Raw genomic sequence first — 144179 nt, forward strand, 5'->3', positions numbered from 1 at the left:
ATGCCCTGTCTGGTGCAAGACAGTATTTCTGATTTGGGACCCAAATCATCAGTCATCCAGACATCGTGACCACCAAAGTGCCTCTTGGCATTTCCGAAATCCTGGTAGGGAGTTCAGATCACTCTCTATCAAGACCATTAGATTTAAAAAAAAAAAAAGATTTATTTTATTTATTTATGCACACAAGAACTGGGATGTAGGCCAGAAGTGCAGGGTATGAGAGAATATACTAGAGACAGAGTGGGGAGCAGATCAGGCAGATCTACTGAAATACACTGCTAAAGGGAGCAGTGGGTGAGACAGTGGATGAGCCATGCGGGTCGGCTCCCTGGCCAGGGATCAAATTCATGCTGCAGTGGCTGATAATAGCTTCATAGCTCTGAGACTTAACCCCTGCACCACCAGGGAGACCATGAGCATTAGATTTTCAAAGCCTTCTCACCCTGGCCCATGAACCACCTTGCACAGCTCCCATTTTCTGATACAGTTCTCATTCTGGTCTACTATTCTGTCCATCACAATGAGGGCAGCAGAAAATGAAGTGACAGAAAGCAAAAGTCATTGTCTAGGGGCTAGACAAAAATTCAGAAAGGAATCTGGTGAACAGATCAAATGGCATGCATAGTAATGGATTATAAAATTAGTAATAAACAAATGAGCATTTTCTGCATGCCAAGCATTACATTAAGTGCTTTCCATGAATTATTGTGTGTCTTTATCTTCACAGCAATGTGCTGGGTGGTGAATACAAGTAACGGCCTAATTATACAGACCAGGGAATCATTATACAGTGTTTTATGGGAATTAGTCACTGTTCGGTTTTGTTAATTTAAATGAGCAGGTGCAGAAATAACTTAAGAAGGAAGGCAATGCATTAAAAGACAAAAGAGAAAGAAGACCACACCCTTCCAAACTTCATACATAATGTAGGATGTCCAAATATAATGCTAAGTTGATTTTCAGCCTTGAGGAAGTGCTTATTAGAAAAAAAAAATACTTAAATGTCTTAAGTATTTTCAAAAAGGAAATGCAAGAGGTCAACCAAGAAGTGAGTTACCCAGCTAGAGAATTACCTTTCTCACAATAGAATTTATGTGTATTTAAAGGCTCTTAAGAAACTACTTTCTGTATGTAAAATATATTTCCCCTAGTTCCTGATACAGAGCTTCTAAAACCCTTGCTATGCTGAGTGATCTTCCATTTTAACATTTAATCCTTGACTCTGGCTCCTGACAGGTTTTCTGAGACCATTGTAATGTCCTGAGTGATGGGTGAGTCTGAATAGAGTTCCTGTATCCTTGGAAGTCCCAGGGTGAGAGTGTATTTTCACGGAGTGAAGGAACTCTTGGCTGGCTCCCTGATGGGGACTGTTCACTAGAAAAATTAAGTCATGATTAGAAACTTGGAACTTCCAGTCTCATTCTCATTCTCAAAAGGGAGAGAGGCAGGAAAGTGGAGCTAGCAACTGAGCAGGACTATAGGAAGCCTCCATAAATGTCCCCAGTACACCGGGGTCAGAGATCTTATGGTTTGGGGATCCCATGTATGTACCAGGAAGGTGGGACAACCCCACCTCCCAGGTAGAGATATTTTGGTGCTTGGAACTCTCTGGACCTTTCCTTCTGTATGTGTTCATCTCTAACCAGTATCATAGCCTTTCTTATATAAAAGACTGTCAAAATAAGTGTTTCTCTGAATTCTATGGGTCATTCTAGCAAATAACTGAACCAAGAAAGGACTCTTGGGAACCTTCATTTAAAATGGGTTGGTCAGAAGCACAGGTGACAGCCTGGACTTAAGATTGGTGTCCTGGGTGGGGAAAAAGCCTCATGCAGCTGGGCCCAGGACCTGTAGGGCCTGTGCTAACTCCACCTACTGTCAGAATTGAGTTGAATTTTGGGACAACCAGTTGGCATCACAGGTAACTGCTTTATGGGGAAAGAAACCACATATCTGGAGACAAGAGTATTATGAGCTCGGGGCCAGGGTGGGAGTTAAGGGAAACTGAATCCTTTTAAAGATTATTTGTGCATACAAGAACTGGGGTACAGGCTGGAGGTGTGGGGGGTGAGAGGGCTCACCAGGGACAGAGGGGGGAGCAGAACAGGTGGGTCTACTGAAATACACTGCTGAGGGGAGCAGAGGGCAAGACAAGAGAGGTCTGCTGTGCCATGTAGGTAGCTCCCTGGCCAGGAATTGAACTCATGCTGCAATGGCTTCTGATAGCTTCACAGTGCTGTGCTTAACCCCCTGTGCCATCAGGGAGGCCCAGAAACAGTGAATTTTTCCTTAACACTGTTCATCTTTGTTATGAAAAATCTGTCCAAGTTATAATAAACACTGCAATTGATTGTGCTATTGTGGGCATTTATTCACCACCACCCTCTAAACTCTTTTCTCTCCCTCTCCTGCTATAGAAGAATCAGACCTCTTTGTCTCTTGCCATTTGCTGAAATATGCCTTCTGGGGGAGGAATATAAGCCCATGCCTCATTAGCTTCGAGTGTGGTCATGGACTGTAGCCAGAACAATGTGAAAAGATTTCACTTATGCCCTTAGACGCGTCCAGACCGAACAATCTGAAACATAGTGTCCTCCAGAGCTGTGGCCGAACCTCAGAATAATAAGCAAATCCTGGAAAAAAGAGTGTTTCTTTAACTTAGATAGTCAAAGAAATGGAGACATGGAATAGAACTGAGGTCAAGTCTGCACTTAACAAAAGATGGATCTTTGTTTTCTAAGTCTTTGAAATTTCAGAGATTATCAGAGTATACAACCCCAAGTCAATGAATCACGTTATCCTGTTTTATTAAAGAAAGAAACTTAAATATAATGCAGTTATTCTTAGTTATCTTTGCTATAGGAAATCATCATATGAATCTTTGCCCTGAACAAGGGAGTTACCCAGTCTCCTGCCTCCATTTACACCAGCAGCCTGACTACTTACAGGGCACTATGGATGGAGCCGAGAGGCCAGGTGAGGCATAAGCCAGAAGGCAAGTGGGCCCTGGGGGGAAGCCCTTGTGTCCTGCCTTGCACCCTGGTACTGCTGGGAAGGTGACTTGGAAGGAGACACGTGAAGGAGAGACATGTAGAGATACTTGAAAAGAGGCAGGTGAGAGCTATCTGGACAGACAGACAATGGCAGCCATTATCCTGATTTCTACTTTGATTTTGCTCCTTTTGTCTCGGACTTGCCTACCCACTTCCTATGTTTCTCTGCCAGATAATGCGTTAGACATGTGGGGAAACTTTGTACCTTACTGGTCCCACATCTGGCCAACCTTTTTGGCTAGGCATTTTCCCAAAAGGGAATGGGTGATTTTAAGTGTTTTATTGGGAAATTCTTTCTAGGAATACTCTCTCTTCCTTCTCTGTGCACACTAATTCTATTAAAGATCTATCACACTAGGAGTCTGCTTTGTCTTTATGCTGCTAATGGCAGGACCCTATTCTAGAGTGTGCAAGACTGGGGTACCCCTTGGTCATACACTAATGTAACCAGCCTGCCTAGAAATGTGTGTCATACCCATAATGAAACCTATATCTGGATCAGGAGCTCACAGAGATTATGAATAAAGTGGAAACACATGGGTTTAATTCTGCATCTACTATTCTCCTGATTTGTGATATTGAGAAAATTTCTAAACCTTTCTGGGCCTCAGTTTCTTTTTTTTAATGATATTTATGCACATATATCCTAGAGTCACTTTTTTTTTTAATATGTTCTTTTTAGTAATTTTCTTCAGCTTTATTTATTTATACAAGCACTGGGTACAGTCAGAAGCGCAGGAGGGTGAGAGAATTCACCAGAGCCAGAGCGGGGAGCAGAACAGGCAGAAGGACCGAAGTACACTGCTGAGGGGAGCAGCGGGCGGCAGGAGAGGTCTGCGCACCATGTGGGACCCTCCTCCGGTGGCCGGGGAGCAGCCAGGGATTGAACCAGCACTGCAGAGGCTGCGGGCAGCTTCGCAACCCAGCGCTCAACTGCTGTGCCACTGTGGAGGCCCAAGAGTCACTATTAAGATAATGCCATAATCAGGTCTCCCTGGTGGTGCAAGGGGTTAAGACGCAACCTATGAAGAGATCCACACCCATTGCAGCACAAATTCGATGTCCCGCCAGCCAGAAGAAACCCACATGATGTAGCAGACCTCTCCTGTCTCACCCGTTGCTCCCCTCAGCTGTGTATTTCAGTCAATCTGTCTTGTTCCCCACTCTGTCACTGGTGAGCCCTCTCACCCTCCACACCTTCAGCCTGTACCCCAGTTCTTGTGCGCATAAATAAATAAATCTTTAAAAAATAAGATAATACCATAATCACAGTTTTGCACCTAAGGAAACTAATTCTCAGTTTCATTGTTCATGTTGTTTAATATCTTAATATCTTAAAATCTTAAATCTTAATATCTTAAAAACTCCAAGGTTTTGTAGAGGTGAGGAAATCTGCCTCTCTCACATTTGCAGTGTAGTTTGATTTACTAAAAACAACAAAAAATATAATTTACTGAGTTCTTACATTGGGTCACACACAATTCTAAGAACTTTACAAGTTTACTATTATTAACACTAGCCTGGTCATTGAGATCAAATTAAATAGCTATGTAAACTTTATGCAAAAGGGACATTCAAAGACCATGATACATATTTGCTTAGACCAGTAAAGCGCATGTAATACAGTAAAAAACAATCTTTGTTAACAAACCTAAAACAAAATCCAAAATCCAAGATTCATATAAAATATACAGCAGGTTTTTGGTTAGTGGTTTCAAAACTCTATCTGGATGTAGTTATGATGATTTTGCACTAGAGTAAATGGTTTCCATATTTGCTCATATATGCATAATTTATTTAGATAGGTGTCAGAATCTTTATATATATATGTGTGTATATATATATATACATATATATATATATATATATATATATATATATATTGCAAATCAGGCTTTTTCCAGTGAAGCAGCAACTAATGATAAGATATTTGGTCAGGTAAGAACTTTACATGTGGTTAGAATTAATTTCCGACCAGTGACATTGTCACACTACAGCATTCAGAACTCTTACCAGTCATGAGCACAAAGAATGCCTTGCTGCTAAAAAAGGTCACAGTCTCCATAAACTTGGCTGAGGACATAAGGTAAATTAACAACTTTCACCAAAAATGCATCTGGGTGTAAATGTAATTTTATAATGGACTTAAATATAAGTACGTGCAAGCATCATGGGGAAGACCGATATACTGACCAAGACAATTTTCTGGAAATGTAATATGATGGGAAACCTGTGTGTTCATATTATAAGAATCATAACTTTATTTTTTATGATATTTATTTATTTATTTATGCATACAAGAACTGGTGTGTAAGCCAGAGTTGTGGGGGGGGGGTGAGAGATTTCACAAGAGACAGAGTGGGGAGCAAAATAGGTGGATCTACTGAAATACACTGCTGAGTGGAGCAGCAGGCAAGACAGGAGAAGTCTGCTGCTTTATGTGGGTCAGCTCCATGCCTAGGGATGGAACTCAGGCTTTAGTGGCTAGCAATAGCTTGATAGCGCTGAGACTTTAACTCTTGCACCACCAGGAGGTCCTAAGAATCATAACTTTAAAGCCAGTTAAACTCATAGTTTATATTACTGAACTTATTTAGCATCTCCATTTTGTATGTTTTTTTAAAAGATTTTTATTTATTTATGCATACAAGAACTGGGGTATAGGCCAGAGGTGCTGGCGGGGGTGATATGACTCACCAAAGACAGAGTCAGGAGCAGAACAGAAGGAATGACTGAAATACACTGCTGAGGGGAGCAGCGGGCAAGTCAGGAGAGGTCTGCTGCACCCCTACCTGGGGATTAAACTTGGTGTTGCAGTGGCTGCAGATAGCTTCATAGGTTGCATCTTAACCCCTTGCACCACCAGGGAGGCTCTACATTTTCTATATTAATGGAATATGAATGTATTTTACATTGCATATAATTCAATTACTATAATATCCATTAACATTATTTGTATGACTATTTCTCAAAATGTATGCATATAAATAGTTATGTGTGTGCATGCATGTGTGGGTTTGTGGACATTATATATATACATATACACATATATATACACAGAGGTGTTATTGAACTTCTTGTTAGTATCCCATTTTATGTGTTTATTTTTGAAACCTCTAATACAGATTTTCTTTTGTTTTATCTTTAGTGATTTTAAACAATGGAATTATATATATAAAATTATATATAAATATATATATATAATTTTATCGGTTGTGACTGTTAATATAATTGATATCATCAACTACTTTTTCCAGATGAAGTATTTTAGTTCTGAAAGGATAGGTTTTTCCCAGGTTCACGAGGACAGATTAAGGAAATTAGGATTATTAGGGCCCATTACTAGCAGTTACTTAGAAAACAAATAGGACATTTCTCTCTTTATACGTTTATTCTTGAAAATGGAGTCAGTATTGATCTTCATGAAGGTCTGGATTTGGGAATTCTGTGATTTTCCAGGCCCTTTAGGGAAGAGGATTCCATCTTTTCTTCCCAACTGAAATCACTAAAATAGATGAGACTTTTCTTCTTGCCTAAAAAGTGATAATAATAGTAACAAAATTAAAAAAGAGCAATAACATCATAGACAACCACTAGCGTCACCAGGATGCACAGGATGAACTAAGCTGTTTTCATATATTACCTTGTGTCCAACACAAACCCTTCAAACGAGGCAGCGGCATCACCATCATCACCATGATCATCATCATCATCCCCCTCTCTCCCAGAGGGACATAAGTTTGGAAAATTGATGTAACCTGGTCATACAGCGGCATGAATCCATCTTACATCATCACCCACACCTTTCTTCTTCTGACAAAACATGTTTCATCAAGGAGAAATCTTATTTTAATATTTTAAAATTCTTTTAAAAAAAATTATTTATTTATTTATTTATTTATTTATTTATTTATTTATACAAACACTGGGTACAGTCAAAAGGGCGGGAGGGTGAGAGAATTCACCAGAGCCAGAGCAGGGAGCAGAGCAGGCAGAAGGACCAAAGTACACTGCTGACGGGAGCAGCGGGCGGCAGGAGAGGTCTGCGCCCCATGTGGGACCCTCCTCTGGTGGCCGGGGAGCAGCCAGGGATCGAACCGGTGCTGCAGAGGCTTCAGGCAGCTTCGCAACCCAGCGCTCAACCGCTGTGCCACTGGGGAGGCCCAATATTTTAAAATTCTTCATGCAGGGACACTATTACATAAGCTTTCTATTGCCAAAGTTTGAAATAATATTTTAAAATCTATAATATTCAATCAACCTACCCCTCTAAATCATGTGGTATTATAATCCGATGTTATCTTGATAAAAAATGATAAAAAATAAATTGAAAAAAACAAAGGAAATAAACCCACTAGCAGCAAATGGAGGCAAAATCTCCATTAGAAAGTGTTTCCTATTCTGTTTCACTTTAGAGATGCAATTTATGTAAACAATACTCAGCCCAAAATCCAATCAAATAATTTCTACTTCTATTAAAAAAAGTATGGAGAAAAATTGCTTCCCATTCAAGGGAAATGCTGCACAACACAGTAGAGGTGGCTCTCCCAGGTGTGACTTTTCAAAGAGCCAACAGGATAATTGGAATTTGATTAATAAGGAAACATTATTTGCATTACACAGACTATTACTAGTTGCAAAATAATCAAGATCTGAATCCAGCAAACAAGGCACTAATAATTTTCTTTTCCCATGAGGAAAGCAAGGGGAACACAGAGATGTTATCGAACTTCTTGTTAGTATCCCATTTTATGTGTTTATTTTTGAAACAGGTTTAATACAGGTTTACTCTAATACAGGTTTACTTTTGCGTTATCTTTAGTGATCATAAACAATGGAACAATCAAAATTACAAGAACATGATAAAAAGATAATAGTAAAATTGAAGAAGATGGAAAGACAAGGGAAGGAACATTATTTATTTATTTGGATGAATTTGGCTCAATTTTAATTATTATTTTACATTCCATAATAAAATATATTTAAAGATGTGATCTGCTTTTGTTGTCAAGGTCTAATCTCCCTATTTCTTTTTTATTCTCTCTTACAATTTATTTCTTTATTCAATTTATCTTAGAAAATAGCATGATTATGGGAAGAAAAAACAACTATAGATTTTGAAGAGTTTCAAAGTACCTGTGTTTATAGACTTCTCACCCTCACTTGCTCACTGGTTAAATTACAATAGAAATATTCTATGATATGAGCTCCCTGGTAGCAAAGGAGACAAGTCTCAGCACTATAAAGCTATCAGCCAGCCACTGCAGCACGAGTTCAATCCCCGGCCAGGTTGCTGACCCACCGGGCACAGCAGACTTCTCCTGTCTCCCCGCTGCTCCCCTTAGCAGTGTATTTCATCAGATCTGCCTGTTCAGCTCCCCACTCTGTTTCTGGTGAATCCTCTAACTCCCACACCTCTAGCCTACACCCTAGTTATTGTATGCATAAATAAATAAATCTTAAACAAAAAGAAATATTCTATGATACGCTCAAAATTAAAAACCAGACGAAACACTGTCTTTCAGCTCCCACCAGAAGAGTCTCCAAAAGATTAGTACTTAAATGTAAGTTTCCCTCACTTAAATAATATTTAGGTCAGTGGCCCACAGAGTAGTAGTGAAACTAAAACTCCCAGATTAACACCATATGCTCCCCGTTCAGATCCATGCATGCTGGAGATGAATTTTTCAGTTTAGATTAATGTTACTGTCTCTGAAAGAATGGTGAGCAATTTACCTATTAGGCATTGAGTCCACGAAGTCCTTCATCAGATCTGCCTCCAAATTCAGACATTCAAGGTCCCCAGAGACTGCCAAGTCATAGGGGTGTGCAGAATAAATTAAAGTTAAAATATTGTCCAAAAGAGACCATATGTTTGAGCAGACTGCATTTGCCTTGACGGGGGAATATAAGTGTTAAGACAAATCATGTCCAACTTGTCATACGTTGAATTAGGACCGGAAGGAAGATGAAAATTTCAGCCAGGGGAGCTAGGAAGCTTTAACAAATATCCTCCTGAAATTAGCAGACATGAGTGGTGGCCAAAACACCCGTAATCATTCATTTTTTTTTTTCCCCTAAGAGATAGATGTAAAAAATCATGGATGTAGGAATGAGTGTTTATTAGTTTTCTCACAACTGTAACATATTTAAAAACATATATAAAGTCCAATATTAATACCCAACTGACCTATATTCTAAAATCTAGATGAAAATAGCTATTTATCTGCAAAGAGTATTCTCGATTAAAATTTTTCATATTTAGTGAAACACTATTGTGAACCTAGTAATAAATAAAGCAGAAAAAGATTCCTATTCTGAGGGAGTTTACATTCTTGTGTGAAGAGATAAAATGACTCCAAAATGTTTAAAATATAGAAAATGCTAGAACAGAATTGATGTTAGAAAGAAAAGATGAGGCAGGCAATGGGATAGGGGTGCTAGAGAACACTGCAAACAATCAGGCTGGGAAAGGCTTCCATGAGCAGGCAAGGAGGTGAAGGCTTGTGTGTGCAGATGTTGAGAGAGACTGTTCATAAAAAGAGCACAAAGGTCACCACAGGCCCATGTGCTCTTCCCTCTCCTATTTTGAGCCCTCTGTCTCTCCCTCCCTTGCAGATTGTCTCTGATTTATAGTTGACTGTTAATTTTTTTTAAATTATTATTGTTGTTACTATTTTTTTTCTTGATCCCTTATTTGATTCCCCTATATTCCTCCGATAAGTGAAACTATGTGATATTTTTCTATTTCCTTCTGGCTTATTTCACTGAGCATAATCCCTCTCCCCTTCTAGCTCCATCCATGTTGTTGAGAATGGCAAGAGTTTATCTTTTTGATTGCTGAATAGTATTCCATCATATATGTATATACACCACGTCTTCTTGATCCAGCATTGGGCATTTGGGTTGTTTCCATGTTTTACCTACTGTAAACTGTGGGAATTTTATGGGGGCTACACCTGAGAGGAGAAAATATACATTGCACAAAAATGAACAATGATGTAAACTATATATAAATAAAAAATAAAATAAAATAAAATTCTGATAAACTTGAAAATAAAAAGAGGCCACAATGAACAAAGAGGGCATTGCAATCAGGAGAGAGAGAGTTTGTAGTTTCGGAAGGGGTGGGAGCAACAGAAGCATTGGTTTTATATTGTTTGGTTATATTCTGAATATGTTTTAAATGCAGAGCTACAATATGCATGGATGGGTTCGATGTAAGGTTTGGTGAAGGAGAAATAAGCATGGGTCTAAATGTTAGTCTATGTTTTAACAATTAACTGAGATGGGGACGAACTGAACCAAATTATTTTTGGGAAGAAAATATTGGGAACTCAGTTGTACATATTAGGATTCAATTTCCAATTGGATATTCACATGGAGATATTTTAGCACATATTTGGAAATAAGAATTTGGAATTCTGAAGAGTTCTGGGATGAACGGATGGTGATAAGTAGGTAGAAAGGTAAACTCGTTAATACATAGGTAGATATAGATAAATAGATAGTATTCAAACCATGAAACCAGATGTTACCACTTAGGAGAACTGTAGTCTTTAAAGTTTGAACAGTCAAAGTTTGAGCTCTGACTTACGCCCACTGTAGGGTAGGGTAAAAAGTATCAGGCTTTTCTGCCCTCCCATCATCAGGATAGATGACGGACGGAACCCTGTGGTCCCTAATGCATGCCTGATGGCTGGCACCTGGAGTAGGGTGTGGGCCTATGTAGAAGGAATTCACCTGGGCCAAGACTGGGCTTATAAGGGCGGTGTCACGGGGACGCCAGAGGCCAAGAGAGAGCAGAACCACGAGAGAAGCAGAGAGAACACCAGAGAACACCAGAGCCCAGGTAGAGTGAAGACTTGCTGGGGGCTGGGAAGCCTGCCAGCCTCCCGGCACCCCCAGCACCACGCCTGCTGTGTACCTGGTAAATCCCAATAAAAGCCTGTAAAGCCACCGAGGGCTCCAGGACTCCTCCTTTTCCTGGTCTGCTGGATCAGAAAACCTGCACTGTGCCCATTCCTGCAGCTACACCCAGCAAAGCAGAAGACAAACAAAAAGGTGAGATCTCAGGGAGATTTAAAAAAAAAAAAGTTCTGATGTCTCAAATGTTTCTAATAGATCAAGACAATTGAGTACTAAAAACTGATCACCAACTTGAACACTGTAAATCAATGTTAGCTCCACTAAAAAAAAAGGCTATCAGATATATCAGACATGGAAGTGGAGACAGGGGCAATTATATCAAGTGAAAACAGCTGAAGTGCCCAAGAATCAGTGATTTGATTCCACATTCAACTAACTGAATATTAAAATATCATTAAAAGTAACATTGTAGAAGATTATTCAATCATGGAAGATCATTGACAAGTGAAAAGCAGTTACGTGGCTAGGAAAATGTCAGTTGAACGGGAAGTGAACTGAGATAAGGAGATGACACACACCCAGGTGGTAACTAGATTTACCCCAGGCCATTCCCCTTCCCTCTTTTTTTATAATGGGTGAGCTTTACTTAAAATATCAAAAGGATGTTATTTTTAAAACTTCATTTTTGAAGTGTAATTAGGGAAAAAAGGTGATTAAGTTCTTCTATTCTTCTAGTGGTGAGAGCTACTTGCAGATTCATTTCTGGGCACCTGGCAGGCCGGGTACTTGTTTTCCTCCATCTTATAACTTGAAAGCTGTCATTTCCTGTCTTGGCTTCCTACCAGAACTTCACTCAGGAGGCAAAGGGGAGTAAAACATACCAGAATTTGACTTTTAAGGGCCTCCCTGGTGGCGCAAGGGGTTAAGCACAGCACTGTGAAGCTATCCGCAGCCTCAGAAGCACAAGAGTTCGAGCCCCTGTCAGCCAGGGAGGTGACCCACATGGCCCAGCAGACCTCTCCTGTCTCCCTGCTGTACCCCTCAGCAGTGTATTTCAGTAGATCCGCCTGTTTGCTCCTCATTCTCTCTGGTGAATCTTCTTACCTCCCGCACCTCACCTCTGGCCTGTACTCCAGTTTTTGTATGCAGATTTATTTATTTATACAAGCATTGGGTACAGTCAGAAGTGCAGGAGGGTGAGAGAATTCACCAGAGCCAGAGCGGGGAACAGAACAGGCAGACTGATGAAATACACTGCTGAGGGGAGCAGCGGGCGAGTCAGGAGAGGTCTGCTGTGCCATGTGGGACCCTCGCTGGTGGCCGGGGATTGAACCAGCGCTGCAGAGGCTACCGGCAGCTTTGCAACCCAGCGCTCAAATGCTGCACCACCTGGGGAGGCCCAAGAAATAAATCTTTAAAAAATAATTTGACTTTTGAAAGTAAGATTTCTCCCTATGCGTACAAAATCATCAAAAAGTGACAAGGAAACAACCCTTCCTGATTTTGAAAAACACTGCTATGGGTAAATAATAATAATAATAATAATAATAATAATAATAATAATAAAAACTACTACATGAAAATTACTTAATGCTCCCCCCAAAAAAATCTAAGTAAAAAATACCTTACAAAGATTCAAAGATTTTGATTCCCAATCATACTATAGAAAATAACAGGCACAAGGAAAAAGCATATATGGAAACACAACAAAATGTCTGTTCAAACCAGACCCATAATAAACTCTGAACTTCTGGCTGCAAAGGGGAATCGACCACAGCGGGAGAGCAGTGGGTGGGCGATGGGGAAAGAGGGGGTCCAGTTGAACATGGTGGAGGAATGTGGGGCACTGGTGGAGAGCAGGGGGTAAATTACACATTTATAGAGGTTTGAACCTTTAACCCCCAGAGCAAAGCTGTAAACCTATTTTACCTCAATAAACATAATTTGGAAAAAAAAGAAAAAAAGAAAAGAAAAAAACAGCAATAACAAAATGTGGGTCTTACAATATTAAAAACATAAGGCCAACCTATAGTGAAGGAAATTAATTGATGGGGGGAAATGCATCTCTCAGATCTAATTCCATAACCATGAAACATAAAGACTGATTGCAGCTAACATCAGGCCCCCTGAGCTGGGAAAATCATGAATGGGAACTATGTATACATAAAATTCACCAAGCATTTATATAATCCTTGTGCCCGCAAATTGAAATGCAGCATGCTTTATTAAACAATGTAAATGCAAATTTATGCTTTACAGAATATATGGAGTAAAATTCTAAAGCACCAGACAAATCTACTCAGATAAAAAAAGTCTTTAATTTCTAGCAAAACAAAATATATTAGCTGTAGATATTCAGCAGGTGACACAGCCTCTTAAAATGTCAATTTTTATGAAGACACAAATACTATAGTCATAAACATTCATAGTCTTGCCAACATTATACTCTGACAGTCATATTTCTTCAACAAATATTTATTGAGTTTTTATCACGTGTTAGGTATTATTCTATTTGGCTAGAAATGACTGGAAGCAGGACACAGTTTTTGTACTCATGAAATTTCATTCTTTTGAAAGGCATACCTCATTGAGGCGTTAACATACTTTATTTGAATATTATAAAGAGCATAGGTACCTTGATCATTCTTTATAAAGGATAAAATAAAATGTAAAAATATAATAATTATAAACAAAATATAATCTTGATAACTATATAAAATGCAATAATAAAATGTAAATGTAATATTAAAATGGTATAATAAATTATATTATAAATATAATAATATTAATATGACTATTTCATCAGAGAAAGTTGAATTCTAATCTCATTCTGCATATTTTGGAACACCCTTCAGAATGTATGAAAACTCAAGAATGCACCATGGGCTTGTAAGTGATTTTATAACTTGCAGGAGCTTAGGCATTAAATGGACGCGTGAAAAGCAGCACTCCTGCTGTGGGAAATGGTTGACTAGTATATATGAAAAATTCATGATGTTGCAGAAATGAGGAGCCCCTTCTCAGATCTTTCTTTAATCGAGAACACATTTCTGGACAAATAAAAAATTTTAAATTATTAAATCTGTTTCCAAAGTGATGATACCATTTTACACGACTATCAACAAAGTGTGAGCATTTCAATTGATCCGCTAACTCCCAGCAGCTGTTGTTACCATTTGTGTGTGTGTCCCAGTATCTCCCTGTGCTGTTCATTGTCGTTTTCCAGGTTACTGTGCTAGTAGCGTATTTTCAAGTGCCTATTTCTAGAGATTTCTTTGGGGACTGTGCAAATGTTTTGCACATGTTTCAGTTGGTGTATTTGTCTTTTATTATTGAGATGCAGAAGTTAGGTATGCATCTTGGATGCCAGTCCTTCTTCAGATACATAGTCAACAATTTTTTTCCTGAGTTTGTGGCATTCCCATTGTTTTTCTTAGCTTTCTCTGAGCAAATATGTAAAAACAAATTCTCTGTAACATTTTTTTTTTTTTGGTAACTTTGGTTGGTTTACAACATTGTCTGCGACTTAGGGGTATAGATTCCCACCTTTTTAGATGTCTGTTACTACACCATATCCACCACCAAAACATCCATCATCTTCCACCATAGAAGCATGGGCCCCCTCTTTATGACCCCCGCTCTCCCTTCAATTCTGCAGGGAAGAAATAAGTTTTGGTTTGGTTTAGTTTTATCTGTTACTTTGTTTCTTAATATTCCACAAATAAGTGAAATCAGCTGGTGTTTGTCTTTCTCCTTCTGACTTAATTTACTTAGCATCATCCACTTAAGTTCTGTCCTTGGTACTGCAAATGTTAAGAGTTCATTTTGCTTATAGCTCAGTAGTATTCCATGGTGTGTATATGGCACAATTTCTTTATCCACTCATCTTTTGTTTTGAATTTTTGAGGTCTGATTTGTTAATTTTTGCTGTCAGTGTTGTTTTTTGTCTCTGCTTTAGGAAACTTTACACAGCTTCAAATTACAGAGACACTCTCTAATGTTTTCCCTTAAAAGCCTTGTGGTTTTGGCTTTTATGCATGGTTCTAGGGTGCATCTTATTTTTTGTATATGCTCTGATTTAAAAGGTCAAGTTTGAGTATCCCTTTATTCCAGTGTAGTTTATTGGAAAGATGAAACAGAATCAGATTACACTGTACCTGTACAGAGAATAAAGGGACAGAGAAGGTGTAATTGTGTTGCTGGGATCAGTATTCTGTGCTAATGATCTATTTGCTGATCCTTCTGTTATGTCCATACTTCTTTTTTTTTCCATCTTAGTATGTTTATGATTTGTATGGGAATATTAAGGCTGAGTTAAAGAACAAATGGTGTAATATAATATCAAATACCTAAAACCCAAGGTACTACGGGGTACTACATGCTTTACATACGGATCAGACGTCAGATTTTTTATTGGGAAGACTTGTGGGAGAGGGGGCAGGGGAGGAGGATCTCAAGCACAGAGCATAGAGGAGCAGCAGGCACAGAGAGAAGAGACCTTCTGCTGCACCACATGCGCGCTCTAGCTCCATGCCCCCTTCTGGGGGCTAACTTGCACGCTCCTTGCGGGTAGCTCCCTGGCCGGGGCTTGAACTCAGGCCGCAGGAGTGAGAGCGCTGAGACTAACCCCTAGGCCATCCTGGAGGCCCTGCCATGGGCTTAGTTAAATGGAGCCTTTAACCTTTATTAGGAGACTTCAGGAGAACTACTGACAGCTGCTTCTCCAGCAAGTCAGAAGAGACTACGGCTGCCCTGCCCTTCCCTTCCCTTCCCTCAGTGATCATCACTGTCTCCTCCTAGGGCCCCTGGGCGCTGAGGGAAGATGGCTTTCAGCAGCACCTCCATGTCTTCATCGGTGACAAGAGGGGGCAAAGTATGGGGATTTTTCAAGTCTAAAGTATTTTTCATTGATGAATCAGAAGAATAAACCTACACTGTTCAGAAAGTAATCAGGATTGTACTGATCCTGAAAGATTTCTTTGGTGATGATAGTGTGTAAAATCAATATTTAGAAGTTTCTAGAGATTTAAGTATGCAGACTTCTGATGTCCTCATAGAATAATGAATGCTCTTAGCGAGCTGAAGAGACTCAAAAAAACAAAGTAAATAATCCAGTCACAAAATGGGCAGAAGAGATAAAAAGGAACTTCTCCAAAGAGGAAATGCAAATGGCCAACAGGCATATGAAAAAATGCTCAGCATCACTTGCAATCAGGGAAATGCAAATCAAAACCACCATGAGATACCACCTTACACCAGTGAGAATGGCACACATCATAAAAACTAGTGGAGCTTTATAGCAGCTCTCCAAGATGTGTAGGGTACACCTTCCAACTTGGTTGTTTAGAAGATCACTTTGGATATTCCAGATATTTTTCATTTTCATATGGAGTTTTAGTATTAGCTTGTCAATTTACAAAAATGAATCCTGCTGGTATATCCGGCATTCTGTTGGTAAATCCAACATTCAATGGGAATATTATTTTTTCAGAATTGATATTATATTACATTATTAGAACATGCATATTGTAGGGTAAGGTAAATAAGTATCAGGCTTTTCTGCCCTCCCGCCATTAGGATTGATGATGGATCCTTGCCTGATGGTGGACACCTGGAACAGGATGTGGGCATGCTTAAGTGGATACACCTGTGCTGAGAGACTGGGCTTATAAGGGCGGCATCATGGGGACGCCAGGAGAGCAGAGAAGCAGAGAGAACCAGAGAATGCTGGAGAGCCCAGACAGAGTGAAGACTCGCCGGGCCCCCCAGCACCCCTGCCTGTCCTGTACCTGGTAAATCCCAATAAAAGCCTGCAAAAGCCACCAAGGGCTCCAGGACTCTCTCCTCCTTAACCCTATCTGTTCGGATCATAGAGTTCCTGCACTGTCCCTTCCTGCCCATTACACATATATATGAAATAAGTATTGTAAGTTTCTAACAGATACTTGTGTCATTAAAATAAAATCGTCATCCATTGCCAGCTTCCTTCAAAAATCATGTCCACCCAAACCTCAAAGTGTGACATTATTCAGAAATGGACTTTGTCAGACTTAATCAAGTTTAGGAGAGCTCAAACTGGATTAAGGTTAGCCCTAATTCAATCACCACATCTTAATTAGAAGAAAGAAATTCAAATACACAGACACACACAGGGAAAACTGTCAAGTGAAAACAATGGCAAAGATTGGAGAAGGCATCTATAAGCCAAGGGATACCAAAGATGGCCACAGACATCAGAAGCTCAGAAGCTGGGAGAGAGATATGGAACAAATTCTCTCACAGCCTGTACAAGGAATAAACCCTATGGACATACTGATTGCAGACTCCTGGCCTCCTAATCTGTAAAGAATAAATGTCTTCATTTTAACATGCCCTAGTTATGGTGGTTTGTCTCTGTAACGTTAGGAAGTTAAAGCAAATATATATATATATATATGATCCATTCTCTTAGTAATAGAGGAGACTAGCTGGGTTAGAGGACATGTGCATGCATTAATTATAGGTTATAAGACTATTTCTTTATACTCTCTTCTACCTTGGCATCAGACTCTTTAATATTTGTACATCATATGGGGGCCAGTAATTCATTGTTTTTATTTTCTATTATTTTTAGTAAGGTTTTTATCCTTTCATAATTTTTCACTCTTTCATTCAGGAAAGAATTTTGTGAATCATCTATTTATGTGACTTAATCATTTTGTGTTTATGTGGGAAAAGTGCTTGTATTTAAAAAGAAAACTACATGTAGTATGGTATAATATTTTCTGGATACTAAATCTTTGCCTACTATACATTGCAAATGTCTTCTCAAAGTTTGTAGATTACCTTTAAATCTGTTATATATCATCTTTTTAGTACAAAAATTTATTTTACTAATCAGTCTTATTTTTATGATTTGCTCTTAGTTTCCACGAAATAATTCATTTAATTACGACGATAAAGCTATTCTACATGCTAATCTAAGAGTTTGATAGTTTCATCTTAATATTTATGCTTTTAATATATGTGGAATTTGTTTTGTTCCATGGTATGACCTAGAGATCTGCTTTTCCATAAAGAAAATCAATGTTCCTTTTACCATTTAGTGGGCAATATATCTTTTCCCCATTTGGTTATAATGCAACCTCTGCTCTATAAATAAGAGAGAGAGAGAGAGAGTGTGTGTGTGTGTGTGTGTGTTTTCTATTCTAGTGGCCAGTTTGTTGTTGCCTCACTATCATGTGGTCTTAATTAACATACTTTCAAAATAGTTTTGATCTATGAGAGGGCCAATTGCTCAACTTTGTTCCTTTTTTAAATACATCTTGGATACTTAGCCTTTTATGTTTCTTAGGAATTTTAGGACCAACCTGTCAATTTTCACAATATAATCTAGAGGGATTCGGATTTACATCACAGTGATTTTACAAATTATTTTAGTTAGCTAACATCTATATAGTGTTGAAATTTATTACTCAGAAACATAGTCTGACTTACTTTTCCTCTTAGTTTGGGTTAACACATTTGGAGATTTACGTTTAATTCTCTTGAACTCTATATTCTTTTAATTCATAATTTTTAGTTTACCATTTTTAGTTTACTTAGGTATCTATGATGTGTTATAATTTACTCCTATTTTCATTAACTATTAAGAGTGCACAAGAACACTAATTTGCAAACTTATTTGGCCCCAGCATTCTTATTGAAATCTTATATTTTTTATAAATCCTAATAGATATGCTTGTGATTTTAATTAATTATGAAAATAAATGGCAATGCCATCTCTTATTTTCTCATTATTTACAAACTTTTGTCTTATCTAGGGGTTCTGGAAAATATTCAGTACCACGACTCATGGTTTGTATTCTTGCTTTCTGCATCATTTTAATGAAGCTACTTTCACTACCTCATATTAAGCCTGCTACTTTGAGAGACTCAGTGTATGTCTTTAAATGCATTTCTTTTATTTACAGTTTGCTAACTTTTTAATGATGAATTAGTGATGAACTTCATAAATTTCTTCCAAATAATGGACAATCAATGAGTAAGCAAACAAATATCATACAAAATAATTTATAAATACTATTACCAGCAGGTGACAGGTTGTGCTCCATTATAAGTGCCTATCTGACACTTATTTACTTAATCTTTTTTACATTAAGCTTTGAGTTTCTTCAATTTTGACATTATACATGTGTCACCAATTTTAAACTTAATACAGTACATAAAGTGTTTATAAGAACTGTACGTGTTTCTGAGTGTTTATGTACTTAATCAAAGTATTTTATGCTCTTTTGCTCAGATATTTATTTAATCAAGGGTTTAAATGTTTTAGGAAGTGTAAAATGGCTGAGCCATATGTAAGATTTCAGAAGTACCCTGGAAAGAAAGTGAGTGAAACATTAGAGGAAAGATCAAATGATTATAAAACCAAAATAAAACTGTGGAATGAATAGTGGCAGAAAACTTAGGAGACGAAAGACCATACTAAGATTTCATAAAACATAGATGCTGCAGTATAAGATCTGCAAAATATTGAAAAACAGAAATTAACACTTAAGATAAATGTAATATATATTTTTAAAGATTTATTTTTATTTATACAAGAACTGGGGTACAGGCCAGAGGCAGGGGAGGGTGAGAGAATTCACCAGACACAGATCGGGAAGCAGAACAGGCAGGTTGACCGAAATACACTGCTGAGGGGAGCAGCAGGCAAAGCAGGAGAGGTCTGCCATGCCATGTGGGTTTCTCCCTGGCTAGCCAGGAATCAAACCTGTGCTGTAGAGGCTGCAGACAGCTTCACAGAGCTGTGCTCAACCCACTGTGCCATTGTGGAGGCCCAATAAATGTAATCTTTTTATTAACAGTTCTAAAGATTGACTGCAGGGTCTCCCTTGCGGTGAAAAGGGTTTAGCACAGCACTATGAACCTATCCGCAGCCTCTGCAGCATGAGTTGATCCCCAGCCAGCCAGGGAACTACTCACATGGCATAGCAAACCTCTCCTGTCTGGCATTCTGCTCCCCTCAGCAGTGTATTTCAGTTGATCTGCCTGTTCTGCTCCCCATTCTGTCTCTGGTGAACCCTCTCATCTCTGGCCTGTACCCCATAAATAAATAAATCTTAAATGCATAAATAATAAATCTTAAAAAAAATTGACCAGAAATATATAGGTGATATTGAGGAGAGTCAGTTACTATATGTTACACATCAAACACTGAAATGTTTTGGAAGCTCGACATCCAATTTTATATATTTTTACGTTTTCAAGTACCTCAATTTTCTTCTTAAGTATATCTCGTTCTAGAATATCTGTACCTATTTTGTACATATCATGATGTAATATGTCAAACAAGGAACCTCTGCCAGTGAAGCTAAGAACTGAAACACCACACAAACAGTAGTAAGCAGGCAAGTCAAAGGAACTTTATTTAAAAACACAGGCTAATTCCTTGGAACAAAGTCACAAGGGTTAAAGAATAGGCTAACTCCTGCTAGCAGTGAGCAGCTCGGAGAAATGTATGCAAGGACAAATGAGAAGTAAAAACAAGCTCATGCACTCTCCTGTCGAAAGGCACTCGAATGGTTTGCCCCTGGTGTAAACAACTTTAGGGTCTTTATAGTTATGTGCCTATTTTGGATCTAGGGGATGAGCTGTGGTGATGGTGCAGTTTTTCAATTGGTCAACCTTGGCCAATGTCCTAATCATACAGGGTATCAAGGGGCACTAAAACTGGCCAAGGACAATGCCCAAATGGTTAACCTGTCACTGTCTGAGTTCTTCACCCATGTGCACAACTGCAAGACTACTCAGGTTCGGAGAACAACAATAATGGGATTTATTTCACAAACAAGGGAAAACAAAGAGTGACAGAGGCCACAAATGACCGTTTACCTTACCCAAAGAAGTGGCCGGTGTTTTAAAGTCCTAAACACAAAGGCTCCCAAGATGGCATCTTCCCACCACTGAAGGCTGGGAGCACGCGGCAGCCAGACTATAGGCCAGGATCCAACTCAGGAAGACAGCAAAAGACACAGGAGCTGCTCCCCAGGGCTGCCGAGATGTGCCAGCACAGTACCCAACAAGCAACATTCAAAACAGCAGCTGCAGCAGCTGAGCAACCAGATAAATGGCCGCACTCATGCAGCTCAGTGAGGCGCCCAGCGCCAGGTCTTCGCCTTCCCTTCCAGGCTATCACATCAGCAAAGATGGGGGCAGTTTCAGCTGCTCGGCTACCTGCAAAGCCTCCAAACTTTTCTCCTCTGAGGTTGGCTGCTGGAAGCCTCTTCACGTCCTTTTAGAGGCCTGCAACAGCCTTTTGGAAGATCTCTGTGTTGGGGGCAGCAATGGCTGATGCTGAAAACGCTGAAGATCTGAAACACTGAAATCTGAAAAACTAAATCCCAAACATTGATTCCTAGGGGCTGCTTTTGCAGTCCCTTATATTTCTTAGCAGAGTCTTCACCCCCCCCCATACTTTGTTCCTATTTTGCCTGGGGCTATCAGCCTCACTAGCAGCCCCCTCCAGGGGCGCCACCTGTAACAGTCTGGCTTGAGCCCCCAATTACACTAACATTGATTAACCAGTGCTAGTGTCAGGGGCTTTTTTGTTATTGACTTCTTTCTTTGTTATATCTCCTGGGGGGGGGGGTCCCATATCTCCCTGAGTCCCAGTGCTTATCCCTCCTGTTATGTCTCCAGAGTCCCAGCTCTTTTCTTTTGTCAAGTTCTAAGCTCTTACCATACTCTACAGTCCTGGAGAAACCAGGTGCAGCTCAGACACGTGACGGCCGCCTGAGAAACACAAAGGAAGAGAGTGATGAGGGCACAGCAGACCATTTGTACCTCTTGATGACTCTAAGACCTCATTCATTGGAATGATGGCAAAATCCCTCTACCACTTAACCTGCTCTTCTCAATGTTTCTCTCTCTCTTTTTTTTTAAAGGTTTATTTATTCATGCATACAAGAACCGGGCCACAGGCCAGAGAAGCAGCGGGTGAGAGGATCTACAGAGACAGAGTGGGGAACAGAACAGGCAGAATGACTGAAATACACTGCTGAGGGGAGCAGGGGGTGAGACAGGAGAGGTCTGCCACACCATGTGGTATCTCCCCAGCCGTCAGGGATTGAACTCGTGCTGCAGAGGCTGCAGACAGCTTCAGAGAGCTTCACTCAACTGCCTGCGCCACCCAAGGAGACCACAATATTTCTCTTTCACCTCCCTAAGTCTTGTCCATCTCTTTTATGCCTCCTCCTTTTACTTCCTCTCTCTGTGTATCTCCATGTCTCAGAAGACTCCCGTATGCATAGCAGTAAATGATAGAAATTCACTAGACCTATTTGTCTTAAGAAACAGACCTCGCAATAACAGAATGTCTATTTCAAAAGTTCTGTGTTGCCCAAGCTCATTAAAATCACTCAAATATTCAAAGGTAGTCATGGTCATCATACAAAAAGTAGAAATTAATTTTTCTTATCTTCAAGTATGAAATAAGTTGAAAGAACCCCAAACTCATTAACTTCTAATGGGAATAATGCATGTAGTAATTATCTCAATAGTAACAGTTTAAAAATATTTTCTCATTTGCTGAACTTTCACCCTAAGAATTAAAAATCATTTTTATGTTAAGTAATTTTTTATACCGCATCACTGTATGATAATTAAGCACTGAATTGATATAAAGGAAAATAATACATAACTTTCTGAAAATATAACTTTATTCACTGCAGTATGTAGTAGTTAAATATAATCTAGAAACACAACAATAATTGTGCTATCCTAGCATTAAAATCTAACAAGGGTGGTGGGAATTTTACGGGGCTGATAACCAAGATGAAAACGCATACACTATACAAAAATGAAAAGTGATGGAAAATAAATAAAATAATAAAAAAAAATCTAAAAAATTCTAACAACTCAATCATTCCTCCTATGTTTATAAATTTGAACTTCATGTTTTTCATTTGTCTGCAAGAAGAGCTGTTTATATATATATATTTTTAATAACATTTTTCTGAGATGATCCTGTACAAATCTGGAGATGAATAACAGAGGGAAGATCTGTTTCTTGCGTGTTATGAGTACCTACAACATCATAGCATTCAGTCCACAGAACCCAACTGGGCATTGACCATGATTAACTTATTTTGAAAATAAGTTCTTATTGCATTCAAAATCAGTTTTGACTCTATATAGGAAAACTGAAACTTGGGTGGTGGGAGCATTCTGATGGGGGTAAAAGAAAGGTGGTTAAGGGGATAGGTGCTATGTTAGACATTTTGTCAACATTATTGAGCCAAAATAAGGAACCAGGTACCATGTTAGGCCTGACATTCAACCTCTCATTCAACCATTTGTGACACATAAGGCACAAATCAAAGAAGACATTTTTTTAATACAAAAAAAAAAAAGACAGGCCTCCCCGGTGGTGCAGCGGTTGAGCGCTGGGTTGCGGAGCTGCCCGCAGCCTCTGCAGCGCCGGTTCGATTCCCGACTGCTCCCCGGCCACTGGAGGAGGGTCCCACGTGGTGCGCAGACCTCTCCTGCCGCCCGCTGCTCCCCTCAGCAGTGTACTTCGGTCCTTCTGCCTGCTCTGCTCCCCGCTCTGGCTCTGGTGAATTCTCTCACCCTCCCGCGCTTCTGACTGTACCCAGTGCATGTATAAACAAAACAAACGAACAAACAAACAGGTAAATAAATAAGACATGCCTCTGTGGAAAAAAAAAAAAAGACAGAAAACATAAGAAATTACCCTTATTAAAAGTAACTGGTAGGTATGTTTTATGATATCTATCTCTACATGTTTATCTGGTCTTCTTTCTATAGACATATTCACATGTGCATTTATGTACTAGAGGTTGTAATGTGAAATTCATTTTCTGAGTGGATGGCAGTTACAGGAATCTGAAAAACACTACCTTGTGCTAAAGAGAGTTTGGCAAAGCAGAACATCTTTTTGATCAGCCTTGTGGATGTTCATTACTGTACTACCTGAACAGAAATTAATTTAATATTATATTTAAAAACAAAGTCTCAGAAATGATTATGTCATTGACTCATTAATTTTCTGATAAGATTTTTTCTATAGGAATTAAATCAATATATAATCAAAGATGGATATAAGGGGGTAGTTGTCTCTAAATTTGACTCTAAATTCTCCAAAGACTATTTTTCTCCATATTTTTTAGGATGTAAGTTTGCTCTCAGTGTCCTTATAGCTACTTAGAAGGCACTTGTTTTTGATCTTACATTTGCCTGCAGATCCTCCCTCTTCTAGCTTTCATTTCTCTCTTACTCACTGGGTTCCAACCACAAAGCCCTCCTTGCTGTCCAAACACACTAGGCACACTTTCACCTCAAGCTCTTTGCCTAGGAGGTTCCCTCTGCCTTGAAAGTTCTCTCCAGGTGCTGATGACTGACTTCCTCTTTTCTCCAGTCCTTGTTCCAATTCCTACTCTCTACTCTTGACACCGGGCAGCAAGAGGCACTAAAACTTGCCAAGGACAATGTCCAAATGGTTAACCAGTCACTGTCTGAGTTCTTCCCCCATGTGCACAACTGCAAGACTACTCAGGTTCAGAGAACAACAATAATGGGATTTATTTAACAAACAAGGGAAAACAAAGTGTGACAGAGGCCACAAAGGCCATTTACCTCACCCAAAACAGTGTCCAGTATTTTAAAGTCCTAAACACAAAGGTTCCTAAGATGACATGCTTCCTACCACTGAGGGCCTGGAGTAGGTGGCAGCCAGACTATAGGCCAGGATCCAACTCAGGAAGACAGCAGAAGACACAACCAGAGATGCTCACCGGAGATGCCGAGATGTGCCAGCACAGCACCAGACACGTGACACTCAAAACAGCAGTTATGGGGCCTCCCTGGTGGCGCAGGGGTTAAAGACAATGCCATCAAGCTATCACCAGCCATGGCAGCACCAGTTCAATCCCCCTCCAGCCAGGAGAAACCCACATGGTGCAGCAGACCTCTTCTGTCTAACCCACTGCTCCCCTCAGCAGTGTATTTCAGTTGATCTGCCTGTTCTGCTCCTCACTCTGTCTCTGGCGAATCCTTTCAACCCCCGCACCTCTGGTCTACACCCCAGTTCTTGTATGCTTAAGTAAATAAATTAAAACAAAACAAAACAAAACAAAAAAAAAAAACAGCAGTTATGCAGTCAAAAGACCCAACAAATGACCACACTCACGCAGTTCAGCAAGGTACTTGGCTCCAGGTCTTTGCCGTTTTCTTCCAGGCTATACCAGCAAAACTGGGAACGGTTTCAGTTGCTCGGCTACCTGCAAAGCCTCTGAACTTTTCTTCTCTGAGGTTGGCTGCTGGAAGTCTCTCTATGTCCTTCAGAGGCCTGCAACAGACTTCTGGAAGATAAGCCGGTGGAACAGAAATGGCTGACCTCGGAATCACTGAAGATCTGAAAACGCTGAAATCTGAAAATCTAAAACTCAAACACTGAGTCCTGAGGACACTTCTGCAGTCCCTTATATCTCTTAGCAGAGTCTCCACCTCCCATTAGCCCCCTCCAGGGGGCGCCACCTGGAACAGTCTTTGGCTTCAGCACCCCACCCCCTCCACTCTCACAGCCTATTAAAATTGCAGCACCACTTCCAGTACTACAGAATCCCCTGATGCCTGCTCTAATTTTGTTCTATTAACCCTTCCTCATATGCTATAAATAGTTATTATTTTTTATTTTTCATTTGAACTTCCTAATTTCTCTTTCCCCCACCAACTAGAATATGTATTCCACAAAGCAGTTAGTTAAGTAAAATTAGATATGTATATTATTAACAGGATATTTTATATAAAGTCACAATAAAAAGATACAAATTAACAATAAAAAAAGAACAAATGTAAAAAGGACAGGAAAAGTACAAAAATATTAGGAGTGGTTCTCTAGGTGTTTGGATTAATTATTGTGGTAGCTTGTTTTACTTTGACTTCATATATTTCTTTTATTTTCCATGATTAATAAAACAAGAAGGCCTGAATTTTAACAAAAAAAATAGTTTACTTTTTAAATTGGGAGTTATGGGGGGTGCATGATGGTGACTATACTTGAAAAGAGAAATTCTAAACTTCCAATATACTAACAGAGATACAAACCAATGGTACTACAATAAAGCAATTTAAAAATAGATAGGCAGCTAGATAGGTAGGTAGATTAAATGATAGGCAATAAAAAACTGGATTTATATTAAATGTATCAAAATAATGTATTCTGTGATTTTTAGGTAAAGGTAGATAAAAAATTAGTTGGTAAAATGCAAAACCCATTCTTGTTTTAAGCTTTTGACAAACATAGAAATCAAAATGTATTTTATAATGTATATCTATTGTGACCAAATGTTAGTAAGATTGATGACTATTGGGGAAATAATTTCAGATTGCTATTATTTTTAGAAAACATTTATATACCCCCAAACAAACAAACCCAAGCTATTTAAGTTGAACATTTTCACAATTGATGCTGTTTCATTAAGATGATAGCACACAAAATGTGAGTGTAAAAATTATACCTTTTGTGTAATGCACTAAATTATAAGGCAGAAAATATAGTGAAAAAAAGGCCCATTTCAGTGTGGCAAGTAAAATCATGAGCAAATTTGATGATGTCTACATTGCATTTACATAAAATAATAAGAGACTTCTTCAAAGAGACAGCGTTGATCATTGAGTAAAGTGCAGATAAAGTTGATACCCTTGATGGGTGAACTGATATTAAAAATAGGTCATTTATTCCCAAATTATTTTAAAAATTTAAATAAAAATTGCATAGCATGGTGCTTAAGGCGTTGCTTCTTACTTTTTAAGAAAATGAGCTCAACTTCTAACTCGAACATTTGTGACATTTGTAGCTTTGGGCATCAATAAAAATGGGGATTTCACAGTATTTATTCCCGATTCTTCTGAGAATCAAGTGAGGCAATGAATGTAAAGTGCTTATTAGCGGAAGGCCTGGGAGGTAGAGAGCACTCAGGGAAAGTGACACCATCATCCTGTATAGTCTACCTTGTTGTGACTTCTGGTTATATTTTTATAACTTGAGGAAATTGAATCAACGTATCCCCTGCAAAATAAACAGCAAGCACAATTAAGATGATGGCTTATTAAAATAAAGAGTCCCAAAACAGAAGAGCCATTAATCATATCACAAAACTACATTAATAGATTCACTATAGTATGGTGAGAGAATTAAAAATATAAACAAAACTCACAAAACACATACAAATATACAAACTACAGCAATCATTCATTCAAATATCCTCTTGTTCAATAACTATTGACATACTGTGTTCCAGGAGTTGTAGACGATGCTGGAAGTACAAATACTCTAGTGAATCTCACAAAATAACGGGCAAGGCATCATAGCAAAATAATCAATTGTAAAATCATTTGAAGTGTGGTGATCACAGTGACAATGAGAGGAATTCCTAGAATGTTAAAATGTATCAGTATTCATCTAGAAGCCTAACACAGGACATCAAAAATACTCTACCTAAAACAACAAACTCTATTTGTTGTTAAATAGAGGGTGGAATGGTAATGACATTCTATCTAAAATTTCTAAGTCACTGATCTGACTTACTGAAAGAAGTGATATTAGAAATAAACATTTTGGATTTATACCCAATGGAGATGCAGGAATTAGCTAATTCTCCAATTATAGGTATCTATAGATAAAACATAAAGTCAAATATAGAAAAAAAGTCATTTAAACATCAGTGAAGAAAAAATGTAAAATTTTAGAGTGAGCAAAGGTATTTCTAAGCTTAAAATCAAAGGCAAGATCAGAAATAAACCAGGAGGGATAGTTTCCCTTATTTATTTTCAATGAGGGGCCATCTTGTATCCTCAGGGGCTTTCGGTGAGTTCCGCAGCCATTTTAAGTTGTCTGCACACATTTTAAGTTGTTACAAATGGAAGGGGGGAGCTATGGCAGGTAGTAGGTAGAGGTCATGGAGGCTGCTAGGCATCCTACAATGCACAAAACAACCTTCAGTGCCAAAGAATGATCCAGACCAAAATATCAGTAACACCAAAGTTGAGAATTATTAATTCCTACCAATTTGCACTTCATTGTTGAGAGGACTTGAATAACCAGAGCAAAGCTTTTTAGTTTTAATAGGACATTTGTTTGAATATGCCAAAGAATAACTGTTGTCTAAGATATGATTCTTAGGTGTTTATTTTTTCTGGACTGAGCATATCTGAGGTCTTGTTAGAGGCTCGCTCCCAGCTGACTTGTGCTGGGTGCTTCCTAACTGTGCTCTTAGGAGTTACTTCCTTTTCCAGGAGTTCTGCTTCCACATCTGTGTTTTAACATTTCCTGTTTTCTCCTTCTCATTCCACCAAAGATCCCAGGTTTCAACTTGCCTCCTTTGTCATATTGAAAGAGGGAAGGTGAACACACTTGATTTTTATAGAGAAAAGCATGTCTCATGTCCCAGTGCAGAAGGCAGAGAAAATGAGCATTCAGTGATTCACACAATCTGACGTTTAATGAAAACACTTTCCATGGTCCTATTAGTATCATAAAGGACCAAAAAGACATTTGTCTTCCTTTCTTGACTTGCTATCTTTAAAGTGCCTAAGTTGTATGATAAAACTTTTAATAACAACTCTGGGAGAAATCATGAATGCTTCATGCTAATCTTGGCTTCTGCGGCGAGACACACACAACACTGCATTAGCAGCATGCACTGGCATTTACACAGCGCTATACAGGTTTTAATGGCAGACATTATTTTAGAGAGGGAAATGCTGGATAGAGTTTTATGGAAAATAGATATTTTTATATCTGTAATTAAACAGAGTAATTATATTTATCCTATTAAAGATCATGAATTACTATGTGATACCTGTGTGTTCGGTATACATTTTTTCACAGTGAATTTCCAAAATAGCAAGCTGATTTCTTTCCAACTGTTTGATCTCCACATTCCTAAGATGTGTGTGTAATTTGTGCATAATTATACTATACAAATTTCAGATATTTTAATTCTTTTGCCTTCTTGGTCTCTCTTCTCTATGGACAAAAGGGTATGAAATATACAGAATATCACAGACAGTTCTCTACAAATACTCCCACCCTAGCATAGAAGACTGAACTGTCAAAAATTACTCTGTACAATAAAATTAAAACAACTACAGCAAGAAAGTGTTAGAGATTTGAGAGAATGGTTTAATAGTGTTACAAAACAAGATCAAGAAAATAATTTGAAAGACTCTCTGGGCTCCCCCTCTTATTTAAATTTTTTTAAAGGTTTATGGAAGTAAAACTTACATACAATAAATGCTGATCTTTCAAGTGCAGAGTTAGGATTTCATTATGTGAATGGGGGGTGGGCAGAAACATTCTATCATTTGTAGAGAGCAACTGTCACTGGTCATGTGTGTGCACTCACTCCCTCTTAGCTCAATGGCCAGCAGGTAGCACTTAGGTTATGCTACAAGGCCGATGAGAAACATGAACCTTTGGGAAAGCAAGGAACGAACCGTTAAATATTTAATAAACAGTACAGAATTAGAAAGTAAGAATGTCAGGATTCTTTCATTTTGTTTATCTGGATCAGTTGTTTTCAAAGTGCAGTTTGAGAAAAACAGCAGCAGCAGCCCTTAGAAATGAACATTTCCAGTCCTATCCTAACCCTAAGGACTGTGATTATCTGGGGGTGTGGTTGAATAAGCAGTCTGTGTTTTAATAAGTCCTACATGTGATTTTGATGCTTCTATTCATATGATGAGTATGAGAACCACTAATCTAGAGCTCAGTTCATTACAGACATTTTCAAACTAGGAAAAATACTTCTCTCAACTCTGAATATATATTTTTAGAAATCAACAATGTGACGGTTACCGATGCTTAGCAAGGATTAGGAATGATCACTATGTTTTAAATGTGACATCTTCAAGTTCTTGCCAGAGATTGAATAAATTGAGCTTTATGAGGATTGATAAAAGGAGGATATTTACTTCCCTAAAGAACAGTTTAAGCCTGAACATGAAATAAATCAAAGAAAACTCTAGACTTGGAATCTGCAAATGCCATTAATTAGCAAATGAGGTGTTGGCATTCAGATTTAGTGAGAATCTTGATTTGGGGAAGTGGCATTTGATATACTGAATTCTGATCTTACAGAAAGCTGGAAGGACTTGCAGGTCCCAACCAAACAAGCTACCACAACTTTCATTCTCCTAAGTATAAAACCCAAGGCCACACACTTAAAATAAGCTCAAAAAAGACAAGTTTCTTGGGTGCTTTATGCATCATTAGACAGGAGATGTTTTGATCATAGAATGAAGGATGCTATTACAGGAGAACAAGAAAAAAAGGGGCCTCCCTGGTGGCACAAGGGGTTAAGTGTCAGTACTATGAAGCTATCAGCAGCCACTGCAGCACTGGTCCAATCCCAGGCCAGGGAGGTGACCCACATGGCGCAGCAGACCTCTCCTGTCTCCCCGCTGCTCCCCTCAGCAGTGTATTTCAGTCCATCTGTCTGTTCTGCTCCCCACTCTGCCTTTGGTGAATGCTCTCATTCTCCGTACTCTGGCCCATACCCCAGTTCCTCTTTGCAAAAATAAATAAATAAATAAATAAATAAAAATCGAAAAGTGCAGCAAATTTTCTAGGCTATTTAAGAAGTTTACTCCTTAATGAATAATCCACAAAATTACTTGTAACACAATTACTTATTTAACCATACTCTCAAAACATTTCAATGGCTATGTGTCCAGCATATACCGATTGTTCATAATATTGGAAACAAATTTCCATTTTTGCATGTGCTCACATCTCTCAATGCACAAACTTCATGATTTATGGGCATTTTCTGATGGCTTGGCTTTTCAAGTCTCCTTAGGCTCAGATACATTCACAGGTAAAATAATGTGGGGCAGAGAATAGGAAATGTCACCTTATAGACAGCTTGACCTGAAAACACAACCCCGAATATTTTCCTAATCAAAGAAGAGTTGAGATAAAAGAGCAGCTCCCCCACAATTCTCCCCAGTCTCACTCATGCTTGGCTCATACATTGTCAGCATATATTTCAAATAAGGTTTAGATTTTAGAATCAAATGCTCAATTTTGTGTAAGATAATTCTACAAATTTTTTATATACCACAGGTGAATATTCAAAGAAAAAGCTATTCTTTTAGAGAGGGAGGGAAGACAAATATACACCATATATACATATGTGCTTTTATAGGTGTGGCATATATGCATGTATGCCTGTGTGTACACATGGACATGCCCTTGTATATATCAATATATGTATATATGCAATAATGACCAGTTTCTGTTTTATAAATAATTCAATTAGCTAAATAAAAAATAAATATATAGGTTTGCCTTATCTACACAAAGGGACTCCTTTAAAGCTCTAAGCAAAGTAAGGAGTCATTGAAGGTACCCATTGAAAAGCTGGCAGTTTAATTAGAAGATAGAATACATAAATGGACAAGCTATCTGACATAAATATTTCATTATCAAATGAAGAGATAAATATAAAATGTAAACCAATTAAAAGCATTATATATTATCAAGTGTTGTAAAAAGTAAGTGATAGATATTTGTGCATGGTGTGGTGGCATCATAGCAATGCCATGGAATCCTTTACACAATAACTGAAGGTGTTTCTGAGGGTTGCCTAAGGAAGGTAATGCCTGAACAAAATGGAATGTGAGGAAAATCTACCTTTCTATCAAAAAGAACAGTATAAAAAAAGAACATAGTCAGAGATGAAGTTCGATAAACTGAAGAAAATGGATGCAATTCAGTTTCTAAAAGCATAGGCTATGAATCAGGGAATGACAAATGATACTGGTGAGGTAGAAAGGGATTAATTCACAGAAGATCTTGTATTGAATTGACTTTAGGAAAATTTGACCATGCCCTGTAGGTAACACAACTCTTCTGGAGAGATGACAAGTTGCAAAGTTGTGGTTATTTCCATGAGGATTTACAAGGTTCTGAACTAAGATAATGGAAGTAGTGATGTTTGTAGGGAGATAAAAGCAAGAAACACTCAGGAGTAGAGTCCTCAGGACAAGACAGAACGTATATGATGGGAGGGTGGGGAGGTGATGGACTAAATTAAATGTTCCTGATTTCTAGAAGAATATTGGCAATTTAAAGAGATGGAACCAGTTTGGGAGGAGAAGGCTGAGTGATTTAAAAAATATCTAATTTCAAATACGAAATCTGTCAAGATAATTCCTGGTGTCCAAAAATTCACTTTAGGAGCTTATTATTTAGCAACAACAGTCAAAATGCCTGAGGCAAATTCCCAGTTATCTGACTCACTCCTAGTGTGATGGACAAGATTTTTAGTTTCTTAAAGACTTGCTTAGATTTTCCCTTGTAAAATGAAGTACTATTTTCTGGATCTTACAAAGATCAAAAGAGATCATTTCTATGAAAGTGCTCTCTAAACCCTGTTCCTCCCCCGCCCCCCAACTGTAAAGAGGTATCATTGTCAAATTAACCAAGGTTCTGGTAGAGCTATAACTTATATCATCACACATGGATCTCTAGAATGGTTTAAGAAGGCAGCAAAGATACCAATGACAGACATGTGTCCTTACAGACTGAGGAAGAGAAACACAAAGTAAAATGTTGGTAAAGAAGATGGAAATTATTTGGTGAGTCCACTTTGCAAATACTGGGATATCTTGGTGGGCTACAATATGTTCTGCTCACATGAATGCATGGGCATACCACAAAAAGAAAGAGGAATAGTGATGGACACTGGGATGGTTAGGGACCGAGACTTAAAAATTAAGATCAGATAAAGAAGAGGTAGAAGGATTATAGCAGATATTCACAGATAGCAGATGCCATAAATAAAACAGATATTCATTAAAAAAAAAACTTTCAGATGTCAAATTCTAACAAGGTGTTGAGCTATTCCTAGGAAACCAAATCACTCTTAGGAAAAAATAAGACTTGATTATAAGCTGTCATTTAGAGTTCTCTGACATTACTCCATAGGAAAATATCTATAAAGCACAGAAAATTTAGCATTATCTATTGGAAAATGATCAAAAAAGCTAGACATTTTTGTGGGGAGAAATTCCATTCCAGGCTAGTGATAGAAATGATAGTAGAAAGAGTGAAAAAGTTGGTGGCAATACTTAAAGGAATGGAGAGCTTGAACTGTATTCTATAGCCATCCAATGACAGAAAGATGACAGGAAATGAAGAATAACTATAAATAGAGGGCAAGGTTTTCAGACTTCATGAGACATGGTTTAGGATAAAATTAATAGAGAAATGTTATTATCCACAACCTGATTACATCAGTATTCTCAGGAAGGTGGTCCTACTACGTGCATAATTAAAATTGCTCATCAAATGATGCATACAAGACATTGTATTTCCCCTACGCATCAAAAACAACATATTCCAGAGAGGTGTTGCTATACAATCTGGGTCCCAAGTGAAAATATAGGTGGAGCTGAGCCACCTTCCAGGGACTTCATTCTATTAGTGAAAAATAAACATTGACCCAAGTCGCTAAAACGTGGGTTTTTTTTTTAATTTTATTTTATATATTTTTTACATCATTTTGCATTTTTGCACAATGTATGCATTTTCATCATGGTTATAGTCCTCATACAATTCCCACCCTCCCTTGTTTAGATCCTACCCCCTACCCCTACCCTGGTAGTGTGTCTCTGGTTTATAGTTGCTTCTTGATTTTGATTTTTACTTTATTATGATTAGTCTTTTTCCTGGTCCCTTATTTAGGTTTTCTAAATTCCTGCTACAAGTGAGACCATTGGTATTTTTCTTTTTCTTTTTGGCTTATTTCGCGGAGCATGATCCCTTCCAGCTCCATCCATGTTGCTGCAAATTGCATGAGTTTATCTGATTGCTGAGTAATATTCCATTGTTTATATGTACCACATCTTCTTGATCCAGTCATCTATTTGGGGCATTTGGGTTGTTTCCATAGCTTAGCTATTGTAAATAGTGCTGTTATAAACATAGGGGTGCAGGTGCCCTTTTGAATTAATGTTTCTGTGTCCTTTGGGTAAATACCTAGGAATGGAATTGCTGGATCCTATGGAAGCTCCATCTTTAGCAGGTTGAGGAATCTCCACACAGCTCTCCATCGTGGTTGGACCAGTTTGCACTCCCACCAGCAGTGCAGGGGAGAGTTCCTTTTTCTCCACATCCTCGCCAACATTTGTTGTTGCTTTTTTTTTTTTAATATGTGCCATTTCACTGTTGTAAGATCTCATTATAGTTTTGATTTGCATTTCCCTGATTGCAAGTGATGGCTAACATTTTTTCATGTGCCTGTTGGCCATTTGCATTTCAGCTGGGACTATATCAAATTGCAAAGCTTCTGTACAGCAAAAGAGACAATAACCGAAACATAGAGACACCCCCTCCCCCAATTGGGAGAAAATTTTTGCACCCAACACTAATGATAAAGGACTGATGACAAAAATCTACAAAGAGCTAATGAGATGTGCCAAAAAACAATCAATAACCCAGTCAAAAAATGGGCAGAAGAGCTAAAAAGAAACTTCTCCAACATGTGGTTGCTTTTAACACCAGTATAATCTAGTGGAAGTTATTGATGAAGGACTCATTACAAAGATGTGGGTAATAATAAAAAAAAAAAAAAACATAAACAAGGAGTGTGTTGCCCCAGAACAGAGAAACCTGTGTGAAAAGGGAGGGTCGAAAAATTTGGAGGGACAAAGCTGGGTGTTCCCTCACTCAGCTCCCCAGCACCCTCACAGGCAGAAGCTTTGGAGCTGTTAACAAATGCAGAATTGTTTTTTTTTTTTTTTTACTAATTAGTTTTATTTTATGTAACTGGCTCTGTGGATTATCATTCAAGGTTTGTTTCTTTGTTTACTTTTGACTCTAGAAGTCTCAGAGGTACTGTTAAAAATTGACTCACCTTTGGTAAGTATGCAGAAAATTCAGGTTTTGCCTTTTGAAATTTACATCTTACATCATTCCTGTCTACATTTTGTATCTCAGCCCTACTTTTTTCTTTTCTTTTAATTTTATTCCATATAAGCATGAATTGTCAAGGTAAATATAAACTTCTTAACTGCTTTGTCTTTCTTTTTTAACAGGTGATATAAATGAACAAATACACGTACGGAACAAAAAGTATGTATGCAGTAAGCACCTACCATATGCCATATATGCTTTCTGTATACGCCATAAAAACACCTAAATTGGGCCTCCCCTGGTGGCACAGCAGTTGCGCACTGGACTGCGAGGTTGCCCGCAGCCTCTGCAGCACAGGTTCGTTCCCTGGCTGCCGGCGAGCATCCCACAAAACAAACAAACAAAAAAACCTGAGTTTTTTTTTTTTATTTTATACCAATTTATCAGATAAGGAAACAAACCCTCCTAGATAGTAAGTGGTTTGTACAAAGTGGCAGAAGCTGAAAAATTGGGCTTGTTTGATTCCAAAAGGTCTCTTTCATTAGGACAATTTTAAATTTCCCAAATCTTTTCTATTTGAAGTTCATTATGTTTGAAGGTCAGGATAATGATAAATAAGAGCAATCAGGTGCCTTTGAATATGCAATGTTGGACTTCTCTTGGGTCCCTGCTGTATTGTGCCTTTAAATTAAAGCCCTTTACCATCACATGCAACCCATCATTAGCTCTTCACAAAAACCCAGAGTCTTGGGCACCCCTAACATGCATTCGCCATGCTTTGATCATTAGGTTTCAAAGTCGTGCCAAGTTTCCTCTGATTGCATGGCATGCAGCCCTTAGTAGCTTTATTTTTGTCTTTATGCAAATAAACAAATGCCTGGAACAGGAAAGCAAATCAAAGATGAAAGTCTGTTTATAAGAATGCCAAAACAACTTGTTTATCCTTGTTCCTATCACTCCGCCTTTAATTCTTTACAGAGAGAAACAATGACATTGAATGAGAGTAATTTAAGCAGAATATCAGAAATAACAAGCTGATAGATGGCTCTGCAGAGTAAACTCACATAAAATCTAAGGAAGTCGAACGCTTGATGAGTCTAAGCCAAATTAATAGCAAGAATTCACTGGGTTTGCAGATGTCAGGCGTTTCACTGAGCATTACATACATTATATCGTTCTTTTTTTTTTTTTTTACAACAGTGTGAAGCAGCTCCTGTAATTATTGGCATCTTACAAATGAGGAAAGAGCATGAAATAAATTGTGAACTTCCCAAAATAATGCATCTAGCAAATGGCAGTGTCAGGTCTCAAGTACAGACATATCTGAATCTATATTATGACATCCAGCTCATCTACATGTCGGGAGATGGCTTATTGGCTCTCCTACAGTTAGCGCAGAGAAAATAATCTTTCAAGATTGAGTAAATGAAATAATGTGCTTACTACCTCTATGTTCCTGAATTTTGTTTCAAATTTCCAATCTTCCTAACGTGTTTAAACTTACCCTGTTCCTTCTTCCCATAGTAAACTTATTACTGCCGTCAATCTATTTCTTTCGCAAAGCACGTGAGTAAGCTTATGGGTTCTGCAACTGTGGATATACTGTAGAGAGATCTGGATTTTTCTAGATCTTTGATGTACCAATTGAGAATCTTCCTCAAAAGAAATAATGAGTTATTTAAAAATAATTGTGAATGAATGCAGAGACAGTTTCTCATTTCTTTGGACCTGCTACTTTTTTGAATAGCCAAATAAACATATTTGGTGGCTCATTCATTTGATTCTTTCCACATGTGTAGATACCCTCTGTTGGATGGGATTCAGTGTACCCCAAATGTAGAGGTGGACTGTCACCTATCTAAGAGAATCAAGATAACCCCAACTCCTGTCCAGTGATAATTTCAGATTTATTGAACTAAGACAATCAGTGCCCTATATGCTCTTTGCTTTCAAAATCCTTCAGAGGTGATTCCAAGTAGCAGAAGACTGAGGTTTTTAATTGGGTGATTTTATGAGCAATCTCTCTCTCTGTCTCTGTCTCTCTCTGTATCTCTCTCTGTCTCTCTCTCTGTCTCTATATCCCTCTTTCCCTCCCTTCCATTGAAAACACCACTGATTACTGCTGTCAACCATCCTACAAACACAAGGCGGGAAGTATCTTGAGTAACTGAGCAAAGAGGAAAAACGATGCTGGGTCTTGACGAGACCCCTAAATCCTTGTATCTATCAACCACACACAGGCTGCACTATTTCCAGAATCCCAGTTTGTAAAGCCCATAACTTCGTCATGTGGATATTAGGTTGAAGGAAGTTTTCACTTATATTCATCTGAAAATACCGCCTTGTACCTCTGAGATTTCTACCAGAGCTGATGACTACAATAGGATTATTCCATGAAAAGCCAAATGTTAGATGCTATTTTAAAATGTGTCATCTTGAGAAAATGATTTGACCTCTCTGAGTTTTAGTTTTACTGTCTATAACAGGATGCATACTCTGGGTTTTATGGGAATTAGAAAAACTATCATATATAAAACACCTTATACTGCACCGATCTCAATAAATAGATATCACATATAACAGAAGAAAAACAATCGCAACTCCATTAATCTTTCACAATTGCTCCATTTTCCAGACACTTCAATGGTCGTGACATTCCATTTGCCCCTGCAAAGCTATATTTGGGTATAGTTTTACTTTGCTAGTATTTTTGAGAAAGAAATTTGCTTTGCAAATATTCCCTCTAAAATATTATTCTTTTGGAGAAGACCACCCTCTCCCTATACTTTCAGTGTTCATGGGCAATAAAATAATGGCCTTTGTAGAGGGCAAACTTGATAAATCACTCTTTCTTTTACACATAAACATAAAATGTGAGAACATTGCATACAAAAGTAAATCAAACACTGATGGAACAGTCAAAGAAAAATACACTCTTTGCCCAGAGGTGTTCATTAATTTCAAGTTTCATAACTACCATGCATGTGAAATACTATTGTTAACTTGAGAATTCCTAATCATTGCAAGATTATATGGAAAGATAAAGAGGAAAAAGAAGATACATATTTTCAGTCATGGTATACACCACATATAGTTTACATTTTTAACTTTCAGCAAAATAAACACTATTTCTTCATTTACATTCTTATTCTATAGATTCTTTTTGAACCAAGACCATTGTGCTAGACCTGATGACTTGCTGTCTAGATGTTGTCATGTAATTTAAATTAAATAGGTAATCATATGAGACCAGTAGGCAGGTATAAATTAATCTTTATACCACCCAACAAATACTCAATGGATTTTTGTTGAATGGATAAATTATGTTGAGACCAGATTTATTTTCTTCCAAATTCCCTGTCATTTCACTATGCTAGATTGTATTCAAATAACCCATATGTCAGCCATTATTCTTAAAACATTAGCCTATCATAATAAATGAATTACATCTTTTTTTGGAACAGTCAAGTCGTAATCTACCATTATGTCAATCTAAATTTAAAAACTCCATTTTTATGCTTCCTTGTTTGAATATTGAAATAAAGCCTTATTTAATGTCTGAACTTCAGTTCACTGTTGTAATTTGGAAAGTACACACAAAATTAACTGACTTCTTTCCCTTAAAAATAAATGAATAAACTGAGTCAAATAAAAATAAAAACAGATGTAGACCATGTAAATCAGCAAAATAAGATAAAAGAGTAAACCAGAGGTGTGTTTCATTCCATCAGATCACCAACAGTTCTTCTAGTCCAATTTAAGGATAGTCAGTTATCTAAATAATTTTTGAAAAAGTGAACAGAGAGAAAGGAATTGTTAGAGTGAACAAACAAGAACTGGATTATATATAATTCCAGCCACTGAATGATATGAAATAGTATAATTGACCACAATTTTGAAAGTTTCTTATGTCCATTACCCACTAGTCTACTTTAACAATTGTTCTCAATATGATGCTTATTAATTTAGTTATAATTCATATAAAAATTGGTAAATCAGTTATTCTCAACCTATTATAAATTAGATACTTTGAGAGACTGACAATGCCCTAGAAATTACATGCACTTTACAGATATATATGCATAGATTTTGTAAGGATAAATTATGTAACTTTCTTTGAATTCTTTCAGATGAGCCTGTGATTTAAAAAAAAAGAGTAAAGAAATATTTTATTTAATTTTTAACTTATTCTGGACTTTATCAAACTTCAACATCTCCCCACAAGATATTTTGTAAGTTCAATCCAGAAAATATACAGCCAGAAAGCCTGAGTTCCAAATTCCTCCTCTAACTCTAAATACTGGGCATGCTATCTACTATGTTGTTGAGATTTTAATATAATACATCTCACAAAATTGCTGGAAGATTAAATGATGCATTAAAGTAAAATTCCTAGAACACTCCCTGGGACATAAAAATTATTATTTAAGAGTTAACATTGTGTTAGTATTATGAAAAAACAAGAACACATTATGCAATTACATAAGTATTGCGAATAGGCAAGAAATTATTAAGTAAAAGTTAGTATTAGTTAAGTATTATGAAAAAGCAACTAATATAAGAGAATTGCACAATTATTACTATAAAAACCCGCCAGTCATTAGAGTATTGCTTCCAAACTGTGCTCCCCAGGGCACGCATATCAGGAGTTGCTATAGGTGATCAATGAAAATTGTTAAAAGGCATATTAGTTAGAAGAATATTGCATGTTTTGTTTAAATAAAAATGTGCAATGTATGTTAGTTCTTTACTACTGTGAAGATTTCTTAAAGAAAGATTTAACTTTATTTTACCACAAACCATTTACCACAGAATCCCTTTTTGGAAGCAATACCTATTATTTTCTCATGGAGTTCATACTTTAAGTAATATTATCCTACTGGATGCTGGCAATTTCATTGTAGATAATGAGATGGTCCCAAGATCTAGTTTCTTCTTCAATTAGTGTCATAGATGCATTTATGCATAGTATTTGATCTAGTAATTTCCATGGTTGAATGGGTCACTTACAGAGCTCTTTATTCTTGGAAAGTTAGAAAAAAATAGAATATCTTCTCAAACATAAAATGCAACATGCAAAAAAAAAATTCACTTTGCAGTGACTTGGAATGGGAGTCCTCATTATACATCACTTCAGGAAAGAATAAGTTAGTGGTAACTGACCAGCAATCTCAGTATTTTAGTAGATTTCATAGATTTTTCATAGTCATCTTAGCTATAGAAACAGCCAGACATCAGCCACTTTATCAAAATCAACATCAAAATATGTGATGCACAGAGACAATGCATCCTATTATTTTAGTTAATAGTATCTTTGGGGATCTTCATATTTGTTTTATGTTTTGTCACCAGAAGTACATTTTGTAAGTGATTTTTAGAAATGTATAGGTTAATATGAGACATGTGAAGGGATATTTAAAAAAAAAAAATCTATATTAGTTTCCAAGGGCTTCCACAATAAATCACCACAACTTGGTGTCATGAACCAATAGAAATTTATTCTGTCATAGATCTAGAGCCTAGAAACCCAAAAGGAAAATATTAGCAGACCTATGCTCTTCTGAAGGCTCTAGGACAGAACCCTTCCTTGCCTTTCCAGCTGCTGTTGATGCCAGGCATTCCTTGGCTTGTGGCTACATCCTTCATTCTCTGCTCAGGCTTCACATGGCTCTCTCTGGTGTGTGTGTGTCCTTCTGTGTCCTAGCCTCTTATATAGACACCAATCACTACAATCGCTAGATTTATTAAGGCCCACCCCAACTCCAGGATAGCCTTAACTAATTGTATCTTCAAAGATTCAATTTCTTTTTTTTTTAATTTAAAAAAAAATTTATATTCCCCATACAATTGCAACCCCCTGATTTTGACCCCATCCCTCCTTTCCCCGCCCCCCCCAAAAGTGTCTCTGGTTCATAGTTGTTTGTTGATTTTGAATTTTTTATTAAAGATTCAATTTCTTTGTGGAAATAAATAAGTATACATTCTGGAGCTCAGGCAATCAAGGAGTGAAAGCATAAAGTAACTATTTAAGGCACTATAATACTTTATAACAAGTCTACTATTAATTTCTGATATTTAGACAGCTATATGAGCTAATTGTTAGGATTTTTTAAGATTTATTTTATTTATTTATACATACAAGAACTGGGGTGTAGGCCAGAGGGGAGCGGGGTGAGAGGATTCACCAGAGACAGAGTGGGGAGGAGAGCAGAAAAGATGGATCTACTGAAATACACTGCAGAGGGGAACAGCGGGTGAGATAGGAGAGGTCTACTGTGCTGTGTGGTTTAGCTCCCTAGCTGGAGATCAAACTCATGCTGCAATGGCTGAGACTTTAACCCCTGCACCACCATGGAGGCCCTAATTGGTTATGATTTTTAAGTAATCTCAACATACAACTAAGATTGATTGTGGCAGACATAAAGGCTGAAATTTAAACTGATCTTTATACTATGTGAATTATGGAAATAACATAAGTGGCCAAGGACAGAGTAATTGATCAAAAAAACCCACATATATACAACAGAATATTACTCAACTATAAAAAAATTAAACTTTGGCCATTTTGAATTGGAGAAGACAATGTTCAGTAAAATAAGTCAGAAGGAGAAAGAAAATATGGTACAATTTTATTCATATGTGGAATATAAATTTAAAAAGGTTCAGACAAAAACCAAATCTAAAGGAAACACTTAGTGTCTGACAAAAAAATGAAAGCAACCAGAATAAAAGAGCATGGAGGGAGTCGAGACAGGGGGAGAAGGCCCGAGGGAGCATGGTGAAGGGTTATTTGTGTTTTGGTGTTGGGCATGATATAAAAACACATATTTGTAGTTGGGGCCTATAGCCCCTAAAACATATACAATGATGTAACCCAATTTGACCTCAATTAAAAAACAAGGAAAACAGAACATATTCAAGAACAAGAGCTTGATAACTTCAAGGATCGATCATGTCCAGATGATTCTGATAAATTCTAAATGTAGTATACACATCTAACATGATGGCTAATGTGTAGTATAAGGGCAAAGGATGTCTTGATAGCAGCTTGAAATTCACAGAGATATTGACATTTCAATAAATCAAAAAGTAAAACAATGAGCTAGAAGAATTACAGTGATTGAGAATGCATTTAAGAACTTGGAGGAATTCAGCAACCTAACCATCTTTTCTCTTCTCCCCCTTTAATTCCAGGACTCACAACAAGCTCATCTCAATAAATAAATTTAAAATGAATAGAAGAACATTTGTTAGATTGTTATGAGTCCAAAAATTCCATAACTAGTCATGACATAGAGAAAGCTGAAAAACACCAAGAAAATTAATACAATCTGCACAATCCCAATGGCTGTCCAGGAATTAGACAATCTCCAAATGTCCATATGTTCTTTTTAGCTGAGAATAAGCACTGTATTTTTATTAGAATAATAAGTGATTTGAATTAAAAAAATAAATTACCTTCTAAACAATGTGACCTGATTTCTATTTTAAAAATAAGCACTATGTTCATAAATAAATATGGCATTAACCAAAATTTGAAGGTGCTGAAAAAGGAAGATTATTTTTAATGCACTAAAAATATTTTGAGCTTAAAGTATCAAACAAAGGCCAAATACTAAGCAGCAAAGACTGGGTGGTCTGACATCAAATATTTGGAGGCATTGTCTGCATATGAGGGATGCTAGTGTTCAAGACTAGAGTGCCAATGACACTAACCAAGCACATACAACTTGAAACTTGTATGACTCTATATAGAAACTTCCATTTGCAGTTATGTTGAAGCAACCAGAACTGGGTATCCCTTTTCCACTGCCAAAAAAAAGAAGAAGAAGAAGAAGAAAAGAAATAGTTAATGAAACTCTACTTTTATACGACAGACTATAGCAAATACAAGATGGGAGCCCCCAAGAGAAAGAGGACACTGGTTCTATACAACTGTGTATGGAGGGGAGAGACACATAGATCATGAAAAGCCAAGGAAAGAGAGTTTAGGGAAACCAACAGGATTGGATTGGTGTTACAAGTTTTTGGAGCTGAAGGAGATACTAAAAAATTTAAAAAAAGAAAAAAGTTCCAAAAATCTGCAGGAATCTCCTTGAGTTTCAGTCTGAATATTATATTGCATGTGCCTAGAAAACTCACAAGGCTGGGTAAGAAAAAACAAGTTAACCAGAAGTTATCCAGGAGTTACTAGCTGACATTTCCCCAGAATATACACAAGACTGGAAGGTATTTGAATTCCAACCAGCCAGAGAAGAGACTTCTCTTAGCATTCACATAATTAAGCAGAGATGCCAGAAGGTCCTAACATAGCAATAAGTCTAAAGTAGCAGGGGAGTAATAGTTTTGCTAGAAGCATCTTAGTAGTTTAAAATTGGACTTCATAAGAATCAAGGTGACCTAAAAAGAAATTTAAAAATCTCCTAAAACAAATCTTCCATATGCTTTGAAGGAACAACAAAACATTTATGTTCAACAACATAACATATAATGGGCAGTATCCAAATAACAAATACTATTAATGACAATTATTTATACAAAGAAAGTTTGTACTTCTCCATATGATTGCAGTAGACCTGACTTGTAAGAAATGTCAAAATAAATGTTTTGGGGAGAAAAAAATAACACAGATCATCAGCTCTGATCTCTATAAAGAAAGTAAAATCATCAAAGAAGGATGAAGAGAAGATACAATAAAATCTTCCATTTTTCATACTCATAATTTATCTAATAAGTTTGTTCAAAATAATAATAACAACAATGTATTCAAGTATGCATGTTTATGTATTTATCATGTGTATATTTATAATCTCTTGTATGCTTATTTATAAGTGAAATGTGTAATAGCAATGAGAAAGAAATCAAGATCTCACATACTCATGGACTATTATAATGCTATTTAAAGTAAACTTAATTGTCAATGTATATTACCAACTCTAGGGCGATTACTAAAAAAAAATAAAAAGTATAACTGATATACTTGGAAAGGAACAAATATGGAATAATATAAAAAGCTTAGTAAAAACCACAAAAGGTAGAAAAATACTAGAAGACAAAAATGGGAACAAAGAATAAGAGCAACAAATAGAAAAGAATAAGGAGCATGGTAAACATCAGTACAGCTATGTTGACAATATGATCTAAATTGCCTCTGAGGATGACCTAAAATGCACCATTGATTGCCATAGTGTATCAAAAAAACGAGCTCCAACTATACACTGTCAACCCAAAATTAAATATAAAGTCAATTACATAGAAAGTCACATATAGATTATAAGGAGATGGATGGAAGAACATGCCATGCTAATATTAATCAAAACAAAGTAGGGATAGCTGTATTAACTTCAGAAAGAACAGAATTCAATGTAAGACAAGTAATAAGAGATATGACAGGTTGTACATTATGGTAAAGGGGTCAGTTGTCTGAGAAGACATACAGTATCCAGATGTATATGTACCTACCAGGGAACATCACAATATATAAAGCTGTATCCTGATAGGTATCAGGATTCCTATCAGAGTTGGATACCTCAGCACCCATTACTGAGAAAAGGACAGATCCTTCAGGCAGAGGTAACAAACTTAAAAATGCAATATGGTTGACATTAGGATGGGGATATGGAGGTAATCAAACACTTGGAAATGACCTATTTATTTTTCCTAATTTGGGCTAATGGCATTTCTTTAAATCATTTCCAAAGTTTAATTGAAATCTGTCTCTTTATAAATGTGATCCAATATAGTATGCATTCAAAAAGGAAAATGTTTGAATTCAGGAGCAGATGACACTTTTTAGGTCAAGCTAATGCAGTAAACACCCTATTTTCTTTTCATTTATTTGTTTATCCTACATCAACACCTTCAACCCAAACTTCTTTTAGTTGTAAACAATGTCACATACTCTGGACATCTACATACATATTAATGACACCATTATCTCACCAGTGATCAGTTGTGTCTTAGATCACTTTCTGATTTTTCTAATACAATAATGAGGTTAACATTTTATTTGGGAAGAAAAATGCCCTTGTCAAAAACTGGCAAAAATTTATGCATTTATCCAACTCAATGCTTGTGTTCTAGAAGAAACAAGTTGCCTAAGATTGTCTAAAATCAATGAATATATATTCTTGGGCCTCCCCGTTGGCGCAGCGGTTGAGCGCTGGGTTGCGAAGCTGCTCGAAGCCTCTGCAGCACCGGTTCGATCCCCGGCTGCTCCCCGGCCACCGGAGGAGGGTCCCACATGGCGCGCAGACCTCTCCTGCCGCCCACTGCTCCCCTCAGCAGTGTACTTCGGTCCTTCTGCCTGCTCTGCTCCCCGCTCTGGCTCTGGTGAATTCTCTCACCCTCCCGCACTTCTGACTGTACCCAGTGCTTGTATAAATAAACAAACAAACAAACAAACAAATAAATAAATAAATAAATAAATAAATAAATCTTTGACCAAAAAATAAAAAATCAATGAATATATATTCTTTAAGTTTCTTCATTGAAAATCATAAGTAGCTTTTAAACCCTAAGCCAAATTTGAACAGCAAGATAATTTATGTATCTCCTTCCTTAACCATATTTTAATAAGAATTTCATTGGAAAATACCTTTCATATAGTTTTTTTATGGACATTTCTAGATAAGGAGTATTTATTAAGTGGGTTTCCTTCAGTCTGTACCTATAAATGTTAATTCAGTATTTATGTTCTATGTGTTAATAATGCATTTAATAATGCATTTTTTAACTTCTTTAGCAAAGAATAATAATGTTCAAATGTGAGTGTCAGGACCATGAATAATAATTCTTAAATTGATCCTATTTTTGTTCTAATATAAAGTACGTAAAGTCAAGTACAGAAGCCTAACTTTTTCTCAACAGGTGATATTTTAAATTCTTCTAAAATAAATGAACTTACTGCAATACAGATTCAGCCAACTCAAACTAATTTATTCTTTTAAAATAAATTAGATGATAATAGTCATTCAAACACTGAGAAGAATGAGAAGATATATGACATTCTAGATGTTGCAATCCAGGACAAATGGGTATAAATCCTGTCACGACCACTTAATTATAGGTTTGCAACTAAGCAATGCATATAACTTTTCAATGTCTTAAATTTCTCATCTGTATAACATAAATAACTTCTTAAATCTTGTGATCATATGAATATTAAGAAATACTTTATATATATATATAAAACAAGTAACTTGGAAGGTGACTAGTATTAGATGATACTTTTTCCTGAAACATTAATTTATAAAATATTTAATACCAATGAATGCAAATGAAAATCTGGGGAAGATGAATACATTATTTGAGTGTATTGTAAACTCATTATTCTGTCAAATTTTATTCAAGCATAATTATTCTTGTTTGTGCTGAATGCCACATGTATTCTTTCTTTACTTTCAATTCACTCACTAGCATGTCAATAAAGTTTTCAGAACAGAGAAAGAAATCTGTTTAGTCACAGTATCATGCAGTTACATAGGCATGCAAGCATATCCACTACTTGATGAAATCAACCTGAAGTTAAATATTTTGATGTGTTTACTTATGGCAAACTACAGCTTCCTATGTTTAAAGAAAAAAAGAATAAAATTTATGCTGAATGTCAAATATCTCATGGAGAGTCACTTGTTGATGAGTTAAGTAGAAAGGAATGAAGAGCATAAGGATTGAATTTCTGTGAATAAATGTCTGGTTTTAAAAATTAAGAAAGGAAAGTGTTTACAGAAACTCGTGCTCTCGCTTGCCAAACCTGAAAGGTTTGAAAAATAGCATGATTTAAATGGAAATATGGATTCATTTTTCTCATTTCTAATGCATCAAACTTTTTATGAAAAAAAAAAAAAAGGAATGGTGTTGTGCAGCAACCTTCCATTTGCCTAATTTCCTAAAATTCTGGATTTTATCATGGAAAAAGGAGATGCCTTTTAGCATAAGAAGAGAGCAAATCATCTTCTCATCCAGACCTACAGTACAATCTACAACATCCAGCAAATAGCTTATAGCCTATCACAGAGTCAGTGACTAATAATTAAAGATATTGCTAAGTAAATGCTATACTATGACTTTCATGTTTTAATAATCAAATCAGCATGACACTGAATAAGCCTTAGGTTTCCTAAGACTTGTCATATATTTTCTATAGCATATTAGCAAGAAAAAGCAGGACTCCCAATAAGCACATCTTTTAACTACCATTTGTTACATTTTTAAATCAAATCTTTAGCATTGCATAATATTCAATGTGGTTCATTAATCCCATGTACAAAGATTCATAGTTTAGCCTCTTAGCAACTGCAATAGAAAAATCTGAATTTAATTTGCAACTGATAAAATATTAAGACATCACAATGTCTAAAAGCAGTTTCTCTGAAATTATAAACAGAAGAAGGTGATGAAGTTACATGAGAAATCATCAAATTATTTACTGTAGAGTTTACCTAACCCTCATTAATTGTACAGGCCAAAAGTAATACTGAGAGTTGCAAGGTTTTATAGCAGTAGTTACAGTAGAGATTACTTTCTTGACCTATTTTTCAGGTGGTTGCCATATGTTTGGCTTTAATCTACAGGTATTTTTTTATTTACTGTTCTGGAATATCAATCATTTTTTTTAATGGAAAAAATTGTCTTAGAATAGGCACTAGGTCCATTGAATTATCAGAAATCTATTCACAGAAAAGTAAACTACATCATGGAGATGGGTAATGTGGTGCTCAGGAATCAAGGCAGAACTTGAGTAGTTAAGTCCAAAATAAACATTTTTTGAATTTCGCAATTAGTCCAATATACATATATCTGGACCATTTCAGAGTAAACTCTAGACGTGATGCCACTTTTTTGGCATGTGTGTTTGATCTTTTTAATTTGGAACAGTTTCTCAGAATTCCTTGTATTACATGAAATTCACATTTTTAAAGAATACAGGCCAGGTTTTTTTGGTTGTTGTTGTTTTAACTTTTTGTAGACTGTTCCTTAGAGTTTGTCTGGGATTTCATTATGATGAAAATCAGATTATGCATTCTGATAGTTCATGAATATTACAAAAGTTGTGTTCTATTCTTTTTAACATATCAGCTAGCCATGAGCTCTCTATTATAACAAATTTGACAAAATGTTTAAAAAAGTATACATAGAGCAAAATGTTCTCTCCTATGTGAGTTCACAAAGATAATAAAGGGAATTTGAGAAAGGAAAGACATATTTGGAAAATATATTACTGAGAATTTTCCAGAAATAACATGTATTTCTTGATAAAAACTAAGAATCTTAAAGTTTATATGCACAATGAATCCAAAATGCATAAATCTAAAATATTTATACCTTGACATATCTTAGTTTAAGGGTAAATCATCAAAGAAAAGATAATTGTCTATGGGTGGAATACCAGCATAAGAACGGCAAGGGGACTGAAAGCCAAGTTTCCACAGAAATGAAAATGTGCAGACAAAATATACTTACTGGTGAAATAATGAGAACTTTCTTCCTCATGGCGGGAAAAAAGATGATGGCAAAGAATACCACAGTTACAACTCTAAAAGCTATACCAAGGGCCTCCCAGGTGGTGCAGGGGTTAACATCTAAGTGCTATCAAGTTATCGCAAGCCACTGTGGCATGAGTCCAACCCCAGCCAGGGAGCAGACCCACCTCACGCAGCAGACTCCTCCTGCTCCCCTCAGCAGTCTAGTGGATCCACCTGTTCTGCTCCCAACTCTGTCTCTGGTGAATCCTCTCACCTCCCCACCTACACACCTCTAGCCAACACCCCAGTTCTTGTATGCATAAACAGATATAATACATCTTTAAAAAAGAAAGAAATGTACCAAGGGGCTCTCCCTGGTGGCCTAGGGGTTAAGTCTCAGCACCTCTACCCTGATGGCCAAACACAAAGGCTGTGAATTAGATCCCAGGCGGGGGAGCTGACCCACATGGCACAGCAGACCTCTCCTGCTCCACTCAGAAGTGTTTTTCAGTAGATCCACCTGTTCTGCTTCCCATTCTGTCATTCGTTAATCCTCTCACCCCCCACCTCTATCCTACACCAGTTCTTCTAAGCAAAAATAAATAAAATCTTTTTTTTAAAAAAGGGAACTGAACCAAGGCCTTAGGGAGAGTAACAACAAAAATTTGAAAAGGAATACAAGAAATAATCAAAAGGAAAAAGAAAAGTGTTACTTATTAATGGATGATATAACAGGGCACATTAAATAAAGCCTAAAACAATCTACAAAATATCTATCTAAAGTAATAAGTCAAATTAAGAAGTCATTGGATTCAAAATATTCATAAATTCCATTATATTTCTGTATCCTAACCAATTAAACATTGAAGTTAATAAACAATAACATTAAAGGCAACAATAGTAAATATATAAGAAGTCTAATATACATATGAGATATCCACTCCAAAAAATCCTAAAATTGCCTTAGCAAATTTAAAACATCTGAATAAATGAAGAGATAAACAAGTAAATGCATTGAAAGACTCCACATTTTTGCAATGTAAATTACAAATGGTCCCATAGATTTAATACAATACAAATAATAATCCTAGCAGAGGTGCGTGCGAGTGCGTGTTATTGAGACCATCTGGACATTGTATGTGCCTAAACTCTAATGAAATTTCTGCATAAACCTGAAGACATGGTGGACAGTACAGAAAGCTTTCTTGTGTTATCCCCATCCAAGACAAAGCCTCATAAATTACCTTGGTTATTAAAACTGCCACCTGTCAATAAAAAATAAAAGTGTCAGCTCATGCTGCCTTTATCTAAAGTTTGCTGGAGCAGATCATCTAGGACGCACTCACCTGACTTCTGCGAGCTTCCGTAGGACTGTTGTGTGCTCACACATCCCACAGCTGAGTCTTCAGAATATCTACTTGCTCTCACTCAGCTGGGCCTCCTTATGCAGTTAGCTCATCTTATGCAGCTAGCTCAGCTGGCTTCTTGTAGAAATGAGCATTCAAGAGAAAAACAACCTCAGGGGAAAAAAAAACAACAATCTTTATATCTTAATATTGGAAATATCATGTGACTTCGATCACATTCTGTTTTTCAGAGTAAGTCTTATAGGAGTAAGTCTCCATGCACAAGAAGGGACTACACAGGAGTGTAAATCCCAGGGCCATCGTGTAAATTGTTTAACACAATGAATACATGGTAAAACTTCAGCCCTAAGAATCCAAAAAAAATAAGTGGATATGTTCATTCTCAGACAGACAGGCCAGCGGCCCAACTCTTAGGTCTTATTCCAGGCATTGCCCCTCCACTGTTCCGAGGCCATAGGAGACAGCCTCCCCCAGAGGCTGCCAGAGCCCTGTGCTAATTCAGGAAGCAGAGCGCTAGCTCTGACGTTTTTGGCAAGAGAAGATCACAGATATACCCCCTCTCTTCAACCCCAGCTACCTACCCTCACGGGTGTGGGAAGGAGCTTGTCAGCAGCATAGTAACATCCTTTTTAAATCTTACATTCCTCCTAGCTCTTGGCATACTCTGAGATTAATCCTCTAAGCTTTGGTTGTTGATATGGAAAAGCCCGACTTTGGGATGACCAAGAAATCTCTTTGATTTGAAAATGTGGCTGAAAACTTTGCAATTGAGCTTTTATAAAAGCTCAATATATGGCTCAATATCTGACAGAGATGCTCTGTCAGATTTTCCTGCAGCCTCAGCTGTCAGAAGCGATTTCAGCTGCAGGGACAGCCATTCAGGTCCTGGGTTGGTTTGCATACAAACCCCTGAGGGGGCGCTACACCCACATCTCCGTAAAAATTGACCCATCAGAGGCTTTCTCTGACCTGCTTGACAATTTCTCTTCTCCCTCTGCCCAGTTCTGCTTCCTCTCACCCTTTTCCAAAAGTACCTATCGTAATAAAATAAATTTAAATACAATTTTTAAAATCAAATTTCTTACATGCCAGACTCCATCTCAACCTCTGCTTCCAAATAACTCAACCTGGGGCATTTAGTTTGAAGTTCAAAGCTGAACATTAACTTTTTTTTTTTTCCTAGGCAGGGTCTGCTTGTCTCTTATCTATGGCAATAAAGCTAATCCCCTTGGCCTAGTCTTAATTGAAAGATAATTCCAGGGAGGAAACATACATTTTTAAAAAAGGAAAATAGATGATATTTCAAAACATTGCCCTACTTTGACCTCAGGGGACTGGCTGCGAGAAATCTGAGTTTTCTTCAGGCAACTTCTGTGTTAATGAGTGACTTTCTGGAGAAAATGAGAGTCAAAACCAAGAAATGGAAATGTGCTATCTATATTTTTCATAGTTTTAGCATACCAAAATTAGAGCTGAGACAACTTTTGAGAATTTCACTTAAATTGTAACCTAATCATATGTTAATGATTTAATACCAACACAGGAACAAAATTTCACCAATCTGATTTTTTCCCTTACCTAGTGAAAGCATTGCTTCCCTGGAGAAATGTGGATATGTTTATGATTCTATTTTGCTTGCAATTTAAAATTGCTGTAATCTGTGGCTGATTTCAACCTTGTCTGCATATAAATTCTCTACTGTTTGGGTATCACAGTGCTCACCAGGTATACTCCACTTGGGGTTAGGGATTGCATGAGGGAGTTTATCTTTTTGATGGCTGAGTAATATTCCACTGTCTGTATATATACTATGTCTTCTTGATGTACTCATCTGTTTTGTTTCCATAGCTTGGCTACTGTGAATGTGAAGCAATAAACCATGGGAATGTTAGTTTCCTTTGAGTGAGTGTTTTTGTGTTTTTGGGGTAGATATTTAGTGGAACTGCTGAGTCACATGGCAGATCCATTTTCAGTCTTTTGAGAAAACTTCATACAGTTTTCTAGTGGGGCTGAACCAGTCTACAATTCCCACCAACAGCGTGAGAGAGTTCCTTGTTCTCCACACCCTCACTAGCACTGGTTGTTTCTGGTCTTACTGATATGGGCATACTTATAGCAGTAGGTGGTATCTCATTGGGGTTTGACTTGCATTTCTCTGATGATAAATGATGATGAACATTTCCCTGTAGACATCAATTGTCATGGATGTTTATTAAAGTCCTGAAATCAAATGATTAAATGTATTTAACCCCTTTGGATTAACAAACAAGTATTGAGGGGCTATTGTTCATTAGCTTTTACACCAGGTTCTGGGACTTCAAAAATGAAATACAGCTTTTCTTTTGAGGACACATTTATCGTGTAGAGGAGGAAGAAAAACTGTGAAACAATGTTTGCAGTCAACAGTCACAACCATTTTTATAAAGCCAAGAATTATAGTGATAAGTAATCAAGACTAGTATTGGTGGGGCATATAAGGCAGAAAACATTAGGCAGAACCTTACTCTTTCTAAATGTATCACCACTTACTTTCATCCATTTTACCTTTTCTTTAAAAAAAAAAAAAAAGACAGTTTCTGAAGGAAAAGCAGACTTGCTAATAACTCAGAGACCAAAAGAAAGTCATCCAAACTTGCTTATCAATTTCCTTCTTCTCTTTCATTCTTGTCCTCTCATTTTCATCTAGTCAGTTCAGGCATCCATTTACCACAAGCTCACTGCTTGGGTGGACATTTTTCCTTATGCCATCCCCTGGGCTTGTTCATTCCAGCTAGCTTTCCCATTTGTTATTTTTTAGAGAAATATGTGCCCCCAAAGCTACATGTAGTAAAATGAAAGCCCATTATACTATTTTATGATGAGAAGTAAATAATGCTTAACATGTTTCATATTCATCAGAACAATTTCCTTATGCTTCCATCATGTGGCCATGGGGAATTTCTTTCACACTAAAACCGGTTCCCTGGCTTCTCAGTCACTGTCTAGCTCCAGGACCCTTCTGACCTCAGCAGTCTGTTCCATTGCTGCTAGAATAGTGTTTTTCAAGGAAGAAAATAATGCTTCGCTCTACTCTTTCACTATCCCATGCATGAAGTTCTCATTATCCATCATGAGAAATACACATGTATGTTGGTGGGGAAATGACCTTTCTCAAGTATCACCTGCTTCTTTTCTAGTCTCGTGTCAGTCTAACAACATGTTTCCAGAATATGAACTTAGTGCAAATTAAGTTCCATCAAAGATTCTCATGATATTGCTGGTTCACATTCATTGACCTTTTCAGGGTTGATGTTTTGAGGTTGTTATATATTTTAAAACCCCGCACATCACCCAACAACCATTTTAGTTTTTGTGAGCCATCTAGTACATTGCATCCTCCAAAAAACTGAAAAATTATCAACTCCATGCATCACTTTATTGCTGATATTTTATGATCTTTTGAGATTGAGAACACTTTGTGTGTGCTGCACACTTCATAGGGAAATGCAAGCCCTTTATATTAGAAATTATCTAGCATCTGTTCTCACCATATGAGTTACAATGTCAGTTGCATAATTCTGATGATTTTTTGGTGGATTTTTCCATCATGGGTACATGTGAATTAGTTACTTTATTGATAGGGTCTTAAAAAGACTGTAATTTGGAGGGTAGGTATATCCTATGTTGTAGATTTTGGAAACGCATGCAATAAGGTGAGCTGTTTATTATGAAACTTTAACAGAATGTATTAAGCATTCAGAAGACCTATTCCTTTTGTGACCATGATAATAAATTCACTTTTTTTTCATGCAATGAATTCACTTGAGATTCATAGGCTCCACATAAAACCTTGTAGTAAATGTTTTAACCTCAGATTTCAAATGTTATAGTATTTTTTATGATAATGAATGTCATCCCTTTGGGATTGTCAATTTGGTGGCCATACATAGTATGTCAGTTAGAGAGACCTAACCTCCCACATACAATTTTAGAAGATCTTGTTAGAGTACTTGATTACATAAACTCAATCAAGATTAAGTTCAAATACACATGCATCCTGCATTTTCACATACAGGGAAGACATTTTTCTTAGCCTCAATATGATTAATTCTTAAAGAAAATCAACATTCAAATATGTTGTAGTTGGGCCTCCCCTGTGGCGCAGTGGTTGAGCGCTGGATTGTGAAGCGGCCCGCAGCCTCTGCAGCGCCGGTTTGATCCTCAGCCACCGGGCGAGGGTCCCACATGGTGAGCAGACCTCTCCTGCCGCCTGCTGCTCCCCTCAGCAGTGTACTTCGTCAGTCTGCCTGTTCTGTTCTCCACTCTGGCTCTGGTGAATTCTCTCACCCTCCCGTGCTTCTGACTGTACCCAGTGCTTGTATAAATAAATAAATAAATCTTAAAAAAAAAAAAAAACACAAATATGTTGTAGTGTAGGACCGCCCTGGTGGCCTAGTGGTTAAGTCTCAGTGCTATCACTGCTGAGGCCTGAGTTCCATGCCTGGCCAGGGAGCTGACCCACATGGTGCAACAGATGCTGCTCCTCTCAGCAGTATATTTCAGTCAATCCACCTGTTCTACTCCCCACTCTGTCTCTGGTGAATCTTCTCATCCCCCACACCTTTTCCCTACATCCCAATTCCTCTACGTGAAAGTTAAAAAAATAATTGTAATGTAGCCTTTGCTATGTCTCATTAAGTGAGTCTGAATTTTACAATGGAGTATTGTAATATCTAATAAATGCTATGAACATTTAAGAGTGTTTTGATTTGAAATAGAGTTCTTTACTTTTTTTGATTTCTGACAAAAATGTCATAATTCTGGATTCCAACATAAAATGTATTGGGGTGAGGTGACAAGTAAGCAGGGAATGTCACCCAGTCGCAGATTTCTACACGCCCACATTAAAAGAAATTCATAAGTTGTCTGTGCATTCGAAAGAAATCATCCACATGCTGATAATCTTCTCAACATCTCTAATATAACTGCACTAGAACTGAGTATCTTGTATAAACCAATTACTACACAAGCAATGTCAAGAGTGAGAAGTAATATTCAACATATGCCCTGAATGTTTAGGCACAGAGGAAATTGCTATCCTTTGGTGGAGCCAAAGATTACTATGAGTCAATATTTGTCAGGAGAGCATAAGCAATAAAATAATAGTATTTTATTAAAACACACAAAGGAGACCAAAAAAAAAAGCAACAAAACACAGTTTGTTCCTGCTGTTGCTTTGCATCGTGTAGATGGCCAGGGTGTTCTGTGTGTCCCAAGAGCATTCTGAAAGCTATTCCATCCCCACACAGCCATCCACAACAGCAGGGGAAGGGCATAGCTGGAACCTCCTGCTCACAATTGAATTCTTTAGCCCAGAAACAAGCACATACCATTTTCACCTAAAATTCACTGGCCAAAACAATCCCATGGACACTCCTAACTTTATGAGAGCAGGAATGTAAAAATCTTCTTATGAATCCAGCAGAAGAAAACTCTCCACTGAGAGCTGCAAACCTCTGCCATGTTCACAATAGCCGCTGTGTTGAAAGATAATCAATACAGGCAAATGCAGTCATTGCAGCATCACCAGCTCATCCACACGAGAATGCACCTTTTATTGATAACAAAAGGTGCAAGGAGACAGTTGATTTTTAACTAAACCCTCCAAAAATGATAATAATACTCCTGGAAAAGCAAAGCAAAGGTATGTCTGAAATGAAAATATGCATTTCAGATGGAGACAAAGATAACTTAAATTGCTATCATCTCATTGTTGTCTCAGGGACTGAATCTTTGTTTTTCTTAACAAGAAAAACATGCTCTGTCACTTCAGGGCCTCTTTTGTTTAAAAGTTGGTTTTTCTCTTCACTGACATCAATGGTTAGATTGGGAGGTAACATTTGGTGTCTTTATCAAAGTGAGGCAAAATTTCTCATTTAGAATATGTGTGTGTGTGTGTGTGTGTGTGTGTGAAACAGCAGTTTTTAGATAAAATGAATATTGGAGAATAATTGAACTGGAACTGGGTATCAAAACTGCAGGAAAAAAAGTTGGGATGACTCTTGACTATGATTCTACCATGTCATTAATCATTTTCTAGAAAATACAAGCTATTAGAAAGAAGAATAAAGAATTGCAACCTGAACTTAATCCAATCAGCCAGGCAATGTATAAACTGCATGCATTTTTTTCTTCAAGAGAATCAGATTTCCTTTTTAATATCTTTATCAGCAACAAATAGAAATGCAAAGCATTTAACCTCAGATGTGGAATGATAGAGTTGGAAGTTTCAGAGGTAGACATGGCCTTGGGCGGTCTACAACAGCCCAGAAAGGAAGAAAATCTGAAATATGGTAAACAGGATTGTGGCCAGTGACACTAAGCTTTACATTACAAAGAGTAAAGTGAATCAGAAATGATTGCAAAAGAACTGATAGTCATACCCTGTGGTGCAGGTCAAAAGAGCTGGACTGGAAGCAGATGGCCTCCGTGTAGCTCTCAGCAATCCTCTCTGTCTCACTTCCTTCCTCTGTAAAAGGAGAAGAGTAATGATGCAAAAAGGAAGTGAGGACAGCCAGTGTTATGCAAAACCCCTGGCCCTTTCAGGTTCAAAATGGAGATACAAACTGTTGAACAACCACCTCTTGTCCACTCCTTGGTGCCCAAAATGTGCCTGCATTGTTTAAGGCTTTACTGTCATTCCAAGGTAATTCTATCTGAACAGACAAGTCACAACTAGTCACTGATAAATGAATCTTTATCGTTCATGAAAGACATTTAGATAAGGATAGAAGAAAAGGACAGAGGACATAGAAGAGGGGAGAATGGGGTAAGACAAATGCTACTGACAATAGGAACGAGACAAAACAAATGAACTGCCACAGTCTCAAGGGAAGAAAGTTGGTGCAAGTTAGAAAACCAGGCTTGCAAAGCAGCGAGCTCTGCTGACACACTTGGAGCAGGAAAGTTCAACTCTGCCTTAATATCCCGTAGCAAATATCTGCCATGGATTGGCTGGCCAGACCGCTATCTCAGACTATTCTGTTTTGTCCACCTGTTCATCATTATAAACAAAACGGCTATGAATTTCTCAGTGTATAAAGGTTTTTATGTCTGTGTGATTATTGTCTCAGGATAAATTTTTTTTTATTGTGTTCGCAGTTGCCTTTTGAGATGATGGGTAATATAAACACATTTCCCACTGCATTATTTTCCCTTGAATGATGTAATTAGTTTTCATCATTGGGAGAGCTGGGCCCTTTGTCTTATTTTGTTCTCTAGTTTCCATGTTCTAAGGCCACATTTTTTCTATGATGAGCTCTGTAAGATCTTTTCCAGATTTAGACGTCAGGTAACAAGAATGTTACCTGTTACCTGTTAGGATTTGACTTTTCATTTGGTTTGTATGGATATTTCAAATATTATTGGACATACATTCATCTTGGTCACAGTGAAAGAGCCTCCGCATGTGGGTTACTTCTTGCGTCCATGTTATTTTACTTGACACCTGTGGACACTGGAATGTGTGACCATTTTGCCCTTCCTGATAGAAAATTTCCACATCCCTAAAGGAGATATTTCCTGTGGGGTCCGCTGCACACTTCATCTCTTCGTGGTATTTTTTCACCCAGATGAGTCCTTGAATTCCATGAGAATGAGAAACACATCACCTTGTCCATTACTGAATATCAGTTTGATTGAACACACGTTGGCTACTACATAAATACTTGCTGAATAAATAAATTAATGAATATAGACTGGTTCTCCTCTATTTCTACTATGGAACCGTTCTTAGATTCTTAGATATGTATGTTTTTCCTATTTTTATCTTCCTAGGTTAACTATAAATAAAATTAGAAAAACACACCTAGATACCTATGACTTTTTGCCAGCATATTGTGCAAAAAAAAAAAATGTGTTTATCAGATGCTAAATTATAAGGAAGGTAATCTGTTGCTTTAGAATTTGCTAAACTATTAACTCTGATGAATCCAATAAGTCACTCCCTAAATTACCCTTCCAAGGTCAGATTGTCCTTGGCTTCATGATCTATAAGAGCCAGGAGAGCAAGCTCCTCTCTCCTGTTCCTGCCAAATATTAGCACCTATCTGTTCTGCTCCACTCACTCAGATCTGCTCAATGTTCCCTTTGAAATACTGCCTTCTTTCTTACCTAGCTTCTTAACATGCAGTTTTTTTCTCAACTGGTATTAATTTGCCCATCTCTTCTCATCTCCTTAACTTCTAAGAACTATTCACAAGTTGATCGAGGTGATGAATTAACAGAGGAGCCCTTCTTTACCCCACAGTCTGGCTAATTTGCTGACTGCTGAATCTCTCAACAAGCATTTGGTACATACCACTTTTAACCTTGTACTTTACTTTTTGTGTATTTCTTTGCTTTCTCAGGTGGACTATTGTCAGTAGAATAATGAAAGGTAATGAGAATGTTAGTCGTTATTATATCCCTGGAATGTAGCACGGCACATGGTACTCAGAGTGGCCAATAAATGCGTAATGACAATGGATGCGTCACATTAATGTTCTATGTTGTATTATCTCTAGAGGCACATTATCACTTAATTCAAATGTTCCTCTTGTGATTTATAATCATTGTTAATCAATGCTATCTACTGGGTAAGAGCTATCTGTGAAATCAAATTGTCCCTGAGAGAATATCAAGATCTAGTGATATAGTTGGGAAAATGAAATGCTAAAACCACAATGATGTACAGGTAGATTTTGTGTGTGGTTGTTTAATTGTTATTAGAGATAACGTCTTCAGGCAAAGCTTTTTCCCCCCAGTTTTACACATTGAATTATTACTGACATATAACACACACACACATATATATACACACACACGTTTAAGTTGTACAATATGATTGACACATATATTGTGAAATTACTGCAACAATAAGGTTAGGTAACACTTCAATTCTTTCACAAAATTACCACAATTTTACATGTGGTGATAATATTAAAGAAATAATCCCTTAACAACTTTGAATTATATGCTATTGTATTGTTATTTATCGTCACCACACTGTACACTAGATCCCCTGAATTTAGTCTCTTATGACTACAAGTTTATACACTTGACCAAAATATTATCACCTCTCTGAACTCTGAACCATGAGTCCTGGGCACCACCGTTTACTTAACACTTCTATGAATGTGTTTTTTTAGATTCTACATGTAAATGAGAATACACAGTATTTTTCTTTCTCTGTCTGATTTTATTTCACTTAGCATAATACCTCAGGTTTCATCTATGCTGTTACAAAAGACAAAATCTCCTTCCTTTTAATAGGTGAATAATATTCCATTATATATAATTACAAACCTATATATATATATATATATACACACACACAGTATATATAAAAACATGTAACTATATATATACAATATATAAAACATGTAACATATAAACATATGGATATATAGAGAGCTCTATTTTTATATATTTGAGACTTCTCTTTTTCTTAGTCTAGCTAAATATTTGTTAATTTTACTTATCCTTTAAAAAAACAGTTCTGTCATTGTTCCTTTCTATTACTTTTCTGGTATCAATTTATTATTGCTCTGAATTTTGTTATTTCCTTCCCCACCCTCACATCTTTTATTCTGATGACACAACTTGCCTTTTTTATATTGTGTTGTTAACAAATTAATGTTGTTCTATTTCTATTTTGTTTTTTAAATCTTTATACTACAGTTAAATGATTAACATACCATTGTTCTATAATATTTCAATTTTTTAAGTTTGACTATATTTTGACCTTTTCCAATATATTTTATTTTTCATGTTAATTATTAATATTCCTTCATTTCATCTTGAAAACTTCTTTGAGCATTTCTTGTCAGACAGGTCTATTAGTGATGTACTCCCGCAAGTTTTGTTTGTGTGGGGGATTAATTGCCTTCATTGCTGAAAGATGACAATACCAAATATCCTTTTTTTTTCTTTCAGCATTCTAATATATCTTTCTACTCTCTTGCATCCATATGTGATTTTTTTTTTCTTGCTAGCTTTGGACATTTTTATTATAATGTATCTTGGAGAAAATCTCTTTGGATTAAATTTATTAGAGAAGTTCATGAGCTTCATGGACTTGTATGCCCAAATCTGTCCTTAATTTAAGAATAATCTCGGCCATTGTTTCTTTAAATATGTTGTTGTCTTTTATTTTCCCTCTTCTCCTTTTGGGACTGCAAAAAATGTATAGATTGTCTCTTTTAATGATAGACTATGATTCATGTAAGCTTCACTATTGTTTTCTTTACTCATCTGACTAGATGATTTCAAGTTACCTGCATGTAGTTCAGTATTTTTTTTTTTCCACAAAGGCAGCTGAGTCTGTCTTTGAAAGTGCCATTGAATTCTTCAGTTTATTTGTTTTATTCTTCATATCCTTCTAACTAACAATTTCTATTTCTTTGCTGAACTTGTATTTTTGTCCATGCATTGTTTTACTAATCTTATTTAGTTGACTATCTTATGTGTTTTTATAATTCAGTGAATTTGTTGAAGATGATTATTTGGATTTCTTTGCCAGACAGTTCATAGATTTACATTCCTTTCAGATCAGTCATTGGAAATTATCAGTCTCTTTGGTGTCATCATGTTTCCTTGATTATCCATATTCCCATGACATTGCTTTGGCATCTGTACATTTGAATATGTAGAATTCTCTCCTGACTTCATCTGGCCCTTTATCTGTCTGCATGGCCAGAGGTTCTAGGGGATCATATGGGACCAGAGGTTCTAGGGGGACCAACTGGTGGTGGTGATCCTGGGCAGGATAGCTATGGGATGTTTGGTTGGAAAGGTCTGGTTACTGAGTCAGGAAGTTGTCAGACCTGATGCTTGGGTACATGGGGATCAGCCTATTGTCTGGGTTTGGGAAGATGGGTCTAGAATATGGATTCACCAGGGCAGGTGAAGAGCCTGGGCCTGTGGGATCCATGACTGTGCTGATGTGGGGTTGAAAGCCTGGGTCCACAATTGTTGACTTGATATTGGTCCCAGGCAGGAGCGTACATTCATTTTATGTGTCTGCCTGGTCCCTGGGCTCATGGGACTTGCTTGGGAGGTTGAGATCCCACGAGATTCCTCCTGGCCATGGAGTCTGATAGGTCCTGGTACCACAGGAGTTAACTGGTGCTGGCATAGGTTAAGAACCTAGATTTGTGGGAATTAGTTGGGAGCCTGGTGTCCCAAAGTTCATCTGGGACCAGAGGTGCCAGTTGGCTCCATGATCGAGTGATAGACTGAAGTCATCCAGAACCCTGGTGTCCTGGGAACTTCCTGGGACTTTAGTAGCTAGCAGGTCCTGGGAAGAGTTGGGAACCTGTGTTCACGGGAACCTGTGTTCACAGGAACCTAGAGGAAATCACCTAGGGCTGTGCTTCTGCCCAGTGTTGAGGTGGGCTGTCTCTGGGGTTCACCTTTAAGTCTGGGTCTTACTTTACTCTCCTTTCACAGGTTGGGTGTTTCTCTCTGCATGACTTTCCAGGCTTGACACAGAGAGGGATTTGGGGACTGATGTGAGCTTATCTTTCGTACCCTCTCCAATGCATCTTTTCATTTTTTCCGTGCTTCATCTGAGTGCTAGAGTCCCTCAGTGGGAATCCTTACCTCTTGTGAATGCATTTTCATGTGTGGATAGTTCTTCAAATTGATGTTTGGGAGTGGAAGTAGGAGGAGATCGGGAAATCCTTTGTATGTTTTGTTGACGTCACTCCTTAGGCAAGAAAAAAATGTGAAATGTTATCAGGACTGTTAGTGCTTATAATTTTAAAATGCTATGAAAGTTATAAAACTATAAGGCTATTATAAGCCTATTGTTATGATGATGCTTGTGAGTGCTAGACAATGAAAGGATGAAGATAATCAATATGATTATTAAGAACATAAATAGAGTAATGCTTTCTGTAAAGTCAAGGAAAATGAGGTTTGCTGAACATAATTTGTTTCATATCTTCCTAATATTTAAATACTTGAGGATATATTTAAGACAAAGCAGTTATGCTTCATACTGGGTAAAGACAATATAGAATATCCATTATTATGTGATCTTTCTTCCAACCAATGGATAGAAGGCAGAATGATTGATATCATTAAATTCTTTAGGGGAATCTAAAACCATCAGTGTCTACTTCACAGGGTGATGAGCAATGATCACAGAAGCAAGCACAACCATTTTGAGGATACTTGAAATACTCATTTATTTTACCCATTACAACTAGAAAAATATTTAAGGGGAAAGTGTCTTTTCAAAATTATGCCACACGTCTAAGATTTATTGCCTTTCAAGACCTATGCATAAATGAACCAAATTTTCACAAATATATGAATGCATTTTTACATTTGTTATGACTAATGAGCTGTGACAAAGTACTTTGAAGGAGAAGACACAATAGAGATAGAAAAATGATGAATATTTTATGAATAAAGGGTAAATGTCATGTTCAATAATTAATTGTAGATAAGTAATAGAAGCATAAAGATTGCAATGGAGATTAAGAGATCATATTCTGATTTCTGATGGCCGCTGAAAAGCTGCACATTTTCATTTCTTCATTTCCATGAGTGCATTCATCAAACAGTGACTGTAGGGAAAACACTGGACACAAAATAGGGGGGAGGTCTCAGCTCAATCACCAGCCAGTCCTGTGCACCCTGTTAAGCTCCAAAACCTCTCTAGCTTTCCTCCATGCAGTCCATTTAACTCAACAACTATTTCCTGAAAGAGTGTATGGAAGAGGTTTTATGATAACAAAGAACACTTGCTCTCAAGAAAATTCCAGACTATTTAAGGGAAAGATGAGGCAATAGCATGCCTAGCTGTAATGAAACTAATTAAACTGTCCATCAACTCTTACTGCTGGTAAAGACGTCTTATTGTAATGATCCATGCGACGGACACCCACATAGCCCCAAAGCAAGCACTCAGATGGAAATAAGTAGATATATATATAAATAAATCTGATTAGACTCATTCCCATTACTTCAGAAAATACACGGTATCTCTTCAATCTTCAATCACCTAACCTATTAAATAGACATGATAGCAATGATCTTGTTTTTTAATCATAATAATTAAAACAAATAAAAATATATATAGTACTATATAGAGTACTATGCCCTATATATATGTATATATGTATGTATATATGATGCGTAAAAGTACATACAAGTTACCTCTGTGCCAGAATTTTTTTTGTATCAGTATATAAAAAAAAATTCTGTCACAAGAGGTAATGACTTAATTAGGATCTAATCGAGAGGATTCTAATTGAGAGACTTCTTGATCCTCTTCCTCATCATCAAGATTGTTTCCTATTTGGATTAGATTTAGTAGATGACATTAGTTGATAGGAAATAATTACTGAAATCATCTAACAAAATCATGATTGTGCTAGAATTGGACACATTACTTGCTACTGATAACTGTATTCTATTTTCTTGTTTTCAAAATAAGTATTTACCTCACAGGACTAATAGGAGGGTTAACTAAAATAATACTTATTACCAACCACAGTATCTGATACACAGTAAGTGTTCAAAAATGTTTTTATTATTCTTGCAAATATTAATATGAAATTGGTCCTTTTTTCACCCCTTGATTATCCTTTGAGAAATAGTTAATAATAAATGATCATTAATTATTACAATTGGTAGCTGCAGCATGACTTTTAACAGTGTGAATTGCTGAACTGTCTTAGAAAGAGACATGGATTTTATTATAGTAGTCATTATTAAGGGGGGGATAGATTACTAGATTGTGTTATAATCTAAATGTTGGGGGAGTCTGATTAGATTGAGTCACCCCTTTAATCATGATTTAGAATTTCTCATCTGGTTATTGAGGATAGTCTGTCAGAAAAGTATTCCTTTCCTCAGAAAATTAACTCCTATGGCAGACACCACAGGTTATTAAATGAGGGACCTAGATATGTCTGTGGAGATTGGAGGGAGTTGGAAGATTTTGAAAATCAATAAGTAAAATAAACAGCAGCAGTTCCTGTTTGATGGGAGGGAGAGGAATACTGTCTACAGTGAGGAAATAGAAAGTACTCCTGGGAAGGAAGGATCCACTGATGATCCTCGGCAGCTGTGTGGAGCCGGGAGACTATGAGGAGTGTCAAGACCATCAACATGAATAAATTGGAGGTCAGGAGATCATGCTGCTCATCAGTCAGTGTCATGGGTGATGAATGTTTCCAGGGGAAAGGTCAGGCACGAGAGGGGACTGGAGTGTTCCAGGGAACAGTGCTCTTCTGTTAAACAGAGTCTCTCGGAAGACTGACACCTGGTCATTAAACCAGTCATGTCAGCATGCAAGGGCCATCATCTTATCAGAGTAAGGACTCCAGGAGGAAGAGACAAAAATAAATGTCTTTCTACTGAGTGGTGTAGAATTCACCTGAAAATACTAATGGTTGTATTATGAATGCACTCCTTTGGGGGAAAAAAAAAAAGGTATATGTTAAATAAATACTTGCAAAATAAGCAAACTTTTCATTTTCTTTTGTGATAGTTTGGATAGGATGAAAGTAAATTCTTTAAGCTAAGAACTTGTGCCTGCAATCTTAGGTCAAAAGCTCCTCTATTGATTAAAAGCAATGAAGACAACGCTGGGAATTAAGCGAGGATCATTTTAGACGGGTGCATACTGTTTGTTGAATTGCACTGACTTGATTAATAGAGTGACTGACTTGATATGCCTTTGTTCTGTAATACTATCTTCAATTGTTTGGTCTTAATGTCTTTCATTTTGACATCTCATTAAAGAATGCTTATATACCACAAACAAAAATTAACTCAAAACAGACTAAAGACTTAAAAGTAAAGCAAAAAAACATAAAATTCTTAGAAGACATGAAAAAATGCTCCATGATATTAGTTTTGGCAACAATATTTTGTAAGATACCAAATGTACCAGCAACAGAAACTAAGATATATGGAATTATATAATGAGCTACTGCACAACAAAAGAAAAAAAAATCAATGACATTATAAGGCAATCTACTGAATGGGAAAATATTTGCAAATCATATATCTGAGAAGAGATTAGAGTCCAAAATATATAAGAACCTCATACAACTCAATAGCAAAAAGGGAAAAAGTAATTGGATTAAAAATGGCTAAAGCACCTAGTCATATTTCCAAAGAAGCGATATAAATGGGCAATAGGTATATGAAAAGCTACTCAGCACCACTAATCTTAAGGAAATGCAAGTAAACAATGAGATATCACCTCACACCTGTTAGAATAAACAAGTGACAGATGTTGGCGAGGTTATGGAGAAAAGGGAACTCATATGTCTGTTGGTGGGAATGTAAATTAGCACAGTCTCTCTGGAAAAAAAGTATGGAGGTTCCTCAAACACTTAAAATAGAAGTACCATATGATTCAGAAATCTCACTTCTGGGTATTTATCTGAGGGAAATGAAAACAGAATATGGAAAAGATATATGCTCTTGAATGTTCATTGCAGCATTACTCACAGACTAAGACATGGAAACAACTAAATCTAAATGTCCACTGATGGATTAATGGGTAAGTACATGTGAGTTGTATAAACACACAACATGTGCATGCACACATACTCTCCCCACACACTTTTTAATCATAAAAAAGGAGGGAGTGGTACCAATTGCAATAATGTGGATGAACCTTGAAAACATTATGCTAAGTGAAATATGTCAGATTGTGAAAGATAAATACTATATGATCTCATTTATATCTAAAAATCTACAAATGCTCAAATCATAGAGACACAGGGTAGATTAGTAGTTGCCAGCAATGAGTTGGGGAAAATGAGAAGATATTGGTCAAAAGGTAAAAACTTATGGTTATGAAAGGACTAAGTTCAGAAGGTTGAATACACAACCTGAGGACTTCATTGAAGAGTATTGCAATGTGCACTTGCAAGTTGTTACTGGAGGAGATATTAAGCATCATCCCCATAATAATGACAGTAAAATGAAAAAAAAAAAAAGAATGGAGGCTGACTAAGTAAGAGTGAAAATCTTTCCTACCCTTTCCTACCCTCAATCTGTCATTCTGTACATGCAGAAATATGAATTTCATAAGTTCAATTCAAAACTTGCACAACTAGAAGGCTCACCGAGGAGCCAGAGGTAAGCTGGGAGGCTTGCCCATGCTGGGCGCCTTCTAGCCTGCAGTTCCAGCCCAGAGGGGAGCAGCACCCACCGCTGGGGCAGACCGGGTGTGCAGGGGAGCGCGTTCCCGCATCGCCATTTTGCAGCAGGGACCTTTCTTGCTGGAGACTGTGTAAACCCAGCAGAAGGCTCACCTAGGAGACAGAGGTAAGCTGGGAGGCTTGCCCATGCCGGGAGCCTTCTAGCCTGCAGTTCCAGCCAAGGGGGGAGCAGCACCCACTGCTGGGGCAGACCGGGCATGCAGGGGAGTTGCAGCAGAGACCTTTCTTGCTGGAGACTGTGTGAGCCCAGCAGAAGGCTCACCAAGAAGACAGAGGTAAGCTGGGAGGCTTGCCCATGCCGGGCGCCTTCTAGCCTGCAGTTCCATCCCAGAGGGGAGCAGCACCCACCACTGGGGCAGACCAGGCGTGCAGGGGAGCACGTTCCCACATCGCCATTTTGCAGCAAGGACCTTTCTTTGCTGGAGACTTGTGAACCCAGCAGAAGTTCCCCAGAGGAGCCAGTGGTGAGCTGGGAAGGTCGCCCAAGATGCTGGCCAGTACCAGCAACACAGTGTCACAAGGAATACGGCAAATTAGAAAACAGGCAGGAGGGAGTAGAAAAACCACATGCAACCCAGCAACTCCTCAGCAAAAAAGCACACCGCAAAAAGAAAACCATCTACCAGATTGCAATGACAGTAACTTGGAAGAACTTTTGAGCCTTCCAGATAGAGAATTTAAAATTGCTGTGATTAAAAAACTGACAGAAGTCATAAAGGAAAACAATGATAAGGGGAAAATAATTAATGACCAGAAGAATGAAATTGAGTCCCTAAAGAGGGAAGTAAAAGAAATGCAGGAGATCAAAGAATTAATGGAGACGCTAAAGAACTCTGGGAAAAGCAATGAAAGCAGAATAGATGAAATGGAAGAACGAATAAGTACTCTTGAAGACACAGAAATAAAAAGAACTAAAACAGAAAAGGAAGGAGAAGTACGAAGGAAAAAGACCGAAGAAAGACTTCGGGAACTATCTGACTCCATGAGGAAAGGAAATATAAGAGTGATAGGAATCCCAGAAGGAGAGGAGAGAGATGTAGGAACAGAGAAAATATTCATGGATATAATTGAAGAGAATTTCCCAAACGCGAAGAAGGATCTGAAAATTGATATACAAGAAGCAAGAAGAACACCAAACTTCCATGACAAAAGGAAAAATACAGCAAGACACATAATAGTAAAGCTCCCAAGAATCCAAGACAAGGAAAAAATAATGAAACTAACAAGAGGGAAGAAACAGATAACATTCAAAGGGAAACCAATCAGACTGACATCAGACTTCTCTGAAGAAACACTACGGGCAAGGAGAGAGTGGAGGGACATAGTCAACAGACTCCAAGAAAACAGATGCCAACCAAGAATACTCTATCCCACAAAGCTCTCCTTCCTCTTTGAAGAAAGAATAAGGACCTTCCCAGACAAACAGAAACTCTGGAATTTTATTATGACTAAACCCCCACTCCAAAAAATACTACAAGGAGTCCTAAAGCCAGAACCTCAGAGGGATGAATAACAACAAAAGAAGTCCAAAGAAAGTTATTAAAAGAATAAATAAATAAAATCAAAGGAAAGACAAACACAATGGCAAATACAGATGCTAACATATCAATACTAACTCTAAATGTAAATGGACTAAGCTCTTCAATAAAAAGACACAGAGTTGCAGGCTGGATTAAGAAACAAAACCCAACCTTTTGCTGTCTCCAGGAAACAAATTTAGCTGCAAAAGATAAAAATAGACTCAAAGTTAAAGGATGGAAAACAATTCTACAAGCAAATGGGCCAAAAAAGAAGGCAGGAACAGCTATACTCATATCAGATAAAACAGATTTCAAACTTAAAAAGATAAAAAGAGACCCCAGTGGTCATTATATTATGATCAAGGGGACAATACTTCAAGAAGAAATAACACTCATTAATATATATTCACCAAACGAAGGAGCACCAAAATATATCAGACAACTATTGGCATCTCTGAAAACAGACATCAGAGAAAACACATACATAGTGGGAGACTTCAACACACCACTATCAACAATGGATAGATCAACAAGACAAAAAATAAGTAAAGACACTAAAGCATTAAATAAGGATCTAGAGTGCTTGGGCTTAACAGACATCTATAGAACACTAAACCCAAAAAAATCTGAGTATACATTTTCTCAAGTGCCCATGGATCATTCTCTAGGATCGATCATATACTGGGGCACAAAACAAACATCAACTGATACACCAAGATTGAAATCATACCAACCATCTTTTCTGACCATGAAGGCATCAAACTAGAAATAAACCATAAAAAGAAGGCAAGTTACTCTCCTACCTCGTGGAGATTGAAACCCACACTACTGGAAGTCCACTGGACTAATGAGGAGATAAAAGAAGAAATTAAAAAATTCTTTGAATTGAATGGCAAGGAGGACACCAATTTCCTAAATGTATGGGATGCAGCAAAAGCAGTAATAAGAGGAAAATATATAGCAATAGATGCTCACATCAAGAAACAAGAAAGAACTCAAAGAAACAAACTAATCTCGAAGCTCAAAGATCTAGAAAAAGAACAACAAAAAACCCCCAAAACCAGTAGAAGAAAAGAAATAATAAAAACCAAAGCAGAAATAAATGAAATTGAAACTAAAAAAAACAATCCAAAAGATCAATGAAACCAAGAGCTGGTTCTTCGAAAAAATAAATAAAATAGATAAACCCCTAGCCAGGCTCACAAGGGCAAAAAGGGAGAAAGCACAAATAAATAGGATAATAAATGAAAGAGGAGAAATCACAACAGACACAGTAGAAATCAAAAGAATAATTAATAACTACTATGAACAGTTATATGGAAACAAGTTCAACAATCTAGAAGAGATGGACAAATTCCTACAACTCTACAATCACCCAAAGCTAGATAAAGAAGAAATAGAACACCTAAACAGACCAATTACAATTAGCGAAATTGAAATGGTAATCAAAAATCTCCCCAAAAACAAAAGCCCAGGACCTGATGGATTTACAAATGAATTCTACCAAACATTCAGAGACGAATTGGTGCCTATCCTTCACAAACTCTTCCAAAAAATTGAGAAGGAAGGTATAATACCTAACACATTCTATGAAGCCAACATTACACTAATACCAAAACCGAACAAGGACAACACACAAAAAGAAAACTATAGGCCAATCTCCCTAATGAACACTGATGCAAAAATCCTCAATAAAATTTTAGCTATCAGAATCCAACAGTGTATCCATAAGGTAATTAACCATGACCAAGTAGGATTCATTCCAGGGACACAAGGATGGTTCAACATCCGAAAATCAATCAATGTTATCCAACACATCAACAAAAAGAAATATAAAAACCATATGAAAATATCAATAGATGCCGAGAAAGCTTTTGACAAAGTGCAACCCCCATTCATGATAAAAGCCCTTGAAATTCTTTGGATACAAGGAACATACCTCAACATCATAAAGGCCATAAATGACAAGCCAACAGCCAGTATCATTCTCAATAGTGAAAAGCTGAAAGCATTTCCATTAAGATCTGGAACAAGACAAGGATGTCCACTCTCACCACTGCTTTTCAATATAATACTGGAAGTCCTAGGCAGAGCAATAAGACAAGAGAAAGACATACAAGGAATCCAAATAGGAAAAGAAGAAGTCAAACTATCACTATTTGCAGATGATATGATAATATACATAGAGAACCCCAAAAACTCCATAGAAAAACTAATTGAACTCATCAATCAGTTCAGCAAAGTGGCAGGATACAAAATCAACATGCAAAAGTCAGAAGCCTTCCTATACACTAACAATAAATCTGAAGAAGAAGAAATGAAAAAAACCATCCCCTTTATTATCGAAACAAAAAAAATCAAATACTTGGGAATAAATCTAACAAAAGAGGTAAAGAACCTTTACAAAGAAAACTATAAAACACTGTTAAAAGAAATAGAAGAAGATACAAAGAAATGGAAAGTCATCCCCTGCTCATGGATTGGAAGAATAAACATTATTAAAGTGGCCATCCTACCAAAAGCAATATACCGATTCAATGCTATTCCAGTAAAAATTTCAATGTTATTCTTCAAAGAAATAGAACAATTATTGATGAAATTCATATGGAATCACCAATAACCCCGAATAGCCAAAGCTCTCCTGAAAAAAAAAGAAGGGAATGGAGGAGGCATCACACTCCCAGACTTCAAACTCTACTACAAAGCCATAATCATCAAAACTGCATGGTATTGGAACAAGAACAGACACACGGACCAATGGAATCGAATAGAAAATCCAGAAATAAACCCACAGATTTATGGTCAACTAATATTTGACAAAGGAGCAAAGAATATGCATTGGAGCTAAGAAAGTCTGTTCAATAAATGGTGCTGGGAAAACTGGGTTGCTACATGCAAAAGAATGAAGCTTGACTACTACCTCACACCATACACAAAAACCAACTCAAAATGGATTAAAGAACTAGACATAAAACCTGAAACCATAAAATACATAGAAGGAAATATAGGCGAAACACCATGTGATTTGCACATCAAAGACATCTTACAGACACATCACCCAAAGCAATGAGAGTGAAGGCAAAGATAAACAGCTGGGACTACATCAAATTAAAGAGCTTCTGCACAGCAAAAGAGACAATAACAAAAACAAAGAGAAACCCCACCAACTGGGAGAACATTTTTGCACCCAACACTAATGATAAAGGATTGATCACAAAAATCTGCAAAGAGCTGATGAGACTCAACAACAACAAAGAAAATAATCCAGTCAAAAAATGGGCAAAAGAGCTAAAAAGAAACTTCTCTGAAGAGGAAATGCAAATGGCCAACAGGCATATGAAAAAATGTTCAACATCACTTGTAATCAGGGAAATGCAAATCAAAACTACCATGAGATACCATCTTACACCAGTGAGAATGGCACATATTAAAAAAACTAGCAACAACAAATGTTGGCGAGGGTGTGGAGAAAAAGGAACTCCTCTGCACTGTTGGTGGGAGTGCAAACTGGTCCAACCACTGTAGAGAGCTGTGTGGAGATTTCTGGACCTACTAAACATAGAGTTTCCATATGATCCAGCAATTCCACTCCTAGGTATTTACCCAAAGGACACAGAAACATGAATTCCAAAGAACACCTGCACCCCTATGTTTATAGCAGCACTATTTACAATAGCTTTGGAATCAGCCCAAATGCCCCAAAATAGATGACTGGATCAAGAAGATGTGGTACATATATACCATGGAATATTACCCAGCATTCAAAAAAGATAAACAAATGCAATTTGCAGCAACATGGATGGCGCTGGAAGGGATCATACTCAGCGAAATAAGCCAGAAAGAAAAAGAAAAATACCGGATGGTCTCACTCATAGCAGGAATCTAGAAAACTTAAATAAGGGACCAGGAAAATGAATAAGTATAAGAAAGTGAAAATCAAAATCAACAAAAATCTATGAACCAGAGACACTTTTGGGGGGGGGTGGAGGAGGGGAGGGATTGGGGTCAAAATGGGGGGGTTGAAATTGTATGGGGAATATAAAAATAAAATTTATTATAAAAAAATAAAAATAAAATAAAATGAATAGATACTAAAAAAAAACCAAAACTTGCACTACTTATAGAATACTTTGTTTTTGTGACACTAATTTTTTCCATATATACACATTTCTAGAATGAAATAAGGAATACTTAATTCTTTCCTTCAATATTCTTTCTGTTCCTGATTTTTTTTTTTTTAAACAGAAGTCACTATTAGAACGAGAGGTATTAACAGAAAGGAAGAATACTGCAGTCTCCGCTTCTCATAAAGTATAGTCAGATCTTTTGTCTTGGAGACAAATGTGAACAAGGGAGGAGATATAACACGTGCCTTATCTCCTTCGGGCCTAGGCTTTTATATCATTTCTGATGGAAGAATATGCATTCGAAACCAGCTGTGCTTCTTAGGTCACGGCTATAATTGGAAAATCTTTTCAGACTCTGACAACATTAACAATATCATTGGTTGTCAGAATTTTCACAAGAGTGGAAGTTAAACTACCTGCACAAATTATTGAAAGATAGAGCCAAAATGAGCACATGCACATAAGCGCGCGCGTGCGCGCGCACACACACACACACACACACACACACACACACACACATTGAGTGAGCCCAATTGAATGTTTTTCTACTGACATGCTCTCCATATTTTTAGGTAGAATCTGATGAACACCAACAGGAGAACTTCCAATGCCATCAGTATCACGTTCCATTTCACATTTCACTGCCATGTTCTGCAGATGACATGGCCCCCGCAGCTTCTAACTACATTCCCAGGACTGAACCACCACAAATATCCACAGATCACCTTCTTTACCTAAAACAGGGCCTGTATGTGTTAAATCGTGTGCCCTCCCCCAGGAGTCCCAGCTGTTTGCGTCCCACAGTAAGAGGTTGTGAGGATTGGGGACCAGTCAGCTGCTAAGTCAGTGAAATACAGAGACCACCCCTTATCTCTACTGGTGAAATATTTGATTGGGTTGTTCATGTGCTGGGGACAAGCACAACCTGAAGAGTATTTCCAAAACATTTTCTTGTCTTGCTTTTATCTCATTGTGTGGGGACCCTAGACTTATTGAGTGTGGAATAGCATCCAGCTTAGAAAACCAGAAATGTTTTTGGTTAATACAAAATAATTAGCCTCATTTGTTTTGTGTAAATCTTTCAAGCCAAGAAAATATTATTCATAGATTTGAATCCAATTTCTCTGTTTCCCATGAAACTCTTCAGTTCGTTCAGCTATACAATATTTTACTGTGAGTCTGTTCTTAAAGATTTTGAATCATTCATAGACTGTAAGCAGCAAATGAGAACTTAGGGGGCATTATATCAGTCAAGTCATTATTTTACTTGGAAAATTTAACTCAGTCAAACCAAAGAGTAATATAAGAGGAAACCCACATGTATGCAACTGCCAGAAAGTCTGCTGATTTTAAACAGCATTTATTTCCTCAAATAACACTCCTGGAATATCACTTATGATATATTCAGTTTTTTTTAATTGTGATATTTTCAGCTTTGAATGTCCTGAAGATATCCATCATTAATTAGTCCTGTAAACATGTGGATTAAAATCATTTATATTTCATAGTTCTAGAGAAAGAAAAAAATATTGGTGAAAAGTCATTCTAGAATACTGCACAGAGGGGAATAAAAATGGAAAAAAAAACAGTTAAAAATAACCAACTACTCAATCTACATGTTAATTGTCATCAACTTCAATATATTCTAGTATAAATCATCCTTGATCTTAAAACTATGCCCACAGTTATTTTTCTACCTTTTATAAATGTCTTTTATTGTTTCAGGAATTTAGCACAGTGACTATGTTAATGCTACTAACTTATGTTAAGCCTGCCCATAATGCCTGAAATAAATTTAAAAAGGATCTGGTCTGCAAATGCTTGTTTTCAGAACTGTTTATAAATTGTGAAGTGCTGTGGGTAAATCCAGCAAGCATTCAGTGTTAATTAATCCAACAATAATTATATAGTGGAAATTCTATGTCCGACACATTTGTCAGACTCTAGAAACTCAGAAATGACAGGACAGTTAATCTGGGCTCAGTGACTTTGGAATATGATAAGAATTTCATGATATTGATATTGAAGTATTAAGATATACATAATAGCATTACACATAAAATATAGACCTGGGGCATACAGAGAGATTATATGTAATTTAAGAGGTACATATATGTTTTTAATTTTCCTTATGGGATTGTAACATATAGAGCCCTTATCTATGACCTTATAAATACACACACACACACACACACAGATGTTCTTACACTCAGAGAGTAATCAAATTTGTGCTTTGATTGAAGAAGACTGGAGTTTACCTTAGTAGATCTTACCTCCTTATAGAAGGGAAAAGAAGCCATATTTCCAGAACCTAGCCAATAAGTGGATCTTATTATGTTGTTGTTATTGTTGTTATTTTTGCTACAAAGTGCCCGTTCATTTGGAGGAAAGCCTGGAAGAATCAATGTAAAAGTTTTAAAAAGAGAATATCATATCTGTTTATTCTCTGTATCTTCTTCAGAAAGATCTTTATCGTATTCTGGTATTGATTATCCATAGCATAAAATGAATCTCTTTAAAGAAATTTCGTATTTCTGACACCAATCATCAGCAAAAGATTTGGAAGCTACATCATTTCCTATTGCTTGAAATAATCTCCACAAACTTAGTGGTCTGAAACAACAGAAATATATTATCTATTCTTCTAGAGACAAAAGAGCTGAAACTTGCCTCCCTAGCTAAAATCAAGGAGTCAGAAGGCTGTTTTCCTTCTAAAGGCCCAAGGAATAATTTGGTAATGTCTTTTCCAATTGCTAGAGACCAGCTACAGTCACATGTACCTTGTGGCCACTTCCTATAACTTCCCAGCGAGCACCAAGGCATTTTCAGATCTCTCACTGACTTTCATCTCTTCTTCTGCCACCATCTTCCATTCTAAGACATCCTTTTGTAACCATATGGAGCCTACCTACAAGCTAGTCCCTTTATATTTTTGCCAGCAATTAGTAAACTTCATACCTCTGCAACCTTAATTCTCCATTGCCATGTGACCTAATGGATTTCTGGGGACTAGGGTATGAGCCTTTTGGGGAGGCCTTGATTCTGCATACCACTGAGATTTGATCAAGAACTTTCATTTCCTTCCCTTGGCTATGAATTTCAATTGATTTTGGTAGATTTCTGGGTTCATCTATATCGTCAGCTTTCCTGGGTAGAGGGTGGATAGGCAACCACGTAAAGGATCCCTGCATGGGGCCTCCCTGGTGGTGCCGCACCAGGGGATAAGCACAATATGAAGCAATCTGAAGCCTCTGAAGCATGAGTTCGATCCCCGGCCCACTAGGGAGCAACCCACATGGCGAAGCAGGTCTCTCTTGTCTCACCCGCTGCTCCCCTCAGCAGTGTATTTCAGTAGATCTGCCTGTTCTGCTCCCCACTCTGTCTCTGGTAAATCCTCTCACCCCCCACATCTCTGGCCTATACCCCAGCTCTTGTAGGCATAAATAAATAAATCTTTAAGAAAAAAGGACCCCTGTATGGACCATGAAGTGAGGAGGAGTTAGATTATCTTGATACTTTCTTGAACTCTACTTCTATTCACTCCTAAGCCCTTAGCCCTTACGCTGTTGTCTACCTCCTAGTGGCACAGAGTAGCTCCATTAGAATGTAGACTCCTTAAAAATGGGGTCTGGTCTACTTTACTGTTTCTTTTATATCCAGAATCTACAAACATGCTCAATAAACATTTTGACTGACCCAAAGAACAAATGACAAGGGTGGAGTTACAATGAAAAGGAACAGAGGGAGGCCCCCCTGGTGGCACAAGGGGTTAAACACAACACTGTGAAGCTATCCACAGCCTCGGCAGCACGAGTTCCATCTCTGGCCAGCCAGGGAGCTACCCACATGGTGCAGAAGGCCTCTCCTGTCTCACCCACTGCTCCCCTCAGCAGTGCATTCCAGTCAGTCTGCCTTTTCTGTTCCCTGCTCTGTCTCTGGGGAGTCCTTTCACATCCTACACCTCTGCTTGCACCCCAGTTCTTTTTTTTAAAAAGATTTATTTATTTATTTATACAAGCACTGGGTATAGTCAGAAGCGTGGGAGGGTGAGAGGATTCACCAGAGACAGAGCGGGGAACAGAACAGGAAGAAGTGATGAAATACACTGCTGAGGGGAGCAGTGGGTGTGGCAGAAGTCTGTCGCACCATGTGGGACCCTCGCTGGTGGCCGGGGATCGAACTGGCGCTGCAGAGGCTGCAGGCAGTTCACAGCCCAGCACTCAACCTCTGCACCACCAGGGGAGGCCCTGTACCCCAGTTCTTGTATGCATAAATAAATAAATCTTAAAAAAATAAAGAAAAAGAATAGAGGGAATCTGTAGGTGTTAGGAGGATACAACAGTGAAACTCATTATCATCTGAAGGTCATGAGAGAGCTGCTCACAAATGGGTTATTGAAAAAGAATTGACAGATGAGTTGAAGTTAGTGACAAGTGCAACATTGGTGGAGACAGAGCTTTCACCAGAGTGATCTGCATCCCAGTGATAGAAATAAGCGCTGAGATTCGGAAGAGAGGGAAGAATAAGAGGAAAGAATAGATAGCTCTACCTATGGGTTCAATTTAAGCTAGGTTATATTCTTTTTTATACTAACATCACTGTAACTTTATTTTGAACTCCTAGCTATAAAACCATATCTTTTAATTACATAGTAAGATGGTTTCCTTAATTATTGAAGTATGTTGGCTTTTCAATGAATGCCTATTTCATGGTTGTTTCCGAATGTTAAACCTGATTTTTAATTAAATTGAATGGTTATTTTAAAGGAACAGCTAGTAATCTTCTTTTAATCATAGATTCAAAATGTATTGGAATTTGGCTTAGGATATTCAGCAGCTTTTTAATATTACCTGGATGGTGTGCGTTTCAAATCCCTCTTTACCTCCCAGCTTCTTTTAACATTTACTATCTGTCCATGACCTCTTTATTTGATTCTCATAAGTCCTGCATGGTTTCACGGATTCTGAGACTCCAATTTCCTCCCTGTCCTTGGAATGTGTCCTGTTTTGAAGATATGACAATCACTCTGACACTGCTCTTTCAGGGTGACAGAAGAAAATGGTATTTTAAGATTTATCCACATTTGGTTTCGCCCACATAACATCGCACTACAATAGCTTTCATTTTCAAAGTTGAGAAAGTTCATCTATAAATTATGAAGCCACCAGAAAATAGTTACGATTTAAGCATTTGATAAATACTGAGACACATAGATATGTTTTTGCGAATGTCAGTGTTCGATAGTACAGCAAACAAGTCAGAAGTTAAAACTAGAAGCTTAAATGAAATAACAGTCTGTGCTATTAAGCACGAGCTCGTCAGATGTGTGCTGCTTATACATTAGGTGAAGCCCCTAAGTCCATCCTTCTGGTGTTTTATTTCATAGTCAGGGGCTCATGTTAGGGTACTGCCAGAGGCCTCTTACCCCCATGGAACATGAGTGATCTGTGAGGAGAAGGAGAAGGAACTAGAAGGCAGAACTGAACCCACTGCCCATTCAGCTTTAAGGTCTGGACTCCAAGGAGCTTGTTTCCTTTCCCATGTGTGTCCCCCTACTTCCATGAGCTTATTAGTAAAGCCTCTGCCCTTGGGGGTGTATTCTCTGTGATAGGCAGCTCTCATTCTGGTGAACAGTCTTTTGTTACCTCACAGTGAGCCATGGTCTCCAGCAGCTTCATCAATGAAGTCAATGTTTTATCTCCACATGATAAACTCTTGCATATAATCTTATAACTGCTATAGAGTTTGAGTGGGAGATAAGGTGTCATGTATCGAGACCCTTCCTATATCAGTATTGTAGGACTAATGTGGGAAGAACAAGAGAGTGTAGAATGGTATCAGTGCTCCACAGAACCGGTCTTTGTTCTTGTTTCACCATTTACAAGTTGCACACTCTTGGGCAAATCATTTAGACTCCCTGAGCCTCTGTTTCTCCAGTCACAAAATTGAAAGGCATGGGTTAGATTAATGTTTTTGAAACCTTAAGAGGAGAATTGGAAGAGGGTCAAATGGAGGAGATGCTACTTTGGGGGGTCCCACATCTGCTTTAGCAAGGGTAACCCTGCTTCTATCCACTATTGAACCTCTCAATAGGACTTTGCAACCAAATATCTGAAGATCAGTCCAGTAGAAGATTTCTATCATGGTTTCCCATTACTGGCACAGTGTGACTCTGTACACAATGCACAGGCGATGACTTTTATAACAGGGTTATGTAGGCTTGAAAGCAAAGGCAGAGCTCAGTTTGGATCCTGACTCTAATTCACACAAAGACATTGGATGAGATGCCCAATAGAGTTGTTGGATGGATGGATGGATGGATGGATGGATGGATGGATGGATGGATGGACACACAGATATGCCTTAGTTGTTCAGGTTAAATAGAGTAGCATGTGGGCAAGTCCTGAAACCAGAGCATTTAATAATTGCAAAGTCATTCCCATTCTCTCCCTTTCTAGCTTTCAAAGGTAAAGACTGTTCGATAATAATATCAAATATTTATACAGTGCTTTAAACCATTTTTACACATGCCTTGTCTCATTTGATTCACATGACTCTCCTGTGTAAGTCCACATTAATTTCCTCTTTTTTAAAGTGAGGAAAGCAGCTCAGTGGTCTGTTCAAGGTCATTTAGCTAATAAATGGCAGCTTGGGTTGTGAAGGTGGGTTCTCCATGCTCAATCTGTGCTAGTGCCCTGGACTAATAAGCCAGCCTGAATGAGTCATACATATTCAGTTTCACCTATCATCATCACTTTTTCTGGTTCAACTCACCCATGCGACTCCTGTAAAATGAAATTGGCAATTGTTTATGGCATCGGCTGTGGGTTGTTATGTCAGCTCATCTACTGAGGCAGCCATTGTGAAATAACATGTGCAGTGACCCCCAGTGTGAAGTCTAACACGTATGTCATGCTTGTCATTGTTCAGCATTAATATCTGCCCTGCTCCTCTTAAATACACTTTCCAAGTGTTCACATCAAGGTATTTGCTAGCAAAGCAACTCCACTTCCACATGTGGGAAAATTGCAGACTGATGAGTGCACCCTTTCAAAGTGTAAACATAATACTTTAGTTTTATTCCAGGTGGAATGCTATTAAAAATAAGTAATATTTCAAAGGAGAACTTTGGCTAGCTGAGCTGTTATTATTTCTTAAAGAATGATGTGTAGAGATAGTTTTTGCTAATTTGGTTATAATTAGCCAAATTCCATAGAGAACGTTATCCAATTCTATCATTGTCCTACTTTCTGCCAGCCACCCTTACCCTTAATTTCTCCAGTTACTACTATACAACTGTAACTATTTTCTAGATGAAAAGCAAAACAAGCAGTGGACCCCTGCCTTCTGTTATGGTGTGTTTTATTGAAGGTCTGCTATGAATATAGCTCTTAAAGTTTCTTTGAACTTATCTCAAGTTCCAACTAATTTCCTTACCCTTCTTCCTTTTCCAATTCAACTTTCACAAGCCATTCATGCCAAGCAACCAATAAACAGGTAAACGATAATAAAAACAGGCAAAAAACATACTCAATAACAGCAGCAATATACTGACAAGGCTGACAGGAAAATGAACGAGGGTTATATATGACCTGTTACCTAGTAAACTTCTGGTATTCATTGATGCTTCTCTTCCTCTTGCAACTTGACATCCAGTCCTAAATCACATCCTATCATCTTAACCTTAAACATATAGACAGAATTGGAACCTCCCTCACTAATCTGATTCATTGGCCACACTCAACTCTCATCGATTATTTCAATGACCACCTAACTGAACTGTCTGTATTTGTCTTTGTCAACAGCCTTATGCCAATACAATAGACTGGGTAATCCTCTTCTGCTGTAAACTAGATATTGTCTTCCTTTTGCTCTGAATGCTGCAATAACTGCTCACCTCATTCAATCTATTAGTTGGAATCCTCACAATGGTCTTACAAGATCTTAAAATTCTGGTGTCTTCCCGCTTGTTCCTCCTTCTCAAGGGTAAGCAGTCTCTTCCTTGTCCCACACACTCACTGGTCTGAGTGATTCCTGCCTGGAGCCTTTGCTATACAATAACTTTTACTTGGAAAGTCGTTCTCTGCAATCTCAGTAGAAGACCCCATGTGCCTCCCCTAGAGATGTTTAATGACATGTTACCATTCCACTATGAAATTGTACACCAATGCTCTTTATCCCAGTTTCCTCTTTTGAGCCCTTGCTACCACTAACATAAGGCAGATTTTGCTCATTACTTTTATTTTCTCCCACTTCCACTCAGATGATAAGGAAAAACACAGGACTGTGCCATTTACCTTTCAGTGCTTTATGGAAGCATATAGACCCATGCTCGGTGCTTGGTATATATCTACGAGGTATTTGCATTATATTCACTTAGGTCTTAAAACTCTGGATCTCTCTGGACCACATCATCTTCATGATCTACAGTTTGGTCCTATGATTTCTAGCAACATTAGATGTCTAACTTCTTTTTTATGTCAAATGAAGAAATTCATATGCAAGTTAGCCAGTAACTGTGAAATCTATTTTCATTTAATTTGATCTAATTCAATGCAGTGGGCAGTCCAGTTATCAATGTTATATCAAAATTATGAATTTAGTGTATTTGTATGCCTCCAAATACTTTATTTCCCCTCAGTGCCTGGGAAGGTTTCTTACTGACCTCTCATTCCTCATAGATTATAAGTTTCACAGGCTATGCAGGAAATGCAGGGTCAGAATCTTGATTCAGGTGGTAAATTTCCAGAACTTTTCCTGTATAAATGACTTAGTTCCTATTCACTTCTTAAGCATAGTTACTCTCTGAAGTGTCTGCAAAGTATCTCCAAGGAGCTGTTAAACTTCCATCATCCAAAACATAAATGTATCACTGAGACTCTGTAATTCACAGAAATGTGGAGCTAGAAAGAACCTTAAGATGTAGGTGGTCTCTGCCCAGCAGAGAGAACAGAGGTGAGAAAGGTTAAGTGACCTCGCCAGCATCACACAGCGCGCTGATTCCCAGAAGTGTGCTTGGGCCATGTAACCTCTCCATTAATTCTCCTGTGAATCATTTTATGGCTTGATGACTCCCTATGAAATAAAAGTTTATTGGCCATGTGTCAGGAACTTTGCTGGGTGCTGGTGTTATGACAATTTATGAGACATAGCCTGGACCTTAAAGGACATCCTAGTCTCATGGTAAAGACGGGCACACTATGAGCTGTAGAGTCTCATAAGGGAAGGCCATACAGAGGGGGAACACATGCTAGCCTAGACTACTCAGGGCAGAGACAATGGAGAGAGGGACCCCTCACTTGAGTCTTTGAGGATAAGTAAAGGTAGAAGTCTTCCAGCCAAGCTGGGAGAGTGGGAGGATTAGCTGGATAGAGATAAATGTAAACAAAAGCAGTGTGATGTATTAGGGAAGGGTTGGGATGTAGAGAAAACACAAACAACTCTTTGATGCTGGAGTGTGAAGGGTGAAGTAGAGGATAGCAGAAAGTAACTTTGCATAAGTAGATTCAAAACTTAAAATGTGGAGTCATGGGAGAATTTTCAAGAAGAGTGCCGCCATTTAGTCTATATATATGGGGCCCTGGTTCCAGCATGATCTAAGGAGTTAAGCATGAAATCAGTGAGATTAGCCACGAGGTTGGTACAATGATCCAGTTTTGAGATTTGGGGAGAATGAACTAGGGCGGAGAGATTAATGGCAGAGGTATATATCTTTGTGTGTATGTGTATCTGTAGTACACAAGTACAGATATTTGTATATATTTCATATATATTTGATGTGAAATTTTAGGATTTGGAAATATTGAATATGGTGTCTGAAGGTAAAAGTGAAGATGATAGCTAAGCAAGGTGCTCAGAGGAGGAACAAAAGCCTGAACACTGAAGTCCTGGCAAAAGAAGAAATATAAAGGAAGATGTAAATGCCAAAGCTGCTGCTGATCACAGGTTCACAAATGGTCAGAAATTTGGCTGGACTCAGACTGCCCGTAAAGGTTACTATTGACTACACCTGGGAGATGCCAGGTCATGCCAAGGTTGCAAGATTTTTACAGACTTGTTTGTAGAAATAAAAAGAATTCCTCTGAGGGCCTCCCCTGGTGGCACAGGCAGTGGAGCACAGCACCGTGAAGTTGTCCACAGCCAACTGTGAAGTTGTCTGCGCTGGTTCGATTCCGGCCAGCAGCGGGGGCCCCACATGGCGCGACGGACCTCTCCTGTCTCGGCCGCTGCTCCCCTAGGCAGTGTATTGTCAGTCTGCCTGTTCTGTTCCCCACTCTGTCTCTGGTGAATCTTCTCACACTCCCGCGCATCTGGCCTGTACCCCGGTTGTTGTATAAAAATAAATAAATCTTAAAAAAAAAAAGAATTCCTCTGAATTAAGACATGGCACATCTTATCTCTAGGAAACAATAAGGGCAAGAATTATCAAAGTTAAAAAATTTTAAGTCATCATGACAAGTTTATTAACTCCCATGTTTTATCCTCTTGGTTAATCCAAAGAGAAAAGGGAAGAGATTTTTTCAGTCCTCTAGGTCAAGCTGTCTGTCTAAGAAGTCTTGAGAAGAAAAATGTTCTTACTGGTTTTTGTGAACAGGCTATTTGGATACAATAGAAGTCCTGCTATTAAAAGAGAGTTGAAATAATAACACAAATGGAGTTTAGTTTTGTATTAAATTCTCTATTTTTTTTTTCAGAAGCCACAACCTGATCTATTAAACTCCTGCTTTCATTTAGCAGTTCTCTTTCTATGCTGACACCAATAACACAGGTCTATTTCCCAAATATATTTATGCATGGTTGAAAAGAATTCCCAGCAGTAACACCCTGTCAAAGATATCACTGAAAATGTTAAGCATTTTACAGAGCCATGGAGTCTCAGCAGTTTATTTGAGAACTTTTTGTTCACATTTGTACCTCAAATATTTCAGCCTAAGTGGGTCTTTAATAACAGTAGTTGTAATAACATCGCTACAGCCTGGAGGGAAAATGTATGTGAGTGAGATGACTTTACAATACTGAAGAATCAGTCTCATAATAGAAGGTAGAGGAGTTTTAATATACGATGGTATCTTTTGAGAGCTAAATGACACATAAAATATTTCACTGATCATCTCTGAACAGCCAAGTGTAGGAACTTCCAGAGAACTTATTCTTCAAAATAGGGGATTTTAGAATTCTCCTCATTAGCACTGTGATTAAAAGCTTAGCCACTAAACCCACCAAGCTTGTGTTCAAATCCTGGAGAACTTTTACCAGATCTGTCAGTCTCTCATCCTTAGCAACATTAAGAAGAAAAATAGGGCCTCCCCAGTGGCACAGCGGTTGAGCGCTGGGCTGCGAAGCTGCCCACAGCCTCTGCAGCACCAGCTCGAGCCCCGGCCACCGGGCAAGGGTCCCACATGGTGCGCAGACCTCTCCTGCCGCCCGCTGCTCCCCTCAGCAGTGTACTTCGTCATTCTGCCTGTTCTGTTCCCTGCTCTGGCTCTGGTGAATTCTCTCACCCTCCCGCACTTCTGACTGTACTCAGTGCTTTATAAATAAATAAATAAATCTTTAAAAAAAAATAAAAATAATTTAGTTGGACTTGCCCCATAGATTTGGATGCTGAGAACAAGACTCAGATTACAGCAACATTGTACAAACCTAGGGAAGCGTGAGCTATTATTCTTGGGAGTTGATTCTGATAGTTCAGTTTTCTCATCTTCCTTCTGTCTGAAGACTGATAATTTGAGATTCAGACATTTCATTGTTTACTCATGTACTGAAATGAGGACAAAAGCTATACTGTGGGCACTATAAATCCTCTCAATCCTTGCCACATTACTGTACATTTAATTCTTCAATTAATTCTCCAAATTGGCTCAAATTCTTTATCATTACCATCTAATTCCATAATTAATTCCTGACAGAACTCAGTTCCCAATGCTACTTGCCTTCTGAAACACACAGAAATTGGAAAACAGCAGCATAATTGCCTTGGCAACTTTTCCCATGGTTTCTTACATCTAGTTTTGGATATTTTCTAGGAAGAAGGATCCAAGATTTGTAGATTTCAAAAATCCCATCCTGGCAGTCAGAGCATTTGACTTTGTGCAGATTGTTAGAGGGTAGGTAGTTTGCTCAGCAGGTGAGAAAATTATTTCTGTTAGCCATTATGGCTGTCAATATTTGGGAAAACAATTCAGAAAACCTCTTTCATAATACTTAAAAGGTTTTCTTGACTTCTACTGAAAGAAAGGGGGCCATTAGTGAACACAGTCAAAGTAAAGCAACTACCAATGTAGTCATTTTGGAAACACCGCATCATCCAGTTCACCATTAATTCCACAAAAGATTCACCGGGTGTTTTCCATGAGTCTCTCATTGTTTTGGTCCTGCCATAAAATGGTGAATAAATCCTAACCCTCCAACCAAATGCCATCATCTAATAGATTTTAAACATTAATTCTAAATCTATGATCCATGACTATCATTGAGAAAAGATTGCTTTTCTTGAAAACACTTCTGACCAGTCTCAATGTTCTTGGCTGTATGATAAAATAAATGGACTTAAACTGGACATGGAACTCAGAAATTTAGAAATAAAGATGACTCTAAGGGAAACTTCCTTCACCTCCTTCACGATCAGATGTATTCCCATGGTCAATTGTTGAGTCTTATAATGGTATGTGTCAGAAGAATGATTATTGTCACTAGACTTAGTGGTTCATAATTGTTCTAGACTGAAGTATCCTACAGAGACCATTTCTTATCAGCCTTTATATTCCCAGTGTCTAGAAGAACATCTGTAATAGTCATTCCTAGCTCTGGAATGTGTCACTCTCCCATCTTTCTATAGCCTTAATATTATGTTTCTTTGGACTTATCTCAGGACTGTGCATGAAGAATCTTCAAGGGGACAGATGTGTCAATTTTTAAAATAGTCCAAAGAGACTAGGGTTAGGATCATTTACTGTGTCAGCTAGGTCCCATTAGTGTCCCACCATTGTTCACTGAATTAAGGAATCAGTGAATAAATAAATGAAAAATAGCACAAGGAAGCTGTATAAATATCATATTAGCATAGTTCTTTGATTTGAGCAACCAAGTTCAAAGCTTTTCTACAACAAAATTGCAGCAATTATTTAAGTCAACATGTCTTCATACCAACCATCCATTCTCAACTATCCAATGTGTCAAAAATGTAGCTTCTATCCATATAGCTCTGTGTTTCCAAAGGAGAACCAACTGTAAATATTAGAATATAGGATGTTTTCTCTAGGCTGACTCACAAATTAGAGGAAAGGGTCACAAAGCTGGAGTTGCTTGCTTATCTTTCAGACCAACAGGCTGAGTGGAAAAACAAATCATTGAAAGTTCTGGAATATGAAGGTCAAAATCATCCTAGAATTCAGTCAGAGATGGTGAGAGTAAAAAGTAAAAAATGTTCAGTTTGGATCCCATAAGCTGCAAGGGCAATGAATGATTCATAACAAGTACTTGTAACAATATTGTATTCCAGATTCTCCTTTCCAATATCTAGTAATTCTTATACAAAAGTAATCATTTACATAAAAGATCTTAAGTAAGAATTAGTTTTCATCTGAAACTTTGCATTTTAGTACATGGCCAGGATATTTTTTTAAATGCCAGTAATATTGAGAAAACATACGGATAAAAGAAAGCTTTGGCAACAATTTTAAGCTCTGAAGAATATCTATGCGAGAAGTGATTAATTACTTAGTGTTTTAATACTAATTCGATTAACTTCGTTCATTTTCCACACCACACTTCTCTAATTAGATGATTTGCTATTAAACAGCACATTTTTGACAAGGATTGTACAGGAAAAGAAAAGGAACATGCTGTCATTTGAATTCAAATGTTAATTTATAACTAGAGCTCTGGGAAAGAAATATATTTGTTTACAAAAAATTAAAAAGGGAAGAAAGACAAATAAAAAAAAAACTGCTAGATAATAGTAAACATATATTTATCTCACTACAAATACCTCCTATAGTGTGAAGCTCTCAAAAAGGATTATAAATGTGAGAACAACGTTTTAGGAATTAGTTCTATAATCCATTCAAATTTAATATAATTGTCATGTTTTATAAAAACATTTCTTTCTTCCAATGTTTTCATTGCGGAATACAAACATTTAATCTAATTACTCCCGACACCACTAATTCCCAAGACTGGATCATTTGGTATTCAGGATAGGTGAGAATCAGTATTCCAGTAGAAAGAATTGTCACTCTAGTGGGGCTTAATTGAATACTTGACCTTCACCCTATCAGCAAAGGTATTAATGGACTAGCTTTTATGTAAATTGATATTGCTTTGTCATTTTCTTACCATTTATATAATGGGCCTGTGCTTTGAATTCCTGAAAAAAAAAAGTTAGGATTAAATAACAATAAAGACCATTTTAGATATTTACAGCTTAGCTTTCTAAATTGTAAATCATTTAATATCCTATCCAATATATCTCCAATATTATGTGCTTTCTCTAATGATGATTATTAAATAGCATCATTAAAGCAGGTATTACTTTAGTAGATCTCTGAAAGAAGATGAGGTCATTTTAGTGGTTCAAATGTGAGTTTTTATGTTCTAAAAGAAAAAAAAAAGCCAGGATTTATTTGGAAAGGTTAAAATGGCAGATTATATATTCCAATCTCATTTAAATTAAGAAGCCAAAGTACTATCTTAGTGGTATGCATAAAGTACTATATCAACTGGACATTATCTATTAGTTTGCCACTCTGGTTTCCAAACCTGTTATTGAAATGCTTTGAGTATCCATATTTTTATTAAGAAGAAAACACTATATTAGTAAAGGATCAACTGAAAACAATTTAAATTAACATAAGCAATCAATACTATCTAAATTTAAAAACAGATATAAAAATATTTTCATTGAAAAATCCATAGTCTTTGAAAACAAAGAGAAAACCTGTTGTAAACTCTTACAATTATTTTGGTTATGTAGAGGCAAGAGCAGGACTAGAGCAACCAGAGAGTAGAGAAAGAAGTTGGGGACATGGAACCAGCTCTCTCATGAAAATCCAAATAAGTCTCACCTGGTTCCCTCAATGTGCGCCCAGGGAAACTGTTCCTAATTATGCACTAGCCAGCCTCATGGAAAAGGAAATGCCTGAGGGTGATTGATAACTGGGCTTTAACATCAGCTTTTTCACATCCTTTGTAACTCTTTTTCTCTTCCGCTCCCTATTTTTTCTGATTTCAAAATGCCACATATTACTATGGTCCCTGCTTTTCAATTCACCACCACTGTAGCGGAATAAGGCCTCATGTGATCCAGTTACCACAACGGGAATAGAGTTGAATTTGCCAAGTTCTGCTTTGGGCTGATAGAGAGCATTGGGATGAGATCGAGTAATGTGTCAATGACAACTGGAATGGATGTGCTGGCAAAGTCACCAAGAGTTTTATAGGAGAAATCACTCACTCCTGAGTCCATGAAATTTATTGAATCTGGATCTATTGCAATTGAATTTGGAAATTAGATAGTTGTAAAAGGACCTTGGGAAAGTGAAAGCCACAATACTGCATTCGGCATCATAGGGATTAAGTCTATCTCACTTGTGTCTACACTGTATAGCACCACAGTTTAGAGAAAAAGTTTTGGATTTGGACAAAATCTGACTGCTGGCAACAACACTGACTAACTCTGTAGGCTGGGGAAAACCAGATAGTATTAACCTTGCTTCCTCCTTTCTAATATGGAAGCAGGGCCTCTCTGGTGGCCCAGGGGTTAAAGACAGGGCTATCAAGCTACCCCAGCCACTGCAGAACGAGTTTGATCCCTGGCCAGGAGCTACTCACATGGCTCAGCAGACCTCTCCTGCCGCGCCCGCTGCTCCCCTCAGCTGTGTATTTTAGTCAATCTGCCTGTTCTGTTCCCCACTGTGACTCTGGTGAATCCTCTCACCCCACAGACCTCTGGTCTACATACCAGTAGGTATGCATAAATAAATAAATCTTTTAAAAAATAATATGGAAGCATAATATAATTTTCAGAGAGGACTGTAGAGTAGATTCTGTGAAATAATGGACAAAAGAAACTTAACACATCTTGTCCATGGTAAATATCCATAAATGTTAGTTATAATTATAGTCATGGTAACTCTGTGTAATGACAACACACACTGGAGGTGGTCCTTTCATTTCCGACTTCCATGGCAATTCGTTGTCATGTGACCACGTGATTACTATTAGCAAATGAAATGCCAGGGACAGCGATGGCCATTGCTTCTAGACTTCAGCAGTCAAGAGGCAGCTGCTTCCTTCAAATCGTCCTCATTCTGTACAAGAGAGACCTTGGATACCACCTGTTCCAAGGCAAGATCGATGAGATCCAGCAACTGAGATTGATTTTTCACAAGTAGGAAATAAACAGACTATAGACATGTTAAAGTTATTTTTTTTTACCATAACAAAGCATAGCTTAAACTGACTAATACCTATTGATTCAGATAAGAACAAAGAATCAATTGAAGGAATTGAGCCACAAAGGTTTAAAACCATTTCCCTCAGATTCTCCAGGTAATTAGTGACATTGCTGGGATTTGATTTCAGATCTTTCTATCCCACGGAAGGTGAGGGGCTAGAGAAGTTTGATCGTGATCACCAACACTTATGATGAAGATCTAAATTCATGCAGTGCCTCTCAACTAGCCAACATCACAATTTCTAGATTCACCCCTCCTTAAAACAGGTGCTTCCAGAATAAGAATAGCAGTGTATATTAAGCTCTTGGTGTTTCTTGTAAGAAAAATTCTATATCATTGGTGTTACTTGATGGTAGATTAATTATTCAAATATCAGCTGCTTCAAAGGAAAAAAATATTTCTTGGGTTGACTTTTGATGAACTTAGTGCTTCATAAACTAAGGGTGTCACTTTTAAATGGCAGAAATATTGCAAGAGATCATTTTTTTTCCTCCCAGAAATACAATTCAATTCAGTAATTCAGCAATAATTCAGGGCAAATGAACCAAAATTTGCTTATCTTATTCTCATGGGTATTATGGCTTTTGAAATCTTCCTTCTCTTGTTGACCAACAATGAATGTAATTGTCATGCTAAAAATAATGGATCTAAGAGCTAAAGCTTTTACTCTTTGATTTGACTTCACTCATTGACCTGGTTCCTAACCACCAAACTCCACTCTTCAATTAGTCAGGTGAAACAAACAACATCATGCTTTCATCTTGCCTATTATTTCAAGGAAATGGCTCATGTTTGGAATATTTTCGACTGTTAATAGCTCTTTTCTTTTTGAATAATTGGTATCATTATGTTTTCTTTGCAAAAATGCATTCCATTTTTTTATATTCTGAAAAACACCTTTAGCTGGTTTTATTTTCTTTCTCAAAATGTATGCACAGTCCATTCTAACACAATTGGTACAAAGGTGTTTTTTAGTGCCAATTTTAAAGAGAAATAGTGTTTTTAAAGCAAAAGTTTTGCATTTAATAAGTTCAGCTGAATTTTTACCAGTGTTGAATAAATGAGTCATACAATGAAATCCTGCGTATTTTGACACACCCAGTTATCTACTTGTGGTTCTTCCAATAAGTAGCTATTCAAAAATAAAAACTCACTTCTTGTGTTATAATTTAAAATCCAGTAGAGTGGGAAGACAAAGATCTCTGGGGTCACTTCCAGCAATAACTTTGTGATTGGGGTTTGAATGACACTTTTATTGAATCTTCTGTTACCTGGATTTGTACAATATATTCCTAACTAATCCTCTGTATCTAATCGTTTATCTACCACACACTAAACAATACTTTTCTCTGCATTCACACATCTTGAAGCAGCTTCATTAAGATATAATGATGTGATATAAAATTTCCCCATTGCAAGTGTACAATTCAATTACTCTTAGCAAATTTATAGAGATATTTGACAGTCACCACAATTTAGAATGTTTCTGTAAACCCTAGTCTCCCTTGTACCTGTAACATTTAATACTCATTCTCACTACAAATCCTGGCAATGACTGGTCTGTCTTTATAAATTTGGGGGAATTTCATAAAAATTCAAGTATGCAATATGTAGATATTTGTATCTGGTTTCCTTCACCTTGATAAACTTTAAGTTTCTACCATATTTTAGTACATATATGTGGTTCTTTCCTTGCTCCTGATGAATAGTAATTTTTTACATGTCTATTCCCAGTTTTGGGCTATGCATTTACTAGTTGGTGAGAATGTGAATGCTTCCAAATTTTGACTATAATGAATAATGCTGCTCTGAACATTTTTATCATTTTAAGATTATTTTAGATTGGTATTATTTTATTTTTTTAAGATTTATTTTTATTTATTTATGCATAAAAGAACAGGGGTATCGGCCAGAGGTATGGGGGTAAGAGGATTCACCAGAGACAGAGTGGGGAGCAGAACAGGCAGGTATACTGAAATATGCTGTTGAGGGGAGCAGTGTGTGAGTCAGGAGACATATGCCGCGCCATGTGGGTCAGCTCCCTGTTAGGGGATTGAACGCATGTTGTAGTGGTTGGTGATAGCTTGATAGTGCTAAGACTTAACACTTTGCACCACCAGGGAGGACCCTATTGGTATTATTTTAGATTCCAGTAAGCAGTACATAAAGCATTCAGTTTTCCCACAGCCTGGCCAAATCTTGGTGGTATTTCTCTTTTTGATTATAGCCATTCTAGTTGGTGTAGAGTGATATGATATCTCATTGTAGTTTTAACTTTCATCTCTCTACTAATAAATATCTTTGAGCACTTTTCATGTGTTCTTTAGGTGTTTGATAGTAAGGTCTTTAGTGAAATGTTTACTCAAAGATTGTCCATTCCAATTGGGTTGTCTATTTATGATTAAGTTGGGAAAGTTCTTTATATTTTATGAACACAAGTGTATTCTCAGATATATAACAAAAATATTTTATTTTAGTCTATGGATGATCTAAGTGGTACTTGGCAGGGGGCATACATATTATTCACCCATTTGATCATTGTAATATGATCAAATGTAATATGTAATTCACTGCCCAACCTATGAGCAAAAAGATTGTGCCCTTAATTTATATTAGAAGTTTTATAGTTTTAGGTCTTACATTTAGGTACCTGAACAATCTTCAGTGTAAGGGATGAGTTAAAGTTCTGAGGTGCATCCTCAGGTTTGGTGAGGAGTATGCAGTTGACTTGGGTCCTTTCTGTATTATCCCCAGTTAAGTCTCAAACATATACATGTGCCAGCAAATACCAGAAGAGCCCAGTTGAGCCATCACTCCCTCCTGCCACCAAGAGTGGGCACATACCCACAAATGATCAAGGGAGTTCCTTTGATGGTAGCAGAGTCTGCTGTTCCCTAAGGCTTGCTCTGCGCTGGCAGAAATTCCATGTCTCCTGAAATGTCAGGGTGTGGATGGGTTCAAAAGAGCCTGGAGCCAAAATGTCACAGACTCTCACATTTCTCTTGATAAGCATGGGTGTATTTAGGGAAAAATACTTATTTTACATCTTTTATTTTATTAATTATCAAATCATTGAAAAGATGGGGCCTCCCTGGTGGCGGAGGGGTTAAAGATAGAGCTATCAAGCTATCACCAGCCTCTGTAGCACGAGTTTGATCCCCTCGCCAGACAGGGAGCTACCCTCATGGCACAGCATAAGTCTCCTGACTTGCCTGCTGCTCCCCCCAGCAGTGTATTTCAGTAGATCCACCTGTTCTGCTCCCCACTCTCTCTGGTGATGAATCCTCTCACCCCCGCACCGTACCTCTGGCTTACACCCCCATTCTTTTATGTATAAATAAGTCTTTAAAACAATGACTGAAAATGTGTGCTTTTGACAATTTCTGAGTATGTATGTTTACATTTATTTTTTCAGATTTGTGAGGAATTTGCCTCTCCTCTCACTTGATCATATTTTGAAGCCACCTATCTCTCTTGTAACAAGATCATGTATCTCTTGCAAAGCATATTAGTGGCCACTCTTCTTTCTGAGGATGCCAATTTTGGTATCTAAACTAATGCACCTTTATAGAAATAACATGCAGAGTCTTCCTTCTTTTCTCTGTGGTGTTATTTGATTCACTGTTCCCCTTCAAACATAATGTCTTCCCAGCTGGTGTTTTCTGACTGCAAGACTCATTTCCCTCTCTCCTTACTCCACAGTCAGCTACTCTTTTCCTTCATATATTGGGTCACTCATCACTTTCTGGTATTTCCAACTAGATTAATTGTCCCATTAAATATTCTTAAGCAACAGATAATTCTACTTAGCACTTACACTTATTTTCCCTTTATTTATTGCATGCTAAGAAATAATGTTTTGCTTTCCATCATATTCTCAGTGCTGACAAGGTGCTAGAATTCATTATAATAAACATCTGAGAGATCATTTTCTTAAACATTTGTTAAATATGGGGTCTGATTATCCTGAATTGGTAAATAAAGTTTGACATATAATTTTCTTTGCGTTAACCCTGGGGCAGGCACGTTGGTAGACATAGAAAATACAAAGATAAATTGAATGCATTAGTGTCATTTTTATGCATATTTTTGCAAATAAGAATTTTCTGCATTGAAATTATTACAGTCAAAATAACATTTATTGAATTTTATGAGGCCACATTACTCTGATACCAAAACCAAATAAGGATGCCACAAGAAAAGAAAATTACAGGCCAATATCTTTGATGAACATAGATATAAACATTCTCAACAAAGATCAGCAAACCAAGGTCAGAGCAGTTAGTCAAGCAAAAGAGACAAAAAACACTCAAACTAGAGAAGTAGTAAAATAGTCACTGTTGGCAGTTTACATGGTATACTATACAAAAAACCCTAAAGACTCCACCCAAAGTCTTAGGATTACTGAAAAAAAAAATCAGTAAAATTGCAAGATAAAAATTCAATATACAAAAATCAGTTGCATTTCTATATATAATAATAACAATTAGAATGAGAACTTTAGGGGGGAATCCTACTTACAATTGGATCAAAAAGAACAACACCTAGGAATAAATTTAACCAAGGTTGCAAAAAACTTGTCAATGAAAACTATATGGTATTGATGAAAGAAAGTGAAGAAAACACATATAAATGGATGCAGGCTTCATGTTTATGAACTGGAAGAATTAATATTATTAAAATGTGTACCTGAAACTAATATAACATGATATGAGAATTATATTTTGATAAAAAAATAAAAAATAAAAAATAGAATAATTAGGGCCTCCTTGTGGTGCAAGGGGTTAAGACGCAACCTATGAAGCTGTCCACAGCCACTGCAGCACAAGTTTGATCCCCGTCCGGGGAGCTACCCACATGGCGCAGCAGACCTCTCCTGTCTCACCCAGTGCTCCCCTCAGCAGTGTATTTCAGTCAGTCTGCCTGTTCTGCTCCCCACTCTGTCTCTGGTGAATCCGCTCACACACACATGTACCCCACTGCACCTCTGGCCTACACCTCAGTTCTTCTATAGCAGAAAATAAATAAATAAAAGAGGAAGAGTTGCTATATATTGTAAATAGATAACCGTGGATAAGAGGGTTATTGTTCCCAATCATCTGCTCCTCTTTCTTCATCAGAGCATTGTTTGTCTTGCCAGTACTTTCTTGGGGAGCAATCTATCCCTTTCACCCCTGGACATCCCTGGACAGATGACTCGTTTTGACTGATGGACTGTAATTGAAAGTGATGTATGTCCACCGTCTATTCCTGCCAGTTCTTGTTTTTCTCCTTTGTCATGAGTGCGGCATGTCCCAGATAAAGACCCTTCAGGCTCAAGCTGGAAGGGAGAAAGCTTGGGGGGAAGGAAGCCAAGTTTGGGGCTACAGCTAACTGACCTAAGAACAGAGGATCAGAATAAGCCTTCTATGTTTTTGAGAGTTTATTGAGGATAGTCACAGATAATCCTATGTCCTGCTTTTGAGTGTCATTTTATACCAGTGAAGATAATCCATGTTAACCAGGTGCATATTTCCTTCTCTTTGTGCTCCCTGGATTTTTGTATACATGTCACAAAACACAGAACAAGCATGCAGAAACATGTTAAAACAACAGCCACCCCAAAGAATTATCTTTTCCTCCAGGAGCCATTAAAGGAAGTTAGTTTCCCAACATCCTTTGATAGAAGTGATACTCCACAGGTAATACCTCCCGTCTTTGGATGAGTTTCCTATACTTCAGCTTCCAAAGTAGAAGAGTAGCAGCGTTTGGACTTCAAAATATAGAGAGAAAAGACACTGATCTAGAAACTCACAGCAGAGCAGATACCTAAAAATGGTTAAATTTCAGTCTGAGGATTGCTTTGGTAAAACTACTCATCTGAAACGCAGGAGCAAGCCACATTCTTAACTAACCTCTCAACTTGCCTGCAAGTCCTATTTTCCTAATTTTACACATTGCAATTTTATTTTACCTGGAGGTTTCCTCTTAGTTTTTAATAATGAAAAAGCATGATCTGAGAAACTGACATGTCCCATGCAATCTATTTCTGTAAATGTCTTTTCCTGAGTGAGGAATGTCAATGGAGAAGGTGCCTTGATGTGTTTCAAGGGTTTGTTCCTGTTTCAACTCATGGATGACATTTACTGGAGAAAGGTGATAGAACGAGCAGCGAAGAGGAGACATGGAGAGCCAGGTTGGATGTTACTTAGGACTGCAAAAGCAGATTTTTCAACAAAGATCTGGGAAAAGGCCAAGCACATAGGTGAAGATAGGCGCACTTAGCATGCATGAATGTTAGGCAGTTAGAGCAGCAGGGGGAGGGGAGTGACGCCTGAAGCAAAATTAACAGCCAACATAGCAGATAAAGCCTAAGAGGAGCAGAAGCATCAAACAGGGGAAGGCAGATCCTGCCCCAACCTGTTGTTGGAGCTGTTAAAACTATACCCTGGGGGTACAGCAGAAATGGGAGTAACAGAAACTGTTGCCTGGACTGATAAGCTGAAACCAGGCGAGTGCCTGTGCAGGTAACCCCAGAAAGGGTCAGACTGAGCACTCACTGAAACTACCTAGCAGGAGGTCCTGGACTTTGCTTTCCTGGTCCTCTCTTTACATATGTTGTCTTGAAAGAAACTTTGCTTTGCTTTGCTTAGATGTGGTTTGGAATTCTTTCATGGCCAGAGTCAAGGCGCTAGATCCCCAGATTCTAGAAACTAGTGTATACAGGTCTTTAGTTAACTGGGAATGACCAGCAAGGAGAGCATTTCCGTTTGCCTGTCAGAAAGCCTTTCTGAGCTGTTGTTACCTTCTCTCCACCCTGTGATCACACACATGTTTCCTAGGGACAAACATTGCCTTTGCCATCCATTCCTTTATTTAGCCTTGCATTTTGGTTTGTTTTGGTTTTCCAGATCTCTTTTTCTTATAAAAATTCTTTTTTTTTCTTTTAAGATTTATTTATTTTTTTATACAAGCATTGGGTACAGTCAGAAGCACGGGAGGGTGAGAGAATTCACCAGAGCAAGAGTGGGGAACAGAACAGACAGACCGATGAAGTACACTGCTGAGGGGTGCAGCGGGCCTTCACCAGAGCCAGAGCGGGGAGCAGAGCAGGCAGAAGGACCGAAGTACACTGCTGAAGGGAGCAGTGGGCGGCAGGAGAGGCCTGCGCACCATGTGGGACCCTCCTCCGGTGGCCGGGGAGCAGCCGGGGATCGAACCAGTGCTGCAGAGGCTTCGGGCAGCTTCGCAACCAAGTGCTCAACTGCTGCGCCACCAGGGAGGCCTATCTTTTTCTTATAAAAATTCTGAGGTAAGAAAAAATTAGCTCACAGTATAATGCAGAGATATTCAATAAATATAACATAATACAATGGAACACACTAGGATAGCAGTCTTGAGCTAGTGATAGTACAGAAGAGGGGTGATTATATAAGCCTGTCGACTCGGCAAGTGGTAAAAATATGAGCTCGTGTGAGAAGACAATTGAAGTTGGCAAGTGATAAAGGAAAAGGAGAAAGTTCCCTGTTCCCTGTAATAAAGCTGTGAGAGCAAAGGGCTAGGCTGGACGTTGCCATGTTTCCACTGAATAGAAACTACACTTTGAATTTGTTCTTTCTGTGTGTGATTCAAAGCTTTCACTTCCCAAACCGCTGGCTGTTGTTGTTTGTATTTTTTTTTTTAATTGCAGACATGCTGGTTTATGAGACTGTATGTGATTTAGGGGTATCCACACCTGTTCTGGTGCTTGTTATTTGTTCACCCCAGCCATAAAAGCACCCTTCATCCTGCACCACTGATCACCACTACAAGCTCATCACAATATTTTGGAATTTCCATCAAAGTGCCTTTATTCATTCCCTTATTTCTTTCATTCATTTAATATGAGCTGCTTCCTTGGTTTGGGTGAATTAGTAGTGAAATATGCATCCAAGTACACATATTTTCTTCTTCACTGTCATTGGTTATGTTTTGTTTTGTTATTAAGTAGTCCCAAGAGTAGCTAATGCTCAGTGTCTGTGTTTTCTTGAGATTTACTGCACAGGAAATCTTAACTTTTCCTTAAAACAGCTCCTCTATTTAAATAATGTAATACCAGTCTCTGTGCCAACATCTTAACTTAGCTTTAATTTATGACTTATTTTCAATTTTCTCCTCACTTATTTGTCTAATGCTAGTCTCTCCATCAACTAATTCAGGGTCAACTTCTTCATGTTACTTTTTTAATCAAAGACTCTTCCTTTACTCTGTCTGTCTGATACGCCTCCCATTCTTTCCTCCTCAATCAATCTTTCCCTTATCTATTTTCTCCATTTTCCATTTCTTTCTAAAAAGCCACAACCTCCTTGCCAGTCTCTGTTCTCTTGGTTTCCTTCACCTTGACTTTCCCTTTTGTATCTTCTCCAGATAATTTTTTTTTAGAGTAAATTTTTTATTTATTTATTTATTTTATTTATTTATACAAGCACTGGTACAGTCAGAAGCACGGGAGGGTGAGAGAATTCACCAGAGCCAGAGCAGGGAGCAGAGCAGGCAGAAGGACCGAAGTACGCTGCTGAGGGGAGCAGCCGGCGGCAGGAGAGGTCTGCGCTCCATGTGGGACCCTCCTCCGGTGGCTGGGGAGCAGCCGGGGATCGAACCGGCACTGCAGAGGCTGCAAGCAGCTTCACAACCCAGCGCTCAACCGCTGTGCCACTGGGGAGGCCCTCCAGATAATTTTTTACTAGTATTACCAGACTTTATTTAACTCATTCATCTTAAAAGCTTCCATTTCAGGACAGAGGACAGCATGTCCTGCTAAAGGGTAGTTCTTCAAATTCCTACTGTGGTTTCAATCAGTTCCATGAAACTTGTTGCTGAGAAAGATTGTCATTTTTTGTAGATCTACCCTGTCTTTTAAATGTTGGTGTTGGCTTCTCATGTAGGATGGGATGAGAACTATAGTCAATTCTACAATGCACCTCACACTTTATTGAGAGCATGGTGAAAATCAGAAAATATTGGTTGCAACAACAAAAACACTATTCTCCAAGCGTAGCTTAATTAATGGTTTTAAATTTGCATTTCAAGTGTTGTATGCAATGAATTGCCTTTTAAAGTTTCTTTTAATCTATTATTTTTGACATACACAAAATAAATGCATTTAAAATTCAAGTCTTATATTGTATCTTGATTTCAAATAATTTTAATTATTTTTGTCTTTTTAATAGCCATGCTATTTTAATACCCATTTCTATTTCAGTCTTTTTCTGCTTTACAACAGCTGTAACATATAAATTAAAAAAAATGCTTACTGTGTGACTATGTAAGATATGTTTTCTGTATTGTCTAGATATTAAGTAAAATGGCCTCTCAACCTTACCCAAAAATGAGGAACAAAAAATGTTGAAATTGCATATTTTAACCTTTAGACTTCTTTGAACCATCATTTTTTATCAATTACCATTCAGTAAAGCCATCACTGGCTACGATTCTGATTTCCCAGGGACTAAAGGGAATGTCTTTTTTTTCCTTTTACTTTGTATTGCAAAACTAAAAATTCACTAAACAGGTATCCAGTGAGTCAGCTCATTGGCCTGTTTTCCTTAAGGCGGGTAACAAACATCACCTTTATTTCCTTATTGTTGTATTTAGTTGTCATGTTCCTTTAATCACTTTGAATCCAGACTTGCTACTGAATGTTTCCTTGATTTTGATATTTATGATGAAAACAGGAAAGTTATTTTATAGCCTGCCCTTCAGTTTTGGTTTTCCAGCTATTTCCTCATCAGTCAATTCAGAGTAGGGATTTTAGGCAGAAACACCACAGAACTGATGTTCTGCTCCACTCAGTATATGCTAACAGAGGCACAAGATGCTAACTTGTCCCATCAGTGGTAATATTAACTTCAGCCCTCAGTAAGTTGGTGTCTTCCAGGTGTCCCAACTATGAACTGAACAAGTCAGTATTCTGTTGCCCCAGGTTCCAGAACACTTATAATTGTCATGACTTCTCTGCCGATCGCATCATACCATCAAGACAGCAGTGTCCTTCACATCCTAAGGTACACAAACTCCCTGATCACACTTGAGAATTTAGGTACTCCCCAGTGGCCTACAGGTTAAGTCTCAGCACTATCACCACTGTTATGGGCTGAGTTCAAGCCCCAGCCAAAGCTGTCCAGAGAAGAAATCCATACTTAGCATAAACAAAGCATTTCAGTCTTCATGTAAAGATGAGGTGACTTACCAGCAACGATACAAGTAAAACCCTTTAATTTGCAAAATAAAGTCATCCTCCCTGCCTGTAACCATTATATATCTTGCACACAACAGTGAAACAGAGCAACAGCAATAACAAAAAAAGAAATAAAATTAATCATTAAAATAATTATTGGAAACCCAAACTGCATATTTACAGTTTTTGATGTACAGCTATAGTTATAGTATAGTAAATTCTACACAATATTCTAATTTTAGACACTCTAAATTAAGTCATTTTATTGGCTCTGTGTAGCTCCAACACCTTCTTAAAAGCCCCACTATATCACTAATTACCTTGTTACATGAATATTTTAATTAAAGTTATTGTTCCCAGATTGGTAAAGCAGATAAACATAGCGTGATATCTGTTGCTTGCATGTGTAGGACTGAGAGCTTCAGGTTCTTCCTGGCTCTCAGCCAGAGGCTGCCTTAGCTTTAGAGACTTGCCTCCCAAGATGGCCACTTGCTTCTTCAAATCCAGCATGAGAGAGAGAGAGAGAGACTTCAAGAAGACAGATGCTATACTCATATGTATAATTATGTACATGTAATTAATGAAGCCTATCATGTTTGTTGAGTTCTATGGTTACAGACAAGTCACAGGTATGCCCAAATTCAAGGTGAGGGTACCAGACCAGAGCTTACATTAGAGAGGGAGGAAAATGAGGGCATACTAGAATTTATCTACCACACTCCCTCAAACAAGAATGAGGTTTATTAAAGTAATATATTCTTTCTCAAACTACCAACCAAACTTTTATTCACTTAATAGCACCGTAATTCAGAGAAAGGAGTGGTGTGTGCTGCTTCAGCACAGGGCCTTCCTACAGAGGGCCTCTGGCTTGCTGTGTATTGACTTGATCATGTTTCCTACGAGAAGATTTGGGTGATTTGTCTCAAAGATTCTAGAATGGGTGTGCTATGACTCACACATTTTTATCGTAAGAAAACATTCACTCTGTTCATAATCCCTTACACTTCTTTCTTTTATAGGTCCTTTTAAATACAGTACTTTTATGTAATATTATCTTCCATGGCAACTGAATACCAAAATGTTACCTATTTTTTGTCTTGGCTACCAGGTGGTCCCATAAAAGTATGAGAGTTTAATGTCTATCTATCTCATTGACCAGTGACCATAATTTCGAAGACTAGGTTTAAAATGAGTGAAATATTCAAATAGCAGTTTACATTTCAGAACCTGTTGAAATTGCATTCTCTGTTACTTAACCACTGATTGAAGTACCCATTTGGCTCCCACTGAACAAATGCAGCAAAATTGTTGTCTCCTGGGATGAAATACAAATGTGGTTTATTGGTTCCTGTAACTTCTTCCACTGCAAAATTAAGCTTCCATCCTATCTTTCATTTATAAGGTGAAAACTCATTACTTTTAAAAATTCAATGGAAACATGCAAGCCTCTTTGGGAATTACCTGACTGTTAAAAACTAAATCAAAATACATAGGTAATAAAAGCAAGCCTTGTTGCCATAGAAAAATTGTTCAAATAAGAATTTTGGTGTATTATTGTTTTTCAGTGAACCAATTATAGAGGCTAAAATTGGAACCTAAGTGAATAGCTATTTCATGTTGCTGTAAGTGAATTGCAAGAGTTCTCCATTTCAAAGTCACTTGACATAAAACTTACACATTCCAGACTTCTGAAACTTTCCACCTACTTATATCACTGCCACTTACACATATCGTTAATCCATCAATAACTCTCAGCATTGCAACAGCTGAATGGAAAAATGGCCAGGGTCTCCCCATTTCATAAATCTCAAAGTGCTTATGATTCTTAAAAATACTGAACATATTTTTATTTGCAGTTTTAGAATGATTGAAATAATTTAGAAACAGATACTCTTAACTGGTGAGTGATGTAGTCTGGAGTTAGAATTAATATTCCACATTTTCTCATTTTGGGACAGAGAACTATTTACTGAAAGTGTTTCAAGCAAGAGGAATTAATACACTTTTTATGTTGACTTTCCACCTTAATATTAAAAGGAGAACATTTATTGGGGAAAATATGATTTCACATTTACTCTAGATAGCTTTGTATATTGAAATGTTCATGGAGAAGAAAATATTGAAGTTTTAAAGTTATAGTGGTTTATTTTACTCTAGTACATATTGAGTACTTTATATCACAAAGATTGGATTATTAATTCATTCAGTAAACTTGACCAAGAAAGTGAGAGTCCCAAAAGAGAAATTAAATAAGTCCCTATAGATGACAATATGAAAATGGAAAGTATTTGAAAATCAAAATCAATTTTGAATATTATTAATCCATAGTTTCTAAAGGTGAACCATATAACACTATTTGAACACTGAGCAAATATTCTGTGGCTGAGGAAAATTATAGGGAGAAGGGGAAAAAGAATATTGAAACAAAGAGATTAAACTGCATCTCTAAAGAAGAGATAATCAGAAGCCTAATTTCGTTATCACTTTTGGAAGGCTTGAGGAAATAAATGAATGATGGTTAAAAAAAAAAAGCCACTGCAAAGGAAAGCAGTTATCACGTCTATTGCAATTGGTCCATTACAATATGAAGAGGATTAAAAAAAAAAAATGAAGAGAAAGTAGAGGGACTAGGACAGCTTGGAAAAATCTCTACTATAAATTGCTATTAAAAAAGCAAAATAAGTAATAAAGAAAATAAAGAAACGTATCCCATGATGTGGGCCTTTGCTAATAAAAGCATGTCCTCCAGGGAACTCTCAGAGTTCTTGCTGTGACTATAACTCCCTGCTAATTAAAAGGATTTGCTCCACTGCAGTTGTCTCTAAGTTCCTTAACCTTTGCTATAGCACCGAGATGGTTTATTCAATCTCATTGTTTGGAGTCCAAGTAGACGAGAAAGTCCTTTAGCCCGCTACACGCATATATTTTTAACATTAGCTTCTCTATTGTGAAACCCTAGACAATTCACCTGGCAAATCTGAGATTTTGCAAGCCTCACTTCTGAAAATGAGAGAAAAATAAAGTAAGTTGTGCAGAGGCTTTGCTCCTAAAAGGGACAATAGGACAATCAATAAATGAGGCAGCAGAATTTTTAAATTAAGTAATGAATGAACTTATTGATTGGCATTGTCACATTTGTCTGGCAAGAGCATGCCTTAGGTTTTCACGACTGACATTGGAGAATGGCTTCATTGGATGCCTCATTTTCTGGAGTTTCTCTCCCACACACACATTTTTGTGCCATGGTTTTGATCATATACAATTCACAGAACAAATAATATACAAATGCATATACTATACAATGTGGAAATAAATATACAATCAATAAACAAAAAATATGTAGCTCAGACCTCTCATATCATTGCTTTTGGCAATCCCTAGCTATTACACATATAGCAACAGGTCACGTAAAGTGTTTCAGACTCAATCTGAGAACAATGCATGGGAAAGTCTGAACACATCGACACTTACCATATTAAGATAGATTTGGTCTTAACTTTGTCATCTGCTTTTTTTCATGTCTATTTTATGCTTCCTTTATGTCCCCACAATTTTTGTTACTTATTCTTCTGTTGTTTTTTCCCTTGAAATTTGAAAGATGGAATCCTACTTTCTTTATGCTAATGTTCTCTCACACTATTTTCCTCTTTGTATATATACTAAAATATATCACATATAGTAAGCCTTTACTGTGAACTGGGATATGGAGTAAACATTTAACTCACAGTAAATTCTCTATTCACTCATCCTATAAGTAGGTAATTCTTTATCCCCAACTTTACAAATGTGGGATCACTGATACTAACTAACGTACTGAAACTCGGCAGGTATAAGGAATGACAGTAGGAGTAGAATTCAGGTTTGTTACACCCAAGCCCATTGCCATATTATGATGCAGCATGTCTGAATTACCAGTGCCCAGAATAGCTAGACTTCTGTTGGAAATAAAGAAGGGAATAAAAGATGCTTTATAGGCAACTGACAATATATATCATCAAATTCATAAAAAAATGAAATGTGTGTATTTGATTCAGCAACCAGGTCTTCATGAACCTAACACATCGCAGTAGAGAGGGTGGCCGGAATGGAATGGATGGACGAAAGATTGGGAAGGGAGGAAGTAGAGTCTGAGAATCCACATTTTCAAGGCTACAATAGTGAGGTAGATTGGGAAGAGAGGAGGCACGGGAAGGGCCACTATAGGGCCAGGAAGACAGTTACAGATGAGATCGAGACTGGGAGATCTGGCCTTTCGTGGAAACAGGACTGTCTTTCACTGCAATGCAGCGATAAGGCATGGATGGAAATGAAGGACTATTTTGAATCCGTGGGGGAACCTGCAATCATTTTGCTGCAGAGCAAGTAGGTTATTTTGTGAAGTGTAAGGTGTGCTCATTAGCCAAAAATGCAAAAAGGAAAAGGAGGTAAGAGATTTGAGGAAGACAGAAAGGATCAAGTGAACAATGACACAACAGAAATCTACCAGGGACAGGAGGTGGGAATCTGGACAGTGTTGCATACAGTTGGGATTTTCTGGAATAGTTTCCCATGTTTGTGCATTTGGTTTTATTATCTGTTTTTCTGTTCTTTCAGGGAGTAGGGACATGAGATCAAGAAAACCTGCTGTGTGTGTAGGTGCGTGTGCGTGTGTTTAATAACTTTTCACGTGTGTGCCATTGTGTTGTTTCTAAATCCCCGAAAATATTTTTCCTTCCTACCTTACACATGCTAGCTAACTTGGCTGGACATATGTATTTGTTTCCTAAAATTGTTCTTCTTACATCTTTAGTTCCAAGAGTATAATTTTGAAGCAGAATGATTTTATTCTTTTGTGTGTATTTGTTTTCATGTTAATAAGTTAATATGATTTTTTAATTTTCTAGTTATAGGTTTCTATTTGGCAATTAGGAACAAGATGTGTTTTTCTTTAATTTAGGAAAGCTTTAAGCTACTATTTGTCTATATTTCTTTAATTTAGGAAAGCGTTAACCTATTATTTGTCTATATTATGATTTATTAGGACCCCTACCTCTTGGAGTTTCTTGATTAAGGCAACCAACACAGCGTTCTCCTTGTGTATGTGTCGATGTTCAACGTTCCCCAGCCATGTTGGCTTAGGGGCCCACTCTACTCCAATATCACCTCATCTCAACTAACACATCTGCAATGATCTTATTTCCAAATTAGTTCCTAGAAGATGAACTGGGCAGATTAGGTCTTAAACTTGAGGGAGGGGATTAGGTACTACTTTAGGGGAGGGGATACAATTCAAACTATAATACCCTTCCTATGTTGTGAAGGAGGTTTAAAGTTATATAAATCCTGATTGTTATAAAGATTAAATGAGAAAATTTGCATAGTTTTAGCTCACAGTATCTTTTTGATACATTCTAATATTTATTATTATTAAAATGTCTTGACTCATCTAATATTCTTGAAATTGTCATCTTCTCTCTTGCTGCCATCTGTATTAAGGCCACAGGGTCAACTCTGATTCCTCCTAACATGTTGCAGATATAGAATTTTCAAATAGGTATACTAGAAAGAAATAACTGTTTGCCTTTGTTCATATGTGATTTATTCCCTCCTGCTTGTGCAAAGGATTAGAAAAGAGCGAACCATTTTATTTTAGCCATTGTCTTGCAGGTGGTGTTGCTCAGAGGAGACATCTCAGGGGCAAAGGGTCACTGCTTCTTTATAGCAGATCAGCACTTGCTTCTTTATTTTGCTCTTTTTTATTTACTTATTTAATTTTTGCTCTGTTTGCATCCTGGATGATGAGACCCTGCGCTGGGCCAGGGACCAGCAGGAACAGAATCAATGCTAAGAACACATTCCAGCAGCTGAATGGGCAGCGTGCAGGTGGTAATGACCTTCAGTCACAATTTGTGAGAGGCCCAATGCCATGCTTCAACTTGCTAGTCTATTACCAATTGTCCCCGCTCTCTCAGTCTATTACCAATTTAATTCCCAATGTTGCCTTTCACACTCTCCCTTTTTCTCTTGTTCTCTTTCTTATTCAATTACAGTGACTTTGGTCAGGACCTGAATGGAAGTACCAAGGCCAAATTAAGTTGCTGTTCCAATACCACCTGTGTCTGCAGGCATTTGGATTGAAAAAGGGTTTGAGCATTTCATGGGCAAGCAGTTTTATCATACTAATGCAATATTATAATATCTCTAAGGCACCTGGCCTTGTATTTCCTACTCAACAGTGGAACAGGCAGAGGGAGGATAGGATATAGGGACCATTTCTAAGAGTTGTACCAAATATCCTCTCCTTACCTGCCACCTTTGTAAGGGTTGGGGGAAATAAGATGGCCCCAAAGAGAAAGGAAAATTACCCAAATCAAGATACAGGCGTATTTTAATAGACAGAGATGATAGATAGATAGATAGATAGATAGATAGATAGATAGATAGATAGATAGATAGATAGATTTTTATTCTAATTAAGGAAAAACATTGGTCCAAGTAGTCTTCCAAAAAATAATTAGCACTCACCAGCATCCATATTGTGTGGACAAAAGTGCTCACCTTCTTTGTAAACACTGAAAGTCTATATATTATCCGTATTTCTTACATAAGGGGGCAAAGATTTAATGACTTGAGGTGACTAATTTACACTTACACAACTGTTCACCAGAACTGGAATTTCATCTTGAGCTTCTGGAAGGATACCCTTGTCTCCACACTGGGCAGTGTCCACTGACACAGCCTAACACCCCCACTCTGCCACTGGACGAGGCATAGAACATATGGTGCATTTGGTTTTACTGCAACACATGGTTGCCAGTCAGAGAAAGGATGGGTAAGGAATACACATGTTTTCCTTAGTAGCTGCCCCTTCGACTCACCCTCCTGTCCAGACAGACTGTAGCAAAGCAGGTCTAGGTGAGCTAACTGCACCCCATGTGATCCTGCATCTGAGCTGAGGAGCAAGCTTCCATTACAGCTTCCATTTTTGTCCTTCCAAGAGAGCCCAGAATAGCCACATCAATTTGAACCTGTTTACAGCTCAATTACTCTTCCTCCCACAGTTAACTGGAAACATGCTTATGTTCATTTAATTATATATAAGTACAACAGTTCCCATGCAATATATATATAGTTATAGTTATAGTTATATTGTCTCTGAAGTATTTTTATATTCTTGTCAATCAGACTTTTAGTCATATTCTGTCCCAAACATGGGTATTTTGGAGGGTCAATACTTGAACTACTATGTCTTATATTTTTTTTCTTATATTTCTTGAACTACTATGTCTTATATTTTTTTCTTAAAAGTTGCTATCAAATAATTTGGATCCTGTTGACATTTGTGTATCATTCTCTATGGTTTTTGAAATCACTGGCTAAATAATATTTTTTGGTGCAGTGGGCAGGAAGTGGATTATCACAATCCTCTTTTTCCTTATGGAAATTTGCAGTTATGTGCTCATATAATTTATCCCATCTCAACTAGATTTACATACACATTTTTATATACATGACTCACTTGCATATTCATTTTGCAACTTGCCCCTACTGGTTATTGTTAAACAGACTATAGATGGTTTCAGAGTCCATTATTGATGGATGGCTCTTAGTGCCAGTTGCATTTTGCCAGTGGACAATGATGTTGGTACATCCAAGGAAGACTGAGGTCACAGGGAACCCCACTGAATGAGGAAAGTCTAAGTTCCTAGTTGCTTGCATCAGCATTTCTAAACAGAGACTCCAGGAGAGAATGAAGCTTTGAAACTCTAAGACACATCTACTGTGATATCACCTAAGTGGTGACCATTCATCTTAGAGTGAAGCAAATATTATTTTATATATGTATATAATGTAATTTATATACACCTATATGTGTAATTTATAAATGTGTATATATTTACATACATATAAATTTGGCCAATAAAGGTGTGTATTAGGCAGTGGTCAGTGATGCTGGGATTATTGTAAAATAAGTTCTATTAAAAGAGAAAAGGATACTAAATAAAAAAGACTTCACCACTATAAATTATCATAACATATTTTTTTGAATCACAAATTAAAATATCCCCAGAGATCTTAAACAAATTTCATGTTCACATTCAGATAAAAGGTCAAAGTTGTGTTATGGCCCTTCCCTTCTTTTGTCATAGTAAATTTACGGGTTCTATTAGGTGAAATGTGATGAATAATGAATCATTGGAAACAATTGATCTTAGATCTGGAGAAGGAAGGCATAGTTTCACTGGAGTTTCTAAATTAACCATGTGACCTTGCACAACTCCCTCCATTTCTTTAAACCTGAGTTTCTAGAACTATGAAATGCTACCATCAACCTCAAAAGTGATGGTGAAAATTACAAGATAAGCTATAAAAATGTCCTATGTCTATTCTAAAGAAATAATTAGGAAGTCCATCAAGATGTGCAGATTCAAGTGTATTTTGTGTTCTATAGACATTTATCCAATTTTATCACACCATCATGAAATCAGCCAGGAACATTAAGGGTCTTATTTTAGGTTAGAAAATGAGTATGTAATTGAGCCTGAACTCCTGAGTCTAGATCTAATGTCCATCTCTGATAGTCTGACTTCTAGAGCTATTTTTTCTTAAGTGCCTCCATTGATTTAACATTTGCAAAACATATGTATAAAGGACTGCAAGGACCATGGATTGGAATATAGAATGAGGAATGAAGGCAGGATCTAGAAAACAGAAAGTTCTATCAAAGTCATTGAGGTGAACTCTTGGCCTAACATAAAGCATACCAAACCATTTCGGACACATTGTCAGAGATGGAATTAACTGCTCTGCCAGCGTCTCCTCTGCTTAACCATGCTTGCTACCCTAGAGCTTCTCCTTACATCATTTGAATTCCCTGCAGCTGCAATTTATGCCCTTCTTTTATTCTTTCCTCGTCAGAGAGGAAGAACAGCTGGCCACCATCCTCCATGTAATCACACTTGGGATAATGAAGGTGGTTATGGAGTCACTGTTCAGCAACTCCAACCCAGGGCCTGCTCTACAGACCTATTTACTGGGGAACTGACAAAAATGGAAAGGAGAGAGAAAGACCTTTAAAACATATTCACACCTAGTAAAATGCTGAATAGCAATACTGATTTGGGAGTGAATCTATTTCTCATTATTTTACCAAGGCTCATGTTCTGCAGTGGTTTTCAGTCTGAGGCCCATCCCATAATGGCTAATATGTTGTTGTTGTTTTTTTCCATACTCTTTGGATATGGCTTTATCTGAGTTTGAGATAATTAATTCAGGAAATCCAAGGTGAAAAAAAAAAAGTTTTGAACAGGGGCCAGCAGGACATTTGATCTAAGGCACATGTGTCTGAAATTAAACGTAGGAGTTAGACTGTGCTGTCTCTCAATCATGCGAGCCAATGCAAGGGAACCTTCTGTGTGCTAAGAAAAGGGAATATGTAGGCTGCAGCCTCATGGGAATTGCAGGGAACAGGGATCATTCCCAGAAACTACCCAGATTGACGGAATGGCTATTTGGCACAGCAGAATGAGGGAACGAGAATGGAGGAAGCTTTCCTATAATTACCCTGTCCGAGTTCCTGAGAGATAGCCTGTGGTGCCCAGTGGATTCAGGCAGGTACAGCTGCAGGAGTGGGCAGAAAACAAGGCATTGCCCAATGGAGTGTTTTTTAAAGGGAGCAAGACCTCCAGTCAAAAATCAGTTAAATAAATATTGTTTCATTCATTAGTGCTTAATGTTTTGATACTCTTAGAAAGTTTGCATTTGAGGGTTCCTTATTTGAGACTAGTTCCCATTTAGTCAGTCAGTGACACTCAGAAATATGACTCTGCAAGTAGGAATGACATTGAGGGTCCATGTGTGACTCCAGATAAAGTGGGAGAATGGTCAGGCAATGTGTTAACTCACTTATTCTTTCACCCAATTACCCATCAGTAATTGGGATAAGACAGTATCCACCTCACAGGAATGAGTGTTAATTGCTGACTTTATAATAGTACCTAGATCACAGTTCTATAGTTCTTGTCTAGTCTTCCCTATTATTACCAGAGAGAGATCCAGAGTTCCTTGAGGAGGGCATCCACGAGTACATGGAACAAGTGGATAATGTGAAAAGTTCTTTAAGACAAAGTTCTAGAGCAAATATCTTAGTGATTGCCTTTTCATATGGCATAGGTGTTTTAAGGTAAAAGGTGATGATGTTTTTTTAATTTATTCAACCAAATAGAAACCATGTTTTCAAACTAGTATGAATGGAAAATTTAGAGAGGAGTTCAACTGAGCTATTTGAATGATCTTACCTGACTGTCTTTGGAGCACACAATCTTTCCGCAGAATAAAACAGATTGTTTGCATGTACAAAATTTTATAATTTGATTAAGTGCATGCTTAGCTTTGACAATGCTAACTAGCAATACTTTAAAGACCAAGTAGACAGAAGACAGACCAGAACAGTTCCTACAGAAATCTAACTTAGGACAAGTAAAATACTTTATCCAAACCAAACTTTAAAAATAGAAAATTATATTCCTATAATTGCTTGTTTTAAGTATTAGAGAAACAAGTGCTCTTTAGGGCCTCCCTGGTGGTGCAAGGGGTTAACTCTCAGCACTATGAAGCTATCAGGAGCCACTGCAGCAAGAGTTCAATCCCTGGCCAGGGAGCTGACCCACATGGTGCAGCAGACCTCTGCTGTCTCACCCGCTGCTCCCCTCAGCAGTGTATTTCAGTCAATCTGACTGTTCTGCTCCTGACTCTGTCACTGGTGAATCCCCAGCCAGTAAACAAAGTAAACAAATCTTTTAAAAAAATTCTCTTTAATTAACCTAAGAAGCTTCTAGACATTTCACTTTGAAAAGTCCTACTGGGTATGTAATAGTGAAAATCAGTTGTGAGACCAGGGAAGATTCAGTTCCTTTACAGGCATGTTGGTGAATACCATAGAGGCAATCACCAAGAAATGCCTTCAGAGTTTTTGGCTCAAGGCAAGAGTAGCTATGGCAACCCTCCCAAAGACATTGGCTGCACTGCCAGATCTGATCATCCACACTCAATATCCTTATGAAGAATTTAGTCCATGGCTGCCCAATGTGATTGGATATAATCCAGATTTCTGGCCATGATCTATAAGACTTTGAACTAGTCAGGTAGACAAATTCATCTCCTATTATTTTCCTTTTCATTTGTGTTCCGGATATATTTGCATAGCTGGGTCCTCCTGACCATATAAATTTCAACTTGATGTTCTTCCCTGACCATGGATCTAAATGTGTTGTGATGATGCCCACTGTTCTTCATTATTATTCTCTATTTCATTACTTCATTTTACTTTGTCATAGAATTTATGTTTAACTTGTTCAATGAAAGTGTTTGGTGCATATACGTATTCACTAAGTATTCATTGCTTTCAGATATGTATGTGTTTGTTATCTTTTCCTCCTTGCTTGAATATAGTCTCCATGAATGTAGGGATCCCTTATTTCATGTCCACTATAGTTTGCCCAGTATTGGAATAGTGCTTGGAAGAACATGATACATTAATAACCATGTGTTAAAAGAATAAATATGTTGTAGAAATTCACATGTGAAGAATTTACACACACTTTAGGACTGTAGGTGGTCTGCTTATTCTTTTGCTTACATGCTTTCATTCTAATGTGTCTAAGATGAGAAGCTCTGCAAGCACTGAGATTTAAGTGGATTCATTTCTCAATGGCTGTGACAATGAGCAGTGAAACTTGCAATTCCTCCCACTTCTAGCCCACATAGTTATCTTTCTTTGAATTATTTCATCACCATTGTTCTAAATAAGTCTTGGTCCTCTGAAAGTAAAACTTGAAGTCAGTGCTAGAGCAACAATGAAAAATATTAGAAAGGAACTGCAATGCTGGAAAGGAGTCATTAGAATGCTGGTATAGAAAAGAAGAATGCTGGTATAGAATAACATTAGGTCAAACAAATGCAAGTAACAAATGTCTTCAATGAGCTATAATAAGAACATGCTGAGACCTTCGGTGATAGGAAGCAAGGAGTACTCAAAGAAGTAAAGGGATAAACCAGATTGATTTTGGCAGATAAAGGCTTCTGGAATATATTCCCTCTTGAAGATCCAAAAGCTGCCTTACCAGCTTTATTTAAGAGGAGCCAGATGTGTCTGACAAAGATTCTTTTATCTCATTAAGAGGTGGTTGCTTATTTTACAAATGTTACTTTTCTGAATTAAGTGTGTACAAACTTGGAGGCAAAAATACTTACAGAAAGTAAAAATTATATGAATTATAGGTGCATATAATCCTATATTCATCTTTTATAGCATTTTATATTATTATTTCAGTTTATTATTATTGGGAATGATATTTATTTTATATTCATCTGCACCACTAGACTGGAATAATGCCAAAGACATGTTTTAGTGATCCCTTAGTCGTTCATTAATTACTTCAAGGTAAGTTTGCAAATATTCATTGAGCACCTACAATAACAGTCACCATAGAAGACCCCGGGTATACATGGTCTCTGCATCATAGAAGTTATAAATGCATTTCAATATATCTGTGAACCCTTTATACACCTGAATATAAGTGCTCAATATGAATCATAACTAGACAATCTTAAAGACAAAAAGGACCAAATAACTTGTAAATGAAGGATGATAAATCATACTCAGCTGAATGATGAAAAGCAGCATTAGAAGACTGGATTCAAAGAATAAAACTGCAAAGTTAGCAGAGAGTTCCATTCTAATGCAGCTACCATGTAAGATGGAGGACAAATTCCCATGAGAAATTAACAATTTTTGGTTTGGATGTGAAGAAATTGGAATAATTGTGCCTTGTTGGTGGGAGGGTAAAATGGTATAAGTATTTTTGAAAAGACTATGGAGCATCCTCAAAAAATTAAAAATGTAATTACAAATAATTCAGCAATTTCCTTTCTGGAAGTATCTTCTAAAGAACTGAAAGCAGCAATAGATGTAGATATTTGTACTTCCATGTTCACAGCAATTTCACTTGCAGTAGTCGAAAGTTGAAAAACATCCAAGCATCCATCACTGGATGGGAACATAAGATGTGATCATACATGCAATATAATATTATTCAGGTTTTAAAAGGAAGAAAGTTCTGACCCAACTTGAGGATATTATGCTCGAGGAAATAAGCAAGTAAAAAAATGCCACGCTGACGCCAATTATGCAAGGTACCTCCAGTAATCAAATTCATTAGACAGAAAGTAGAAGGGTGGTTTCCAAAGACTAGGGCAAAGGAGAAGCTATAATGTAATGGCGATGGAGTTTCAGTTTGGCAAGATAAAAAGATCCTGAGCTGGGTGACAATGGAATGTACTTACCACTACTGAACTGTATATTCAGTAACTTTTGCAATGTACAGTTCAGCATGATTATTAATATTTTAAAAGGAGATGCAATTAATTTCTGCAACAACTTTTATGTAAGTAATATTACAAAATATTAGTATTGCAACATCAAATGTATATAATGAGATCACTTACTATTTTTTATGAAGTTCTCAAACTCATGTTTTATACTGTGGTATCTCACCAGCCATATAAGTCACGTGACAGGTGACGACTCTATCAGAGCCCAGTGAATTAGCCCTTTTGGTTGTGACTGGGCTTTCAGGTAATAGCAGGCATGATTGAGCCCAGAGAAAAAAGCAAAATAACTCCTTAACTGGGCCCAGTCCTACTTGTCACAGAATCATCAGCTAATAAATTATCTACATATAAGGTTCTGTTAGGGTGTGTACTGGGAAGACCTTATATCCTTATCTCTTTTCAATAGCAAAGGCAGAACTCAATCTGCATATCTTCATGTCATGTGACTTCCCCAATAACCTCTTTAAATGACCTTCCCTCCTCCCTCACCCCCTACTTCCAGTCCAATATCTTAGTGCAGCTAAGAGGTTCTGAGTTACTCAATCATGCTTGGAGATAATAATATTATTTTCATGTACATAGAATATATACAGGTAATTATTAAAACTTCATTTTGTATTTTTCTCATATCATCTCTGTCTGATGCTTGTTCGATTATTTGCCAGCCTAGAAAAACCCACAGGTGTACTGGATGAATTTTTCTACCCTGATGGGGCTGATGAGCATAACTAACAGAACTTTATCTATTCCTCCTGAGCTATGCAAGCCACACTTGGGGAAAGCTGAAGGCGAAACCCCACACTTCTCATATATCTGGATTAACAATACATTGCCTGGCCTTTTACTGTCTTTTCCTTCTTAACTGTTAAAGTCTTAAAAATGTTTCTTTCCTTCTTTTACTTGTTTCAAGTGCTCCCAAGGGTCTTAAGAACATCTTCCACTTGATTATAAGATGAATGTGAACACTGGCAGGTCTATTTTACCCAGAAAATAAAGCAAAATATAGAAGTGAGATATGGAACTAAAAGGAATTATGCTAAACAAAGTAAGCCAGATGGAGAAAGACTAATACTGATTGATTTCACTCGTATGTAGAACACAGAGAAACAAAACAAAGGGTCAGACAAAGCCAAACCAAGCAAACCTAAGAAATCTGACTGTAAAGTTGAGGCCACTGAAGGGGGAGGGCAAGAGTAGAGAGCAGAGGGAGGGGGCCCGATGGATGGTGGTGGAGGATGATGGGTAACGTGGTGGTGGGTGTGATGTGATAACACACATCTGAAGAGATGTGAACTTGTACCTGGATGTTTACAGGAGGGAGACATTAATCATTTTTATGGTGAACCTTCCACCTTTTCAGTCATTCAATGGAGAGAGGCATGAGACACCTCATCCCTAGATGAGCTCAGGATAACGAGCTAAGGTGGCTTTTCTAGGAAAGGTTGTAACACTTTCACTAATACCAGACATGCTGAAATGTTGAAATGCTCTTGGGGCTGTGAGCTAAAGGTAAAATAAAAAACACTACACGTCTGTCAAATGAAATAACCACCATCAGCACTCTGAGGTAACGATTTGTAAGATATGCAATGGATATGAAATCACTAAGACATTGGACTTGGAGTAGGGGGGTTAGGGGGGAGGGAAGGTCATTTAAAGAGGTTATTGGGGAAGTCACATGACATGAAGATATACTGATTGAGTTCTGCCTTTGCTATTGAAAAGAGATAAGGATATAAGGTCTTCCCAGTGCACCCCCTAACAGAACCTTACATGCAGATAATTTATTAGCTGATGATTCTGTGACAAGTAGGACTGGGCCCAGTTAGGGAGTTACTTTGCTTTTTTCTTCTGGTCTCAATCATGACTGCTATTACCTGAAAGCTCAGTCGCAACCAAATCAAGTCGGACTCTACGCAAGTCCTTTCAAGGCACCTGCCATCCTAATAGATTATTTGTAAGATCATACTTGGCTGAAGGACCCTGATTACTGCAGGAACATTATTCCCATTTCTGAAGTTGCAGTGTATTCTGTTACAGTAGCAAGAACTAACCATGGGTCCCAGGGAGGCCGCGGCCACACAGTGAAGCCTCTGCATGAAGCTTTGAAGAGTGATAGTCTTCAAACAGAATTCCATAATTATCCTGTTCAATAATTGAAGGCATCTTTGTAGGTATCATTAAATATAAAGCATTTTGTCATAACTGAAAAAGGTGAAGACAATGGTATTTACAACAAAACTATGCCATCTAAGAGCAGGCTAATTATTCCTGGGTCTTCTGTAATTTACCTAACACTTATTTAACATGTGAGCTTGAGAAAGTCAGTTCTCTAAGTTTCAGTTTCTGATCTTTAAAGTCTAGATAATAATATTGCCTACCTCATGGGGCTGTGGTGAAGATGAAATTAAATTGATACATCAAAAGCTCTTAAATGGTACTTGACCTATAGCAAGACTGGTAAGTGTTTACTATTACTGTACTTTTGCCCATCAGGAAGATGTTAACATTCTCAGCAAAAATCTACGTTTGAAACTGGATGTCCTCAGCTTCTGCCTCGGCTTCTGCCAAAACCTGCTCTTTCCCTCTACCTAAGTGATGGGTGTGCTGGCTTTGTTGGTGCCCCCTGTCCTGCAGCGAGCTCAGGTGCACAGGCTGCTGAAGGTGGTGGTCCCCCCCACTGCCACGGCCACCCCAACGTGTGCAGGCAGCAGCCAGAGAGCTGCTGTAGAAGCGGCAGTGGTGGCAGGAGTTCCCTACCTTCGAAGAATGCTGCCTGCAGGCGGCCCCCACCACCCGGAAAGCGGGATTGGAGTATCGAGCCTTTAAGTCTCAAGTGGCAGCAGCGGGAGTTTCAAGCCAGTTGCCCAGAATCACTTGAAACTCAGGGCAGCACCTGGGACACCCTGCAGTGGGAGGCTATAGGATGGCTACATGGTGGCCACCTCAGTAGGCTGGGGTGGCCACCCTTCCTACCCCTCCCCACCCCCTTCCTCTCCCCCAACCCCCATGCTAACTAGGTTGAACACCAGAGGCACCTCCCCACAGGGTTCCAGCACCCCCAGCACCCAGCTCCAGAAGTGCACTGCTTACAGGAAGAACAACCAGTGGCGGGCAGCAGCAGGTGGCAGGCATCTTGCTGCCCACCAGCAGTGGCCCCACTGAGGCTCAGGCTGCCAGCAGTGACTGCCAGTGGTGGTGGTTCTCCTGATGTGGCATGCAGTGGAGCCAGCTTCCACAGAGGAGCAACAGCAAGCCCTGGGGCCCCTGATTCAGGGCTGAGGGAGGAGCATGGTGTCCCACTGTGCCAGCTCCTTGGAGCCAGGCAGTACAGAGGCCCATGGAGTCCCAGACCAATGTGGCAGGATCCCAGTAGCGCTCCCTCTGGAGCAGCTGGGATCTGTGTCCCAGTGCTGCTTCAGCAGCAAGTTTTCTCTTTTGTATTTGGCAGGAATGGTAGAAATAACCAATTAGGTGTGAACTAAGTGAATCAATCAGTTTCAAGCCCAGCTCACTAGTTAATTATACATATTGAATGTAGGAAACAAGCTGATTGGTGCTAAACTGTCCAATCAATTGCTTTGGATTGAAAATGGTCCAATCAGGCTTGTCGGGTCGGGGACCCTGAAAGGGGATATAAGGCAGGGCAGGAACCAGCTCAGAAAGAGCCAGTTCTGGCCGCCTAATAAAGATGGAAGAAGGATCAGAGCCGACCTTCCAAGAAAGAAGAAACATCCAGCAGCCAAGCTCTGAAGAAAAGAAGAGAAGCTGAAGACCTTCACAGAGATGTGACAGCAGCACCTGCCCCTGACAACAACCTTAACCTGGCGACTTGAAGAGCGGCTGTGCTATTGGTTCATCCCAACAGCTTACGAAGGGCTGTTAACACTGGTATCTCTGAGGGAAGTGCCTGCCCTCCCAGCAAAGGTACTAGAATAATCACATGAAATAATGTTTGGGAAGAGTTTTATTAATGTATGATGTGTGATAGCTTTGCCATTTAACAGCATTGTTATTATCGTTTTATAAGAAGTGTCAAGGAGGTGACAGACTTTGTGGGGTAGGGGGAGATTTCCTATTGCAGGTGGAGGCAAAGTAACCAAAGACACCCCAGTCCTCTTGGCACTGATTAGGTGGACAGGCTGAAATTCACTCTTTTTTGTTATTCACTCTTTCCCAATGATAAAAATCAGAGTGGAGAGAGAGAGAGAGACTCGGTCATTCTACAATGAGTTCAAAGTGCTTCTCACTAGACTACTGCTATCATCCAGGATATGAAAACTGTCATCTGCTAGATTGTTGAGGTGTCTGTCAAATCCCTTAGGATTGTGGCAGCTAGTCTTCCATTTCATTTATAACCTCTGAGTGTGATAGTGGCATTGGTGATCCTTATAATAGTCTAGTCCCCAAAATCTTCTCTTCTGGAAGTATCTCAAATATCAAAGAAAACAAATGTTTTCATAAAAATTACAAATGATACAGATATTTTCATCAACAGCATCATTACAATTATCACTGAAAGTTTTCCTTTTGGTAAAAGCTTAACCTCCATTGCTTCTTCTGATGTAAGATCTTATTGGACAAAAACTTTCTGCAGTTGTGTATTGTTTCCCATTTGTTTGTTTTCTTACATCATTAGGTTTCTGTTTGAAAGCATTACATCATTTAATAAAGATAAAAGTTTTGCAAATGTTGTTGTTAATTGAAAGTCCTTTCCAGACTCAAAGATGATCTGATTCATTGGGGAGAAAATGGAATTGAGAAGAAAGCCCAGAGACAGACAGGTTTGTAGTGAAGCTGTTGACTGATTTATTGAGCCATCCACCAAAATGTCCAGGTCTGACTTAGATGCACTGCATTCAGCGACCTCAACTACTATCTCTGAGAAGGTCATCTTCACACTGTGGGGAAGAGAGTTTGGAATGACATGCAGGTCTCTTTATGGTCAGCTGCTCAGCTCTGTAGTAAATTTTTACTTTGGGCCTTGGGGCAGGGGAGGGGAGTGGGGAAGAAAATGTTGCCATTTAAAGGCTTTAGCAATCTATTGGGCTAGGGGCCAAGGTTCCCAGAGCTTCAACAACTCCACAGATGCAGCCTGGCTGCTTTAGGAGGTGGAATTCACCATATTAATAGACCGTGTTTGAGCAGTTTGGGGCAGCAAACAGGCTTCAGAATAAAAAAACAACAACAAAATCCAGGTTTCTTTCCAAGTCTGGCATCAGTCTTTGTTCTCACTGACCAAGTCTTTCCTAATCTCTTAATCAGTGTAATAAAAGATTCTGACATCATAGAGTTGTCTTGAGTTTAAATGAGGAAATGTTTGTTAAAATGTCCTAGAAACCCTAAACCAGTTGAAAAGCACACTTTATTTGCCTGGGCACAACACACATCAGGAAACCCAACTGTACCCTTTTTCAGGCCACATCACCTTTTGCAGGCACTTCTCATGTGGCCAGAGGATGTGTGTCTATAGTGGTGAAGAGTTTTGAAAGACCCAGATGTAGCACTTTGGGGGTTCCAGTTTTATGACTAATTATCCTGTCAGATCCCAGATGATTCTAGAAATCACTTACTATTTAGAGTTTCTAATTTTGATCATTCAAGGCATATGGATGATCATGTTGTTGGAAATGGGAGTCGAAATGGAACTCAAAACTCAACACCGGAATGTGCAGAGAGTGATCAAAATTTAATTTATATAATTTGACAAGCAGTCACCATTTTACTATTCAGACTGATCACTGCTCTATTGAATGTCACATATGTTCAAGGAACTATACTATTGTTAACACCTATTGACACTGCAATGACCCTGGTGATCGAGGTAGGGCAATTGAGATAGAGCAACTTAACTTTAAGCCATGGCCACTCCTTTAGTAAGACACTGATAAGCAGACATAGGAAAGTCAAGGGCAGATAGATCCTGGTGAGAGGACTCCACACCAAATTAAAATTAACAGGTGGTCCTGATACTCCACCTCTGAAAAGTGGTATAAATGCAGGAGCCAAATTGAGATACTCCTGGAGCTTCTGGATCACACGCCAGCATCCCTGAAGCCTTCCCCAGATTTTGCTGGCGGTCTCCAGGATTTTCGTTTGAGAAGTGGCCTTTCCCTGGATCCTAGCTGCCTGCTGACATCTGTCTCCTCCCAAAGCTACATTCAAGTGTTTCCTATCCCTCCCCTCTTTGACTACCAGGTGAATTGTACGTTTCAGTTGCGCTGTAGACTCCCCGATAAATCCAAATGGTGTTATTTGCATTTGGGGTTGAATTGGAGGTGAAATGCTGCTTTGGACGTTTGCACTCCAAAGATCCGAACTTCCCCTTACCTGTGGAATTATAATCTCTGTTCCCCTTTTGTGCTGCTTTCACTCCTTTTAAAGCAAGAATTTCAAATGTACAGTGTACCCAAATTTGAAACACCCTCATAGATTCATTTACGTATTTTAACATAGACTATTCACAACTGATTGGAAAAACACTGGGCTGGGGAAGTGAAGTGTGGAGGGAGGGTTCAGAATGAGCTTGGGACATTTGGTTAAACGATTGCTTTTCAGTTTCTATAAATTACTTTGCTAATTACTGGAATGACTTTATCCATTGTATGTTTTTGAGTATCTTTATGCATATTTCCCCAGTGTTTTATTATCTCTTCTCTAAATATTTGGAATTGAGATGAATACTACTTTTTTGAAGTTTGATTTGTATCATAACTTAGGGCAAAAGTAAAATTCCAGATTGCATTCCCAAATGTTTATAGCTGATATGCAAAATTACATTAGAAATTCAGTGTAAAACAACATTTTTAGAATAAAACCCAGCCATCCTTCTAGTGAAAGAATAAGCTATACCTTTATGGACCATCAAAAGGACTAGCTTCTTCCTCTGCCCCTCACCTTCCAGTCATGTCCTTCACACAGAGAGGCATAGCAGAGACGTACTAATGAGACATTCTGAAACACATTCACTTCTATTTTCCAGTGGAGTTAATGGGCACTGAATGACAACTCTCCTTGTCCCTAATCTTTATTGTGCCAGTAGTTAGCACATGTCATTGTCAATGTCATTTCTTTAAACTCCATTTTTCCACTGGACAGATTTGTTAGCTGATGATGATTAGAAAAGTGATTTCTGATGAAGGAGATATCTGTTGGACGGGGAATTGATATCATGGACAGGTGGATTCTGAGGGTCTCCGCAGCAATGCTGTTAGCTGTCTTCCAAATTATCTCTGCATTTTACAGTTATTCAGCAAATCACTTCTCACAATAAATAGATCCCTTGTGCCGCTTTAAAAGGCCATGGCATTCACTTTATTCCATTTCACGGAACAGGAGCAGCTTGTTGATTAGATGAAAAAGAAGTTAGCCTGCAATCGTCTGCTTTTTACCCTCCATTTATAAGGTGATTGGAAATTTCATAGTAATGATCTCTGGGCATTTTTTCTGATATTACTTTTAAAATCTATTGGGTAGCAACTTTCTTTTTCCCCTCAAGGAAATCAATTTGGGATAGTTGTATACTATATATCACATATACACGCTTTGTTTGAAATTTACTACAAACAAGACCTCACCAGACTCCTTTTCTTTTCTTGCCCCTTTGGCAGTTTGCCTACAATAAATGGCTTTCAACTCCCTAAGGCACTTTTCTTGCTAGTCGACTACCACTAGAGCTTTCTGTCATCCTGAAGCTACCAGGGAAATCCAAACGAGAAAATTTTATTTTTATCCAACTTCTCATTGTCTCTGTTTCTGGACGCAGGAGGTAGGAGTGAGAGTGTGTGTGTGTGTGTGTGTGTGTGTGTGCGCGCGTGCAGGTACACATACATATGGGGGATTTTAATTCAATTTTGAATAGAAATCCAAGTCCAAGCTTCTGAAAACATCCCTGGCAGATGTTTCTGGTTGGCAGAATTGATAGTGTGACTTTAACAAGAAGAGTTCACCTCTAGATCATTGAGATGCTATCTTGTCATACTAACGCGGTAGCGACATTGTGTTAAAGATACTGGCCCACACCCCATACTACTTGACACTGGCTCATTCATCTGCTGACCTGCTGTGGCTGCTAATAGTCTAACAGCTACTGCTTGTGCAAATCATTAAACCATGAGAACAGACAAAAAAAAATCTAACACTCATGGTCCCTTCATTAAAAAACTGTCAGTGATGGTCTTGGACAGAGTTTCTTAAGACTTGGACTGAGTTTCTTAAGACCAAGCAGCAGCTCTTTACATGTGATTAAGGTTGTTACTTGAGAGCCATATATTATATTATGATGTTATATTATATTATAATATATGGATAAATTGTTTTCAGATTAATTCTGATTTGGACTTCCTTCTTATGAACATATTTCTTTTCCTTTATAGTCTATCCAGCATATTAAATCAATTTAATAAAAAAAAGTTCAATGTCTTTTCAATACACACACAAAAAGGCTTTCTATCTATGCTTTTTTCATAAATATGACATCTTATACTCCTTCCCCCATGAAAGTAAAGGCAATTTGATACAACAAAGCATTGCTATTAATTCATGTTGTCAAATGAACTATAACAAGATTGAAAGGTTGGGGGAAAAGACACACACTATTTTTCATAAGTACTTGGATGCTTCAAAAACTAATAGGTTGTATTAGATCAATAAAATGTATTGGCTACCAAGGTTCATATTTTATAATATAACTTTATATGCTGCACTCTAGTTTTCACCATGGCTTTCTCTTCAGGGTAAAATTCTTCTTTTTTCTTAAAAGTTACTAGTTTTTCTTTTCTTTTTTTTTTGTAGACATGAATGAACACCAAGGTAAAACTAAGTGGTCATAGAAAGTATGGATATTTTTTATTTACTGATCCTCAATGAGGAATGATGTGTTGAATTCTAACAGTAATTAGAAATTTTCAGACATTTTGTGCATATTTTAAGGCAATTGTTTGATCATCTTTATTGAAAACCCTAGAGAAATCTTTTGATATTTAGGGTTAAACCTATCAATTAAAATTTTCTAATCAGATATGTCATTCATTTCCAACTTCTTGATCACTGATAGCCTCCAAATTGCCCTGGTATCTGAAGGAATGCTGCTTACGATGGTGTCTTCTTCACCTTCTGTGCTCTAAAGAAACTTCAAACGTGGGGTTTCTTCTCCCAAATCATTTAAAATAGTAGAGCCTTCAGTGTTTCTGAAATGACTATTTTGGTCCCTGCCAGGAAGATTCCATCAACTTCTATCTGTGTCACTTACCCTCTTCTGTTGACTTAGCATTTCCTGAAATACAGTCTTGACTGACCTAGTACTCCAGGAAACACCAATTTAGCATGGTAAATTACCATTTTCACTGCTGCTTCAGCGTTTCCGGAAAAGGCTATTTCTTTTCCTTAGTTCTTTCTGTCAAAGAGCTATGGTTTTGAGGTAGATTTAGAAGTTCAAGACATTGCAGTACCTAATGACAGGATGCCCTCAAGTGGTAACATTTACTCTACCCAGAAATCTCTAAGTGGTTTACAACCATGACATACAATTCATCCTGTGGCCTCCTTAACAGAGGTGGTCACCATCTGAATAACTCAATATATAGGGTAGAAAGGGAGAAAATATTAAATGTACTTGGAAAAAGACAACGTGTCTAAACAGAATGATGAAGCATAAAATTTCTCAGTATATCTCAAAATGTCATTCTTTAAAATATTAACAGGAACCCTCCCTGTCTCCCACTGGGTATTAATAGCATCCACTTGGTTACAGGAATTGTTTAGATAGATTTACTAAGATCATGAACCTGAAATACTGGCAAACTTCACAATGACCTTGGTATTACTAATTAACAACTCTAAGATTTATTTTTCTCATCATTAACAATGTAAAATCACAATAGAATAGATGTACCAGATTAAAATAAATGTATAGCTATCTTGTAGAATTGTATCTGCTATAAATAAGGTATTCAGAAAGGATAATTTTAATCCCATTGTATTTCTTACATCATGTCTTACCTCTCTAATCAATAAAAATAAAATCAGGGAGATTAACTCAGAATTTAGATTAAAAAACACCTTGATATTTAGAATGAGCCAAAAGGGCAGAGCTAATGAGATAATATTAATGTGATAACATGTAATCAAGCCCTTAGAACCTCAAGTTCAACATTTTCCAAACTTGAATTTTTTCTTTGCTCCAAATCTCTGCCTTTTATACAAAGTCTTCTGTATTTTATCTTAGTAAGTGAATCTATTTTGGTTAAAATATTGTTACTCAAGTCTGGCAACCCCAGAATCATCCTTGAATCATCCTTTATATTCTCCTGTTGAATTATTTGGTTTTCTGACTGCTTCTTCAATCTATCACCACCTTTCTACTGCATCCTGACAGCTTTGGTTTAGGTCCTCAGCATTTTTCACCTAACTGGTCTTGCCAACATCAATCTCTTTTTACTGTACCTGCTACAAGTTATTTTTCCAAAATACAAGTATAGCCATTATTCTCCAAGTAAGGTCAGCCAGGATTTTTTTTTTTTTTATTCCTAACAGGAAACAAATCTACTCTTTTGCAAGTTATGGAAGGTCTTTCAAGTTCAAGATCAAATCTCGCCTCCTTTCTTTCTTGTTTTCCATCTGTATTTGATAAATTATAATTCTCACTTTATTTTATTCCTCTGTTCCTTGGACAAGGTGTTTTCCACATTTGGAATGCCACAATTCTCAATTTACCTACTTCATAAACTTCATATATCCTTTTGCTGTATCTGGCTCAAATTTTACATCCCCTTGAAGCTTTTACTATGTCTCCAAATTATTCTTTTGTAACTTTTATAACTGTTTCATAAATCTTAATATACAACTTTTATCTGATCATACTCACTATTCCTGATTACATAGTTATTTCATTCTCTAAACTATACAACTTTTAAATGCACATTCTGGTTTGTACTTGTATATGTCTGCTCAACACCACTGACAAAAGGAATACTAGGAAAATATTTTATCAATAACTAGATAAATGCAAAGCATTTAATATTTTTAAGAAATGCACCAGTGCATAAGCATAATATTGAGCAAATAAGGGTTGCAATTGGCTAAAAATTCAAGATAAATACATAAGATAAATATTTTTGTGTATTTTTAGACTAAGGCATTAGAGAATGGAGGTTAGAGTGGCCCTAGCCTCTGCTGCAAAGTGAGAGATAAAACTTTGGAAAAGGGTAACACACAGAGAATGATCCCTAAATGCCACACAATCCCTTGGTTAATACCTAAACTACCCACAAGTTGGAGAAATGCCAAGAAGCTAAGCAGCTGGGAACAACTAGAAAACTGCCCTTCATCACTGCCCATTACAAGAGGGACAGGATTTAGTCAAGTCAGACGTATTGCTTGTTAGGTGAAAAGCCAATGCTCTTAAGAAATTCATAACAGTCCCAATCACTATAATCTATCATCCCTAATTTCCATTATAAAATCCCAATTTCCAAGACTCAGAAAACAGGAAAGAGATGAGTCATAGCCAAGAAAAAAAGAAGTTGTTATAAAAGATCTCTAGGTGACCCAGATGTCAGAATTATGAAGTAAGAACTTTAATTAGCCATTATATTCAACATGCCCAAGGATAATATTTTTAATTAAAAGATGGTGTGTTCAGCAAATAAATGGAAACCATAAAGAATAACCACATACAAATCCTAGGATGGAAAGTAAAGTATACATCTGAGATTTGAAGAAAAAAAAATCACTAAATATATTTAATGACCGATTAGAGAAGGCAGAAAAAAATAGTCCACTTAATGATTTTATGAAAACAAATTAACCAATCTGAAAAACAGAGAGAGAAAAAAGTACTAAGAAAAACAACAGCAACAAAACAAAAAGCGAGGCCAATATATGAAGTACATAATTGGAGTTCTAAGAGAAGAACAAAGGAAAACGAAGAGATAATTGGAAGGATAAAGAAGAGAAATAGTTACACAAGGAAAATTTCTTGATTTCAGGAAGTATATTCCAAAATATTTAAGGATTGTGTTAGCTTGTTAAAAAGGCCATAACAATGTGCCACAAAGTCAGAGGCTTCTATAATAGAAAATTATGTTTATGCAGTTCTGGAGGTTTCAAGTTCAAGATCAAGGTCTCAGCAGAACTAATTTCTATTTGAAGATTCTAAGGAAGGATTTGACCCAGGCCTAATTACAAGGTCCTGGTAGTTCTTTGACTTATGACAGTACAATTCCAATATTCACAGAGCATCTGCCCTGTGTGTGTATCTGTGTCCAATTTTTCTCCTGCCTAGGAAGGTTTCAGATAGATTGAAGTAAGGCCTGCTTTAATGATCTCATTTCCTCGGCTGCCAAGGATTTACAGATAGGTAGGGAGAGAGGAAGATAGGCAGATGGTTGATTGATGCATGGATAGACAGATGGATTGGGCTGTATCTATATCAGAGAGAGAGAAAGATTAAATCTATAGCATATGTGATGATGAGATAAAAAAATGTTAACTAATTTCTCTCCTTTCAACCAACTAATGAGGAAGTTTGACCTTAAATCAACCAACTGGTGAAGATATTTGACCCTGTATAGCAAAATAGCCACCTTGCTTTTGACTCAGGTGTTGTGATGGTTAATTTTGTGCTTCAAATTGACTGAGTCACAGTGCCCAGATATTTGGTCCATGTTATGCTGGGTGTTTCTGTGAGGACAATTTTTTGGGTGCAATTTAGATATTAATCAGTGAGCTTTCAGATAAACACATTGCCCCTCTACAATGTGGATGAGCCTCATCCAGTTTAAGGCCTGACAAGATGAACAGACTGACTTCTCCTGAACAAGAGGGAATTCTGCCAGCAGACAATCTTTGGGATTTTTCTGTGGCATCAGCTCTTCCTGGATGCCAGAGGATTGCCTGTAGTCTGAAAGTGCAGGTCTTTGCTGGGTCTGCAGCCTGCCAGCCTCCCCCACTGGATTTTGGAATCAGGAAGCCTCCCCAATCATGTGAGCCTATTACTTTCAATTAATTAATTAATTAATTAATTAATTAATTCTATTTGTTCTAGAAAAGATTAAATGATTAAATTACTCTAACTCCAAATTCATTTCGGAGACTTTAATCACACACTAACTTTGAGATCCTATGAGGAAAAGAAGACGACGAACAAGAAACACACTTGCTGTAGCTATCTCCTTCTGCTGAGCAACACAGAGTGGCTAAAAGAAGTCTGCATTATGTTATCTTTCATTCAGTCTTGGATTCTATTGTTTTGGAAATAGAAAAGGATTGGGGTTCTCTGATTTTGGTTCTCTCAAACAATTACTGTCAAAGAGGTGACTGGAACAACTGGGGCTATCTGAGGATGCATGTGTGTATGGGTGTGAGTGCATGTGTGTGTGAACAGGAGTGTCATGTGCGTGTGATGTGAATGTGTGTGAATGTGAGTCTGTGAGTATGAGTCTATGTGTGAGTGTCTGTGTGTGTGTTTTCTCTCTCCAGAGTCTCTCCATTTGGGATACTTTCACCTTCCTCACAGCTTGAACAGTCCCCAATCTGTCCAGATGTTGACATGGCAGCTGAAGTTTGCCTGTGTGATTCCTCAAAGCTGAAGCTAGATCATAAAGTATGATCACAAGTCACATAATATTGTTTTCTGTTGAGCTCTACTGCCTGAGATACTTGCAAAAATACACCTAGCTTAAGCTCCCTGTCTCAATGAAAGGACTGTAAGATGATTGTACACATGTTTTAAAACTTCCATGGTGTTCATCTTTTCCTTCACCCCTTCTCATAAGAAGCAAAGCCACGTTCTGTCTCTAAAGTCACCAAGGAAGCCCCACCCCTTCCCCAGCCAGTGCTGGCTCCCCGGTTCATACATACCGCTTGCAGTCTGTGCTAGTCAGAGGCAGTTGTGCCCTTAGACCTTTGTAATGGAGAGACTAGGAAACAGTATAAAATCAGTTGCCTGAGCTCAAAAGCTTAGCATTTAATAATAAAGTATAAAGTCTCCCCTTTCTTCCTGATTTTTCATCAATTTTTTGAGAGTCTTAATAGCTGTGGGTGGCCTAGTGATTATTTGGTTTCTGTGTTCCTGATTCTGCACTAAATCCATTCTCTCCAAACAGAATTCCAAAAACTTTCCATGTGTACAGTTTTATTGATTTTTCTTCACTGTGAAAGAATGAGGTGGTATTAACTTTGAGATAGCTAGCAATTACTTGGCTTTTCTACTCAATGACACGTTCCAGAAGGTAAATTTAGCAACCTGAAATTTCAACCTCACAGCTGAATGACAAAACCGATTGTGAAGATTTTGTTTTCTTTTCAAAACAATTTCACTCTGAATAAATTAAAACTTTGGTGATATGAAAAAAATCAGTCATGCAGAGGTTGAGAAGTTATCAGTGTTCTTGCTCCTGTGAATGAAATTGTCTGTTGGTCAACTGTTGGCAATCAATATTTCAATTGTTAAAAAAAAATTGTGAATACATTTTTTTTCCTTTTTCTGTTTCCATAAACTAGAGACCAGGAAATACTTTAGGCAACAATCACACCTGTGTTGAAGAATGCCTGCCTATAAATATGTGTTACAGAAAGATTGAGGGAAAAAAGTACTATAAGAACAAAAAATCAAATATAGATAGATAGATGCTACATAGATAATAAATAAATGTAATTAAATTAAGAGAGAACAGGAAACATGGGGGAGAGGATCAGGTGTGCATTTCCTGTTATTTGGGTAGGGGATTTGAGAACTAAGATATGAGCAAAAATATGTTTGTATACTGTTGATGTGTGTGCAATATATATGAGTGTGCATGTGTATGCACAGACACACATACACATGTGTTTGTTAAATACAAGGTCATTCTGAGGCATCAAATTTCTATGAAACACTGCAGGGTGTGTTTGTTATCATCCATTTTATATTGAGAACTTCTTTAACCAATAGTGCATAACTTAACTCCCATTATCTTTAATATATTTATGTACTTCTCAATACCAACATACATAAAGAATAGCTTCTAAATGTCTAGCTTATCTCACTCTAAAAAGGAAGCATACTAACTAGACTTCAAAATTTGTTTAGTGTCTTTTTTTATGGGGGGCAGTAAAATTTACATATGGAAGCACAAATCTTCTGTATACAACCAGAAGAATCTTGACAAATGTACACTCAGAGTCACTACACCACTGTCACAACATAGAACCTTCCCACCATCCAAGAAAATTCCATCATGCTCTTTTGCAGTCAACAAATTTTCTGAAGCAAATACTATTCTGATCTTTTCTCATCATACATGTTTTTTGCCTGTTTTAGAACTTCATATAAATGAAAACATGCAGTCTATATTATTTGTGTCTCATTTCACTTGCTAATCATAATGTTCAAGATGCATCTCTATGATAGATGTGTCACTAATTAAGTCGTTTTTATTGCTCAACACAATTCTATTGTATGTACATACCCCAAGTTATCTATTCTCCACAGCAGATGCCCTAACTGTATGGCTTCCATTAGAAGTCCCCTATCTGTGCACACAAAGAGAGACTCTCTCAATATAATTTCCACCATTGAGGGTCTTGGTTGTATGCCAGCATTTGTGGCTACCTGAGCAAGTTGCACAGAAAACAGATTTATCACCTACTCCATATTTCATTCTTATTTGCAACACCTGTTACTTGGTTTGCCCTCTAGTCTAGCCCAAATCCAATATCAACTCAGGAAAAGGTTTTTAACACACACTAAAATAAAAAAAAAAAAATGAATGTTTCCAGAAAAAGCAATTTACTGTTCAGAAAAATCACAGAAACTCACTTAGCTCAGCACAGGCTTAAATCTTTGAACATTTTCTACTAGGCATGCCTTGTCAATATTGCTGTTTTCCAATTTCTATCACACTTTCATGGGCGAATAAACTGTATCCCTTGCAAGAAGGTTTAATGCAATATTAAGTATCAGTAAACAGGTTGAAAGTATTCACTCCTTTAATGCACTGCTTTTCTGGAGGTAAGTTGGTAGTATGAGTTGAGAATCTCTGTGGAGAGCTATGGCAGAGATCTGTATCACTTTTTAATTTATTTGAATATAGAAACTTTTCTTCCAAATGGGAAAAGGGTATATATTTTCACAGGTCAGTGTTCTACAGCATTCCTTTGTGAAAAATCTTCCTTAATCCAAGCATGTAACGGTGCTTATTACTCTCATTCATCTCGGTGAAGTAATTCTACTTTCTGGTTCTTCCCTGAAAAATCTACTCTTTGTCCCTCTTCTTTTCTAATCTGTGTCAAACTTCACTAATTCTACATGTGTGAGAATTCTAAGCTCTGCTTATAGAAAATCATGGTTCATCTACAACATAGTCATAGATAATCAACCCTTTATTTAGCTGAAGCTTCCTCTAGTAAGCTCTAATTGTTCCAGTCTACACCAGTTCTTAACCCTTATCTTCATTGCTTGATTCCTTGTTCCTTTCTCTCTCAAAGCTTTATTGCCTGAGTCGCCTAACCTGCTAGCTCCCTGGTAATCCAGATGTCCAGTGAAGTCATTTTAGAGATTTTTTTAAACTTTATCTTCTGATAATGTTTATTCAGGTAGAGTTGCTTTACATCATTGTGACTGTTTTAGGGATTATAGGATCAAAGCTCTACAAATGTATGTTTTCATACCACATTGACTACCGGTGCCCCAATAACCCTCCACAAAATTACATCATGACATTATCTCAGGGAATGCTGAAAGTATCATTTTCTTTCTCAAAATTTCCTTGAATTACTAGTGGCTGTGGAATTCCCTGCTTGTTTGAGTTTCAGATCTAACTTCCACTTCATTTCTTAAAACTCTACTCTGTTCTGAAGAGAGAGATGTGATAGATGTTTTTCCTTGATTTCACCAAACTACAGTCCAATCTTCAGATTTCAGACATTGGGTTCCAACATTTTCCAATTTAAATGTTTTCCTAGATTTCAATGACTAATGACTTAATAATTTAAAGACTCATAAAATAATAATGTGGTTTTCCTAGGCTTTTAAGTTCGCTATGTATCTTCTAAATTTTCTGAAGTACATACGATAAATAGCTATAATAATACATATTATTATATTTTATAGGCATGTATAATGCAACAAAATAAAATAATTTATATCTGTGGCAAGTCACTTTCTGCTCTCTGGGGCTAAAGTCCATGGAGTCATAAATGTTATCGGGGTAGATGATTATTTATCCAACATTCTTTCAATCTAATCTATAAATTCGTACTAAATCCAGTTAACCTGTGTTATTGTTATTAAACATTCTGATACATTATGAGTCAATAAATAATGAAGGTTACTAAAATTACAATACTAAAATCATTAAAAGAACCCTTTTTTTTCAGTTATATTAACAAGAAAAGTAACATACCAATTGGTAAATATTTTTTCCTCTTTTCAGCACCTATCTGCTTCATGTATTTTCTTTGTGGTCTTAACTGGAAGCATGAAACAGTCATTTAATAGAGTATCATGTCTAAATTATGATTCAGGAAAGCTCTTACTCACACACTGGGTTTTTATGAGTATCTTAATTGTGGAGCTAATGCAAGCTATAGATTTATGCTGATTAAATCCAGATGGCTCACTCTCTTGATCCTTAAAAGTTTAAATTGTCAGTTACTGATTCGCCTTTTCCTACTGTGTATTTTTAGTAACAATATCTCTCTTCCTCATTTTGAAAAGATATCCTACTCTGCATTACATTTGGTCTAAATTTCTGCACATGAGTATTTGAGTTAATGATTTTTTTTTAAACACATAGAAAAAGGACAGTAGGTATATTTTACATCTCAAAAATCCCCCTACTACCAAAGGCTCTCATATTTACAAAAAGTAATACTGTTTTTCCTCTGTGACTCAAATCATTTCATTTGAATAAGAAAATCAGCTTACTAAACATTACAGCCTTATTGGTGTTTGTGATAACATTTATTATAATCGTTTGACAGTGGTCTCGGAATTTAAGCTGGATTTGATTTTGAAAGGGTATGTGTTCAAATGGCTTCTAGCCCAATGGACTATGATGGAAAACTAAGTGTGTCTTGGTTTTTCACATCTAAGGAGGTGTGAACCTGTATCCCAAAATTGTTGTAAACCAATAAAATGTATAAATACCTCAATAGTATTTACCTCAATAAAATATATAAAACACAATTAAAATTAATGAACAATAAACAAATTGACTCCCTAATCCTTACACAAAACAGATGAACAGCTTAAAAAAAAAATTTAGAACATTAGCTTCTCTAACTGTAGCTAAGTTATTGCTGAGTCACTCTGTGGTAATTGGATTAAAGTGGAGAAAGGCGATGATTAGAACAAGTTTGTTTTGACTCTTTCTTAAATACCGGTCACTGGTATCTCAATACCTACTAAGAAGTGAAAGAGACAAAATGTGGGTGGCTTAGATTACATACAAAATGGGGGGATGAAACAGTGACAAGTAAATAAGGACTTGGGGGAAACAAAATGTTGTCACCTTTTTTTTAACTTAGACAACTACAAAACCTCATTTCAGGTGATGAATCACTTAAGAGTGAGGTCCACACACAGTTTCAGTCAATGTAAATCCCAATTCCAGTTTCTTCCTAAATAAAACTGTTACGGAGCAGCCCCGATATAAAACGGGTTGCCTGGCTGCGGGTCCTCACTGCCCGCTTAAAAGAGACTTATGAATACTCCACTCCAGGCCCACACAAAATGTTAATAAAAGGCTTATTTACAAGGGAAAGCAAATTGAGGAAATGTACAACTCAGGGAGAAAATAGGGAAATAAAGTCTTTAGCGTGTCCTACCTGATCCCCCGACCTGGAAACCCAACGGCAGGCTCAGAGCTGGTGGAGAGCCAAAAAGGGGAATCCCCCAAAGCCCACGTGTCTGGTTTTATACCAAACCTGGCTGCTTAACCCCACCCTCAGGTCCCAGCCACCTTCCCGTGGGTGGTGATGGGATTTGGAGTTCCCAGTGTCTTTGGCTTTGGTCTGGGGTGGGGGTGGAGTCCACAAAGCCTGTATGGGATTAGCTTTAGGACATCCTTTTCCCCCTAACAAAACCTTTCCTTTGGAAAAGGAAAAAAAAAAATTGCTAGTGTTGTCAGTGAGAATAATACTAATGGCAATAAATTATCTAAAGTGAATGATGTTTTCTTCTCCTTTACACTTTAAATCTAACTTTTGTTCTTGGGAGTTCCTATTCTGTCTGCAATTAGCAGACCGAAAGGTCCATATCCTTAGACTTGAATAGGAAGAGGTCAAGTTGTCACCGGGTATAGAAGATGCCTGTTTAGGTTCTGATTCCTTTTCTCTGGAAGGCAGATTGTACGCCTTTGCCATTCTCTCTATCTGAAGCCCCCTCTCTTTCCACACTCTTCCCACACTCTGCTTATTGCAAATGACTTTTAATGATGAATTTATAGTGTTTCTCTGTTCTATATTCTAAACAATAAGAATTTTGTGTTTTTGTTGGTGCATCATTATTACCGACATGCTGTTGAGGTGAACTGTCTGCTGATCTGACTTCACCACTCCTACATTCCTCTCGCCTTCACTGAACAACTAATAAGAAGAAAACGCCGGGCGAGACTTCTGTTAACTCCCTTAGGACAAGCCACCACCTCCTTTCCCTTCCTCTAGAACAGCATTTCTTGCTGGAGGCCAGTTTACATGGAATGCCCGAAGTGCTTGAATTTGTAAGAAATGCCTGGAACTGCAAGAGCTATTGTTCATTTCAACTTCCTGGGGCTTCCTGTTTCTATCAGTTTTCAAACATGAATCCCTTAAGTAGGAAGAGAAATTGCTTTTGCTTAGGGAACATTCTCCCTGTCCATCTTTCCTCATTCAGGATAAGTGAAATTTTTATCTATTTACTCCACAGGTTGCTTAAAAGTTCCTGCTTACTGGCCAGATGATGTTTTATAAGACGACATAAAAATTCTTCCTTGTTCTCTCTTTCTTTATTTTCTAGAAAGTACCATCCTTTCACCTGTAAACTTAATTAACCAAGGATGCCATTAGTTGGACGTGACTCTGATGCCTTGGTGGCCTGCAGAAGCAAACCAAAATATAAACCTGTAGAGAAAACCTGAAGCTTACAAAATGGAAACCTCCAGATAACCAATTTCAAACTGCCAGCCAGGCTTTCCATTACAGCCAAGTGAGAATTTTCTTACTTTGCTTCTGCCTTTTCTCCATACAGGTCCTTCCCAGCTCCTCTTTGGGGTGCTACTCTTTGGGGTGCACCTCACTTCCCATTTGGTGCAGCCCATGCAGATGGAATTTTGCTCAAATAAACTTCAAATTTAAATGAGTTTATCTGGTAATACAACACACAGTCTCTACAATTCCTAGTCTCTCACAGAGTTCTGTGAGCAATCTGACAGTTTTAAGATTCCCTCACCTCACCTTACCTTTCTCACCCACCTACATGTTATGGAATCTGGCCTAATTTCTCTTTAGACACAGGCATAATTAGAGGACGAGGCATCAGTGAATCTGCCTCCTGATCTTACCCCTGAAATATGAAACGTTATTTTGTAGTCAACTCTAGTTGTTGACTGCAATAATATGAATATTTGTGCTCTCTGAAAGTCCTTGATAATAAAATACAAGTTTCATTCTTAACTATAATAAATATTTCTTAGATATCTTCCCACAAAAAGCAAGCTAGGGTCAGTGAATGTGATAGTGACCAAGCCCCATTCTCTCTCTTCTTGTTTGTTTTTGTTTTGTTTTGTTGTTTTTTGTGTTTTTTTTTTTTTTTTTTTTGCCCTTTCATTTTTTCCGTATTCTTTTTCTGTGGAAGAAAATCCTGAGGTGATTTTCTTCAGCAGCCATCCTCATGTCCAGACCCCTCCCTTTCCTTCATAATGTGTACATTGCATATATTTTTATAAGCAGCTTCTATGTTACTTGGCTTTTTTCCTCAAACCTTCTACATTTAGTAAGCAGCATGTCATATGGGGCAGGCAGTGTGATAAGTCTGGAGTAGAATAAAGAAAACATGGAAATAGTCCCTGTCATAAGTGAATGGACAAGCTCATGATGGCAACAGTCATTGAGCAGAAAAACACAAATACATATAAACTTACATAAAGGAGAGAAAAAGACTGGTCTCTGTGGGGCCTCCCTGGTGGCACAAGGGGTTAAGATGTAACCTATAAAGCTGTCCACAGCCACTGCAGCAAGAGCTCAATCCCCAGCCAGGGAGGTGACCCACATGATGCAGCAGACCTCTCCTGTCTCGCCCGCTGCGCTCCTCAGCAGTGTATTTCTGTCAGTCTGCCTGTTCTCGTCCCCAGTCTGTCTCTGGTGAATCCTCTCATCCTCCTACCCCCACACCTCTGGACTGTACCCTGGTTCTTATATGCATAAATAAATAAATCTTAAAAAAAAAAAAAACGGTCTCTGTGAGGTAAATTAATACAAAATGTCCAACTGTGGATTGCCTGGTCAGGAAAGATCTCTATGAGAAAATCTGAACAGGGTCTTAAAGACGGAAACTAGGTCAGCTACATAAAGCAAAGGAGATAATCTATTCCAGGCCACTTGTACAGGTCTTTCCAAACAAACATAAGAACTGTGTTACAATGAAAAAGATATCCTCCTGGCTTCAAGGTATGCAAGGCCCTCACTTTCTTGAGCAATGCTAAGAGATCTGTATTTCCAAACTTCATTTTCCCTTGAGTTTTGTTACCCACTAGAGAACTCTAAATGGAAGGTTTCAAGGTCCATTGAATAAAATCCATCATCTACTCCCCAAAGCTGGTCGTTCAAAACTTCAGGTGAACACAAGGATGGATTTGTCTGGTGTTTCTCCCTGAAGTCCTCTGTTAAAATATTTTCTAAGATATGTACAAAAACAAAAATTGACAACAGATCTATATATTAAAAATTTGCAAAAAACATATGCTTGGTATGGATAAACCTTCTATCAGTGCAGTGAATGTTAATAGACTGAGAAACACATGATTCTACACATGCCATATGTTCTGACCTAACGCAGAACAGGATGTACTCTCTAAGAAATTAGAAAAATATTTGGCCTTTTTTCTCCCCATTGTATTTAACTGTGGAATACAGAAAGTGTGTGTGGCAGAAAGTTGGACACTGTTGGAAAGTGGAGGCAGCTCCTTAACCCTCAGCATCTGGGAAGTTGACAAACTATATTTGATTTTGATCAGTCAGAGAAACTAAGGAAAAAAATAGTCTCCTTTACTCCCTCATTCAAGCAGCTCCAGGACAATCAAGTAATTATTGTACATCAGTAATACAATTAAAGCCCATACATATGAAGTTTGGGTTTATATTTCAGCTCTAGCTACACTGGACTTCTGCTATTTTTCAAACAGGCCAATCTTGCTGCATCTCAGTGCCTTTGCACTGACCTCACACATTTACCTGGATGTTTTATGCTACTTATATTCAGCTCTGTCTCCTTTTCTTCATTGAAGTGTTGTCCAATTACATTCCCCCTCCACAATATCTGCTGCCATCCTTCAGTCTTTTACCCTGCTTTATTTTCCCCCAAACTAACAATTTTTATATTTATATAGTTTGCTTCCTATTATATGAGCAGTGACTACCTGTGGCCTGTGACTCAGGTGCCCTCATTATTTGGAATTGTGTCTGTGACTGGTGGTGAGAATGTAGACTAGTCCAGTCCCTATGAAAAACAGTATGGAGGTTTCTCTAAATATTACAAATAGGATCTAGCATATGATGCAGCAATTCCACTCCTAGGTATCTATCCCAGAACACAAAAACACTCATTCAGAGAGAGCCACACACTCCTATGTCTACTGCAGCATTATTTACAATAGCCAACTTATAGAAACAAACTAAGTACCCAAGGACTGATGAGTAGATTAAGAAGATGTGGTATACATACACAGTGGAATACTACTCAGTTGTAAAAAAAGGTGAACTCTTGCCATTTGGGACAATGAATAAAACTAAAGGGAATTAAGTTAAGAAAAGTATGTCAGAAGACAGACAAATGCTAGATGGTTTCAATTATATGTGGAATATAAAGAAACTATACAAAGGGCCAGACAAAAACAAACTAATAAGAACTCCTAGAAATCTAACTGCAGAACTGAGATGACCAGTAGAGAAGGGTGGAGAGCAAAGTGTGGAGGGCACTCAAGGATTATCATGAAGGATGATGGGTGTATTGATTGTTGTGGCATGGTAACATAACTGTGAAGATTGTGAGCCTGTATCTCTGAATCATGTCCAGTGTCATAAAGCAATGCTACTTCAAGTAAAAAAAAAAATAGAATAATACCTGTGAATTAGTAAGTGTTAGATAGAAATGGATGGATGGATGGATGGTTAGATGGATAGACAGACAGACAGATAGAAAGATAAACTTAGTGGATACCTGATAGAAAAACAAAGTCTGTCCTTGATTGGACAAAGAGTACTAAGAAAGTGGCCATTCCCTCTATAGAAATGACAAAGACTACATGCGTTTATGGTAGGTAAACGTAGCTAGTCTAATTTTAAGGAATCTATGAAAAAACTTACAGTCCTACCATTTAGAGTAAGAGGATACCCTGGAAGGAATCATATCTTAAAAAAAAAATACTTCTGAAAGCACTGTGTAGCTTAATATATTTACAAGAAGATGTGTTTTAAGTATAATCAGGGAAAGAGATTATATGGAGACACAAAGGTGTTTGATTAATATGAGAAAATAATATAATCATATGCAAAAGACAATAGCCATACTGAAATACATTTACAGGCAATGAAGAAAAGGATTTGCATTTTGAAAACTAAAGCAGAGCTATAACACAGATTTGATAGATCCTCCAGAATATAGAAACAAAAGCACAATAAAGAAAACGATAGCAGAAAAGTGATAGGTAATACAGAGAAATAATTGTGTGAGATAAATACTAGAAATATAATAGTTTGCATGCATGCAGTGTCAGACAATTTTCTTGTTGTTTTACTTACTACTCACATACAATAATTTTATTTAACATATACAACTCAGTTGCGTTGGTGGCATTATAATCTCCCAGTTGAAAATGCTGAAGTACAGGGGGATTATTTGGCTGCCTGAAGTAGAACTAGAATGGAAAATCATGCCCTTTGTCAAAGTACCCAAGATATTCCAACTTTATCAGTTAGAATTTTAATAAATATGGTTTAGTTGTTTTTTTTGGTCTATGATTATTTTAAAATACCATCACCTAAAATGACATTCTCTCCATTGTTGCTGTTCCTTTTTGTGTACTTAAGCTGAAAAGTAGATATGGGAAAAAAACATCTCGTGACTGTTTCTACCTGTCTCCCTATATTATATTATTTTCTAAATTATATTTTTGTACTTCTTTGCGCATCCTTTAATTTTAAATTTAATTTACAATTTTCATCGTTTCCAATTTTCACTTTTACATAGCAGATACTTTTATTTTGATTCAGTATTTGTTATAAAATAGATTTGCTATAAAATGTTTGATCTAAACCTGTCATCTTGCTTTAAGACACATTCTCTTCATTGCATTTGGGGCTTTTTGGCAGGAGAATTGAACAAATATATCTTCCGTTATTTTGCAAGAATCACTCAGCTATTCTCTTGACAGAAATTTGATTTCTATTTCCTTACACCTGAATTATTTAAAAGCAAAGAGTTGCCCTCCACTAGTAATACATCAACCGGTAATATGGAAAAGACAGCACTTCACAAGGGAGTGGCTGGGTATAAAATTCAGCTTGTTGAATTTATGAGAAAGAAATCCACAATAATTAATAAATTAGCTACACTGTGATGGGGAAATATATTACTCTTTTTGAATGCAACGTGCATCGAGTTCTCTTTCCTGATGTTCAGTATTATCTCAAGATAAACATATCCACCCAGAGGTGATGTTTTTGTCTTGTCATTCTAGAAAGTGCTACCAGAATGCTATTAGATAATCATTCAAATGTTAAGCAGGAGTTTTGCACACATGCAGGTAGCTCTCAGAAATTAATCTGTGCTTTTAGACACTCATCTGCTAATTGGAATGTGACTGGAATCCACAGCCTTTTATGATTAAGTGTACAGGACAGGCAAGTCTCACTGTGGTGGCTCAATAATTAATCATGAAAAGAAACAGAAAACAATAGTTGACTTATTTCTCTATTTTATGGGAAATACCTATGAAATGGGAACAATAGAAATGTCTTGTAAAAGAAAATAATTCCATCTGCATTTTATTTAAAAATCATTTTAAATATTCATGAATTTAAGGTATTCTTCTGTCTTTCTGTAAATTTTACATTATCCAGTGTCAGAAACAAAATGAGAGTTATCCAAGTTTTGAAATATGGCTTCTCCTATTTCTGCAATTATTGTACTTGGAAAGCTGAATAATAAATCAATGTTTTAGTTACTTATAAAATATATTTAAAAATATATAGTCCCCTACACAAACACACACACACACACACCTGCTGCCTTTGCTGAATTGGCCACAGGTGCTTGGAACCCTATCAGATTATAAGGCATTGTGGGTAGGTGGTATCTGCCCATCTTCTAGGAGAGCATGGACATGAAATCGAAGTCATGTACATATTAAAACAAAGTGAATAAAATACAGCTGGTTCTAAGGTTCTCATGATGGAGCAACCACATGTTTATGTGGGGGTTTGTGTGCACATGTCCTTGTTTTGTTTTTTACATTTATCAAAGGTTCTGAGAACAATAACTTCAATCACATGTTAATTCAATTGGTCGGTACTGTCCATAGTTGGAGGAAATGAAGATCGAGAAAATGAATGCTATCGATGGCCTTAAAAACATTTTGCAAAAATTGTAAACAACAATAGGGAGTGTGCAAAATATCAGGAGTTTTCTCTTTATTAAACCTGAAATCAGCCCCATGAGTTGGATGGGAACATTAATTTGGCTTCATAGCTGAAAAAAACTGATGCTCAAGCGCTTCAATATTTGATCTTAGTCACATCGCTAGTGAGTCAAGAAGCATTTGAAGCCAGATCTAATCCCAGCAGGGTCTGAGACAATAGAAATGCAGTTCTATTCTTTTTCTTTCTTTTTGAATTTAAAAACTCACTTTTATTACCATAGGTAGAAAATACATCTATCCAGTTTCCTCTCAAAACAAGAAAATATCTATATCAAGATGACCCAAGGTATTTATTCTTTTTTAAACTGATTTCCTCCTTTTTTAACATTTTTATTGAAGTAACATTGATTTATATTACTCTATAGAGTTCTGCTTCTTTAAATTAATTCAAAGCAGGGATTTTTTTTTTGATTGAAGTAAATTGAGGCAGATATCTGTCTAGAGATTTGTACAATAAACATGAATAATTCCAGGTTTTTTTGGATTGGAAACTATGAATTATTTAAACAACAATAAGAAGCAAAACAACATTACTTTTTTTTTTTTTTGTGGGACCCTCGCTGGTGACTGGGGAATAAACTGGTACTGCAGAGGCTGCGGGCAGCCTCGCAGCCTGGTGCTCAACCGCTGCGCCACCAGGGGAGGCCCCACAACATTACTGTTTTGATCACAAAATTTTAGAGGGTGAAAAAGAAAGACCATAGTCCAAAATGCATTAGTCAAGTTAAAGACACATCCCTTCCTCAGAAACATTGGAGTTTTTAAATATGTGCATGGATGTGGTCCTGCAAGGTGAGAACCTTCAGTTACCTCAGCAGACCAGTCTTCCAGGTCCTTTTAGGTCCCCATATAAGTTTTGGAAATTGTACATAACCAAAGCACTATTACAGATCTTCTAAAGGAAATTGGGTCATGGTTGATGCTGTTCTGTCACTCTTGTTATTTAATTCTGGGCTACTTTTTCATATTTAATCTCATATCATGTTTCATTACCAAGTTTCAGTTTCCTCAACTGTGAAACAGAATTAAGAAAATAATACTCATGAGACAGGCTGTTGTGATGGAAAATGGAAATACTCTTGTCAAACATTTTCCCGCTGCTTGATACAAATAAGTTAGCAGAGGTTATTAGACAGCATTGATGAATACCCGGCTAATCACCTCAACAATGCTTTGACAGAGTCAGTACCCTAATTTGGAAAAATGAGAAAACTTTGACCAAGATAGTTAGACTTGAAGAAGGCCATGAAAACACATGAAGGGATAAAACAAGAACTCAAGGCTTTTGACATTTAGTTGACAGGTAAATAGCCTGCAAGTTCGAGGTGTGGGGAGGAGGCAGGACTAAGGGAGATGATGTCCGAGGCACACATCTCCAAGAGAAAACAGCAACCACAGGACAAGCGATGGGTGGAGTTAAGGAAAGAACGAAGCCTCAAGTCTTTGTCACCAAGGACCTTGACCAGTCTCCTCATTTTCTTTACCACAAAATGTCTTATAGAAATAATAATAGCTAACATCTGCGAGCATTTACTATGAAACAAGCTCTATTCTAAGCACTTTCTCCTGAACCTGCCCATCGAGTCTTTGGTCCCTTTTACACATTAGGAAACAGGGTAACAGTGCCAGATTTCAATCTCAGGGAGTCTTACCAGAGACACCTACATTCAAGCATGAGCTTACTCCTGCTAACTCCAGAGCATCTGGGACCAGCAAATAAATGGGGGTGATACATAGATTAAATGAGGTGATTTGAGTTCAGTGAAAAAAGGATTATTAAAGTTCATTTAAAAAAATTGTTTTGTATTGTCTTTGGTAGAAAGAAGTCACTTTTGGGCCTCCCTGGTGCTACAGGGGTTAAGTCTCAGCATTATGAAGCTGTCCGTAGCCACTGCAGCACGAGTTTGATCCCTGGCCAGGGAACTACCCACGTGTGCAGCAGACCTCTCCTGTCTCACCCGCTGCTCCCCTCAGCAGTGTATTTCAGTCGATCTGCCTGTTCTGCTCCCCACTTTGTCTCCAGAGAATCCTCTCACCCCCCTCGCCCCCCACACACACCTCTGGCCTGTACTCCAGTTCTTGTTCACATAAATAAATAAATCTTAAAAAAAAAAAAAAAGTCACTCTTTGCATGGCCCTTGTCTGTTTATGCATCTTCTTGGAAACTGACATTCACATTCTCGTTTGAGTCTATGATGCCATGTGGTCACTGACAAGGACAATACCCCCTTGGGAAAAGGGGCAGGAAGTGAAGGAGAGAAAAGTTGAGATGACTGACTTGATCTATACTCTGATACATCATCTATTTCCTTTTGTGTAAACTCACAGATTCCCGCCCTTCAATGCAAACTTCCTGATGGCATATGTGTTTTGTTCTGCTTTATGCCAAGTGTCTACAAATGTGCTTAGTTCATAGCAGGAACATGTCAACTGGTAGCTGAATAGATGAGTTAGCCTCAGCTATCTGGGGGCTTGGGCTCTGGAACTACCAGTCATCACTCATGTACTTGTTGTGTTGTCTAGAAAGATTTGCTATTTCAGAGCTGTTTTTTTTTAATATTTATTTATTTATACAAGCACTGTGTATAGTCAGAAGTGCGGGAGGGTGAGAGAATTCACCAGAGCCAGAGTGGGGAGCAGAACAGACAGACTGACGAAGTACACTGCTGAGGGGAGCAGCGGGCGAGACAGGAGAGGTCTGAGTGCCATGTGGGATCCTCACCGGTGGCCGGGGATCGAACCAGCGCTGCAGAGGCTGCGGGCAGCTTCACAGCCCAGCGCTCAACCGCTGCGCCACCGGGGAGGCCCTCGGAGCCTTGTTAAAGGAGGATGAAAGACGTTCTGCTCAGAGCTGTGTGTGGCTAAAGCGGTGGAGTGTCACATGCCTCCATCTGTCCCTCACAGGGCTAGGACTTGTTCATTGCTGTTCACTCTGCACATACACATGCCTGTCATTAGTATATATTATGAAAACAGAGAATTTGCATGAAAATCCCAGTGAACTCCATGGAAATGGATCATGCCACTTACAATGTTTCTCCTTTGGAGAATTTACTTCTTAATGGCCTGGCTAAACTCTTGGCTCACCTTGTCTACCTTTATCTCAATCACTAATTTTCATGCCGAATATATATATATATATATATTTTTTTTTTTTCCAAATTACCTGAAGAACTAGTCACTTGCCAGGGAAATCTTCCTACTCTCATCCAGAGAGAATTAAGTGAGTGACAATCAAATCTTCTTCCATCAATAACCAATTTAAACCATTATCCCAATTAAATATCATTCTGAAAGCAATCTTAATCAATCTAGACTTGATAGGCTTCCGGAAAGAATCACCTAATTAAACTCTCTATAGAATAAAATGATTCTGCCTCATCAACCCAATGTGACAGGAAACCAAGAAACAGAGGGGGATATTTCGAAGTTAATCTTCTGGGAGCACCCAACTGAATTCAAAGGCAATGGTGCTAATGTGCAATGATTCACATGAAGCATTTTGAGAAGCACTCAAAACTGAGACTGACCATCTTTCTTTCTGGAGTATGGCCTTCATGCCTCCTTCCTCTCATTTCTATGCCCTTTCACTTGGTCTTGTGACTTTGTAAGTCCAGAGTCAAGTTTTCCTTTCAATTTGTAAAACTGACTGCTACAGTGGCATTTGCTGTTCATTCCACAAAGGAACTTTCTGAAGACATAAGTAGAGCTTAACCTTGAGCCCAGGTCCTCCACCTCATGTCTGTTGTCTGTGGAGTACTGTCCATCCAGAGAGAAAAGCTCTTTCCTAATATGCACACAATATGTTCTAACCTTCCATTATTGCTCCTATATTGTTTTCCTATGGCTGCTTTAACAAATTACTGCAAACAGAATGGCTTAAAGCAACATAATTATCTTCTCTCATGGTTCCAGAACCTAGATATCTAAAGCCAGAGAATACTCTCTGGAAGGTTTAGGGAGAATCCTTTCCTTGCTCTTCCAGCTTCTGACACCTGTTGGGATTCCTTGGTCCATGGCTGTATTTCTCCCTGTTCCATCTTCATACCTCTGTCCTTTCTCTGTGTTTGTGCTAATTCCTTGATCTCTTTTATCTAAGGAAACTTATGATAACAGTTAGGACCATCTGCTTAACTTAAAATTCTTAATTATATTTGAAGATTTCCTTTACCCAAATAGGGAAGTTCCAGGATGAGGACTTGGTAGACTTGATCTCTTTAGATGGTCTAAAGATATCTCAGCATACTGTGTCCAGGTAACATCCTGATAGGGGGAACACGATGGATTGGGCACATTTTTTTAGGACAGAGAAGGTTCAAGCATACTTAGGTCTAAGTGTCATTTGGAACAAAGGGTTTAAATTCGAGTCATGATATTGTAAAACCTGGGAAAATATATTTACCAAGGCTATCTAATTAGATCTTCTGAGTTGATGGAAATATGGCTGATGACCCCGAAGTCAGGACTCCAAATTCTTTGCAGTCTTTCACCATCATAATTCTTTGACCTGATGGGGCAGAGACAATCCTGAGACTCACTGTGAGCTGCCCTCCTCTTTCTTCCTCTGTGACACGGAAGTCCTGCTTGCTGAAATAGAAGCTCTGCAGCCTGATTCTGGGACTGCTGCAGCATTCACACCTGGTGGCCCTGATGAGATAGGTTCTTAGTGACTTAGGGAGCCCAGCTACAATTTTCTACTGGTAGGAAGGGACAACTCATTCTGGATTTATCCTCATGACCGGGAGGCTATCAGAACCCATGCAGCAGCTTTCATTATAAAGCCCTATGTTCTTTAGGAAACAAATTATAAAGGATGTATAAGTGTCTCAGCTGCTAGTAATTATTCTTCTGAGTAAATGAGCAGTCCTGTAATAGGGGAAATGAGAAGAGCACAGTGTTTGTGGAGAATATTTGCTTTATTGATTTTTTATTAAAAACACGTTTTCCTGACATTAGACTGAGGTAGGCTTATTGACTACAATTTGGTAAATATACCAAAATAAAAGAAAAATGTAAAGAAGACAGAAAGCATAAAAGCAGGCTTTACATATAGCAACTTTTTTCAAACTCAAATCTTATTTATCTGATTCAAACCACTGTTATCTCTTACCTGGATTACTATAATCACATTCCAGCTGGGTCCTCAGTTGCTTAATATTCTTCTATCTACACAAAATGTTTGCACAACTGTAAAAAGTAATTCCTCCCATGACTTCCCAATGCCTAATACAATCTCAAGTCTTTTTCACAAGCCACTTCCTAACCCAGGAGTTTGCATCTTTCAACTACATAATTCCCATTGTAACCTCACAATCATTGCCTACACCTGTGGGAACCCTTCTAATTCCTGAGGGCCCAAGTAACATTACCCTCAACACAGGGCCTCTGAATATCATCACTCCCTTCTGAAGTACTTCATGCATCGGCTGCTTTCACCCAATTCTGCCCACCCATCCCCAGATAAAGATTTTGTGCTGCCTTTTCCTGGAAGCCTCCTTTGTCTCCACAATTCTAGATCAAGTGCCCCTTCTCTGGAATTCCACAACCACCCCCACATCTTCAGTCACTGTCTTTATAATCTATTTGTTTCCCACCTGGGTAGATCATAGCTTCACTAAACAATCTGCCCTCTAAAGGGTAAGGGCTTTATCTGCCCCATGCAGTATTTCTGAATTTTATCATAAAAAAAAAATGTTAAAAGCAAGGACCCCCAGCCCATATTGCTTGAGTTAAAACCCAATTTTTTCAAAGACTAACTTTTGACTATTAGCAAGCAAATTACTCCCTCTGAATCTCAATTCCTTCATATATAAATGATAATAAACATAGCATATAGTAGATGCAAAGTTATGTGACCTGCAGTCATTTCCCTCCGTTGAGTGGAGGCAGAATCTGCGACTTGCTCCTTGTCAATCGAATATGATATAACGGCAAGATGTCACAGCATTCAATAGGCTACATTATGTGCAAAGGAAATGGAATGGGTGTCTCATGACATATTACATGGCATAGCACTGCTAGCAAGACAGACCCTGCTGACCTTGAGGTTATGAGCAACCATATTCTGAATAGATCCTGGAAAGGATCATGGGACAGAGAACTTCAGAGGATATCTAAAACCTGAGGCTGGCCTCCAACGGACAGTCAGAAGTTGAGGATTTTGGTCATAAATTCACAGGACATTAATTTTGCCTGCCATCTGAACAAATCTAGAAGTTGATTCTTCACTTGTTGAGCCTCCAGATGAGAATACAGCCCTGTCAAAATGCAGTTACAGCTTTATGGGACCCTAAATGGTTCATCTCATCAACCCTTCATCACATAATGGTGTGAAGAGCAAATGAGAGACAGGAGGCAGGCAGGAGAGCAGGATTCCACTTACATATTACTTACTGTTCACTAATTCTTCCTGCATTTTCCCCACATTTTGAAAGTCTATGGCTACTCCTACCAGTGAAACTCTTCATGTTTATTCAAATTTCCAGCCAGGTAGCACAGACAGAGTCTTCCTTTGGCTAGATCCCCATGACCTCTGGTGGTAAAGCTAAGCAGCACTTTCATCTGCCTCCCTAGTCAGATATCAGACCTTGGCTGGTTTGAAATTTAGAGGTAGAAAGAAAAAGAAAGATGATAGCACAGAAAGAACAGGTGATAAAGTTAGTTTCTATCTGGCCAGCCCTGTGACATTTCCTGCTCCAGCAAGCTGGGGCCTTCATAACTTTCTCAGGAGGATTCAC

Source organism: Talpa europaea, assembly GCF_964194135.1.
Source record: "Talpa europaea genome assembly, chromosome: 5".
Taxonomy (NCBI): Eukaryota; Metazoa; Chordata; class Mammalia; order Eulipotyphla; family Talpidae; genus Talpa; species Talpa europaea.